Raw genomic sequence first — 119,340 nt, 5'->3', positions numbered from 1 at the left:
GAGGACCAGGACGAGAACTCAGGTTCCAGCCCCAAGTGCGAGAGTTCAGGAACGACATACCCACATGCTCAACACTCACTTGCTTTCACACTCACTTGCTTTCACACTCACACTCACGAGCACACTCGGGCCTGTCCCCCACGCACCATGGAACACCTGATCCCTGCCAGGCTTTCCCCTCCCAAGTGGCCAGGGAGAGTCCTAACCCTTAGCACCCACCCACCTTCCCCCCCATCTCAGGCTCTGGGAACACTTCTCCCACTTCTCCGGCCCCTGGCTCCCTCCACCCACCTCAGCGGGCAGCCCCACACACACCCCCCGCCCCTGCTCCCCACAGACATTCTTGAGTCTCCTCTTATCTCTCCGGAGGGAGCAGCACAGCCTCCCTGCCAGGCCGGCCGCATGGCTGAGCTGTGGCGTCAGCCCCCACCCCCCACCCACGGCCAGGAAGGAAAGTTTGGCTCAGGAGGTGGGGAGCCTGGGCCAGCCGGGCCCACCCCTCTGCCTGGGGCACGGGGTCCTGTAGGAAGCAATGGGGGGGGCTGGCCCATGGGTCATCCAGGGTATCTAGCTGGCTCAGGGCACCCCCCAAAACAATACCCCCAAGCAAGGAGCAATGTCCCTTTCCTGCTTCCCCAGGGGCCTCCAGCCCCCTTGAGGGTTCATAAAGGATGAACAGCATCTAGAGAGAACAAGTCACTTGGGAGGTGACTGCCAAGACCCTCAAATGGCCCAACCACCTCAGGATCAACCATTTAACCTAGTCCAAGCCTGATTTCTTGGGGCCCGGGTCTGCTGGGGTGTCCACAACCCTGAAGCGAGGAGGCCCGGGGCTAGGGATGTCCTCACCGACTCAGCAAGCAGGAGTGGACAAAGGCTGCTACCTCCCAAGTCACAGAAAGGGAGACGCTGAGGCAAAGAAAGGCCTTCCTCTCTCCCTCCTGGACACCAAAGGTATCGGGGTACGAGGCTTGAACCTCGGGCCACGATTCGCGGCTCTGCAGCCAGACGGCCCCAGCACCGTGGTGCCCCGTGGACCACCCCACCCCCAGAGGCAGGTTCCCACTGAGGAGGATGTGGGCTTAGGGACTGGAGAGAGGGCAGGGACAGAGGCTTGGCTACCCGAGTTGGTGGCGAGGAGCACAAGAGGGGCCAGAGGGTCTGGCTAGATGTTCCCGTGAGGGTCTGAGAAGCAGAGTGGGCTGGGAGATGTCAGCCTGCACCTCTGCCTCCTCCTCCCACACTGTCCCATCCCTCCTGAATCCAGCACCCTGGAGGAGGGGGACAGACCTGGAGGAGGGGCGGAGGCTACTCAGGAAGAGGGGAGGACAGTCTGGTTAGATGCAGGAGCAGATCTCCAAAACCACAGTGGGAGGGGGGGGTGGGCGGGGAGCAGGGGTAGAAGAAAATACTGTAGGGTGTGTGTAGATCCCAGCCCCAGGGAGGGTACTATCAGGGTCGAGGCGAGGGGGTGAGGTCACTCCTGGGGTGGGGAGCAACGGCCAGAGGAGGCAGGGCTCCAGGGACAGGTGTGGGTGAAACAGCCCCGAGGAATCTCAGAGGGCCGGCAGGATGCAGTTCACAACTTTGGGAGGGTCTCAGGGCGCAGAGGTTGCTGGCGGCAGGGATGCCGACTTCAAGAAGGTTCTAGCCCCGGAAAGCCTTTGGGGTGGGGGGAATCCAGCCCACGGAGGAATGTTGGGGAGGGGTTCCAAGCCCCGGGCAGGGGAGGGGTAGCTGCTTCAATGGGAATTTCAGCCTTGCGGGAGAGAGCACTTGAAGGGGGTCCTAGTCTCAGAGAAGCACAGTGGGGAGGTCTCAGCTCCTAGGAGTCAGGCTGGGGGTAGGGTGTCCGTATGAATGGGACACAGGGGCCTGAATCTCTAGGCAGGGGGCCCAGACTCTGGAAGGCATGCTGGGGGCTGGGGTACCAGCCTAAGAGGCATGGAAGATCCTGGAAGGCATCCTGGGGTTCCCGCCTCAAAGGGGGTCCGGGAGTCTGGGTCTGTACGCGGTTCCAGGGAAGCACAGTAAAGGGTCCCCAAACTCGGGAAGGGCACTGGGGGTGGGAAGTGTCAGATTTTAGGGGGCGGGGGATTGCAGATCCTGGGAGGCATTTAGAAGGAAGGACCAAGCATGGAAGGGGAGGCAGCTTCAAGGAAGTTGTGCGCTGCGGGGGGCAGGGAGGGGGTGCCCAACTTTGGTGGAGGTGGGCAGTAACCTCCAGGAGACTCCCAGCCCCGGGAGCCAGCGCGGCAGGCTGGTGCCAGCCTGGGGGGGTTGGGGAGGGGGGCGCCCGGCCCAGAGGAGGCATCCTGGGGAGTCCCGGCGTGGTGGAAGCATAGTCGGGGGTCCCGGGCCCCGGAGGGATCGGCCCGGGGGTTCTCAGCGCGAGGCGGGTCGCCGTCCTCCCCCCCCCCCGCCGCCCCCCCCCCCCCCCGACCCCGCTCCCTCACCTTCGAAAAAGCGCTGCAGCGCCTCCGTCTCGTCCACCACCTCCATGTCCGGCCTGCCCGGCGCGCACTCCGCCCCGGCCCCGCTACAGCCCGGCCCGGGGGCGCGGCATCGCCGGCGCGGCCCGCGCGACAGTCCCGGCTCGGCTCCGGCTGCGGTCCCGCCCGGCCCGCCTCCGCGCTCGCCCCTCGCGCGGCCCTGGCCCGGCCCCCGCCCGCCCCCCGCGCCCCGCCCGCCGCGCCCTGCGCCCCCTGCCGGCCAGGCCCGCGCTGCAGCCCCGCGGCCGGGCGAGCCGCGGGGTCCTACCGGGGGTGGGGGGCGCGTGCGGGCCGGGCAGGGGCGGGGTGGCGGGGGCCGCGGCCACGCCCTGCCCCGTAGTCCCCGCCCTCCCCTTGGGCACGGGAGGGTAGCAGGATTCTGAACCTTAGTCTCAGAGCAAACCTCAGAAGGCACCCCCTTTCCTCCCCTTGCCCACCCCCACCTCAGCAAGAACACCAACCCACATCCGGTGAGCACTGTGTCAGACTCGCAGTCGGGAGGTCGCAGGTGTCAGTTACCTCGTTTGACCCTCTCAGGTGTCCCACCAAGGAGATACGGTTATGTGCCTTTTCCAGATGAGGAAACTGAGGCTCAGTGATGCTCAGGACTGTCGGAGGAAGCGCTGCCCTGTGTAACTTTTCCGTGACGATGGAAACGTTCCCTGCCTTGTCCAGCGTATGGAAGCCACTGGCCACATGTGGCTCCTGAGCGCTTGGAATGTGGCTAGGGACACTGAGGAACTGCCTTTTCCATTTTATTTCATTTCAAGCAGGTCAGATTCGTTTTTGTTTTTAATGTTTATTTGCTATTTTTGAGAGAGAGAGAGAGAGTGTGAGCGGGGGAGGGACAGAAAGAGAGGGAGACACAGAATCCGAAGCAGGCTCCGGGCTCTGAGCTGTCAGCACAAAGCCCGATGCCGGGCTCGAACTCATGAACTGTGAGATCTTGACCTGAGCCGAAGTCAGATGCTTAACCGACCGGAGCAAGGAGTTCAAATTTAAATGACGGTGTGTGGCTGCGGTGTTGGGCAGCACAGATCTAAAGATTTGGAGGTAATTGGGGTCAAAGGCAGCATTCAGAGCCAGATCCTGGCTGACCTGGAACACGGCCTCTCAGTCACTGTTTCCCTGTGTGCTGGTGTGAGGCCCGAAGGTTCTACCTCCTAAACCCACCATCCCCGTCTCTCTGTCTCCACTTCAGGGGCACCTCCTCGTCTCTGTTCTGCCCAACTGCACTGCCTCTCCCCTCAGTGATGGGTTCCAGAACCTCCCAAACCACTCTTTTGGATCATGTTGTTCCTTTGCCAAAATCAGTAGTTTCCCCTTGCGTTCAAAACAATAGCTAAACCTCTTGCCCTGGTTCCTGAGGCCTCGTACGATCTGCCCCAGCCTACACCACTGCCCTCAGCTCCTGCTCTTCTCTCCACCGAGGCCTCCTTGCCATCCCTCGAACACGCCAGGCACGCCTCTGCCCTGCGTGCTGTTCCACCTGTCTATGATGCTTGTCCCCACATGACTGGTTCCTTCTCAGGAGTCAGGTCTTGGATCGGTCATCACATCTCTGACCACCCTACCTAAAGCAGCTCCCCCTACCTACCTTTCTTTCTCACCGTGTACAAGACTTTTATTTAGTTTTTGTGATTACCCTTCTTGCTGTAGATTGGAAGCTCTGTGAGGGTAAGAGATTTTTCTCGCTCGGTCACCGCTCTAGCTCCAACGCCAAGAAACACTACCTGGGACACAGTGCGGGCTCGGTAAACGTACATGGAACGAATGTAGGATGATGGCGTCTTCCAACTGCGGAACACCTCTGATGCTTTGGAAGCCGAGAATTGTGCCATCTTGGACCCAGCCCATAGCCTCACGACGGAGTGGAGTTGCCCATAGCCTCCTGGGATCCTCAGATCCGGCAAGTCAGAGCTGGGAAACCGATCCCACCTGACCACCGTTTGACAGACGGAGGGACCCACCCCAGGGGGGCAGGAGGACGGCCGGCCGTTGGAGACGCCAGCCCAGCCAGCCGAGCGCGCCCCACGCTGATGGCCCCCCAGACGAGCGTGGGGGGACACGAGCCGGGCTGCTCAGTGGGCATGGGCGTGGGAAACTGCTCCCACCCAGGCAGCCCTCCCCATCCTCGGGGGCCAGCCATGGGGGAGGGGCGGCCGGTGCCAGAGCCCCAGATGTGGCCCAGTCAGCAGGCCCGCGGTGGCCCACCGAGTAGGGTCAATGCCACGACAGTTCTGGGGCTGGGGGAGGGGGCGCCCAGGCCGGCGGACGCCTCACAATGAGGTTTTGTCCCTGCGGGGGCCGCTCTCCGAGCTGTTGCTCTTAGATATATAGAATGGGATCTTGCTGGAGGCCCCAGCTGTGTGTGCTGACCCGGACTCCCCCCGCAGGGGCCGGGCTGCGAAGGGGGGAGAGGGCCACACTGAGATGCCTATTCTTTTCCAGCTGATACACCCCAGAGGTTTTTCTCCCTCTGCAGCCTCCCTTAAGACAATTGTTATTCTCTGCCCTGCCCCCTCCCCCACCCGGTCAGGCCTGCCTGCGGACAAAGTAGGCACCCGCCTACGCCATGTGATTTTTGAACATGAATTGATTTTAGGAGTCGCCCGGGGACCAGCTGGAAAGCCGGCTCCTTTCGAAGCCTCCACCTACCCACAGGTCCTTCCACCCTATTCCACGTGGCGCTGAAATGTCCACCGTCTGAGGGCCATCGTGGTGAGCTGAGCGTGGTCCTCGTATTGGTCCTCAAAGGAGTGGGATATGCACATGTCGTCCCCGCCACCCTGACGCCTCAAGTTGGGTTATTAAGCCCCTGGGGGTAGCCTTGAAGCTGGTTCCCATCTCCGGGCTGGGGGAGAGGAGGGGCTTAAGTCCCAGACTCCAGGGCTGAGCCGGAAGTCCATGCCGCCACCCCCAAACTCCATAATGAAGTTGGGGTCCAAGCCTGGCTGGGGCGGGGCGGTAGCTAGGGGCTGGTGAGGGAGCTCAAGGGAATCTTGCGTGACCGGGGCTTTGAGGGAGCCATCCATAGAGATGAGTCCCCATCCGCCAAGCCGTTTTAACGAGTGAGCAACCGATTTTTCATCCCTGGCCCAGCGGACGCAGCTGATCCCTGCAGCCATCTCCGCCATCCTCCAAGGCCTGCCCTCCGGTCCTTGGAGGACTCGTCTGTAAATCAGCCTATTATTCCCGCCTCACAGTGTGGAGGTGAAAAGCCGGGGGAGTGATCAATACATGTTGCTTTCCTCCACTCCAGCTCACTTCCCTCGGCCCTTGAGTGGCCGCAGGGCCGGCAGGAGGCAGCACTGGGGAGAGGGAGCTACAGACTTGAGGGGCACTGGCGTAACAGAGTAGCAGGGCCCCGAGGCCAGCCCAGGAGCCGGGGGGCCGGGGACTCATCAGCTAGCCAGATGGCCAGGCCTCCCTACTGCAGGAGTCCTGATGGCCCCCATGGGCTCATACAGCCCTGGCATCTGCCCATTTTACAGAGGAAGAGAGGAAGGCCCAGGGTATGTGGGAATGTAGCGTCAGTGAGGCCGGGGGGTGAGAGAGGTCAGGGGAGCCCTGCAGGACATTCGTTCTCCCACCTCCCTCCCAGCTGAGACGGAAGGGGCTGGCCACAGGGCCTGAGTGGGGATGGGGGGGCACAGCGCCGCCCCAGCCCTTCCCCATTCCATCCTCTGTGTGACCTTGGGCAAGTCACAGAACCTCTCTGGCCCTCTGTGTCTTCTGCTTCTGCACTAATTGGATAGGATAATTTGCAAACTCAGACTGTCCAGTGGGAAGAGCCTCTGAAAACCACACAGGTGAGGGTGGAGGCCAGAGTCCTCAGCCAGGGGCCTGAATTCTGGTCCTAGATCTGTCCCCACAGCCTGAGTCACCTTAAGCACGACTTGGCCCTTATCAAGCCTCAGCTTCCGCTTCTGTCCAAAGAGGCTGGGGTTGGAAGAAAGGCACTGCTCCATCACCTTCCCCCAAACTTCACCAAGTAGGGTCACTCTGGACTCCGGGGTGAGAGGGTGGGCAGTGTAGGAAAGGGAAGGTCAAGGTCAGGTCAGAGCTTGGCCGGGTCAGTGCCTGGGCCGCACTGTGCCATCGCCCTGCGGCTGGCTGGAGGAACAGCGCCACCTGCCGTGTGGAGGAGGCAGGTCAGGCCTGGTGCCGGCGGGAGGCCCCACTCACCCAGGCCCTGCAGCCGCTCCCCAGGCCTCAGTGTCCGCAGGATGGGCTGGGGTCCCTGGGGTTCCCTGAGTGCGCCTGGCTGGGTATTGTGCACCCTGCTGAGGAAGCACTCAGCAAAGATTTCCAGTGGCCCTTGCATTTCGGTGCTACCCTGCTGGTGGCGGGGGGGGGGGGGCGGGAGGGTGTTGGAGTTAGTGGCATCCTCTCTCTGTTCTAGTTCTCAGTATGGGAGGGGGGAAGGCATGGGAACTGTCAGACCAGCCTGGTGCCCCACATGCCGGCTCTGTGGTCTCTTACGCTCTCTGAGCCCAGACCCCTCGGGGAGAAGAAAGGGACTGCCGAGTCCCATCTTTCAAGGCCCTAATGGTGTCATGAACTCGGATCCCCTGGGAAGACTTTCACATGGGCAGGGCTCGACAAAGTCCTGCCCCCATTCGCGTGGGGCTTCGAGTGGCTTCTGTCCCTCTGAGTGTGGTCCTAGACCAGGGCATCAACAGCAGTGAGAGCCAGTCTCAGGGCCCCCCCCACCCCCATCCCCATCTGCTGGGAAGACAGCACTCAAGGCAGCGAGGGTGCTTCTACATCCAGTTTATACACAGCTCTATACAATATACAGAAACCTTTATATACAGATATATTTATAGAATAAGCTATATTAATTTGTCTCTCCTTTTTACAGCAATATTAGTTTGGATCTTTCATACAGTAAGTACAAAAAGTCATGGGGGGATGGCACGTACAGTGCCTGAGTGTCTGTGGGGCCCAGCTGCTCGCTACCGATTGCATATGGAGGTCACCCAGGCCCCTGGGAGGACAGGCCCGCTCGAGGCTGGGAAAGCTTGTGCTGCAGTCTGGGGGACAGAGGGGGAGTGGGTCTGAGCCTAGCTGGGCTGAGGGGGGTGGCTCAGACCCCCCAAGTGCGGTGTCGGGAGGAGGGGAGAGATGTGCAGCAGGCCCATCCTGCAGGGGTGCGGTGGGGAGGGGGCGGGTTCGGGGTGGGCTGACCCTGGGGCCTCCAGGGCTGAGTCCGAGCCTGCCCCAGCCCCAAGTCTGTAACCTTTGTGTGGCTGCGGGCTTGGGGGTGGGGGGTCTGTCCCTGATGGCTCAGTCCTGGGCGTGGGTGGGGACCACGCCCCCTTAGAGGTCCCAGGGCCACCCTGGCAGAGGAGGAATTAAAAGGCCAGACACCAAGTCTCTCCCTGCAATTGGCTGAGGTGCTTGTTGGAACTTTACTCTGATTTACGATTTGTTTTTTTGTTTTGTTTTTTTTTTTAAACTCTAAGAGCTACTGATTCCATTTTGTTTCTGCGCTGGGCCCAGGCTATGCCAGCAGCGGGCCTGCAGCGGGGGGTGGGGGGTGGGGGAGTGTCCTGGAGTCTTGGGAGAGGGTGGGTGTCAGAGAGGGAAGGAGGCCCAGCTCCCAGGTCTCTGTTTCCATCCGTCAGGGTGGGCAGGGGTCCTAGGGCAGTGTCCAGGTCAGTCCCAGCTCTGTGTGGGACCAGGGTCAGGACGCAGGCCCCAGATACGAGTCATCAGGAGATGAGGGTGTGGGGTGGGGGGTCTTGGTCAGGGGAGTGCGTCTAGCAGCCCCAGAGAGGCCGTGGGGGGCCAGAGTGGGGGAGTATGCCTCCGAGGAGACGAAGGCACAAGCGGGCAGTCAGCGTCTGGGCACACATCAGTTTTCCAAACCGGGGATCAGAGCAGCAGGTAGGACACATCTGAGACCGAGCCCGTCCTGTGCGCCGCACCCCCCCCCCCCCGCCCCGGGCACGGGCCCCCATCGCAGTCACCGGCTGTGTTCTTGGCAGGCTGGGAAAGTGGCAGGGCAGGTAGGGTGGGGCGGGGGCCCCAGCAGCCCCTTCCTCAGGAGCGCCACACACTTCATGCACATGCACACACGCGCCACGCCAGCTCGGACCTTCTCCCCCTGGGCTTCTGGGGAAAGGCCGGCCTCCACCTCCCTGTGGTTCCCCAACCCAGCAGGGAAGGAACCCCCCTCAGGTGTGGACTGGGGAGGCCTCCAGTAACCCAGGACAGCCCCAGAGCCCCTGGCCCTCCTGCACCTCCTTTAGTCGGGTCCCACAATACCCTGCTCTTGGCCTTGCTTCCTGCCCACAGGACATTGATGGGGGGGTGGGGCAGGGAGTAGGGAAGAAAACCCCGCTGCCAGGAAGGAGCTCAGGCCAGTGAAGAGGGGGGCTGGGGGGGGGTGGAGGCATGTCTGGTTTCAGATCCCAGGGCCCGAGGCTGCCTAGGCGTGGGGGTGAGGTGATATAAAGGAGCTACACGGAGCCCTCAAAGGAAGGGGGATTTGGGTGCCCTCCTTCTTCCCAGGGCACTGACTCTGCAGCCAGGGGTGGTCACACCTGTGCCCTCCACCCTTTGAGTGGCCAGGATCCCTGGGGGTAGAAGGCAAGCCAGGAACTAATGGGCAGACAGAGCAGGCCAGGGTGCCCAGGACCCACTGCCAGAGAGATCGGCATGAGGGGCACGGAGCAGAGAAGCGGCAGTCTTGATCCCACCCTCCTCCAGGCCCCTCCAGGCCCCTCCAGGCTCCATGGCTGCCTTGGGCTCTGTGGAGCCTGGCCTTCCTCCTTTCCCTGCTCAGAACACACGATGGGGGAGAGGGGGGCTTGCAAGCCCAGGAAACATCCCGAGCCCAGCCCAGCGGCTTCTGTAAACATACACAGCACTGCGGGCCACCTTGGTGTGGGGTCACCCCAGGGGGCTGGCCAGCAGGCACCAGATCTGGGGGGTGGCCAGGGCAGATGCCAGCCTGGACCACAGACGTGAATATGTGGGGAGAGGGCTGCTCTCCATCTGGGCCCTGGGAGAGCATGCCCACTGCCGGTCCTGGAATAGGGGGTGCCGGGATGCCCTGTGGGGGACAGGCAGGCCGAGAGGGCAGAGCGCTGCCCTGCCCATCGGGCCGGCTGCCCCAGGCTCCCCCCTGCATCACACCCCTCCCCAATCTGGAGGACCCAGATCCCAGCCGCCTGGCGGTCCTAAGCTGAGGTAGGGACATGGACCCCCAGCTCAGCAGCAGTGCCCCGTGCCTGAGGCTAAACCGGCCCCTGGGGGCCTCTCCTCAAAGCGGCCTGGCCCTGGGGGCAGCCACCAGGAGCCCGGGGGGCCACCTACTCTGGCCTGGGCCTCAGCCGGCAGCCACGCCTGGGGTGCTAGCGAGCCGAGATGACCAGGTCGTCCTGCTTGGCGGGGCTGGCCCCTCGGCCGGTGGGGGTAGAAGTCCGGATCTTGTCCACTGCCAGGCACTCCTGGCTGCTGAGACCGGTGGGCGACAGGTCCATGGGCTCCCCCGAGGAGCTGAGCGGGAAAGAGGGCGAGAGTGAGATGCCCGAGGAGGGGTCGGCCGAGCCGGCAAACAGCCTCGGGGGCTTGGGCACCAGGTTGGGCTCGAACTGGGCTCGGAGCAGGATCTCTTGCTGGCTGGGGGACTTGGGGCCCTCGGCGTAGTCGCTGGTGGGGCTCTCGGGCACCACCATGCAGTAGAGGTCCTGGAAGGAGCTGCTCTTACTGTCCAGGTTGAAGAGGCTGTCGATGAACTCGGCGAACTCCAGCACCTGAGGGCTGGGCGAGTCCCCCAGGCGCCCGTTGTGCAGCGCGAGCTCGGCCCCCGGGGCCACCCCGCCGCCGTCGCCGCCCCCCTCCTCCTCGTTGGCCGCCGCGCTGGGGGGCCGCTCCGGGGTGACGCCCCCGCTGCCCAGGGCCGCCTCCAGGGGCTGCGTGTCCTGGGAGTGCTTGGACAGGCTGTCGGCCGCCAGCAGCTCGGTGCGCGAGCTCAGGGACGGGTTCTCCTCCGGGATGGCGGGGTCGATGTAGAAGAGGTGGCCCTCGTCGCGCTCCAGCACGGCGTGGAGGCTGGGTGAGCCGCGGATGCTGCGGAAGCCTGACGAGCGGCGCGAGTCGAAGCTGTACAGCGACTCGGTGTCTGAGAGGCTCTCCATGGTGGCCAGCGGCGCCCGCCGGGCCTGCAGCTCCGCCGCCAGCCGCTCCTGGGTGGACAGCAGCAGCAGCTCCACGGGGTCCTGGCGGGCCGCTGCGGCCGCGGCCACCGGGGACAGCAGCCGCCCCTCGGAGAAGCCCTCCAGGCTCACCTCGGACTGGGACTTGCTCCTACAGAGGGGAGGGCGGGGCAGGGAGGGGCGTGAGAGTCAGGAGGGGCAGAGACTCCTCCCACTCGCTCCGGGCGGGAGGGAACTCGGGGAGGAGAGGAGGGGAAAGTCAATTTCGCGGTTGTTGAACGGCCCGGGGCAGGGACGCTTATTTTTTTTAAGTTCTTTTTTATTTATTTCTTAAAAGGGCTTTTTAAAAGTTTATTTTGAGAGCGAGCGAGAGAGCGCACAAGGAGGTGAGGGGCAGAAGGAAGGAGAGACAGAATCCCAAGCAAGGAGCCGTATGTGGGGCTTAAACTCAAGAACCGAACCGCGAGATCATGACCTGAGCCTTGATCAAGAGTCCGACCCTTAACCTACTGAGCCGCCCAGGCGCCCCAGGGACCCTTACTTACTTATTTATTTATGTTCATTTATTTTGACAGAGCGAGTGAGCAGGGGCAGGGCAGGGGGAGAGAGAGAGAGAGACAGAGAAGAGGAGACAGAGGATCCGAAGCAGGCGTCCACACTGTCAGCTCAGGGCCTGATGTGGGCCTTGAACTCACAAACCGTGAGATCATGACCCGAGCCGAAATCAAGAGTCTGAGGCTTAACCGACTGAAACACCCAGGCGCCCCAGGGACCGTTTTTTAAAAACAACTCCTGTTTGGCTAATGCTGTGGGTAGGGAGCCCTGAAGGCCTAAGGCCCCCGCTGGGAGCACTGCTGGGGCACCTTGTACCTGTGGGTAGCCTGAGACTCAGAGAGACTGGCTGCCCCAGGTCACTCATGAGGCAATGGTGGGAGGGGGAAGAGGGAAGGGGGGAGGGGAAAGGGGGAAGGGGGAAGGGGTAAGAGCACTGCCCAGAGCTGCCCCCACAGGTTCTCAGACCCTCAGCACCAGCACCACCCTTCCCCACCCCCCTATCTCCCCCCACCTCTCCCAGGACTGTGATCACTTTCTTCCTCACACTGGGGTTCCTCCAGCCTCTGCCATGGGTTGGAGCCCTCTGCGGAAGGGACCGGACCGGGCAGTGGGGGGGCGGGAGGGTGGGGCGGTGATGCAGCCGCTGCTGCGAGGGGACACTGGCTCCCTCATGTGGTCATGTAGTTGTCACAGGAAATGCACAAATGGGAGAGCGAGAGACGTCCAGGTGTCCCCGCCAAGGGCCAGGAAGCAGCGACCACCCTTCTGAGCAGCCTCCTGGCCAAATCTGTAACCTGGGCGGGCAGGGTCCCAGAGAGCCAGGAAGACTCCCACCCGCCAGGAGCCACCGTGTAAGAGCCAACCCCTGGTAAGAGTGTGCGTGAATACGGAGTGTGGGTGGGCCTGGGAGCATGCATGCACGGCTCTGGGTTCTGTGTACGGCAGGCACACCAAGCGTCTGTATGTCAGCTACCCCAAACGTGTCTCCGTGGTTCAGTCTGGGCACAGGTGCACTCACGCATTCACGTGCACGGCTGCCGGTCCTGGCGTGGGCTCTCTGTGCACTTAGAGCTATTTATGAACACGTATGCACACGTGTCCGCTTCAACACAAACACGTATGTGTGCACGTATGTAAGTGCGTGGGTATCCATCTTTTTGGGACCAGATGGCCACGAGCGAACCTGTGGGCTTGTGGCCGTGTGTCTGTGTGGCCCTAGACGGCCACTATCCCACGCGGGCTTCAGTGATGGCAGGCACGGGGGCAGTGGGAGCTGATCGGGAGACCCTGAGCAGAGGGGATCGAGATGGAGTTCTCCTGTGCACGTGCGCAGAGCTCCGTGAACACGTGGGCCCAGTACGTGCACAGAGTACAGACGCGCACAGACATTCGTGCTCTGGGATACACTGTGGCACCTGTAGCGGCCTCTGGGGTGGGCTGGGACTGGGCGCCTGGGGCTCACCTGACGCTGCTATTTCGGTGGTCTGAGGTGGGCAGCTCTAGGGCGAGGCCGGCGGGCACGGGTGGCCCTGTGGGCAGCGGCTGCTGCTGGAAGATCAGCTCGGGAGTCAGGTCCACCTCAGTGGGGCTCACCATGACCTTAGCAGCAGAGAGCAGGGCCGTCTTTCCCTTGTTGTAGTTCTCCAGCACCTGGGGATGGGTCGGGCAAGCTGGTGGTGGTGGTGGTGGTGGCGGAGGAGTGACAATCACATGGGGGGGTGCGGGGCGGGGCAGCAGGCCAGGCTTCTCAGGCCAGAGCCTCATGGGGTGAGCCGGGCCCCGCTCCTGTCCCCCCACCCCAGGTCCCTTCCCCACCAGGAAGGCCTGCCCCACAGATGAGCCAGGCTGGGGTTTCCCTTCCCTATGGTCAGCCTTTCCGCGGTCAGGTGATGGCTGAGGGTGCCCGTGGGTGGTGGTGCACCTGTCAAGTGCCAGGTGGCCTCCAGGCCCTCTAAGCTCAGCCCGCCTCGGGGACAGGTCCCTGGGAATCTCCTAAGCTCCCCACTACGGGGCCACGTGGCGATGTGGACCGCGGAGGCGTGGGGGCCAGAACACGAGCTCTGGTTCACTCCTCTGAGAGTCCGCACCCTTGCTCATAACAGGGGGACGGAGACAGGCCAGCAAAGTGCTGTGGGTGCTGAGGTGACGTCACTGCCCGGGGCCGCGCAGGGTCTCTCACCTTGTTGAGCCCCTCCATGACCACATAGGGGAGGTGCTCATGCAGCATGGCCGGCGAGATGATCACCTCGTTGAAGGCCTTGTTGTCGCCCCAGATGGCAAAGTATGTGGGCTCCTCCTGCTCACAGCAGCTGGGGACACAGGCGCCGGAGGGAAGCTGAGTGGGGGTGACTCCCTGGCCGAGGCCCCCAGGTCCCTGGGCCCCCTGCTCTCGCCTCACCCTGAGCCCCCACCCCACCCCCACCCCCACCCCAGCCAGGAACCGTTTGTGCCAAATGGGCCTCAGCCGCTGTCCCTACACAGCCTACTACCCGTTCGTGGCCTGGGTCACACCTGCCCCAATCCTGGGCAGGAGGGGTCGCTGGGAAGGAGGATCCAGGCCTGACCCTCTGAGAGCACGAAGTAAGAGAGGTCGATGTGTAGCTTGTCCACCTTCGCGCTCCCACCCCCGCCCCCCGCCCCGCCCGTCACAACCGCTGCCGTCTAATCCCGGAGGGGATGCCAAGTGACACCTGAGGTGTGAGCTGGCCGGGGCCTCAGGGTGACCCCTCCAGGGCTTCCGCTTTTACATGGCCCCTAAGTGGGAAGAGCTACTCAGGAACAAAGTCTGAGACGGCCGAGGGAGGAGCCTGGAGTCCCGCTCTGGACTTTTCTTCCGTTCCCAGCGCCCCAGGATAGGGCAACCCCTGCAGTGAGCGTCCCGGGCCAGTGTCTCCCAGCCTCTGCCCACCACCCCCGCCCCGTCCTGTTCCGAGGGGTAACAAAGCAAGGCCAGCCCGGTCCCCCACCCCCCCTGGCCGCTGCCTCCCCCCAGCTGACCAGGGTCGCGGGCAGCACCCTACCAGCACTGCTCTGCTGGGTGGTTGTGGACCACGTGGATGATGCGGCCGGGTGGGTAGAGAGGGGTGCTGGCTGACAGGGCGATGGTCAGGTCGCTGGGGTGGGTCCAGAGCCGCGTGCTGGCCAGCGTGGCCACCTCCACCTCCTCAGGCAGCTCCGACTTGGGGATACATTTGGTGGCCCCCACGATAATTCGCCACTGTGCGGGGCAGGGGGGAGATGGGGAGAGTGCTGAGCAGGGCTGGCTGGGTGGGCAGGGGCAGAAGCGTCCTCAGAAGGAGGGCCCTTGGTGACAGGTGGGAGCTGGGATGGCCATGGGTGGAGGGAAGGACAGTGCCCACCTAAGGACGCAGTGGCCGAGGCATATGGTGGCCGGGATGGCCAAACAGATGCCAAGGGCAGATGATATGACACTGTTGAATGTCAGGGCTGGAAAGGGGCTGGAAGAGCAGTCAACCCCTTATCTAGAGGATGGGGAAACAGCCCAGCAAAGGGAAGGGACTTGCTCTAGGTCATTTCCTGAGTCAGAGACAGAACAGAACCCGAAGTTCATCGCAGTTGCACCTACCAGGCCTGGGCACGTCTGGATTGGCTCCCAGCTACCTGCCTCCTGGGCCTGACAAGGGCACAGGCCTGGGTCTGATAGGAACAGCTCTACCTTCCAGAACCAGGCTCCTCCAGGCAGACATGGCCCCCTAAGGCTTTGCTGCCCTGCCCACCTTTGCCACCTGGTGCCTGACCCAGGGCCCTGCCTGCCGGAGGGTCATGGGCACCAAGGTTGGGAACAGGCCAAATTGGGCAGAGATGGTTAATGGGGTGGGGGCCGGCCTGGGGGTCACAGGGGACAAGCTGGTGCAGGTCAGCCCCTGCCTGCCTGTCTCCGGGTACCTGGCCACAGCACCCACCCCTGCCTGGCATGCTGAGGCCGGCTTGCCACAGGAGGAGCCCCCCAGTGTCCTCCTCTGAGACCTGATGAGGTATGAGGAAGGGCTGATCCTCTCCTTAGCCACAGCGGACATCAGAACAAAGTGCACCCAGATCCCCTCCGGCGGTGGCAGCCCGGCCCATGGAGCCTGGGGAGCCGCAGCGGGCTTGGCAGGGGGCTTCCTGTCGCAAAGTCGAAGCACCGGGCTTCGGGCCTGCTTTTTCTTGACTTTAGGAAGCTCTGGGTGATGGGGACTCAGGAGCCCTTGGTTCCCTTCCTGACTCAGTTACAGCTTGTGTAAGCAACAGCGAGTCCCCTGCCCACTCTGGGCCTCAGCCTCGGTTTCCCCCTCTGTACAAGGAGCAGGGAGACGTGGTGAGCTTGGAGGTCTGAGAGTTTGAGGGCCTGGGGTTCCCATGACATCAGCCACACACAGCCTGGCCTCCCATGGCTGGGGCCTCTTGTGCTTTGTGCCAAGGGACAGGCAGGGCACAGGACAGGTGAGGTGCCCGGGGCCCAGCGTGCCCTGGCAGGAGGGAGGGGCGGGGGCTCACTTTAGGCTTCGTGCTTCGCTGCAGGACATCCAGGAGCTGTCTGCGGAAGCCTTCCAGCTGGGAGAGGCCGATCCTGGGGAAGGAGGCAAGACGGCTGTCAGCCTGGCCTGGCCAGGGCCCGGGAGAGGCGTGGGGTGTGGGGGCAGAGCGGGCAGGCACATGGCAGCCACAGAAACAGACCACGCCATCAGGATCACAGGGTGGGAGGGGCGGACAGGCAGGCGGGAGTCAGCAGCTCGGCAGGGCCGAGCCAGGGAAGGGAGGTCAGGCAGGGTGGGGCCACCCATCCTCCGGCTCTGGGGGCTCTGGGATTCCCCCCGGGGAGATGGGAATCCCCCGGGGAGGGAGGAACAGTCGACCGGGATCGGGACCGTGGAGAGAGGGCATAACTTGTGACTTGCGACTCGCCTGGGGACAAGGTCTTTGCCCAGAACCACAGCTGTCACAAATTCCTTGGAGTATTCCATGGCGTCCTCGCTGCAAAGAAAGCCAGGGGGTGCTAAGGCAGGGGTGGTGAGCGGGCCCCGCTCCGGCACTCCTGGGGTCAGTTTTTGATTCAAGGCCCTCCGGGGAGCTCACGGGTGCCAGGCCAGGCCGCCCGCTGCCTGTCGCACCTTTCCTGCCAGTGAGGCTTTGCCGGGCGTGGATCCTGGGGTCTGCCTGGCATCTGACGCAGCAACCACCCCCCCCCCCCCCGCGCTTAGCGGGCCATTCCCAGGCCCCCGTGTGGCCAGAAGCCAGACTGCCCGGGGCCAGCTCCCAAGTCTTTAGCCCCCGCCAACCCAAGCCAACTCTGAGGCCCCAGGCTGCTCACCTCAGCAGGCCCCCTGGTGGGGAGTAGGCAAAGCACTTGAGGGTAGGGTACTGGGGGCGCAGAAGGAAGGAGAGGATGGCAGCCGTGCCTGCACCCAGGGAGTGGCCCACCACAATCAGGCCGTAGTGTTTGGTTCCGCGGCCCTGAAAACCGAGAGAAACCTGAGAGCCCTGCCCCGCTGACTGTCTGGACTAGCTGAAACCAGGGAGGCGGATGGGTCTTCCCAGAGTCCCGGGATCGTGTCCGTGCTGTGCGGCTGCCGGGGCAGAGAGAGAGGGCCAAGCTAGACTCACGCAGAGCAACTTGTTGGGGGGACTCTTCTAACAAACTCCTACTCATCCTTCCAAACCTTGCTCAGAGTACCTCCTTGGAGAAGCCCTTTCTGATTTTCCAGGAGAGGCTGACTTCCTCCTAGACGCTGCATCTACACCTGTGGCAGACCTTCATACATGGTGACCATACTCTGGTGTAACAGCGTACGTTCTGTAAAGATTATACTCTGTTATAATCGCTTGTTCACCTGCCCTTGTTTCTGTGCCCCAAACACTAGACTGGGCTCTCCGGGGACCAGGGACGGCTTGGCTTTGGGAAGAGCAGTTGGCAGCACCTCGGGAGATCACCCCGACCAGAGTGACCCCCTTTGGATCGGCTCTGCAACGATTTTCCATCGCCTGCTCTAGATTCTGAAGCCCCTGGCCCGAACCATCTTCGGGCCTCCAGTGCCTGGCGTGGAACAGGTGCTCACAACGGGGTGGGGCTGAGCAGGGGAGCCCAAGAAATGCTGGTGCAAAAGAGGAAGGCGTCAGAGCAGGTGGGAGGGACTGAGCAAGTGAGGAGGGGGCCGGGAGCCAGGCATCAAAGGAGGCTGTAGGAGCCTGGCCTGCTGGGGAGGCGCCACCGTTCAATGCATCCTGCCCCCAGTGTGGCCCTCGGGGAGGCAGGGCCAGCGTGGCCAGGGCTCGCTGGCAGGGAAAGTGCCTCACCAGGTCTCGCCCAAAGGCCTGGGACAGGACCATCTCCTGCTCCAGCTTCTTCTTGATATACTCAGCCGACAGGACCATTCCCTGGGTAAGGAGGAACAGAGGTGGGTGTCACGGGCAGGGAGGGAGGGAGGTCTTTTAGAGACCAGTAAAAACCAGTGGCTGGAAGCTCACTAACCCTGTCCCGTTTCCCCTTTGGCCCTCCTGACCCCTGGCTGTGGGGCCTGGTGGATACTTTCTCACATCAGTCCCAGCTCACAGATGACAAAACTGAGGCTCAGAAGAGTGGCATGTCTGTCTACCAGAAACCAGTGGTTTGGCGGAGGACGAGCCCCAGGAGGCTGCCAGTGAGGGAGGGGAGAGAGCGTCTGAGGGCGAGGGAGAGACCCCCTGGGTCCTGTGCTGCCAGGAGGCCAAGTAGGGTGAGGTGCTGCCTCCTCAGGCTTTTCTGGGACAGGATCTGGGCCAGGTAGGACCGTGGGGGTCCTGGTGGGTGGGCCACAGTGAACTTCTAGATGAATCTGCACCTCAGGGGGGTGATGGGGGGGTGGCGCAAGCAGGGAGGCCCCCCACCGCAGCAACAAGACAGGTCTGTGTGCCAGCAGGGTTGGAGAGAAGGCAAGGGGCCCGGAACGGGGTGTACCTTGTGTCCCAGCCAGGTGCCGTGGTGCCCCTCCACAGGGAGGCGCTCAGCGTCACCAGTGAGGTCTGTCAGCGCATCCTTGTGGAAAGAGAGGACGGGTGAGGCGTGGGGTGAGGGGGGAGGACGACAGGCACCCCTCGGGGGCTGTGAGGGTGTCCACAGGGGCGGGCTGGGAGCCACAGGCAGCATACCTTAGGGGAAAGGGTTCCCCGGATACTGATCACCACCTTCTTCTTGTCATGGTCCACTGCCACGTAGAAGGGGGTCTCATAGACCTAGGATAAGGGGGTTCATGAGCCGAATGGCCTTGGGATGGGGGCTAGACCCGGGGAATGAGTGACCTGAGCAGGTCTTCCTGCTACGGAATCGGAATCGGCTCCCCTGGCCGCTGGGCCCCGCAGGGCTGGCGGGGGCTCCCTCCCCACCCAGCACACAGCCCGCCCTGCCCTCCAGGCTCCCCTCCAGCTCAGACAGCCTGAGAGCAGCCGTCCTGCCTGCAGGGTCTAGAAGGACCGCCGCCCCCTCCCCAGGCCCTCACTGCTTATTCCCTTGATCCCTTCCCCCAAAAGGCTGGCCGAGAAGCCCCAGTGTTGGGGGTGGGGGTGGGGACCACCTCCCAGCCCCAGAGGGAGTGCGGGCCCGGCCGGGCGGCCCCTCACCGCGTCGTGGCAGGACGTGTACACGATATCCACCGCGGTCATGTTCTCATCCAGGAAGTGGCGCCGGATGGCAATGGCGTTGCAGCCACAGCAGTTGTCTTCCTCGATGGTGACTCCCGGGGCGAAGCGGGGCCGCGCAGGGCACAGGCAGCACCTGGCGAGGTGGCAGAGGGCTCAGAGACCCGGGAGAGCCATTCTCTCTGCCGTCCTCTCTGGAACCTCCCTCGCAAGTCCCAGGGTCCTCAGCCTACTTGGCCTCCTGGCAGCATGGGACCGGGTGGGTCTCTCTCTCGCCCTCGACGCTCTCTCCCCCTCACCCCTGGACTGCTCCTCCCTCACTGGCAGCCTCCTGGGGCTCGTCCTCCGCCAGAGCAACGATCTTCCCGCCTTCTTGCTCACCACACCTGCTCCTGCTCTCCGGCACTGAACACCTCCTCCGAGCTACCGAACCGCCCGCCCTGCTCCCGGCCTCCAGACGCCCCCATCCAACCATGCCAGGTCCCAGTCCCTGACGGTCCACCCCCGCGTGCTCCCTGAATCCCCCACACCCAGCTGCTCTGTGCACAGTCCCAGACTTGGACCTGGCCTCGGGTCCTCCCCCCACCTCTCGTCCCACGGCCTGGCGGTCGGCACATCAGCTCGCCCTGCCTTCAGATTCAGAACAGACTCCAACCACCTTCCCTGGCGCCCACCCTTTCCACCATTATCTCTGGCTTGGAGTGTCGTGGCGGCCTCCCGACTGGTCTCCCTCTTCTACTCTTGTCCTCGGCATTCTCGATCGGAAGCCAGGGTGAGCCTCTGAGACGTGAGTCAAGCCACATCATTTCACTGAAAACCTTACAGCGCTGCCCTTTCTTGTCTACTGTCAGAGCTGGAGTCCTTGCAAGGGTCAAGGGCGCTGCCCCATCAGGCCCTGGTTCTCTGGCTTGCTACCTTCGACTTCCCTCCGGCCCCACCGGCCTTCCTGCCTGCCCTCAGATGCACTGGCCATATCTCATGACAGGACTTCTCACTTCCTTCAGACCTCTGCTCAAATGTAGGTCATGGGGACATCCACCCTGGACACCTCATCTAGCACAGCCAGGCCCCTGCCAGCGTTCCCCAGCCTGACGACACATCCGACTTTATTTTTCCCCAAAGCATCAATCTGCTCCAACGGGCTCCGGGTCCCTGTCCGTGTACTGTCTGCACCTCTCCACCAGGCGATGGCTCCACGGGGCAGGCTTTGCTCTGCTTGGTTTACCGCTGTGTCCCCAGCACCAGGCACACGGGGTAGGCATCTCCCTCAACGAGGGGCTGAGTGTCAGAGCCAGGCACCCTGCTAGGGAGTGCAGGGGCTCCTCAGGCCACCAGAGGGAGCCAGCACCCAGCCGACCAGCCCTGGAGCCCGGAGGGGACACAAGAGCGCGGTCTGCCAGCTGTCTTGAGATGACAGCTGGGATTTTATTAAGGAGCCTGAATTTCGGTGATGGTGGGAGGTTTGTCTTCACTCAAGCAGCATCTAAGGGATTGTTACATCCCGATGAGGAGTAGCCTCGCTGAGCGAACTCGGGGTCCGGCTGCATCTCGGAAGCTACCGGGCCTGGGGTGGGCAGCCACCTCAACCCACGCTGGGAGAGGCTCCCACCAACCGTAGGGCCAAGTGGGGGCCGGCCTGGGTCTGGGGGCCAGACTCCTGTTCTCAGGCAGCTGTCTCCTCTCTCTAACCCCGGTCAGCCCATGGCCACCGCAGCATGGCCTTCAGGGACAGAGACCTGGGCTTGAACCCTTGGCCTTGAGGACCGTCTTCTCTCTCCCTGCAGCACCGGGGAGCTGAAAAACAGCAGCTTCCCTCCTGCCTGCATGTCACCCCCGAGTGCCCGGCCTGCCAGTGACTCCCTGGCTTCCGAAATACCTCATGTGCAGGTGGGACAGACACCGCCTGCACAAATGACGCCCCCACCCTGCCCGTGAGTGACGGCGCAGGGCCTGTCAGAGCCCAGGTTCCGGGACTCCTGGTCTGGTGCTCATTTCAAGAAGCTTCTTAGGCAGCGGCAGGGACTCCCAGGGACGCTGGGAGGACCCGCTGTGGGAGGGGGCGTGGGGTGTGTGGTCTGCTCTGTGAGTCACTGGGGGGGGGGGAATGGGGAGAACCAGGTCCCCAGGGCCACCCAGCTTTCTGGAAACAAAGGGCACTGCAGGAGAGGTGTGGCCGCCCCAAGGGCAGGGGTGTCACAGACAGAAGCTGCCGCCCAACCTGCCAGCCTTTCGGGACCAGGGAGCCAGGGAGCTGTCCTCCTTCTGTCCGGGCCACACTGAGGGTGGACACACCGAGGACGGGGAAGGGCCCCTCCTGGAGCTGTGCCCTTCTCTGGTCCACTTAGGGAAGCACAGTCCACCGGGCCCCTGAGGCGGGCTGCAGGCAGGCCTGGGGCGGAAAATCCTTTCTTTCAGAGAGGTGGAGCACAGGACAGGAGCAGGAGGGAGCAAGATGTGGGCAGAGGGGAGTGGTTGAGAGAGGTAGAGACAGACACGGCAGGGGAAGGGAACCAGCAGTGCCAGAGGCTGGACAGCTATCGTTGAATCCTCTCAAAAGAGCTCCAGCATCCCCATTACACAGATAAAGAAACCTGAGCCTTGCAGAGGTAGGGGGGTCGACTCGCCCAAGGCTGCCGACTCGCCCAAGGCTGCAGGTGACAAAATCTGGATTCAGAGCAGATTTTGGATTCTGCGTGATTCCAAAGCCCATGCTCTTCCCTGCCTGGGGATAATGCGCGACTAGAAAGGTCGAGGCCCACAGGCGGGGTGGAGGAGAGGAAGGGCGGGTTGCAGACCACAGGGGAGGTGGGGGCAGGGCAGCAGGCACAGTCTGTTCAGGGAGAGCGTCCCACAGGCTGGCCCAGCCGCGGGACCTCGGCTCCTCCGCACACACTGGCCGGCCAGAAGGACGGGACGGGGTACTCACGAGCAGGACCGAGCCAGCTGGCAGAGGCCACAGGCAGGCTTCCGCATCAGGTACATGGGCCACCCATAGGCGGCCAGAGCGAATAGCATGTAGTAGCAGACCTCTTTGTAGCGGAGCATCTCTTGCTGGAAGAGAGGAAGCGGAGTCAGTCACCCCTTGCCCTTTCCGCCTGCAGCCTCTGGGCCCAAGGGCTCCCCAGGAAGGAGGAGGGAGCGGTCCTGCCAGCCTCCCCGGGGGCTGTAGGCCCACCCGGCTCCCACCGTGGAGGAGGGACCGCTCCTCTAGATGATAATTGCATTTCCCTAATTATCTCCGTGCAACCAGGCCACGAAGCCTCCTGGGGCCTGTCCTGCTGCTCCAACCTCAGAATTAATGATTTGGGGACAGAAAAACACTCGCAGTGCTGGATCGATTTCCTTGCCCGTTTTTTCCGACAAGGGAAGAGAGGGGGAGGCGGGGTGGCATTCACCCCGCCTCGGCAATCAGGCCTGGGAAGGGAGATTTAACCCCGAGAGGCCCTGGGCCCTCCAGCTGGGGGTATCCAGGCCTTGAGCGGCAGGGCTGGCCCTGCAGGCCCTGGGTGACCAGAGAAGCCGTCAGCTGGCCCTCCCGGCCCTCGGGTTCCTGGTCTGCAAATCCAGGGAGACTCCAGTTTGACTCGTCAAGTCACAGGCTCCCAGGGGACGTCTGGAGCAGATTGGGATCTCTCCAGAGAAAGGCGCCAGTTTGAAACCCGGTGTCTGAGGCCAGCGGCTATTGTCATCAGCCTGATGGGCTGGAAGGACACAGGAGGCACAGGTGTCCCAGCAAAGCGGCTTCCAGTGTCCCGGGTGTGCCAGGCACCGGAGGGCCCCTGCACTTAGAGGGAATTAGTCACCTTGTAAAAGTTAAAGAGGGTGATTAGTCATCTTGTGAAGTGAACTAGGTAGCTCCTTAATAAGGGCCCAGAGGGGTAGAACCATCCCTGGGCCAGCCCTGTCCGCTCTTTAGGAATGAGCTGAAGAAAGCAATCATCCTCCCTGGCTCTGGCTGGAGGGCGGGGCACGGGCAGGCTTTGCCAAGCAGCAGGCGGGGACCCCAGCACCTCAAGGCTCTGCTGCCTGCCTCTGCCCCTCCCCCTTCACATGGTGAGAGAGCCCAGGGCCACCCCGGGGAAGCCCGGCTGGGCTGAGCACCTGCCGTGGGTGGGCTGTTTTCAGAGGGGATACGAACACCTACTTTGGGCAGTGGGGACAGACGGAGGCTTTTCTAGGGGATTTAGCTATAAGAGGTAAATCCTTTCTAGTAGGGTCCCGGCTGAGACCTTGCGGGGAGCTGGACTCCGGATGGCTCCTCTTCTCCCCACCGGAGTTCTGTGTGGAAGGTGGGCCCAGCACCATTACACACGCAGGGACGGGCTCAGAGGGGATGGGGACGCGCCCAAGGTCACGGCGACAGTGGCGGAGCTGATGCGTCCCTAAGTGGGTTTGCTCCTGAGGCTGCTGGCTGCAGTTTTAGCCCGGGGAACACAGTGCCCTTGAGGTATGGCGGGGGGCGGGGGGGGGGGGCAGGCGGGGGGCTCCCCGGCCACAGGACAGGCCCCACCTTTACCTGTGACACACCGGATTTCTAGCCAAGATGCCCGAGGAGAGGTTCTGCTGCTCAAAAAAGCTTGAAACCAGCGGGTTACGTCCTGCTGTCTTTTATGACCACAGCAGCAGCGGCAAAAATAAAAGCAGCTCCCCGCCCCCCCACCCCGTGAAGCTCTTGATAATCTCAAGAGGCCAGGACCAAACGTTCTGAGTGCGGTTAAGCAGATTCCAGGGTTTCATCCGGAGAACCAGCATGATGGGGGTGGGGGTGGGGGTTCTCGGGATGAAGGGGTGCGTGAACCGAGGTGAGCGGCCGGCCGGAGAGCTGCGGGGGGACTCAGGGAGGAGCAGGTGCAGCCCGCTGTCGGGGCGGCTGGCAGGTGGTCTGCTCAGCTCATCCAGCAGAGGGAGAGGGACCCGGGGCAGGCAGGGTCGGGGGTGCTTCTGACTCACCGAGTTCTTGAGGTCGAGATACTTGGTGTTTCTGGTCACTGGCATCCCAGACAGGAAGGCCAAAATGTCATTGTTCGCCTGTAAAACCAGCGTGTAAAGGCGGCTGGCTGTCCCAGGTCCAGCTGCGTGGCTGAGAAAGGGGGTCCAGGCCCTCCAGGCTCTCACTCTGCCTGCTTCCCAAGGGCCTCAATGCCCCCAAGGGGGCGTGTGGTGGGGAGCTGGCGTCAGAGGGTGACCTCCGGAAACCTGGGGAGTGGCACCGGGACAGCAGGGAGACGCCGGGAGGAGGGCGGGCACTCACCTCGTCCAGCACCGCGTTGCGCTTGGCCCGCTGCCGCTGCCGGAGCAGCACCAGGCCCGCAATGATGTCGGACGGCACGATGTCGAGGTCTCGGAAAAACTCGGCGAAGAGGTAGGCGATTTCCGAGTAGGCATCCTGTGAGGTCCAGGGGGGTGGGAGGCAGGGGCAGGGGAGCGGGAGAGAGGGCGAGAGACCGGGCGTGAATCCCCCAGGGCCGGGGCTCCGCTCTGGGCCCGGTGCAAGCTCGCCCCGGCACCTGCACGGCGCCAGCTGGGCCCAACCCCACGTGGCCCTCTGCAGCCGTGACCCCAGGGGCCCTAGCCTGGGCTCTGGGCCCCGCGGACCTGGCCAGAGCCGTCTGGGACAGCCACCGAACCTCGTCCGTCCTCCACCTCCCGGCCCTCTTCTGTCCTCAGAGCTCCTACGGCACTCACCATCACCGCCTACCACGCACAGATGCCAACGTGAGCCATTTCCTGTTCTTTCCCCAGTCACTAGGAATCAAGGCCTGCTCGGCCCGGCTTGTTCTCCTCCGCCTTTCTCTCTAGCAGAGAAGCCAAAACTGAGCTCCTGGCCGCTGCCTCTCCACGCTAAGTTTCTTCCCACCTCCCACCAGCTGTGACCTCGAACGGCCTCCTAAGGGCTGAGCCTCTGGGGTGTCAGGCCCCCTCCCCCAGCTGCAGGCTCAGGGACCCTCACGATGTGCCTGGAGAAAGGTGCGACTCTGGGCCAGTGCCCCCCCCCCCTCCCCGGGTTCCCTGTAAGCCCGGTCCTCAAGCCGGCCCGAGCCCGGGCCAGGCGGCCACGCTGCTCAGTGCGCTCAGTGCCTTCCCTGCCTCAGTCGGAGGAGAAGTCTGGAAGCACCTCCCTAACCTCTTAGGGGAGGCTGTGACGGGAACACACTCGTGGCGAGTGGTTCTCTCTTGCCGGGTTTCTTTCACCCTTGAGTGCCTGGCACTTGAAAGGGAAGACAAATCAGGGGTTGCAAACTCAAAGGCCTAATGAGGCCAGACCGAGCCTGCTCCTTCTCAGCCCCCGGCTGACTGCGCCGCGAGCCAGATCTAGAGATGCCACCCGTACGTAAACGCCCTGATTTTCAATGTTGGCACTCAGTTCCAACTTTCAGCAACACAGCAGAGTGATGGAGAGGCACCACCTCCAGGGACGGAGGGGGGTGGGGCTTTCTTATACCCGATTACTCATTCCACAGCTCACCAGGGACTGCTGGTGGGAAGGAGCCACTCGGGCCTCCGGCGGCTTCCATGGAGGGCACTTGCTGTCTGCCTCGGGGAGGAGTGGTCTCCTGACCTCACCGGCTCGGCCACTAACTAGCTGTGGGACGCTGAACAAGTCTGGGCCCTCTGGGCCTCAGCCGCCTGATCTGTAAAACGAGGAGGGGCCACTAAATGGTGTCTAAGGGCCCTGCCAGCACTGGGGTGGGGAGGGGGGGGACTCTGCCTCAAGGACCCCGGGGGCCCTACCGCCCCACCAGGGGCCGCCCTCAGCTGACCGGGCCTTTCTTCCGTAGCGCCCGGCACTGACTGGCCTGACCCTTCGGCTGCTCCGCGGAGCACAGGGTGTGGAGGCTGACTGGGTGCGACTGGGGCTCAGCACTTGACAGATCCGAAGCATCTCCCAGAGTCACTTGTGTTCCCATGCTGTTCTTTGCTTTCAGGCCACCCTGGTTTTTCAGTACGTCCTCCCCAAACTAGGCTGTAAGTTCCAAAGGGGGTGGATGGAAGGTCTCGAAACCTTTCCGCCCCTGGACAAAGCAGGGGACCGGCTGTTTCGCCTGCTGGAGGGAGTGCGGTCAGCGGATAACAGATCCTCGTGTGAGCAGGCTGTCACCTCGCTCTTGCTTAAAACCCGGCGGCACCCGTCGACCAGCCCCGCCCCGCCTGGCTCTGCCACGGAGTGAGGGCTCCGGAGTGGCTGACAGCAGGATGTGAACCTGACGGGAGAGATTTCCCAGTACTTACTGACTGGGAGTCCTTCGTCCGAGTGCAGCAGAGGAACACTTTGAGCCGGCGCGACCAGCTGGTGGCCTGACCCTCCTCTAAGCGGTGCCTGCAGAGGGGGCAGAGGGGGAGAGTTGGTATGTGTGAGGTCAGGGGATGGGACCGGAAGAGCCTAGGTCCAGATGGGATGGAAACAGGGCAGCCTGTTCCCAGGATCGCAGCAAAGGGCTCCCCGGCAGGAGGTCTAGGAGAGAACAGGCCTGGGCCTGGGGGCTTCAGAGGTGAGAGCCCAAACTGGGGACTGCTCGGGTATCCAACGGTGCAAACTATGAGCCCAGGGAGACAACAGCAGGGTGCTGGGCCTCTCAGCCAAGTCACTGTGAAACCCAGAGCAGACCTGTTGGACAGACTTACTTCCCCTTGGAAAGGATTTCCCTCCCTGTATTTGGGGGGAGTTTAAGGGCCAGATGAGGCTCTGTATTTCTCAACGCCTTGGCTCTGTTACATAAGAGGGGACAAGGGCCCCCACCTTTCATCTGCATGGCTGGCGCCTGTCTATTCCCGCCACCCCCCCCCCCACCCCGTCCCAATGTGTCTAGCTGCTCTGATGGGGAGTCAGGGTATCCAGGAGTCTGTACCCAAAGGCAGAGCAACTGGCCAATTATCCACTGGGCCCCTTCCAATTTCTGGGTGCCCAGAAATCGGGGTGTTTTGAGTGTGAATTTAAGAGCACGGACATTAAATATGTCAGTTTCCAGATTGAGCAAGACAGGGCTGGTTTGCTTTTGTGACATGTGCCCTCCCCCTCCCTCCAGCCCCTTCAGATCCTGATGCTTGGTGGTTAATAGGGGTGGCCCCGAATGGCTGCAAGGCGCTTAGTATCCATCAGGAGTGACAGGCCAGGCCCTCCTTGCCGAGCCTGTTGGATTCTCTCTGCAGCTAGGGGCTGCTTCCTGCAGCCCTGGCTCCATAAGGCAGTGGGCCACAAGGAACAGGGAAAGCCACAGAGCTTTCTAGAGCTAGAGGAAGGGGTTAGGAAAGGGCGCGAAGGATAGAAGGGAATTGCCGCTTCTGGGATCTACCAGCTCTTAAGGGACCTGGGCAGCCTTACGTCATAAACCAACGTCCCACCTGCCAGGGGCTTGATGAAGGGACAGCATGCTGGCAAGCTGGGTTCCCAGAGCATCACATTCTTTAACTCTTTCTAATCTAATGGGCTTTTAAAGAGTATTTCCTGCTGGGCCTCTGGCTGACGGAAAGTGCTGACTATACACTTGACTGCACTACCCCTTAGGTCCACCAGGTGGCAGATGGAGCCAGTGACAGGTTTGGCCTCATGCATCAGTTAGGCTACTGGAGACCCACACCGGCAGAGAGACACTGAATCTGGATAGAAAGTTCATGGACCCAGCACCCCTCTGCCCCGGGGCTCACTAAAGTGAAGGGAGGGAAGACACCCCTGCAAAGATCCAAGGTCAAGGCTCCCAGGGAATAGCGCTGGGAATAATCTGTCTCCCAACCCCTACGAGATTTCACTGGAAGGAGAGAGGGCCCTGACTTCCTTCCAGATGCTAAAATAACCTGTCAGTGTCGTTCTCCTGGAAGTGGAGAAAGGGCAGGCAGGCTTGAAAATGTCCTTGTTAAAAAAACTGTTGGCTTTCAGAGCTGAGGGAGGGCCAGCGGAGACCAGCCCGAGTGAGAGGTGGTCATATTAACCAAGCTGCAGCCTAGGCTGCCCTCCCGACCCCTGCGGAGAGCTGGAGAAGACGCAACAGGTCGGAGCCCCGAGCTCTGAGGCCTCTTGCCCCCACAGGGCCAGAAACCACAGGAAAACTTTCTAATTAAACCGACAGCCCCCAACTGCAAAGGCGTTGGCTTCCCTGGGCCCCCAGGGCAATTACCCAGAATCAGAGAGGGCAGATTTTTTTTTTCCAGGGCCCCAGGAGCCCAGAAACCAGGTCGGGTGGGGGCGTGGGCTCTGAGCGCGAAAATGGGACGGGGTGGTGGTGGCCCACTGCACCGCCAGGGAAAACGGGCTCCAGGGCCTTGGCTCCGGGACCTGGTATTTTGGGCTGGGAGGTGGCCAGCCCAGGCGCGGGTGTGGCTCTGGCCGTTGAGCCGAGCTGACGTGGAGGGCCTGAGGGGAGCCCAGAGTGGAGGCGCAGGAGGGCGGGGTGGGGAGAGTTCCTGGGGGACCCGCGGCCCTGGCTGAGGGCTCCTGATTCCCCTGCCCTGGAGACGGAGTCGCCATGACCACTCTCATCAGCATGACCTGTGGCAAGTGACCTGCCCTCTCTGGGACTAACTCCTTCTCATCGATAGAATGGGTCTCCTAACAGCACCAGGGTTGGAGAATGACTCAGTGGACTGATGGTGCAAAAGGGGGTCCTCATAGAGCCTGGGTCATAGTAGAGTCACCACGGGGCACCCTGGAAGCCCCCCTCCCCTCTCTTTTTCTTTCAGGAAACAGGAATCACTATGACCCTCGATTCCCTCCCTCATTTTCTCTAACATGGCACAGCTTTCCCCTTTCTTTTAAAGGCTGTGCAAAACTTACCTCCTCCAGGAAGCCTTCCTTGATTAACCTTCTCTAGGTCCCTTAATCATAGAGGCAGCTTAGCCAAGTGGTTAGAAGCAAGGGCCCTAAAGCCAGATCTCCTAAAGCTTGAGCCTAGCTCCATCATATCCTGGCTGTGTCACTCAGGCAAGTCACATAACTTCTGTGTCCTAGCCCTGTCTGCGTTATAGGGGTGACCTCACAGAGCTGCCGTCAGTTAGCACACGTGATGCTTGGTTTGGGTTATGCGTGCTTCGTGCTATTATGACCCTTGTGATTAGCAGCACTGAAGATGGGGGCACCTGGGCGGCTCGGTCACTTAAGTGAGCTTAAGTCGTTTAAATGTCTGGCTCTCAGCTTTGGCTCAGGTCACGGTAGCGCAGTTCGTGAGCTCCAGCCCTGCATTGGGCTCTTGAGCCCTATGCGGGGCCTGCTTGGGCTTCTCTCTCTCCCTCTCTCTGCCCCACCCCTGCACGCATGCACATTCTTGTGCTCTCTCAAAATAAATGAAAACAGAAACAAGAAAAACAAAAAAGCACTGAAAACAAACGCAATGGTAACAACGGTCCCATTTACTGAGCACGTACCAAGCGTGTGAGCATAGCATTAACCACTTCCCGCTTATTTTATTTAAATCTCACAGCAGCCGTCGGAGGCAGGAGCTGTCATTATTCCCGCTTTACAGACCAAGAAACTGAGGCAGGGAGACGCTAAGACTTTGGCCAATGCCCGTGGCTCACACAGGCGGAGCTGCGGTTTGGGCGGCTCGGGGCCGGCTGTGCCCACCTGTCCGCGCACCTGCTAGGGGGCCGCCCGCCCACCCAGCCAACTGACCGGAGGTTGTAGGTCCGGAGGTTGCGCTGCCGCCTCTTGGTGGCTCTTAGCTTGACAAAGGTGCGGCCCGTGGGGTCGAAGACACAGAGGACGGTGATGCAGACGCTGAGGATGACCACCCAGTTGCAGACGACCATCCCTACGGGGCGGCGGTGGGAAACAAGGTGGGGAGGTGCTGGGGGGGACCTCCCTGGCTCGCCAGCTCTGGGGAAAGGGGCGCCAGAGCCTCCCTGTCACCGCCAGGCTCAGAAGCCCGCGGCCCCGGCCTCTGGTCACCTGGTTGTCCCCGAGCCCCCCCGAGTCCCCCTGAGCCATGACCCCAAGGCCCACCCTTGGTTCAGAGCGGCCAGCTCTGTGGGTTTCTGGTGAGGCTGCGCCCCCCTGTCCCCCGCACACAACAGGTTCCTCTGAGGCGGGATGGCAGACCGCAGGATAAAGGCCACCGCCATCCTGCCCAGTGTCCTCACGGAAACCCTTTGCCCTGGGAGGTGCCTGAGCTTCCTCTTCTCTAAGCTGACCCTGTCCCTTCCAACCCCCGGGGGGGGGGGCTGGGTCACATACCGAGGGTGACGTTCTTGGCAGTGAGGTCGTTGCAGGAGGTGTAGTACTGAGTGAGCCAGACGATGCCCACGATGGCATAGATGAACTCGATCACCAGGATGGCTGCAAGGAGAGCAGGGTGCTGGCTGAAGGATGGCCAGGGTGGGCCTGCCAGGGAAGGGCCCCCGGAACCTCCGCCCGGTCCCTCCTGCGGCAGGGCCACCAGCCTCGCGGCAGAGAGGGCCCACGGGGCACGGCGGTCCGGCTGCCGTTCTGTCCTGCCACAGCGTGCCCGCCACCTGTTCCAGCTTAAATGCCCAAGGGCCCCTGAGGTTCCCCCTCAGAGGGTGATCCCCCTGGAAAGGCGGAGGATGAAGTGGCATTTCTCTGTTCTTTCAGGATTTTAGAATTATGCCTGTGAACTCCGGTATCAGGCATATCTTGGGCAAGTTACCTAATTCCCTGGGCCTCCGTTTCCTCATCTGTAAAATGGAGTGATGACGTCTGCGTTACAGGACTGTGGAGAATTAGATGGGAGAGGGTTCACTCACAGAGACTGCTATTTCCCCAGGAGGAGGCTCCGGCACTCGGGGAGGGAGGAAGGAGGAACCCCAGCAGGCTGCACGGCTGCCCAGGCCGGGGGTGTGGGGACACGGGGCAGCGTTAGAGACCCCGGCTCCACAGGCAGCACCCGCGGCAGCTCAGACTCCAGGCTTTGGAGACAAACAACCTGGGTTCAAACCCCAGCTCTGACACACACACACACTAGCCGTGTGACCTTGAAGGGAGCTAATTAACCTCCCCGGGGCCCCAGATTCCTCATCTGTAAAATGAGACCAAAAATGGCTCCTCCCTCACTTAGCAAGGGGAAGGGCTTAGCGCGGTTCACAGAAGCCCCAGAGAAGCGTTCACGAGGAAAGACCGGGAACAGCAGCTGGAACCGAAGCCCAGAAAGAGAACACAGGCCGGCCCCCCAGGGAGCGAATCTGGGCCCCGGAGAGGCTTCTGGGGAAGGGGAGCGCTGCCTGGGGGAGGATTTCAAAGCAGCTGAAGAGACGCACTTGGCCTAGAACAGGGGCCAAAGAACTTTTTTCTGTCAGGGCCAGAGTAAGTATCTTACGCTTGTGGGTCCTATTCTCGGTCATGACTACTCAGCTCCGCTAGAGTCATGCAAAAGCAGCCATAGGGAGTGAGCACGTAAACGAATGAGTGTGGCTGGGTTCCAATGAAACTATTTACAAAAACAGACGGCAGGCTGGACGTGGCCCTCAGGCCACCGTCCGCCCACCCCTGGTCCAGAACGTAAGCCCAGTAAGCCTGCTGGCTCGCCGCTGGACCCTGGTGCTGGCCCAGGGCCTGGCCCATCGCGTGTGCCCACCAGATGTTGGCTGGATGAATGACGGAGCGCGAGAGGAGGGTGGAGGTGGGGGTGGTCCGGAGCCGCCCCCACCCGAGGCGGGTGGCCCTTACCCAGGCGCACGTAGAGCACGTACTGCATGGATTCGCGGGGCTCCGTGTAGAGGATGCCCCCGCGCATGCTCAGCCAGATGATGGCCATCTCGGCGATCATGCAGCTCAGCAGGATGCCTAGGTAGCCGCGGCCGTGGTCCACCAGGTTCAGGGAGCAGGCCTCGTTGGGGTTGTAGACCAGGCCGAAGAGCACCACAGACAGGATCACAAACCTGGGGAAACGCGCACGTGAGAGGGGCCAGGCCGGGCGGGCACCTCCCGAGTTCCCTGGCCAGCCAGGACTCGGCGGCTGGAGGGCTTCACGGCTTCAGGCTCAGGAGCACCGTCCTCCTGCTATCTAGTGCCTCTGAGGACACGGGCGGCCGGGAACAGGGAGCCCAGCCGCCAGCTGCGGGGGGACAGCAGCGGCGGCCCTGCCCAGTCACGGGGCCAGGGCCAGGGGTGGCCAGGCAAGGCCTCTGGGCACCACGTGGGTATGTCCCTAGGTGGTGGGGGTTCCAGACACCAACTCCTAGGAGCTGGGAGCATGACAGGGGCAGCACGGATGGCCAGAAGGCCTTCTTCCAGGCCTGTGGCATGGCCCCGAGACTCACCAGGTGGTGTGCAGGAGGAAGAGGAAGATGGCCGGCAGGACGAGGTCATCACTGCCCACAGACCAGCGCCGCCGGAACACCACGATCCCGGGCATGGCTGGCGGCTCTGCAGAGGCTCAGCGGGCCTGGTGCTCACCTCCTGCAAGACAGCAGAGGACCCTGTGGCTGCCTGGGCTGCTGTGGCATACTCCTCGGCCAGGCGTGGCCGGCACGCGAGCATCTCTCCCAGGCCCCACGGCCCACGGGCTTCCAGGCCATCGGAAATGCTGATCCATCCCGGGGCAGGACCTACCTCCGGCCCTATTCACACCCCCAGAGCCAGTATAAAGGACCTCAGCAGCTAGACGCTGGCTTTGGCCTTATGCCTGAGGACTCTCCTGTCCCCGAGACTGGCGCTGGCCCTTCGGGACCGGCTCTCCCTGGGGTCACCGCAACAGTAACTTCCCAGTTCCGTTAAAGACCTGGGCTCACCCCCTGCCTCTCCCTACGTGGGATCAGGGAAGCCCCCGGCTCCCCTGTTGCCTTTTTTCCAGATCTGGCCAGTGCGTGCAGTCCTTGGGGTGGGATGGGGGCTTCTCAGCCCAAAACAAACAAGCAGAAGGCTGAAGACCTTGGGGAAGGTGGGGGTAAGGGCGTACATGGGCCGAGCGTAAAGGCGGGAGGGCGCCCAGCACACAGTAGGTGCTCAGCAAGGAGCTGTTGAATGAGCTCTTCAGTTTCTTGCTTTGCTGGACCCCTGGGAGTGTGCTCTGTGACTTGATTTTACACTCATCAGGCAGAATGCCTAACCACAGCTATGCCCCTTGGTAGGGAGGGGCACAGTTGGGATCCGGGGTCAGGAGCATGATGGGGGCCATCCAGCCCCTCTACTCGAAGGGTAGTGACTGGGCCCTGCAGGGCACCCTGTCCTCCTGGCACCCACACCTTCCATGCCCACGCTGAGCCGCGCAACCTTTGCTGCCCAGTTCAAAACTCTCCGAAGCCGCTGAGTTCAAATTCGCCACAGGCAAGCTCAGGGAGGAGTGCCCAAGAATCCAGGGACCCCCACTCCCTAGAGCCCCAGGAGCAAGGGTAGTGCTGCAGGCCAGGAGGCTCCCCACAGGGGGGTCGTTCGGGGAGATGCTGGTGAGGGGCTCCAGGGTAGCCCTGTGCTGAACTGTGCACAGGACTCCCTGCCGTAGGGGGGGTGGGCGCCCCCGCTGGTGGGCACCTGCCCCCAGGCCCAGAGGCTTACATGGCACCTGGTCCAGAGGCGGGCAGCAAGTCCTCCTCCTCTCCCCGGTGACGGCTCCGGGGAAAGCGAGTGTCCTCGGAGACCAGCATCACTCGGGAAGCAAGTGACCAGGTATCCCCCGGCCGGTGCGCACGGCCCTCAGGCTGGATGAGGGGACATGGGGCCGGGGGGCCAGCCGGCATGTCCAAACCAGCCCGTCTCTCTCTCTCCCCCTGGTGCAGCCACTTCAGCCGCTGCCAGGCTGTTCCCCGCGAGCTGGCGGCCCGGCGGGCGGGCGGGCTAGCCTGTCGGGGTCGTGCCTACTCCTCCCCCCTCAGGAAGTGACATCATCCCACTCTCTCCAAGGAGGAGTCAGAGCGCGGATTCTGGGAAGTGGGGAGAAGGATGAAGAGCCCGGGAGCCGCGTGGTGGGGTGGGGTGGCCGGGGGTGGAGGGCCGGGGCTCCATCCGGTGGGTCCCAGGAGGGGCTGGGGCCGGCCAGCGCTGCCAACAGCTGGTGTTTCAGCTGCGGGTCTCCCCAGCCCCTCCCGTCTCCAGGTGGCGCAGGGGGCCAGCTGGGTCCCAGCAGGTGCTGCAGTTCCCATCCCCTCTAAGCGCTACTCCGCCCAGACCCCTGCGGTGGCGGGAGGAAGGGGTGTGCCGTCCCAGGGGGGGCTGGAGGGTCCTGCCTCTGCCAGCCACCCACCCATCGTGTTCTCGGGGGAGGGGTGCCCTGCAGAGGGCCCTCCCCGATCCCCCAAGGGGCATCCCCACCCTTCACCTCTAGGAGTCTAGACTGGCTGCCACTCCTTCACCTCACACCTGCGAACTCACACGCGACCTGCGTGTGTGCGCACAGCCCTGCCCTCCCTGCGCTCCAGCGGGAAATGGGGAGAGCCTGGCCCCTGGCCCCGCGGAGGTGCCCGAAGGCCTGTCAGTTCTGTAAAGCCACCGGAGTGATGCCCGCAGTGCCAGCCTCTGCCCAGGCTCAGGGGGCAACCGGCCTGAGGCCGACAGCCACGGCCGCTGCCAGTGCCCACCCAGCTCATAAGGCAGGGCTCCTTCAGGCTGATCCCACCGGGTGCCCTGCTCCTCCAGCCTGTACCCGGGGCCAGCCCACCACCCCAGGATCCTGGCACAGGGCCGGGTGCCCCGGCTGCCTGGTTCAAACCGGGGCCCCGACACCCACTAACTGTGTGACTTACTAGCCGTGCCTCAGTTTCCTCATCTGTAAAATGTCGCTTGACCCCACCTGCTAAAGTTCTGGGGAGGACCACGGGACAGAATGTCAGCAGAGGCCCCAGAGGTGCTGGATAATGGCAGGGAGGGGCTCAGGGAGTGGGCAAGGCAGAGGAAGAGCTTGTGAGCCCAGGGGGTGGGGGTGGGTGGGAACCGGCCACCCCTCCCCCGCCTGGGCTAGTGGATACTGTGGCTGGTCAACGACAGGTCACGGTGTGGGATGGGGGTCACAGGGCCTGTGCCGTTGGGGGAGGCTGGGCCGCTTCACTCCATGTGGATTCATGGATCTCAGGGCTGCTATTTTTAAGGGCTTGAAAGGCGCCCTTTCTCTGAGACCCCAGCCCTTCACAATGGGGGCCTGTTCCCCTGCTGGGGATGTGATTTCATCTGCAGGAAATGTCTCAGCGGGGGGCGGGGGGGGCCAGAGGCTACTTCCTGGTCTGGGGCTGCCACAAAGCACCTCCTCTCGCTCTCCTTCCCTGGGGCACAGGGTCGATGCCCTCCAACAGTTGCATCTGTGGGGCTCACAGCCTCCCCTCCTCACCCCGGACCAGTGGCATCTCTGGGGCAGAAGTGGTGCCTCCTCCAGGGGGGAAGAACGGAGGCACTTCTGGGGGCTCCCCAAGGCCCCTGGCTAGGCCCCCAGCTCTGGCAGGTCTGAATGGGGTACCAAGACCCCCCTCACGTGGATGGATTGACTTGAGTAGCCCTTGGTGGTCCCTTTCTTCCCCCATCCACAAAGCCCCATTTCCCCGCTGGTGATTCAGGCTCCCAAGTTAAGTATCAATCACCTGGGGAGTGCCTCTTTCTGAAAATACAAAACTCTTTTTTAAAAAGGTACAGGCTCTCTGCTACTTTTAGAACCTTCCAGGGCTCCCATGCCTGCAGGATAAAGTCCAAGCCCCTCAGACAGTGGCTCAGTCTCCAGCTGGCAGGCTGTGCAACCTTGTGCGGGTGCCTGGCCCTCTCTGAGTCCTGGACCAGGAAAATGCTCTCCAACTCCCGGGGATCCAGGGCATAGGCAGATACAAGTACAGAGCCTGCCTGAAGCTAGTCAGTTCTTTCTGGCTGTGGGCGGGGGATTCCATCCCCTCCTCACACTGCCCCACCCTTCTTTCCCAACTCCCCCCAAAACTTACATCGCCCTAAAAAACACCCTGTTGGAAGAGTCCGTGCATTGCTTGCTCCAGTTCCTCTGCCAGGCAAAATCCTACTCACCTTTCCAGGCCGGCCCAAAGTCATGGCCTCTCTGAAACCCACTCTTGACAGGTACAACAGGCTGCTCCCTTATGGGACCCCCAGACCTCTCATCCCAGGGTAGCCCTGAGCATAGTGTCTTAATAGTAAACATGTCTATGCCTTGCTGCCTATCCCTGCCCCGGCTCAACCAGGGGTCCCTAAGGGCCTGGGTCCTGCGGTGCTTGACATACACTCGGAGCCCCTGGGGTGCGAGCACGTCTTACCTGGCACCGGCCTCAGTGTCCTGAACCACAGGTGCGGCCCTCCCCACCCCCCCCCGACCCCCCCGCCCGGCCAAAGCTGCTGCAACACCTCTCCTCCAGTCATAGTGCCAGAGAGGACAGGGCTCCTTTCCTTCTTAGTTCATGTCCTTGGCTTTTTGGGAAATGTCCCACCCCAGTGCCTCCCCTGACCACCGAGGGACAACCGTCTTCCCCTCCTCTGGCTCTCCTGACCAGTCCAGGGCTTTAGTTTCTTTGCCTGCAAAACTGGGATAACACCCCTCCTGAGAGCACTGTAGCTGGAACTGGCTGGGACAATGTCACTGGGGCCTGCACAGGCCCCGGCAGACCCGAAGCATCCATTTGTGGGGCTGTCCTGGGGGGACAGCTCCTGGGGGGCTTTCTGGGGACTTCCTGGCAGGGTGATCTGTGACTGGGTGCTGACGTCTGGGCAGATGCTGTCTATGCCCATGGCTGGCTCTAGCTGGCGGGCAGGGGCCTTACTGAACAGGTGTAAGCCCAGACAGGCTAACCTGCCCTCACCATGGATGGGCCTTGGGAGGTTGCTGGCTAAAGCGCCCCAGGCTGGGCCTCATCCTCTGATCCTAAGGTCCCCTTGGGCTTGGCCCTGGGAGCCGGTTTTGGGGAGAAGAGCCCTCCCACAGTTGGTCCTAGCCAGCACGGTGCCCAGAGCCCCCAGGTGAGGAAGGAGGGCACGGCTGCTGTATCTGTCCTCCTGATGGCCCAGGGCTGGTGGGAGACAGGAGTAGGGTCAGGTCGCCGGAGCCAGGATGAGCCCGGCACCCACAGGAGACAGGGTGATGTGTTCTGGGAGGCCGTCTAGGGCCACCCCCAGCTTCCAGGTCAGCCCATGAGATCTCCCACTTGGCCAGAGCTGGAAGGGAGGGATAACCATAGGGCCTGACAGCAGGTGAGCATCTCCTGTGTCCCAAGTTCTGGTCTCACAGCAGGGAGGCGGGTGACAACAGCACTCAGTCTGCACACTCTAAAAACAGACCGTGCCTGAAAGCTGGCTCCGCACTTACTGTCTGTGTGACCTTAGGCACGTTACTTAACCTCTGCATGCCTCAGTTTCCAAAATGGGCTGAGAACAGTACTTACCCTCAGAACAGTCACAGGGTTAAATGAGCCATACACTTAAGACAGCAGCTGTCACACAGCCAAGTGCCCAGCAAATCCTCCCTGCCAGCACTATTCCCGAAGGAGGAACTGAGGCTCAGAGACTCTGCGGGTGGGAGACACAGGTCATACCTACTGCCACCCAAGGCCCACACCTAATGAAGGAATGTCAGTTAGGAGGGGCTCAGAAACAGTCCCATCGCCCCCTTTTATGGGTGAGGAAACCGAGGTTCAGAAAGGCCCCAGAGGCTCCTGGCTTCCCCACACTTCCAGCCCTGTGGTGTCACGCCTGGCGGGGCTGGACACACAGTCCCAGAGACCCGGGGCGGGCTCCCTCCCTCCCCCTTCCTCACGCACACCCTCCTCAAGCTCCCTGCAAGAGATCTCTCTTTCGTGCTCCTGACGCATAACCCTCTTAGAAACTGGCCGCTCCACATGCGCTCCCTTGCCCGAGATCCACCCACAAGAAGGTATCAACCGCTTATAAGTTTCAAACAGAGTCATTCACGGCTGGCTCGCCCGCCACCTCCCATGGCAGGGTCCCCACTACTCTGCAGCTCAGCTGGCAGAGGACAGAAAAGAGACCTCAGACCCAAGTCCTCCTTCCCTGGATCCTCAGTTTACCCCTGCCTGCCGAGGCTGGCGACTGGGCCAGGTCTAGCCAGATCCTAGAGCCGCCAGTCCTGCCCCAAGAGCAGTGTCCCCAGGCCGGAGTGTCACTGCCCCTCCAGACCTCAGTTTCCTCCTCTGGAGAATGACGACCATGGGCAATTAATAGGAGGCTTGCGTTTTTGTGCTTATGTTATTATTTACTTAATTTCACAATAAATGGTTGCATGTGCCTTAGAGGAACCAGAAACAAGGAAGAGGTGGACTATAGATTGAAGAACAAACAAGCTTCAGAACAAAAGCTAAGGAAATCAAAACAGAAGGTTGGGGGGAATCAGTTGCATATGGGTAAGACTTAAAGGCCCTCAGAGGAACTACATGTAAGACTATTACTAGACTCCATGCTTCCTGGTGGCCAAAGTAAAAAGGGAAATTGGGCAGCCTGAAAGGGCTCTTTTAGCTCTGCAGGGTATTTTGATCTTTGGTGCCCACAATGAATGGGATTTCAAAGGGCTTTGAAATCAGGAGGTGAGAGGGACAGGCACGTGCTGTCTGCCAGGCTCTCTCGGTCTGGCTCAGATTGTTTCTGTGTTGGATGCTGGAGCTTGTCTAGTCTTGGTGGGGGAAGGGCATCTGACTTGGGGGCGGAATGACTACAGTGAGGCCGGGCCCCTGGCAGCCTGCAGGGTGAATGGCGGCCCCCAGAGGCTCTATCCTAACTGGGGCGGGCTCGCCGATGGGCCACCCTCTTGCTTGAAACTGTGCTGGCAGATGGCTCTTGCCCCTCCTTATCAACGTCCAGAGCACGGGCTTCGGTGGTGGTCAGATCCTAACCCCTCCACTTCTCAGCTTCACGTCTAGTTAGAGAGCTAGTTAACCTTCCGGGTCACTTATGTGGCTTCCGTGAGAGCACCCGCACGGGGAGGGGCTCAACACGCAGAAACCGGATTCTGATTTCCTGAGACGGCAGGGTGGTTCCAGGGTGTCAGGGTGATGGGGAGGAGATGGCCCGCCTGTAAGTCTGGGACTCAGTCCTTCTGCTGCTTCTGGCATTTGTTAGTTGCCTACCAAGTCTGGGGTCTCGTCTAAGCCCCTTGTAAACATATCTCTCTTCGTCCTCATAACAGCTCTGGGAGGCAGCCTGGTTCTGGAAGCCGTGTCTTCGCCACCGTGCTGCCTCTGAGGAGCAGGACTCAACCAACTGCCTGCTTCTGAACTCAGGCGCTGGCGTCAAAGCTCCCCTTACAGAGCAAGGAGGCAGGGCCTTGGAAAACCATAAAGGACTCTCTGGGTCTCCATCTGGCTGCGGACTCACGGTCGCACGGCCACGCGGGAGAGAGTGGGTGTCGGCCTGTTCTGCGGATGAGGACGCCTGAGCCCAGAGTGGTTGTCCCATGGCCTGTCTCGAGGTCAGCAGACTGTGGAGCCAGGAGAGAGCACAGAGCTAACACTGTAAATGTCGTCTTATTCTAGCTTCGGTTACCCCCGCTTCACAGATGAAGAAACCACGACTCGCGGAGGTGCAGCGTTTGCCCAAGGATCCCACGACAAGGACAAGGCCGAGCTGGGATTTCAAGCAGCCTCCTTGAGTTACTTGAAAGGGAAAAAAAAAAAAAAAAAAATCTGCGCCTCCTTCCGTCGGACTTCCGCTTCCCAGACACAGACACTGAGACCCACATGTCCCTTCCACCCTGAAAGCCCCTTCTCCTTCCTGGGGTCTTGGCCCCACGTGGAGGCTGGGCTCTGGAAGGCACAGGAAGGGGGAAGGAGCCGCAGGAGGCGACAGAGACAAAGCATGCGTGGGCTGGGGGGCCGCGTGCGCCACCAGCCTGTGCCCGGGTGTGTGCCACCCAAGTTAGGGACCCAAAAGCTGTTGCTTTCCACGCCTCAGCTGTGCCGGAGCAGAAGGCAGAGCTGAGCCTGCCCAGGGCTGGGGCCGGATTTCAGCATGAGATGGGCCCTCCCAGGCGCAGGCCCTGGGACTAGAAGAGGGCGCCTGGTGCGTCTGGGATCAGGAGGGGCACCCGCCGCCACTTGTGTCCTGAGCCCCCTGAGTCTTAGGCTAACGAGCGCCTTCTCCGTCCTCCCCACCGGGACAGCCTTGAAGGGGAGGTGCCTCCCCTGCCCCTCACTCCAACCCGAGGGGTGGGTATGGCTGTTCCCACGTCGCATGGGGGCAAACTGAGGCTCCGGGGGTTCAAACAGTCTAGTGAGTGAGGGGCCAAGTCGGGCTTTGAGGCCGCGTCTATGTGCTCTGTTCTCTCCACGTCACCGCTAGGCTTGCTGGCCAGAGCTCCTTCCACAGAAACGCAGTCTGGGGCCGCGTGCACTGAGTGAGGAGGACTAGCCCCAACTGCCGGCGGCCAGGCCTGCTTGCCGTCCAACAATTATTTTAACACCTATGCTTTTTTAATCTTACACAGCATTTACTACATGCCAAGGACTGCAGTGAGCCGTTCCCAAATACTACCTCTATTTTTTTCATACATTTTTAAAACGCTCATTTATTTATTTTGAGAGACAGAGGGAGAGAGAGAGAGAGACCGAGAGACAGAGAGAGAGAATCCCAAGCGGGCTCCATACTACTGGCACGGAGCCCAACTCAGGGCTTGAGCTCACGAAGCCGCGAGATCATGACCTGAGCCGAGATCAAGAGTTGGACGCTTAACCGACTGAGCCGCCCAAGGTGCCCCACGACTTCCTTTGATTTTCATTTAACCTTTTTAACAACCCTCTGAGGTAAGTGCTAGTCTTACCCCATCTGAAGGATTGGGAACCGGGGCCCAGAGAAGTCAAATAACTTGCCCAAGGTCACTTAGTAAGAGGCAGAGCCAGGCTCTGCTCCAGGCTGTGCTCCCAGCCCCTCCTGAGAAGCCCTCATCAGGGCTCCATTTATCACTGAGGCTCCCGCTTCTCATTCTCACGCTAATTATTCTCCTCTCTTCTACAACAAACAGGATCTGCCATCTGCCACCGGCCTTGTCACTGACACCAGCCAGCTCCCTGGGAATCAAGTGGGGCTTTTGGTCTCCTGCTAGTTGCTCTGCGAGGACAACTGGCTGCTGGGGAAGGAGGAGGGAGGGCCCCGGAGGGTTTCTGGCAGCCGGGCTGGACTGTCCTCCCACCCCGCCCCCCTCCCCTGCTCCTCCCTCTGGGGGTTTCAGTCGTGGGCCCAAAGGACCTGTTTCCAGTAGTGAAAGGGGTCCCTCCAGGTTTCAGTCAGGCCAGGCTTTGTTTCTGAGTTCTTCTTCAGAAACTGGTTATTTCCCTGAAATTAGGAATTGGCCCGTGTCCCACACTCATTCCCGTGCCCGGGGCAAAGGTACCCTGGAATGGCCCAGAGAGGCGGGCTCTCCAGCCTCCTGATGGTGCTGCTTGGCCGTCTCTAAGCCCCAGGCCAGCTCCTCCTGCCAGTCTGTGGGGGGAACCCAAGTTTGTTTCCATCCAGGGCGAGCCCTTTCCATATCGCCCCTGTTCCCCCCACGTGCTCTCACAGGTCCACCCTGCTCTCCTCTGGAACCCTCCCTCCCCCCAGTGCATAGACCTGGAGGCTGGTGGCCAACGGATGAGCCCGCCGCTGCCTTCCCTGCAGCCCTGGAGTGGGGTAGCCCTGGGTTTGAATCTTGATTCTATCACTTCCACTTGTCCGTGACCTTCACTTCTCTGAGCCTCAGTTTCCTTATCTGCAAAATGGGATAGCGAAGGTCCCTGCTTCAAAGGGAGTCACGAAGAGTAAATGAAGTAACACATATAAAGCACTCAGCTCATCGAAAGTACTAGTTGCCGTTATTTTTATTTATTGACCGCGTCTCCTGAGTGTTCAGACCTTGTCTTCACTGCACCAAGCCCCTGCCCCCGAGGTGTGGGAGGGGTGCTAACTCCTCTGCCATCTAGGACAACCCTCCTAAACAGAAAGGCCCAGCTCTCTATCCCCGGCTACCAGGCTGACGCGCGCCTGCTCTTATCCTTGCCAACCTACAGGATGACCTGACCTCCCTCTCCCGGGAGCCCTACCTTCTCATGCTGAGGCTTTACCGGCCCTGCCTCCTTTCATCCACAACAAGCCAGTGAGATGGGAATCACTATCCCACGGGTCAGCTTGTACCACGGGGCTCGGCCCGAGGCCATGCCCGTGCGACTGCTGGAATTCTCTGCATCTGTGTCTGAGTTTCAGAACATCCCAGGGCTCAAACTCAGGATGCCTCGAGGGGCAGAGGCCCACTACTCATGCCCATCTGTCCAGTCTGTCGTCGTCTTCACCGTACCCGCCCCCCCTCCAGCCTCCTGAGGGGCCTCTGTAAAAGCCACCAACTGGGAGTGCCCCGCCCCCCTGCCCCATCTACCAGGCAGTTCACTGCAATGCCCTGGCCTGGCTTCCCAGAGCTTCCCGAAGCGGAGGCTCCCCATCCCTGTGCTGGCAACACCTCTGAGAGGAATTAGCACCTTCCACTTCATTAGTGGCCCCCTAATGAGGTTGTTAATGAGAATGCTAAGTGGGCACACCCAGCCAGACACCTCAACTCTGGAAGCTCTCACCCCCAAGCCCAGCATACCGTGCACCAGCATGGTCCTGTCACACCTCCTCAGGCTGTGGGCTGGGTCTCGGGGTCTGGCCCACATTGGGGAAAACGCCTTCCACAGTCTGCACGGGCCAAGGATCCAAGAAGTGGCCACCTCTGTGGGCAGCCCAGCCATCTAGGGCACAGGCCAGCCGCCTGGCGATCGGGTTTCACTTCTACCATTCCCTGGGCATCAAGGAAGCAGGCGGGCATCGAGTGACAATGTAACACGAGCGCTTTCCCAGGGGAGGAGGTCTGCAGAGTTCCCGTATGTAACAGCGAGTGCCAACATCCCCTGCCCCCCACGGGACATGGATGGGGGCAGCACGCTCTGCTTTCAAGGGCACACACGCCCGGCCCAGGCCGCGCCCCATGTGGCCCTCCTCTCCCGTGTCCCGTGAAGGGATATCAACACTCTTTGAAGCGGGGTTCCGGAAACCCTCAGGGACCCCCAGACAAGGGGAAGTGGTCACAGCAGGCAGGGCAAGGGCTTCCTGGGGCTTGTAGGCTATGTCGTCAGAGCGGATTTTAGCTGTTCTACATACTGGGTTTTCTTGTGACATTTTCTTTGAACTAAACAGTCTTAAAAACATTTGAGAGGCACTGAACAGGATGACCTCTCAGGTCCACTCTGGTCTTGACTTTTAGAATTCTACGTGGTTTTGCTTCAGAAGGGCCAAGGAAAGAGCCCTGGGGCCCCAGGCAGGAGCCCAAACTGGTTTGACGCCACACATGTGTCTGCCTGGCCTGAGCCCTGAGGACGAAAGGGGTCACAGAAAGCATCGACCCAGGACCTCTCACTGAGGCCTGTGGCCGACTCTGCTGTCCTTCAGACTCCCCCCCCCCCATTCCCTCCCACCTTCCTGGGCAGGACAAAGCTGGGCACCCAAGCGCAAGTTGCCATAAGCCTCCAAGAGGGGGTGGGGGCTCAGAAGGTCCTAGACCTGCTCTTGTCCTGGTGTCTCTATTCACTCAGAGGTCCACTGAGCACAGTGCCCACTTCCCAGGACCAATCAACTACAGAACCGACCACATTTGTAAACCGGGATGGTGATGACAGAGCCTTCCTCGTGGGGCTGCTGTGAGGACAAAGTGAGTTCAAAGCTGTAAAGTGCTGAGAGCAGGGGCTAGCACGGAGCGGGTGCTTGGTAGCATCAGCTACACGTACACACAGTTTATGGTTTTAATTAAATCAACCCCCTCCTCAAAAGCCTATCATGGCTCCGAAATGCCCTTTAAATACGATTAAAACTGCCAACCACTGGCTATAAAGCTCTCCACCGACCGCCGCCCCTTCCGTCCCTGCCCATCGGACAAGCCTATTTCCTGCTCCCGACTGTATCTCCTGTCTGCTCAGAACTGAGCGAGTGCAGGGGTTTCCTCCTCTCCAGATGGCCCTCTCACTTCAGAGGCCCCTCCCTGGTGAGGCTCAGGGCCCGTCCCCAGTTGGCCTTAAGCCCCGTCCTGCATGATCAGCCCAGGACTGGCCAGGAGAGCCACGGCCTGAGTTCCTGCAGCCTCCTGGTGTGTCTGAGGCACCACCCCCACGCAGGTGCTCCCGGGGAGAAAGCTCGGCCTCCCCCCTGCTTCTCTCCTGGCCTAGGGGGTGGGGCCTGGAGACCCTGGGCAACAGTCTGGAAATGGGGCGAGCCCGGGAGGGGAGCCCAGGCCTCCACCATGGGGGTAACCGCATCGGGCAGCTGAAAAGCATCAGCCTTCCTCCGCCCGCTCATGCCTGGGCCGGACCCAAGGACCCGCTTTTGTCTGCATAGGAAGAGAATCCTGGCTGGATTTTGGACTCGAGAGTCTGGTGTCACTTTCTTTCCCAGAGGGCTCACCCTCCGGGGCGTCACACGAGGCCCTAGCCGCGTCACACTGTCACTTCTGTGACCTCTGCTTCTCTGCCTGCTCCCTGGGTGTGGCCCTGGTGACCACGGCTGCCGTCCTTCTGGCCCACTTACTGAGGACACAGCAGGGAGGAAGTAACAGGCATGTGGTCGGGGGCCTCTTCCCAGTCACCCCGGGGCAGGTGCCCACGGCCGCCCATTAACTGCCTGCCACCAGGGGAAACGAGGCAGGCCTTTCGCTGCCCCCTGCTGGCCCCAGGAAGGTCTGCAAAGCTGCTGGCGACTCCTAGAATGAACCTCTCAAAGAAGAGCTAACAGCACCGAGAGAGACCGGCAGGGCCAGGCACGGAGTGCTAACAGGATGCCCACCTGGGGCGGTGGAGACGGACGAGGTCCTGGCCAGACCGGCAGAGGCCGAGGCTCCTGCCAGGCAGAAAGTGGCACCTCAGCTCCTCCAGGGCTTGGGGAGGCAGTGTGACAATGCCTATCCTCTCAGCAGGCCCGGACTTCACTGCTTGTCCCAGAAAGGCTCTGGAGCGGGAGGGTGGCGGTGAGGGAGTCAGCGGGAGCTAGGGGACCTGAAGGGGGGTGGCCTGCATCACAGCTCCTGCTGACTTCCCCACCCGTGGTGGCCGCTGGCTGCTATAAATACCACTCCTGCCTCTGGATGTTGCAGGAGGTGACCTAGAATTGTGGGCTCCGGGGCCTCCTGGGTGCCCCCTCCCTGCCCATGTTCGACAGAGCCTGCCTGACTAGAACGTCCTCGCAGCCTGGGAGCCCGCCAACACCAAGCAGGGCCCTGACCGGGGACGGGAAACCCCGACACTGAGGGAGGCAGCTGTGGCTTCCAACCCTGAGCCTCCTATGACCAGCATTGCTACCGCTTTCGTGGCAAGTGTGGAGGGCACCCGGCCCCTGGAGAGCAGAGGCCTGGCCGGCCTGCAAAGGAGATGTGGCACCCAAGGCCAGGGGCCCCGGCTCCCAAACCACCTGACCCTGGGCCCCCTTCTGCACCGCCTTAGTCCCACTCTGATGCCGAGATTCTACCTGATTTCCAAACTTCCCATCGGCCTGAAAGCCTCTCTGGGTGGCCTCGAGAGCGCTCTGTTAGAACATGTGGTTCTTGTTCCTTCTTCTAGCCGCTAGCATGCGTCCGAGTGAGTCCTTTTCTGCACGAAAGGCCCTTGACAGGCCCAGGCTCCAGGAGCCTGGCTGGCTTGGCTGATCCAGGAGCACAGGACAGGAGGTGGCCCCGGGCCGAGCAGTGGTAAAGCCCCCAACCATCACACATGGCCAGGGTCTGGTCCCAGGCTCCCCGGCTTGGGGCAGGGGAGGAGACGAGAGGAAGAAAGCCTAGGAACAGCTCCGGGGGTGGGCTCTGGGTGGTGTGAACACAGGTGAAACCTAGTTAAAATGAAATGTGCGCACGCTGCCATCGTCTGGCTATCTGTCGGACATCCAACAGATACAGTGCCTGCAACACGCCAGGGGCCGACACGGGACCAGCCTTCACAGAGCCCACAGGCCAGAAAAAAAGAGAGACTTGAAGCGAATCTCCACACCCAGCAATGACAAATTCCGTGTCTAGTGCTCAGGGGGGGGTAGCCCGTCAGAGCCCGAGTAAGGAGGTGGGAGCCGGGGCTGAGGTCTGAAGGACAAGCCAGAGTCAAGAGGCCACCAGGAGGGGGGCAACACAGAGGTCGCCCCTCAGCAGGAGGACCCACGCAGGGGGACCAGGAAAGACAGAACACAGACCAGATTAACCGGATGGGAGCAAAAAGGAGGACCGAGTTGGAAAGGCCAGTGGGCCCAGCCCGGGCAGGGCCCTGGAGTCTGAGCTTTGTCAGCAGTAACCACGGGCCACAGCAGGCATGAGGGTGGAGAGAAGTCGGGGCAGCGGACAACGGTGACAGATGGGAGGGGGCAGTACAGGAGAGGGTGTTGTCAAGGACGCCCCAGCCAGATGGTCCTGGTGCAACTGGACAAACAGCAAGCCATCTTGGTTCCAGGGGCCGTCACGCTCCTGGAGCACTTCCTGCGGACAGGGAAGGACGGACGGAGCCCTGGTCCCACCCCGCCCGCGGGAGGAGCACCGTTAGAACACAGGCCTGGGGCAGCCCGCCCCACCCCAACATCTACCTACTCTCCTGGAAGCCGACTGTCAGGTCAGCCCAGTTCTGTCCCCAGGCTGCAGCAGGCCCAGGTGTCAGCTGGGCAGCATCGGCTCAGGGGCAGTCCCTGGGCTGTGCTCACGCTGCCCAGGGTGGAGGCGTCTCCCCTGAACAGTCAGCTCCTTGCCCTTCCTGCTACCAAGCTCTGACCCCAAACACGACCATGGGGAGGGGACCGTAGCTCGGGGGGGTCGAGGGGGGGCCTCTCATGGGATGCCAAGCCCACATGGGAGGAGAAACAGAGGTTCAGAGAGAGCACGTCTGTCTGCTGGTTGACCCCCCTAGCACCATTTCCAGTCACCCCATTTAGAAAATGCTCCTCTCGTGCCGCTGGCCTGCCTGGCCTTGTCTCCTCCCACGCTGCCCTCGCTGATCACCGTCCAGTGCTCGGGCCTTCTCTCTGTCCCTCATACAGCCAAGTGTGCCCGATCTCAACGCCCAGGCCCTCAGGCCTCCCCGCGCCCGGATGTGTCCCTTACCCGCTGCAGTCTTCCAGTGGCTGGTCTCTTGTGTCACTCCGATCCTAGCTCCAACCTGGCTCCTCTGACCCACCAGCCGGATCTCAGGTGCGCCCGTCCCCATCCCTCTCCATCACCTCACTGTCACTCCTGCATCCAGTGCCATTGTCTGTTAGCCTGTTTACTATCTAGCCCCTTCCCCCCGTCGGGTGTGGTTCCCGGGGGGGCACGGACCCTGCCTTTCTTCTTCCTGCTGTGTCCCTAGCTCCCAGCAAAGGGCCTGGCAGGTGGCAGGAACCCACGGAATCCCTGCTGCCTGAGAAGGAGCGGCGTGTGAGCACAGCCCCGAGGGAGCCGGTGCAGAGCCCAGCCCGGAACCCAGGGCTCCTGCCGTCCAGCCTGGGGCCTTCTCCACACCACCCGCCAGACCCAAGCTCCGTCCTGAACTGCTCCTGCAGCCGCAAGTGCGTACGGGGCCTCACTGGCGCCCGACGACCCCGCCGTGGGTGAAGCGGGGAAGAAGTGTGGCGGGCCAGTTTTGCTGATGGGGAGACTGTGGCAGGGAGGGGGTGCTGGGTGATCTGCCTGAGGGCAGCGGAACGGAGCGAGGTCCGTGACCAGGTTTTCGGGGAGGTCCTGCTGCCTGAGGGGCTCTTCACCTCGATGCCCCGTTCTCCCTGCATGGAGGGCAGCACCTCACGGCCGCCCTGGGAGGGAGACGGGCCAGAGAGGCCGCCCTGCAGCCCAGCGGTTTCAGGGCACCGGCCTGTGAAGTCAACCAAACCTCACCGGTCACCGACCTGCCCGTGACCTAGTGACCGTGGGAAGTCTCTTGGCCTCGGTCCCTCACCATACAACACAGACAGGAACGGGGCTGCCTCCTGGGCCACTGGCGGAGGATGGCTTGGTCAAGGGCCTGTCCCGCAGGTCTGCATTCTGCCTCCCTCCCTGTGACCCTGATCGATCTCTGCCAACTTCCTCGGAATGTGAGAACAAACCGGAAGTAGCCAGAGCTTCTTGGAAGGAAGACTATAAAAAGCCTCGGCAATGTCATGACTTCCCTTTAAGACACAGCATTGGGCCTCACCCCAGGTTCTCTCCTCCTGGCTCACGCAGGCACAACCCCAAAGGGACCAGAGGAAGAGGGCGGGCGGCCCCGAGAGACACCTCCCTGCCCCAGATCTGCCCTACCAGAGGCAGGGGGCCACGGTGTGTGGCAGGGACAGCCCGAACGGCGAGAGGGCTGGTTTCTAGACCCACAGCCCCTCTCTGCACAGAGCCTCCTTTTCCCTCTTCTGGGCTTCAGGAGGATGCCTGAGATCACGTCTGGGAAGCGCTCAGAGCTCCCCAGAGAGAGAACAGAGGGATCCAAGGTGGGATTAATTATGTATCAATGTGCTCGTTTATTAGCACTTCGGGTTTACTGCAGGGGCAGAGTGGGAAACGCGCGGGGCTTGGCGTCAGAGAATCCAGGCCTGGTCCTGGGCCCAGCCACTAATACATGTGGGCAAGTCGTGGCCCCTTGGAGCCCTGGTTCCTGTAAAAGGGGGATAAAAAACATCTAAGTGATGTGGGTTAAAGTACGCCACAAACAGGAGTTTCCTTCCCTGCCAACGGGGTTGCCAGGGTACCAGCCCTACAGCGTTGCCGTGAGGAACAACAGTCGGGTACCGGGCTCGACACACATTAGGGGTCGTTACTGCTGCCGCGGGAGTGGCGTGTGGGGGGCAGGGCCTGATGACGGGGCTGTCTGCGATGCCGCCCAAGCCTGCAGACTGTGTCGGTCCTGGGGTGGGCACCCACCCCTGACCAGCAGCAGGAGAGAAGGTTCCACAGGGCCTGGTGGCCACAGCGACTCAACACCGTCCTTCCTCCACATCCGTCCTGCGCCCCCCCCACCAGCTAAGAAGAGGGGTGGAGGGACTTGGGCTCCCCACTGCCAGGAGCCCGATGCACTTGGCCAGCTCCCCAAGGGCAGGGTGGGAGTGACCAGGCAGTCTCTTGCAAGCCGCACCCACCTGGGAAGGCTGTCCCTGAGCCTGAGTGATGTCGGCCGCCCTCTGCTCACAGAGCTCTTTGCCCAGGAGGGTGCAGCACAGCCTGTTGGTGATAGCCTGCTTGTCCCTACAGCTTGTTTGGCAGGTACCAAGCGGTGGAGAGACCACGGGCCAGAGCATTGGGTCTGCTAAAGGCCACGGTGCAAAGCAGGGTGGATACCCCATGGCATGCCAAGATCCCTCACCCTCAGGGACCAGAGCCACTCTGGAGGGCCACCATAGGCAGGACTGCAAGGAGGGAGGTGCTGGCTCCCTCCCCAGCTGATGCAGGCCTCTCCCTGGGGTCCCAGCCTCTTCTCTGGGGTGCCAGATCCACCTGGCTTCTGTCCACCTAATCTGTTCCCATCAGCCTCGAGGACCAGGCCCGTGGCCTCCTTGAGGTCCGTGACTTGAGGTCAGTCTCTGGTCAATGACTTACTATGGAGCAGAGGACTCAGCCAGACCAGGGAGAGGATGCTGGAAGTCAGGAGGGCAGGCAGAGGGGCGGGCCCAGGGCCCAAGAAGAAATCACCAAGTGCCTGGGGCTGATTCATCTGAAAAGGGGTGAAGGGCAGGGCAGGGCGGGGACTGGCTGAGTCCAGGCAAGCTCTCCTCACTGGGAGGAAGGGTGGGGGCTGCAGACCAGCAGCAGCTCCAGGAAGGATTGGGGCAGATGTGCCTGTGAGGGATGCTTCTGCCCCAGCCACACAAAAGTCCCATTGATGCTACCCCTCGCCCCCACACTCTGCCAGTGCCTAACATAAGGGCTCTGGGGACCTCTTCTGCTCCTTGCCGACTGTCCAGCTGCCGCTGTCGCCCTGGCACGCCAGGCACGCCAGGCCCGGCACTGCAAAGTCACACGCTCTGCGCGGGCGAGGCCGGGTACTGCCCAGCCAGCATTGGGACTGCAGGGCGTGGCACTTACAGGCAGTGTGGCCTTCCTTGGTCATGCAGAAGACGCTGGAAGCTTCCAGGTTAATCTGGAAGCCCTGAAGCGGAAGACCATCTGCCTGCCACCCTTGCCCAGCCTCACCCGACCCCATGTTCCTGGAGGGCAAACCTTGGGCAAACAACGAGCCAGGTGTAAGTGGCCCAGCAAATGCAGGGCTGGGAAAAGCAAACACCGTAGGCCACACCGTTCTGCTGGGCCTGCTGCCCTACAGGATGGCACTCGACTGCTCAGGGTGGCTCTGCCCACAGCTGCTATGGAGGCCCCCAGGGGGAACTGGAGGGTGAGGTAGGGGGGAGGCGGCAGCAGGGGAGAATGGGCAGGGCACAAGTCCTCAGGGAGATAGGCTTCCCACACTGAGCCTTCTCTAGGGGACAGGACACATAATCCAGAAGGAGGTATGCCGGGGAGGTCAGGCTGACTTGGGCCTGGAGCCTCTGCTTGGCCACGTGCTGGCTGGGTGACACTGAACAAGCCTCAGGGCTTTGGGACCAGCAGTGCCCATGTGAGCAGCCCTCGGGAAGGTTAAATGGGACAGGACCCACGTGGGAAACACTTTGAACGCAGTTTGGCACAGATGAGGGTCTCGATACACATATGCTCTGCCCAGTGTCACATGGGTGTCAGGTAGAGCCAGGGCAGGGCACAGAACACGGGCAGCACCAGGGAAGCCTGGACACCTCACCCTTCAAGGGCATGCTCATCCAGCTACTCCGTGACCCCCTGGCCTCAGCCTCCAGGGAGACCTCTGACCCCAGGCTGCAGGAGCAGGGGCTGCTTCACCAGCAGGAGCTGCTCTACCAGGAGGGGCTGCTCTACCGGGGGGGCTGTTCCACCAGGAAGGGCTGCTCTACCAGGGGGGGCTGCTCCATTAGCAGGGGCTGCTCTACCAGGAGGGGCTGCTCTACCGGGGGGGGCTGTTCCACCAGGAAGGGCTGCTCCACCAGGAGGGGCTGCTCCACCAGGGGGGGCTGCTCCACCAGGAGGGGCTGCTCCACCGGGGGGGGGGGCTGCTCCACTAGCAGGGGCTGTTCCACCAGGAGGGGCTGCTCCACTGGGGGGGGCTGCTCCACTAGCAGGGGCTGCTCCACCGGGGGGGCTGCTCCACTAGCAGGGGCTGCTCCACCAGGAGGGGCTGCTCTACCAGGGGGGGCTGCTCCACCAGGGGAGGCTGCTCCACTAGCAGGGGCTGTTTCACCAGGGGGGCTGCTCCACCAGGAGTGGCTGCTCTACCAGGAGGGGCTGCTCTACCAGGGGGGGCTGTTCCACCAGGAGGGGCTGCTCCACCAGGAGGGGCTGCTCCACCAGGGGGGGCTGCTCCACTAGCAGGGGCTGTTTCACCAGGGGGGCTGCTCCACCAGGAGGGGCTGCTCTACCAGGAGGGGCTGCTCTACCAGGGGGGGCTGTTCCACCAGGAGGGGCTGCTCCACCAGGAGGGGCTGCTCTACCAGGAGGGGCTGCTCCACCAGGAGGGGCTGCTCCACCGGGGGGGGGGCTGCTCCACTAGCAGGGGCTGTTTCACCAGGAGGGGCTGCTCCACCAGGAGGGGCTGCTCTACCAGCAGGCAGCTGCTTCTACCAGCAGGGGGTCTGCTCCTGCTGGCCCCAAACTCATGGCAGCCATGAGCCAGGTCCCAGAATCCCTCCAGCTGAGAAAGGCCTGTGCCACCCCTGTTCCCCATATAGGGCTCTGCTTCAGGCTGACCTCACCCCACAAGCAGCCAGGGGAGTGAGGTTTCCTCTGACCCCACCCCGGGGTTGAACGGCACATGCCGATGAGGCAGCCTGCCCTTCATCTGTCCTGCTTCTTACCACAGCCCAGCATTCCGAGGGGTCAGAGCTCTTCACGCCTCTGCGCCCTTGCACACAAGGCCTTTTCTAACCCTGATCACCTGGGAACTCCTCAGCCTTCCAGGGCTTAGCTCGAATACCGCAGCCTCCGTGAAGCCTCCAGAAGCCTGCCAACCCGGAAGCAGGCCTGGTCAGTGCCCCTCCGTTCCTTCCCCGAGTACCCCGGCTCCTGACTACGCTGGGAGCTCCTGGAGGGCAGGGCCGCACCTTCTGCCTGTGTCCCTGGCACCCCAGGGCCTGGTGTGCAACAGCCGGTCAAGAAAAGTCAGACAAGGCCCTGGCCTGCTCCCTCGTTCCTCTGAGATCATGCTGCTTGAAAATGGTCACTCCAAGTATATGAGGAAAGGTCTCCATAAGGGGAGAATATGGATATACTGTTTTATTTTTTAAATAAACCAAATATTTCAAACGTCATTTTAAAAAAGGATTATACATGCAGGAATCTTAACAGTGAACAAGCAAAGAGAGAATGGAAAGGGTTGGGACTCAGCCTTGGCTGGAGTTCCAGGAACGGCCCAAGAGACTAACAGCACGCAGGAACCAGGGCAAGACTGAGCTTCCCCAACAAGCAGGTGGGGGCTTGAGATTTCCCCTCCTTTGGAAACTGTCCATGGTCTGAGCACCTAGCCTCACCCACAGTCGCAGGTGGCTCTGGGGGCTCGCAGGCTGCCTCCCCAACTTGGAAAGCAGAAACCAAAGTTAACAGAAGGGGTGAGCAAAGGGAAGGGAAATGCAACTGACACGGCAGAGGGAGAAAGGGAGTTGCGGCTGCCATCTGCTGTGAACAAGATGTTTGGGGACACGCACTCCTCAGTTCTGAGGTCTCCCCGCCAACTCGTGGAGGGTGGGCCGCTCCTGTGCAGATGGAAGCCGGCGGCTTGGCCAAGCCCAAGGGGTGCCAGGGCTCCCTCCTGGCCACCCAGATCCCAGCTACCCCACCTGACCTCTTGCTAACTCAATCTGACCACAGGGCCAGGATGCCAGCCCAGGACGGCCTCCTCCAGGGAGCCCCCCCGCAGGCTCTAGGGAGCCAACGCCACAGTAACGGTGATAATAACTCATACCTAATAAGGGTAACAGTTCCAGCCCAACTACCTGCCAGAAGGTCCCTTTACTGGGAACCTTTGGCCATGATCTCACTTGTCCCATCACCCCAGAGAGGAGGGAGGAAGAAGCAGAATCCCAAGGGCAGACCTCTGTCTTGCTCCTCACTGCCTAAGTACCTGGCCACGTAGGTGCCAGGAGAAGGTCCTAGGGCCCTCCCTTCTTCTCTAATGCTGGGGGCTTAGTACACGACAGAACATCTGGGTGTGAAGAAACCCTCTGGGCCACTGAGTCACACATAATCACTCTAGGAAGGAAGGTGAGGGCCAAGGGTGCAGACACCTGCCCCAGGCAACACTGAGGTCAGTAGTAGGTCAGGAGCAGAACCTGGAACCATGCCCTGCAGCCCGGCTCCCAGGCCTTTAGCGGGCTCCTGGGCTAGGCTGTCCCTCTGTCCTTTATTTTTAAAATTTTTTTTTAATGTTTATTTATTTTTGAGACAGAAGAGAAACTGAGCGTGAACAGGGGAGGGGCAGAGAGAGAGGGAGACACAGAATCCGAAACAGGCTCTGGGCTCTGAGCTGTCAGCACAGAGCCCGACGCGGGGCTCGAACTCACGGACCGCGAGATCATGACCTGAGCCGATGTCGGACGCTTAACTGACTGAGCCACCCAGGCGCCCCTCCCTCTGCCCTTTAAAGAGAGCTTCCCTCAGGGGGCTGAGGTGTGGGGGCCCTGCCTTAAGGGCCCATCCCAGTTCAGGCCAGGCCTCCCCTGCACCCTGCCTGTCCATGCTGCCTGCTCGGGCCAGAGCCAGTCAGCCTTAATGCTGCCCTACCCTCTTGGCTGTGCCCCCAGCCCTGTCACTCAGGAGGCTGGGCCCATAGGCCACATTCCTTCGCCGAGCCACCCTGCCCTGTGCCTGCTCACGGAGGGATTAGTGTGGCCAAAGGGGCCAGACGTGCTTGCTGGGGGTTTAAGTGGCCCGTTCATCAGACACACTGGGGCTGCCCCTGTGGCACCCGGCCCACAGAAATGGCTCCATTTCTCACCAGGCCAGGCAGTGGGTAGAGGGCTGAGAAGTCTGTCTGCTGAGACAGAGCTGTGCCAGGGTCCCAGATGCCACCCTGTGAACCTGAGCCCTGGCAGCCTGGCCCCTGGGGGCTGCCAGCCCCTGCTATTCTAGCCTGGAGACGTCAGGGGGTGACTCTCCCTCCCATCAACAAGAGGAGGGCAGGGACGCCGGGGCAATCGCTCAGAACGGTACATCCCATCCCACCCCCAGCCCGGCTCGCCCTACGCGGCTCTGCTGCCGCCACCCCCACAGGCCTGCTTGCAAGGCACACACTCCACATTTCTGTCTGCACGGTCCTCCCCCAGTCCCCCCCACACCGTAACTGTGACACCTCCACCCCGCTGCCAGCTCTCAGCTGAGGGCGGCACCGGCAGCTGGGGCCGAGGAGGGCCCCAAGATGTGCTCCAGGGCATCTGTGGGCCTGGAAATCTCACACAGACTCCTGTGAGTTCTTCTGGGGGGCAGCCCACAGTTTCTTCCCTTTCTCCAAGGGTCCTCGGCCCCTGGCCGGGTCACTGTGCTGGCCTCACTTCCTGCCTCCCACAGTCCCCCCCTCCTTCCTCCAGGCGCCTGTCTGTGGAGTGCCTGGGGAGGAGGGCAGTCAATGGCTTCTCTATTCTCTGGAGGGAAGGCATTTTGCCCTTGGGGGGACCCTCTCGTGGGGAGGCAGAGGCAGCCCCGCTTGTGCTCAGGTCCCCAGGTGCCTCACCGCTCCTCCCGCGTTGGGAAGTGTGATGGTTGTGCTCCCTGGAGCACTTGGGGTCTCTAGGTGCAGGTGCGGAGGGCGGAGAGCTCTGTGAGGGGCCCCGCCCACAGCCAACCCCAGGGACCTGCTCCCCCATTCCTGGGACTCCCCCGTCTACCAGACACCTTCACAAACAACTCCTGCCTAGGCTGAGGCACAGCCAGGCCGGGGGTGAGTCAGCCAGGGAAATCCCAGCCCCGGCGCCCGCCGCTGGGTGACAGTTCTGCTGACACCTACGGAGTGGGGCACCCGGCCCCTCCCGGCAGAGGGCGAGAGGAACACCCGGGCTCCCCCACCCCCATTTCCTGTTCCCTGAGAGGGGAGCCTGGCGAGGGCGGTGGCGGGAGGGAGGAGTCACGGTGCCAGGGAGCCTGCTGGCCCCACGCCTTGTTCCGTGGCCTCTTCAGACCGCCAGGCCCCTGTCCTTAGCATGTCAGCAGGGCGAGGAGCTGGGGTCCTGCCTGGTACTTGTCACCCCAACCACCGGGTGCCCTGCTTCCAGGGCCCGGGCACCCCCAGGGTCTCACCAGGCGAGGGTCCTGGACAGCCCTGCCTCATTCCTGGGAGGCCCCGGCCTCTGACTCCTGCCCGGGTACCCCCACGGTCCTGCACTTCAAGGAGGGCAGGGTCAAGGCCCTCCAGTGAGGCGAGAGGCAAGGAGGGCAACGAGGAGAAAAAGGCCAGGAGAGGACCAGCCTGAGAGCCAGAAGGGGGAAGGACAGAAAGGACAGGCACAAAGGCTGCTCCCAGCAGGACATCCTGTCCCTCAAGAAACGGGGCCAGGTCCCCACAAACCAGCCAGACCGGTTGGTGTTAGCGGCTGCTTCAAGGCCTGGGGGTGCAGGGGAGGGGGTCTGTGAGATCCCGCCTGTGGCAGCTGCAGGCTGGGTCTGTCCTGTGGGACATTCTGGCCAGTGCCTCGCGGTCCAATGCCACCTACCCCTTACCCCCTTCCCTTCCAGCCTGACTCCTTCTTGGCATAGGAGAGGAGAGTGAGGGGAGAGTGCGTTCTGAGCACACACACCCTTCCACTGCCTCAGTGGGCTCCAAGACCAGGCCAGGAGACCAGACTCAGGGCCTGGGAGTGCCAGCTGGGGCTTCGGATGCACTCAGGGGGACCTTAAGAAGGAGCTTCTGGGGATAAGAACACGGAGATGCCGATTCCTATCCGTGAGGAGCTCACAGTGCAAAAGAAAACCCACACGCAGGCCGGGGGCTATGGAGCCATGATGCCGGGGGCCCCACGGTGGGGACAGCGACAGAGAAGGCTTCCCAGAGGTGCTGGAGGCTGAGCAGGTCACTACCAGGAAGAAAAAGTCAGGGAAGTAAGGCTTGCTTGTTCCCTCCTGCCCTATAGAAAGCCTCTCAGAACCCCAGAGGCAAATGCACCTTGTTCCTGGGCCGGACCCCAGCCAGCACAGAGCCCTGCCTCCCTCACCTCTGCCCTCGTGGGGCTGTGTGCTGAGCACTACCATCAGCACCCGGCTCCTGCCTCTGGGTTGCTGGCAAAGCTGATTTCTGCAGGCTCCGTAGGCCAAGAAAAACACGCTGGGAAATGCACCAAGGGCAGGCGCACCCTTGGTGTTACCTGGGCAGGAGCCCCTCCACACGTGGGGAGACAAAAGCCCAGGTTGAGGTGGTCCCAGCTCTCCCCTCGCCCACACCACTTTGATCTTCCTTCCCACCCTGGCGGGGGCTTCCCCTTCTTCACGATTCTTCCTGAAAACTGGGCCTCTCGGACTTGCCAGGCAGGGAAGCTGGTGGTGGGAGAGACCCAGAAACCCATCCATTTCTTTGAAAGAAGACTGAAAACATGTGACCACGCAAATCCCATGGGTTTACTTCAATGTCGTTAAAACAAATGGCTTGAATGGATTTCTCCCACCCTCCCTCCTCCCTGAGCCACTCACTGGAAAACAGCAGCTGAAAGGGCCGGAGACTCAGGGCTGCTGGGGCCTGATGGCAGCCGGGCACAGGAGGAGGTGGAAAACAGACCCCTCCCCCCCTTCCCCGACCGCAGGCAGCACAGAGGCTACCCAGGGTTCGAGAGAGACCAATGTCAGATTCAGGACCAATGGGTGCCCTCTGCCCCTGTGGCCTACTGTTTCACGGCACCTGGGACCCCCTCCCTCCTGTCACCCTTGCCTGGAGGCCCTGCCCTGAGCAGCTGCTTTTGCAAGCACGCTCGCCGGGGCAGCTGGGACAGACAGGTGGAGCCTTCTTGGGGACAGCATGACTTGCTTAGAAAACCAGGCAAGGGGGCAGGAGTGGGAAGGTATGAGTCCCAACAGGTTGGAGCTGGAAGGGCCTGAGGGGAATCATAGCTCAACCCTCCACGAATGTTAGAGCCGAAACCCCTAAGCCCAGAGAAGCGTGCTGGCAGGCCGAAGGCCAGCACAGCTATGTGTCTGTTCAGTCTCCATTCAGCCGTTGCTTCCCAGATACATCCTATGTGCCTAGACTCTGGAAATTCGGTTTAGGTGCCCAGCTGACCCCCGATGAAAAGCGAGCTCTGCCCCAGAGGCTTACAGGCTGGGGGGGGGGGGCCTCCCACCCCTCAGCTCTCCCCTCCCCACCCCTCCTGTGTGGAGGGGAGGAGGTGTCCTCGCCATTGCCATGGAAGGACTCAGAGCAGACAGGAGGCGAAAGAGTGGGAGAAACAGTGTGAAGGACTGGGGGTGAGGTCACAGCCTGGAGGTGACAGGGATGGTGGTGAAGGTCACCCTAGCGGGCAGGTCAAGTGGGAGGGGAGTCCTGGGAGTCTGGGCCTCTCACTGGCACCTGTGACCGAAAACCCTGGGCCAGACATGCTTATCTGTGTCTACTTTTTTCTTCTTACAAAACACGTGTTCTCTATAGAAAACAGAAGCAAACAAACAAAAACAGAAAGAGACAAATAGAAGTCACCATGATCCTCCTAGGAACATTATGAACTATTAACATCCGTCTAGTCTCTCGTCTGTCCAAATACGGGATCATTCCGTACCTGCCGCTTTTTCCGCGCTGAGCAGAGAAGGTGAACATCTCTCCTCGTTAAACACTGTCCTGGCCCCATATTCCCTCACCGTTGTGGGGCAGGCCATGTGCATGGTGTGCGTGAGTTCATTCAACCCATTCCCCGCCAGTGGTTGTTAGGCTGTTTCCCTCCTCTCGCCGTGAGAAAAGGCCCCACCCGCTGGGTCCAAGGCAAAGCAGCCCCAGCACCCCAGGTGGCGCCCGTGCTGGAGCCCCGGGGCTCCCGGCCCCCACCCAGTGCTCCTTCTCCCCACCCCAGCCTCTGCAAAGCCTCGTGCACAAGATGCAGAAGGGGTGGGGAGTGGGGGTCCTGCTCTTCTCCACAGCTCTCAGGCAGCGAGTGACCCCCCTCCCCGTGACTCTCAACTAGAATGGCAGTGAGGAGAGGGATAAATGCAGATTCCCAGGCCCCACCCAGAAATTCTGAATCCACCGGTCCGAGGTAGGGCCTAGGAACCTAGATCTGGAACAAGCACCACCTGGCCAACCCCAGGGGTTTCTGAGGCTGGGGTCAGCCACCCCGCACCCAGAGAAGCCCTGCTCTCGAGGGTGAGCCCAGCAGTGTTTCTCTGACCGGAGCGAGTGAAGGAACACAGCAACCCAGAGCTGGTTAAACCACAGATGCCTGGGCTCTGCCCCCAGAGATCCTGAGTCAGGGGTGGGGGCAGGGACACAGATTCTGTACTGTTAACCTGTTCCCAGGTGGTGGTGCCGCTGCTGGCCCACGGGCCACAGTCAGGGGCACTGAGCTAAAGCCACCGTGGGCACCACACACAGGTGCAGGCAATGGACACTTACCCGGCATGAATAATCACAGCTCTTAGTAAGCACTTCTGTGGGTCAAGCACCACGTCCTGGCCACTCAAGGTGTGTGTGAGCCACATCGCTGGACGCAGATCCGGGACCCCATCCAGCCTCCCTGGGGATCCGCAGTGCCCATCAAAGAAGCACCATGCTGAGTCCTTCCCAAGTGTCATCCCTTGTCATCCTCCTGACCACCCTCCCCACCAGAAGTAGGTCACGGATCCCCCTGATTTTACAGGGGGAAACTGCAGCTGAGAGGCTAAGTGACTTGGTTAAGGTCTCACGAGCACCGCAGGCAGGAGATGTGACAGGAAGCGGACGGCCCAGCCTCAGAGCCCGAGCTCCCAACCCAGCATCCCAACACTCCCTGTGGCTCCCAGCTGGAATCTCCACAACCACTCTGCCAGGTGGGCTCGAGCTCTCCACTTTGTGGGTGGGACCTCAGGGGGCTGGGGACGTCAGGCGACGGTAAGCCGTCCCTGGGAGACGGTGGACCTGGAGCCTACCCCGTTTGCCGGGTCCGCACCCGTGTTCGCTCCCTCCGGCCCACTCTGTCTGTGGCGTGGAGCCAGGGCACAGGGCCTGGGTGGGGTGCCCGCCTCCAAAGCCCGCAGCCTCTGCAGACATGGTTGGGGGGCAGGAAATGGGAAGTGGGGTGGAGGAATCAGGAACTCAGTTTGGTCTGAGGACGTTCTTTTTTCACAGCCAGACTCAGTCCTGTGTGCCTTTTGAAAGGAAGGAGAGAGCAGCTGTGCTCAGCCCAACGAGGCCGGCCTCTTTCAACCTTCCAGTTGCTGCCATTTCCAATTACAACTTCAGAGGGCTCCTGTAATTTATACATCCCAGGATGCACTGCTCCAGCTGCTTTATGATGGGAGTTCGTTACACCATTAAGGTTAAACTTTTATAAAGTACTGAGCAGGTGGTGGGCTAGGTGCCCGGCTTAGTTACCGCTGCCGGAAGCTTGCTGAATGGGGTTCACCTGGGGAAGGGCGGGGGCAGGCTCTCTACAGGGGCCGAGAAGTGGAGAAGGCGGCTCCAGGGACCAGGGGCCGTCCATCAGCCCGTTTATCAAACCGTATGGTGGCGCAGGTAGGCAGCATGGAGAACCACCTGCAAGAGCCCAACATTACCGGCGGGGGCATGTGGGGCGAGAGGAACGATCCTCTGTGCGCCTGAGAGCTGCCTGCCAAGGCCGGCGGGGTGCGGGGTCGGACGCGGTGGCCTGCCCCCGGGGACTGGCAGGGCTTCCCGGCAGTGGGGGAGGCTGCTCTCTCGGCAACGGGGTGGCCAAAGGGGAGCCTTCCTTTTGTGGGAACCTGCTCTTCCCGTGGCTCAGAGGGGCCCCAAACCCGACACAAGGTGGGAGGGCGAGAAGGAACGCGCCGAGAGCAGGGGCCAGATGGAAAAGGGCCTGCGGTCTGCCGGCTGCAAACTTGAGGCCGTCAGCGGAACCCCTTCAATTCTGCGAGGAGGCCGAGGTCTTTGACCTGTCCCTCTGCTGTAAACTGTGGGTGCTTCCCTCTTCAGGACGGGTGGGTACTGCCCTGAGCGCAGAGCCTAGTGCCGGGCGAGTGGCCGCTGTCCCCAACCTTTGCGTTAAATGAATTACTGCACAGAAAGCATAGACGACTGGCCTTGCTGGGAAAGCTTTGCTCATGTTGCCGTTGTTACATCTGTAAGACCTGTGTTACAGCTCAGTCCCCGACCTGGGAACTCCCAGAGGACCAGGTGAAAACTCTTACGATTCTCAGCTCCAGGCCCAAGCTGAGCACGCCATACGTGCTTGATAAACAAATGTCCCTGAAAGAACCGGGTGGACAGAGGGGGCACAGCTCTTCTCCACAGCCTGGCCCCCATCCCGGGGAAGGAGGTGGAGAAAGACGGAGTTCTTTGCCAAGGTATGAAACTGAAGCAACCTCCTGAGACAAATTCCGTGGCTTCCCAGAAGGAAAGAGACTTCAGGTGCGGCTGTTTTTCTGGCTCCAGGAAACTGGGGTTGACTCTGGCCTTTTCCTTCTCCTTCAGGATTTGCGGCCACTGGAACCTGAAGCCTCTGCTGGGGCTCTGGGGACCCCCCCAGGGTGGGTTCCCCGTGGCTGCCAGCCCGTTCCCCTCGGCAGCAGTGGCCTGCTTCTGCAGTCACCGGAGTGGCTGCCCATGTGGCAGGCTCCCGAGACCGAAGGGGGACGTGACAGGACTCTGGATTTGTCAAGGTTGCCAATGTTCTTGGCAGGGGCCAAATCGTGACCCTCCCCCCACCCTTAGGGTGCACCGTCTGACCCCCAGCTGAGTGGAACCGGAGGGGCTGAGAGGCCACCTCTTTGCACAGGAGGGTCAGAGGGTCTCCGAGGAAAGACACCGGCTTCCCCCAAAAGCCTTAGGGGAGGAGGAGGTGTACAAAAAGCAGACGGAGGGAAGAGGTGCCAAGGGGAAAGAAAGCAACACAGGAGAGAAACCAAAAGGAACGCGGGGTGGGGGGTGGGGACCAGCCTGAGGATGGTTAAGACGCCAGAGGGAAAGTGGGACGCTGCCAGCCCTGAGAAGTGGCCCAGAAGTGGGAGGGGACTGAAGGAAGCCCGAGGGGCTGGCCTGCATCACAGGAGAGGGCCCAGGGTTGCCTGGCTGCAGAGGAGACACAGCCTCAGGAAAGGGAGGGTGTCCGGTCAGCTTAGCGCCCACCTGGGCTGACAGAGAAGAGTTGAAATCATCATAATTGATCACAGCATGTAACATGTCTTGAATACCTACGCTGTTCTTGGCACTGGGCAGAACTTCTAAGGTGGTATCTCATTGGGTCCTGACGGCGGCCACACTCCATGAGAGCCCCATTTTCGAGATGAAGAAACTGAGGATCGGCGGTTAAGTGACCTGCCCAAGTAGTAGCAGACTCAAATAAAGCTCCACCTTTATGCTGAGGTCCATGCTGGCAGGCCTATGCTGTGCTAATTTTATTATTTTTAGTTTTTAATTTTTTTAATGTTTATTTTTGAGAGAGAGAGAGAGAACAAGGGCAAGGGAGGGGCTGAGAGAGGGAGACAGAATCCTTAGCAGGCTCCGGGCTCTGAGCAGTCAGCACAGAGCCTGACACGGGGCTCGAATTCGCAAGCTGTGAGATCACGACCTGAGCAGCGGAAGTCAGATGCTTAACCGACCGACCGACCGACCGACCGACCGGGAGCCGCCCAGGTGCCCCACCCCCATGCTATGCTAATTTTAAAGAAAGAAACGGAGAATGAATGAGAAGGGCATAAGCCAAGGAGCTGACGGGTGGCATGGTCTTGGAGACCAGCGGTCCTGGGAGGTGAGGCCGGCAGGTGCTGACTGGAGGCAGCACACGCGGGGTGACCGGCGCCTGCAGCTGAACCAGGGCAGTCCCCTCAGCTGCCGATGGGCCTGGGGCTGCCTGCAGATTCTGCGGCCTGGCCTGCCCTGAACTGCGGGGACAGCTGTCCCAGGGCAGTGTAGGAGCCTGCGCGAGGTGGGAGCTGGCTGAAGGGCGTGCCGGGGGGAGCCTGATGTAATCCCGGCTGCAGGAGGCGGAAACTTGGGAAGTGAAACGTCATCTAACAGCAGCCTGGCCGCAGACTTCCAACAGCCGTGCCAGGCGTGCCCCACCCCTACCCACTGAGATCTCTGCCCTCTTCTTCTGGCCCAGGGGGGCACTGGCAGCCCAGATCGTGTTCCCCAGGCCCGGCCCGGCGCTGAAACGTGCTCGGAGTAAAGCTGATGGGAAAGCAGAGGACTCCTAGCCAACGCCCTGGGAACCCTGCCACGGAGAGGCTGACGGTCTCACTGTTTTCCGGAACAGACGCAGGGCTCACCTCTTCACTGGGCTTTCCGCATTATTTTGAGGGGTGAGGGGAGGTCCAAGCGGCTGCCGGGCAAACTATCTCCTTCCTCGCTGAACCTAGCCTGAACTGACCTAGTCAGGCTGCCCAGATGAGAGGGGTTGTGGGGCCCAGAACCACCAGGAAGGCCTCCTGCATTTCCATCCAACCCGAGGACCCAGTGCGTGAGGGACCACCTCGAAGGAACCAGGACTACTCAGCCAACGGGGACACCGGACTAGAGCCTGGCACCCACTCTAGGGACCTCCTGCCCAGCTCTTGGCCACACAGGGTCCTTGAGCAAGTTCTTGCCAGCTAGCAAGCCACGGAGTTCATCAGCCCATCCAGGGAGGCTCAGAAGGTGGGCACAGATCCCCTGGCCTGGGTTTCTGCATCCAGCCTTAAGCATTCCTGGCCTTCATGCCAACTCTTGGATCCCATACACAAGCAATCTAACCCTTGATTAGCACAGTGTCTGTCCTATCCCGCATCGCCTCTGAGCGTGGGGGCAGCCAGTGAAGGAGAGAGAATAAATACCACGGTTGCTGATATACAAACAGGGCAACTGAGGCTCAGAGGGGCTGAGTGACTCATGTGAAGCTGCCCAGCTGAGCCAAGAGCAGAATCCGGGCCCGAGCCCTTCTCACGCCTTGCCGTCTCCCTAAAATCACCCACCCCATGCGAGTGGGCACTCCTGGTCCCCACAGCAAAGGAGGGGGTGCCGATGTAGGCCAGCACTCGGCCAAGTAGGAGAAAGGGGAGGTGGCCATTGGATAAACATACAGACATGCAATAAACAAACAGGCCCAAGGAGATGGAGAGATGGAGTGAGAGGGGATTACAGGGAGAGATTACAGCAGGAATCTCAAGGCTGCTAGGGTCCAAATCCTGGCTCTGCCATCTATTAGCTGAGTGCCCAGAACACATTTCTTGTTTTGTTGGTTTATTTTGAGAGAGAGAGAGAGAGAGAGAGAGCCAGCACACGTGAGAGTGGGGTGAAGGGCAGAGAGAGGAGAGAGAATCCCAAGAAGGCTCCGTGCTGTCAGCATAGCGCCCGACGTGGGGCTCGAACTCATGAAACCGTGAGATCACAGCCTGAGCCGAAATCAAGAGTCGGACGCTCAACCAAAGGAGCCACCTAGGCCCCCAACCAGAGCACTTCTAAACCTCATCTGTAGAATGGGTTGTTATCACCTGCCTCTTGGGATGGTTATAAGGATTCAACGAGCTAATGTATGAAAAGTGCTTAGCATGGCACCTGGCTCTTATCTCACTCAGTAAGTGCCATTTTGCTCGTTAGCCTTCAGTGAGGATATGGATTAGGGAGGGGGACAAGCCATCAACACGTAACAAGACACACTCTCCGGATGTCGGTGCTACATGCCCCGATGTTAGCCAGGACAGCCCTGGAGTTCAGGGGAGCAGAAGAAAGGCTTCACAGGGGAACGGCCTGAAGGAGAGGCCGGGGTCCTGGTCTCACACCTGGCTCCCCATCTACTTGCCTTGTGTCCTCAAGGAGGTAACTCGACCTCCCGAAGCTGCCTGTAAGACAGGGGTCGGGGAGACGAAGGAGTGGAGGGGGCTGCCCGAAGCAAGGAGTAAATGAGACCCTCTACACACTGTGCCGGGTTAGTTCCCCCACATTCACAAAATGGAAATGATTATTATTACTGTTACAACGTGGCCGAGCAAAGCCCCCTGGAGACAGAAGCCCCGGCGTCTTCTCAGACCCCCAAACCTGAAAGAGTTTGACAAGAGCCAGGTGCAGGGCTCTGTCCCCAGGGGTGAGGCCCAGAGAAGCAGCCCCGCAGTGCTCACCCCACCGTGTGGCCTGCCCAGCAGGGGAGCCATGTGCTCAAAGGTACAGGGTGAATTGTATATAATGAAGGCACATCAATAATAAATTAACCTCAAGTAAGTCCAGGAACATCAATCATAAATTAATTAAATGGCTCCAGGAGAGGCAACGACAAGGGGCCTTTTCGGGATGAATAGAAGCAGTGTCCTGCCTCCCCTTACGACAGCCTCGGCCCACCCTTCCCCAGCCCCCTGCCCGGAGCGCCCTGCCACCAGGAGCATTTTCAGGTGCTGGGACCGGCTCTCCCAAGCGGCCCCCAAGAACACCGGTGCAGACGAGCCCTGTCTTCCTCCCACCTGCCCCCCAGCTTAGAGAATTCGCAAACGCTGAAAGGGTTTTGATGAAACTTCCCAGAATAGTAACCTCCTGGGCTGAACTCAGGCAGGCGAAATTTCAAGGGGTAATTTGGTGAGAAAATGATCAAACGCCTGGAAATAAATGCTAGGAACACTGGAACCCCTTCGATGGGTCCTCGGGGATGAGAACAGCCTTGCGGGCGGAACAACCAGCCTCCCGGGGGTCCCTGAAGGCCACTCCTCAAACTCCTGGCCTGGAGTGGCCTAGAGCCTCTAGGAATCGAGGCAGCTGAAAGTCAAGGGTGGGAAACGCATCTCAGGCTGAGACAGAATCCGGGCCCCGAACCCTTCACACGCCTTGCCGTCTCCCTAAAATCACCCAGCCCAGCTCTGATCTGGGGCCTGGCCCCCAGGCCCTCCCCCGTGCCCACCTCTTACAGACCACCAGCCGGCCACCCTCTTGCTCAGAACACTTCAGTGGCTGCCCATGTTTTCCACAGACCCAACCTGCAGCCCTGCCGTCATGTTCCCGGGGACCCAGCTCCAAGTCATGGTGTCAACCCCAGCTTTCACTGCTTCCGTGTCGTGCGCCCTCCACTCAAGCCAGACCACAACGAGCCAGCGGCTTATTTTCCCAGCCACACCCTCCACTGCTGCTGCTTCCTCTACCATCACCTGGATGGCCCAGGTTAAAGGCCAGCGCCACCCGAGTCTCCGCCGACCTCCCTGGTCCAAGTTCCTCAATCTCCTTTGACCTCCGGCGGGCCCCCTCTTGGAAGTGCAGCACAGACCTTCATGTCCGTTGCGAACCTTCTCCATAGATTTCGAACGCCTGGAGGGCAGAACCTGAATCTTACAGGGTCTGGTATGGCCTCACTGCGCCCAAACCGCTGTAAGCGCTCAGGAAAAGACCACTGCCGCATCCAAGTGGAAACCGTCCCCAGGGGTCAACGCATTATTCCCATGTTTCTGTTGACAGATTAGCAAGATTCCATCCATGCCAAGGGTGGGGTGGAGCTGACTTCCTCATCAAGAAAAGGGACATGACCTATTACAGCTTCCTTGATGCTAATATATGCAGATCACGATGTAACTGCTTTTCTATGGAAAAGATTCTGATTACAAGAGCAAAAAACGTGTGTGTGAGTGTGTGTGTGTGTGTGTGTGTGTGTGTGTGTGTGTGTGTCTGTGTTCTTGCTTTCATCATGATCTTTCTACTCGCCAGACATTATTAGGCCGTGGAAACCTTACTGGTGGGAGGTTTTACTGTCCCTATCTTACAGATGAGGAAACTGAGGTATAGAGAGGTACGAGGATTCAAAGCCGGGTCTGTTGGACCCCAGAGCCCCAAGTCTTTACGCCCGTGGCTATCATGCCGTCTTCTGTCATCCGACTGGACTATCCCCAGCTGACTTCCAGGGGGCTTGAGGAGAAGCAGGGACACAGGCCTGCGCGAGCACATATGGGAGCTGGGGAGCCACGCCTCCAGCCTGGGCTTCCTTCTAAGGAATACCGAGAAAGCAGGAAGGCTCCTTCCGCAGGAATCACAACAGGAGACGTTACCCGCCCCCCAGCTGGAAGGCGGACTCCCCCCTGCTCCCACTGTTCTCTCCTGCTCCCTGGAGCCCAACAACGCCCCCTGCTCCTCACACCCACTGACACCAGGCCAGCCAGACACAGGAGCCCACGAGTTCCCACACCGCCAGGCGCTCCACACCCCCTCAGCCCTCACTTCCCACAGAAAGCTACGGGCACACGCGGCTACACACACGTGCAATCCCCGGGCGGCCCTGCCTGGGGAACAGCCCCACCCCTGCTCATCCCAACCCGCCAGCCCGCCAGCCAGCCCAGGGAGGGCTTGGGCCTTCCTGCCAAGCACCCTCCTCACCTGTGGCCACGGCGCGCGCGCTCCCCTCCGCCTCATCTCCAAGGTCCCCGGGGGTAGGACAGTCGCCCCGGTCTTCCTCACTTACACGCACGCTCCCCCTGTCCGCCCCAGAGACATCCAGCCCCGCCAAAGTCGGCATCAGAAAGGAAAAAAAGAAAATCAAGATAAACAGTTGTCAGCCCTGCCCGCTGGGGAGGTAACCACATCCTGCAATGTCCTGGGCTCCGTGGTTCTACGAGATTTATCTTCCTCTGACCACACGCTCATTGATGTTTTCCCCCAGCGCTACTTGCCTGGTCCGCTAGCGTGTAATGTAAAGCGATTCCAGTGAGAAGCTGAACTCAGGTGGAGGGCTGGGCCAACAGGTGATTAAACCCAGAGGTCCCCCTCTGGTCCCTGGCAGAGGGACTGGGGGACGAGTGGCTTCCAGCGCCAGGCTTCGCCTCCAGCCGTGGCTGGCTGGCCTGGCACTCTGAGCGCTGGTCCAGAATCCTCTGTCCAGAGATGCCCGATTCCCTGGCACCCCTGAGGCAGAGCAGCCGGGCACCATGATTTATGAGGCAGCTGAGGAAGGAAGGTTGCCAGGAGCTGACTTAAGCAACTTTTGGAGAAACACGGACAAAAGCAACGGGAACAGGACTGAGGACCAGAGTTGAAAAGATCTCGGCTCCAGAGGGCTGCTCGCCCTTGATGTCCATTCCTATGTGACTAGCCCCCCGCCCCAGCTGGAATCTGCTCAAAAGCAGCATCTGTGCCCAAAGACAAGGGGTGGTGACCCGGCTGGGCTCCCTACTGCCTCAAAACCCTGAAGACTCTGGAAGAAAGCTCAGCTCTGCTTTTGGGGAACAGAGGCCAACTCTTCCTCTCGGCGTCTCCGATCTGCCCCGCCTGCCACCCAGCTCTGCTGTGCAGAGTCCCAGCATCCCGAGCAGATGGCAAGGGGTGGCTGCAAAGGGCTCCTGAAGCCCAAGACCAGAAGGCTGAGCCATAAATCAGAACAAACAGGCCGGAGGTGTGGACGGTGAGCTGAGGGGACTTGAATGCTGAATATTCACAACAGGGAGGCTCCAGGCTTCCTCTTGCAGAGAGGGCAACTCCCGGGGAGGCAGAGAAGGGCACCGCGGGGAGCATGCGGGACAGGCCTCGGACCCCTCCCACCCACCTGGAGCGCATGGCCCGGGAAGCTCTAACAGTGTCCAGGCGGCAGCCGCTGGGGCAGACTGAGTCCCAGGGCAGGGAAAAGTCAGCTCACCACCCTGGGTCTCGAAGAGCCACGTCCCTCCTCCACCCACGAGGCTTGACCCTGCGGCCCGGACGTGGAGCAAAAACTTTCTCCCTCCGGGAGCAAGCTGGTCCAACGGGTTGCTGGCTAAAACAGACACTCAACGTGCAACGCTTGAGAAATGGGCCTGGGCTCCCGGGGTCTGTAATCCAGCCTGTGGTCGGGAACTAGGCCCCTCGAGGCAGAAAGCTAAGCGATCTGCCGCCGCCCTCATCGTCCCCGCGTGGGAAGGCCCTTCACAGACAGAAGTGGGGCCGTGTCAGGTGAGACGTCCCGGGGAACTCGTGCCACGCGCATCCACCCCCGGAAGACCCCTCCGAGGAGGCCCTCGCCCCTTCTCCTTGCCCGGCGTGTCCAGTGGCGTTCCCCCCACCCCCCACGGCCCCCAGCCCTCCCGTCACGCCGCCCCAACCTCCCCGGCAGGACCACCCAGCCCTGCGTCCACTCTGGTGGCTCTGACCCACTTTGCTTTCCTCAGGCCACAGCCCCAAAGACGCTGATGCGCCTGCTCCCCACCCCCACCCTCAGCACCCGGAGCCAAAGGAAATTCTCAAGAGAAAACACAACACTTCCAAGTCTCCCTCCCACACAGGTATCCCAGATCTGTCAGCCACAGACACCTCCCGGCCCTGTGCGACCATGAGGCGTGTCTGGAGAGCAAGAGAAGGGCTTCCTCCCGCTCCCACCACTCCTGCAGGACCCCACGGTTGCTGCGGCCACGCTCGGGACCGTCCTCGGGAGACCTGGGGCCTGGTTCCAGCTCAGCAGCTGACTCACACTGTCAACAGATCCCACTTTTCCCCCACCAGGAGCCTTTACACTCAGGGCCTCTAATTCCCTGTGACAGGCTCTCTCTCGACTTTCCAGCTGCCTTCCTCCCCAGTCACATTCCAGGCCTCCATTTCTATGGCCTCCACCCTGGGTCTCTTTACCTGGCGAGAATCCCTGACCTTCGTACAGCCTTGCACCGTTTACAAAGGGCTTCCCGGCGTACCATCTCCTTTCCTCCTCCATGACCGCTTGGCCACAGGGATCTGAGAGGGAAAGTCACCTGCCCAAGGTCACACAGCTTAAGACTGGAGTTTAAGTTCTCTGGCTCCAAACACACTGGACGACACGCCGGCTTCAAGCATCTCAGCGGCACCTCCCACCCAGCACCCACCCCGTCCTCAAACTTCCCCGGAGCTCTGTAAATTGGCCCCTCTGAGACGTAGGAGAGCATGTGATGCTGAGTGAGACCCTCCTTCAAAACTTCCCAAAAGACTGGTGCAGGCAGGCGCAACCCTAGCACACTCCCAGTAGCTGCAGAGTCATCTTTCAAAGCACCTTTCCAAACGGTCCTCTGGACCCAAAGCCTTCCAAGCATCAAAGAGGAGAGGCAACTGTCCCAGATACCCCGAAGCGAACCATGAACCCACAGAGAAGACAGGGCCTGGAGAATACAGATAGATGGTGCGCCCGCCTCTCGCGGGGCTCCGACGCGGGTCACCTCTCAGCCCTGTACGTTTCTCGTGACACACGTTCAAAGACAGTGATCACTGCTGAGAACCATCTCCCCCCCCCACCACCCGCCCCCACCCCCACCGCTTCCTCCTTCCCCAAAGCTGGATGAGTACATGAGCCCAGGACAATGCTGGTACCTGGTCAGGTTTCCATCTGGGTCACCACTGGGTTCCTCGTGGTCGAAACATCTCCTGGCATCTCTCTTTCACGTCCGTTATAAAGGACACCAACCTTCTCCCAGCCTTCCTCCTTCTTCAGCTCAGTGTACCCAACAGGCACTAAAAGTGGGCCCCCGTGACAGAGGCAACGCTCCTCATCACTACCAGAGCAATGATCCATCAGGGTCTGGGGGCCGTGGAGTCTCCCCTCACGGGGCCAAGCAGCCCCCCACCCCCACCCCGGCACCACGCTGTGCCAAGGCCATTTCTCACAGTCGCTCCAGGAACTCCTGCCATGCTGAGGGCGCCAATTCTTCAAGTCCAGGTGCCATCACTCCAGACCGTGTCAGGCCAGAACCATCCAACACCCTAGCAATGGCAGCACGTCCTCACACCCATGCCAGAGCACCACCACGCGCCGAGGAACTGGCCACTGGCACTCCGGAACCAAGTCCTGGTGCTGTGCCCATCACCTACCTGCACAGGAGGCTGCACCCGCCTCACACCTGGGCGGCCACCACCACGCCAGGGTGGGGGTGAGTCTTCTGACACCCGCGCCAGGGAGACCACGCTGCCTGTGCCAGACCCACGCTGCCCACGCCCGTGCCACGGGTGTCACCATCCCACACCGCTGCCGGGGGCCGCATGGATCTCACACCTGCCACGGGCGCCCGCGGCAGCCGCACCTCTGCCGGCGGACCCGTCGGGCTGGCCACCGCGCGCCCCGGACACTGCCCCAGCCCGTCGCGCCGCTCGCACCGCGCCCGCGCGCCGGGGCCCCGGCCCGCCGCGCCCGCGGCTCCCCCTTACCTCCCGCCCTCCGCAGGGCTCGGCCCGCCGCCGCTGCCGCGACCGCCACCTCCATCCTGGGCTCCCCAAGGCCCCGATTCACTAACGCCGCTTCCGCAGGGCGCCGGCGCCGGCGCGAAGGCCGCCTCCGCCCCCCGGGGGACGCTGCGTCCTTTACGTAAACCCCACTCCGCCGCCAGCGGTGACCATGGCGACGGCCGTGGGGCGGCAGCGCCCCCTGGTGCCAGGGAGGGGAGCGGCGCCGTGGCCGGAGCGAGTCGGAGCCTTTCGCAGGCGCGGGGCCGGGTGCGTGGGGGCGGTGGGCGCCCCGCTCGGGCCGCGACGGGGGCTCCGTAGGCGGCCGGGAGGGGCAGGACCCGCGGCGCTGCACGCGGGGAAGGGAAAAACGCCCGGGTCCACCTCCTTCAGGTCCCGCGTGACCGGGTTTAGCGTGGGAGAGGCAAAAAAGCAAGTAGGATCACTGGAGAACTGGTTCATTTGTGGGGAGGAAAGAGAGAGATGGGTTCCACCTCCTCGGGGGGAGGGGGGCGACTGAATGGTCCTTGAGGGGTCGGAAACACTTCATCATTTGTATCCCGCCCCCATTGCCCATCCCCACGGTGCCCAGCATCGTGCCTGGCATCCAAAGGGGCCCTGGGGCAATTGTGAATTCCTGGTAAATGAAGAAAATCGCCCCTCCTATTCAGTTTCACACACCACACACACGCACACGCACACGCCCATTCATTGAAGCTGTAAATCACTTAACACACCTTAGCTGAGAGCTGCTCTTAAGCTGGGAGCATGTTACTGTCCCCATGCATTGTGCTTAGGTGGGGGTGGGGACAGTGGGTGGGCACGGAGAGAACCACAAGCCAGGCCCTGCCCTCAAGGAGCTCAGCCGACAGAGGAATGGGCAGCCACCATACAGGGTGCTTGTGCGGGAACTAAGCAACTAAGCGGAGAGGGCTCTTACAAGGGGCACGTGTGAGCAAGCCCTGGGGCAGGGAGTTGGGTCTGGAGGACTGGATGACCCAGCTGGGTCTCAAAGTTCCGGAAGAAATTCATCACAGGCAAAAAGGGGAGTAGTGTGTTTTCGCAGAGGAATTGCCTCTAAAACGTTTCCTGGGCCCTGTTGTTATCCCAAGAAAACAGGGTAACGGGCAGCGGCTCAGGGCAAATGAGAGCCACAGTGGAGCATAAGAAGCTGGGTGTAAGGGAGTCTGGGCTGGAGGGTCCGCCTGAAAATTACCTGGCCATCTGGGTTTCAAATGAGGGCGTCCAGAGCAGACTACCTCTCTGTTGAAGCGGGTGGAAGCTACTTCTAGAAGGAGTTCTGTGCTACTTGTGTTTATTTTGAAGGCAACCTCCAACTTAGGTTTAAAAAAAAAGGGGGGGGACGGGTGGGGGCGGGGCAAATAGTGGGTGGGATACCCGAGGGGATTCAAGGAAGAGCTGAGCCCTCTGAGCCTCAGGAAGGGCAGGGATCAGGGAGGCTTTAAGGACTGACTGTGCCGTAGCAGTTTGCAGACCTTTACTAGAGCATTGCGATTCATCAGAAACAAAACTGCCAAATCTGATGGCTCTTGGTTCCAAGTTCAAGATTCCCAGAAGAAAGAATCTTATTGGTCCAGCTTGGGCCATGGTCAATTATAGTACCTGCATACGACCCCTTAGCTGCCTGTGCACACAAATTTACATGTGTCCATACACACACACACAACGCGTGCACACACACGCCCTCTTTCCATTCATCCAGAGTTGTTCTCACCAAACAGGTTCCAAGATTCCATGACCAGATCCCTCCAGACTTGAGGTCATGGTTAAGACCCGACTCCAACTGCAAGGTGATGTCCATTTCTCCTCAAGTTCCATGATGAATCCATCTGGGCATCTAACAACTGAATTAAAGGGTACATTTAACCACCAACAATATAATATGTCTTTAAATTTTTCCTACTTTAAGGGTGTCACTGACACCATCGGGAGCACGTTAGAAATGCAGACTCCCAGGCCCAGGGAGCTCAGCGGGTTAAGATCCCCAGGTGATTTGTATCCACATTAGAGTTTGATATAAATATAACTGTGATATGACTGCTGTTCTAAACACTGGGGAGGAAAAGGAAAGATATGAAAGATGTTTTTTAATCGTGATCATTCCTATTTAAAAAGAAAAGGAGGGTCACCGGGGTGGCTCGGTTGGTTGTGTGTCCAACTCTGGATTTCGGCTCAGGTCGTGATCCCGGGGTCATGGGACCGAGTCCCGCGTCGGGCTCCTCACTGAGCGTGGAGCCCGCTTAAGATTCTCTGTCTCTCTTCCTCTGCCCCTCGCCCCTGCTCAGGCACTCTCTCTCTAAAAGAAAAGGAGGGAGGGTTAATTATTTTATCTTTAGCAACCGGTAACCAGCAAGAAAATACAGGTAGATGCTGCAGTCTCTATTTTTGCCGCTGGTTGCAAACTCCTAAACAGCGTTTATGACTTCCTCCCTCTGACTCCTTATTTCACGCTCCACTTGCCTCCCGCCTCGTCTGGTCGGGATTCTTGGCCTGGTGGATTGACACGTCTTCATCCTTGAGGGCCTGAACCACTGGCGCTGCCAGCTCTCAAGCATTGAAGCACGCCCCGTCTCCTTTTACCATTGGGCAGGATGATGGAGGAGGTGCTCCTTGGGGACCCTGGGTTCCACCCATACATCCTCCGTGTGTGTGTGATAAAGCTCCCCAAATGGCCGGATGGCAATCTCAGTTTCCAATTCAGTGGGACCATGATTGTGCTCCCCGGTGGAAATGTTCCTTCCTTCCGTTCTAAAGACAATCAAAACCCTGAGTTGTCTGAACAGGAAGCAGACAGAAGACATTTTGACGAGGGTGAGAGTCACCACTGTCATTTCCACCCCTACCTCGGAGAAGCAGACCAGTGTCTGGTTCAGAGCACATACTCCCCAGGGGCCTGACCTGGTCCGGCTACCAGGCTGAACTTTCTCTGCTCCAAGGCCATGCTCGGCTTTCCCGCTGAGTGCCTTCAAGGCCCAGTTCTGACAGTTTGGCCAGATGTCTCTGGACACAGCCACCGGCGCTGCAAGCAGACTGAAGTCAGCGAGGAGGACAATAGCGAGGCCACCAGAACGGGCCACAAGCCATGGACTGGTCCTGGTCCAGCTGCCAGGCTGTGTTCTCTCAGCCAAATTCCCACGCTGGCCTCAGTTTCCCTCTGGGCCTCAGTGGGGATAATAACATGGCTCCTCCTCCCAGGGGGGCCGTGCAGATTAACTAATTAATGAGTGTGACATCGTCTGCTTCTACAAAGGGGCTGATTAAATGCTGAGTGTTGTTATTAGAGCCACGGAGGGTGTGTGACAGGCAGAGTCGACTGGAGACAGATCTGCTCCCGTCGCCTCCTTCCCACCCCCTTCCTCCGTCTGCCCCATGCTCTGCAAGCTGAACATTTTGCAAGACAAAACCAAGATGATTTTTGGCACCCCAAAGACAGCGTATAACTTTTGCACATTTCCCCTGTACTGGAATGTGAGTCATGGCCGAGCTTCATAGCGTAATCTGTCTCCGACAGCTGGTACAGCTGTACCCTGCCCCAGCCCCTCAGCTCCCAGCAGCTGCAGAATGGGGTGACTTGGCCACTGATTGCATCAGGGTAGAGGTACCTGCGGAGAGACAACTGCAGAATTCCTGAGCTGGGCACCAACCCCCCGACTGCATTGCCCCATGGTCCCGGGGACCGAGTGACCACCTTTTTCCCAGCCTGAGGGACAGAGACCCAACATGGCACACCGGCTTCAGGTTGGGGGAACTCAAAGCATGCAGGGTTTCAACGTATAGAGTATCTGCTCATGGCCGTAAAAGATCCAATGACTGTATTTTAGCTTAGATGCAGGGTATAGGATACGTGGATGAAATCGCAACTCTGGGGCATGGTGACTTTCGCTGCAGCTTGTTCCCAGATGCACAGGTCCAGAGAGGTCCCCGAGTGAGACAGTGAATGTGACTTTCCCAGGAGCTGTTATGAGATGCTGAGTCTCCTTCCCTGAGCGTTGTAGGGTACTGGCTCCCACCCTGAGTCCTGGTACCTGTGATGGGGTAGGAAGGAATCACTCAGTCCCATCACCAGGTACATAAGCCTGCATCTGACAACCAAGAGGAATATTGTTTACCCAAATAGCACAAACTCAGCCTACCTACCTGGGGAAGTGCGAGAAAATCTCCAGAGGCTGAGCTGTCACACTCCCACAGGGAGAGCAATGAGCCAGGTGTGGGGACTAGGGAATGCATGTGAATTGGGGTTCGGGGCACCTGGAGCCAGCTTTGGATCATCCAGGGCACCTACTGGCGGGATTTCAGCCCTTCTGCCCTCGGAAAACTGCTGCCCTCCCTGCCTTCCTGTTCCTCCTGCTATGAGATACAGGAATGGGTCATGGGGTGGAGGGGGGGGGGTGGTGAATAGCCTGGAGGTGGAGGCCGGACTACCCAGGGATTAAAAGGTCTGAGATGCGCTGAGGTCCTGTGTAAGAATCGAGTTGTAAAAAAGAAGAAGGAGAAGAAGGAGAAGAGGCGGGAGAGGAAGAAGAGGGAGGAGGAGGAGGACGAGGAGGAAGCAAATTGTTCCTGCCCTACAGAAGGGAGCCTACAAGCCTATAACTGTTACCTCAGTGAGCTCAAGGAGCCATACGGTGATGGCGTGTTAATGGTGAAGATAATGAAGGAGGTGATAGTGTTGGTAGTTTGGGTGGTGGGGATGATAGGGAGGAGAGGGAGGGTTGATGGCTTCCAACGGGAAGTTCTGGGAGGCAGAACTCTATTCTCGCTTCATCCTCCATTCACTCGGGTATTGCCAGCACTTTCACTGTAATGCTCAGCGGATTGGGGGATCCCTGCATCTCATTAAACAAGCCTATTTGTAAGTGTCTGTTCCCTGATGGGTATTGTAGTAACTAGTTTTTCTCGTGGGGCACTGAGGAACTACAGGAGTGTAAACACAGATATCTCAGGGGAAAGCTTGCGTGCTTACTGACTAGTGCAACTCATCTGCACTTTCTGGACACACATCAGAAGAGTAGAGAGTCTGTCCTCTTGAGGAAGGTCACCCATCCACCCATTCACCCACCCACTCATTCCCCCGCCTGCCCCTTCACCCATCCATCTTGCCGTCCACCTATTCATCCACTCACCCATCCTTCTACCCAATCTGTCCATTACCCACCTAACCACCCATCCATTCATTCATCCATCTACCCACTGAATCTATCCATCCATCCATGATCCATCCATTCCTCCATCCATCGATCCATCCATCCATCTATTCATCCACTCATCCACACATCTGTTTGTCAACTCTTTCATCCATCCACCCATCCATTTATCCAACTATATCCTCAATCATGTCCTGTTGATTCTTCCTTCTAAATGTCTTTGAAACTACCCACTTCTGTCCATTTCTATCAGTACCACCCAATCCGGGGCACTTTGTCTCTCTTCAGGGCAACTGCAACAGACTCTTCACTGCTCTCACTTCTCTTCTACTTTCTATCCAATAGATGGAGAGACCTCGTACAAATGGACATCAGATTATATCACATGATTGCTTAAAATCATGCTGTGGTTTCCTATTGTTCTTAAAATACAGACCCCAATTCTTAAAAAGGATACAGTAAAGCATACAGCTTGATGAATTCATTCATGTATATACCTGTGACCACACCCAGACGAAGACACAGAACATTTCCAGTTCTTTGGGCAGTCAATCCCCACTGCCACCCCCAGAAGTAACCACTAATCAGACTTCTGTGTCACAGATTCGTTTTGTCAGTTCCTGAACTTCCTACAAATGGAATCATATACAGATGGTCCCCAACTTACCATGGTTCAACTTAAGATTATTCAACTTTACAATGGTGCAAAAGCAATACACAGTCAGTAGAAACCATACTTCAGATTTTGAATTTTGGTCTTTTCCCGAGCTCACAATGTGCCATGTGGTACTCTCGTAATGCTGGGCGATGGCGACAGGCTGCAGCTCCTGATCAGCCACACGATCACCAGGGTCAACCACTGATACACTACGACCATTCTGTCTTTCACCCTCAGTCTGGAACTCAATAAATTACATGAGATAGGCAATATTTTATTATAAAATAGACTTTGTGTGAGATGATTTTGCCCAACGGTAAGTTCGTGTCCGTGTTCTGAGCACAGTTGAGGGAGCCAAGGCTAAGCTATGATGTTCAGTGGGCGAGGGGCACTAAGTGCATTTTCAGCTTGGGGCGCCTGGATGGCTCAGTCAATTAAGGGTCCAACTTCGGCTCAGGTCATGATCTTGCGGTTCGTGGGTTCGAGCCCCGCGTCGGGCTCTGTGCCAACAGCTCAGAGCCTGCAGCCTGCTTCAGATTCTGTGTCTCCCTCTCTCTCTCTGCCCCTCCCCTGCTCATGCTCTGTCTGTCTTTCTAAAATAATAAACATTTTTAAAGAATTATAAATGCGCTTTCGACTTAACGAATATTTTCAATTTGTGAAGAGTTTGTTGGGATATAATCCCATCGTAAGTCAAGAAAGATCTATAGTGTGCACTCTTTTGGTCTGCCTTCTTTTGCTCAACATGAGGTCTGTGAGATTAATCCATGTTGCTGTGTTTCAGTAGGTCATACTGTGTAATATTTCATTAGATGAATATACTATGATTTGTCTGTTCTGCTATCGATGGATGTGTGGTCTTTTCCAGTTTGGTGCTCTAATGAATTAGGCTGACATGAATATTCTGGTACAAGTCTTTTGGTGAACATTGTGCCTCTTTCTCCTGGATGCAAGGTGGATTATGGCCCTCCGGTGATGTCACATCCTAACCCCCAGGGCCTGCAGATGTGTGACATTACATGGCAAAGGGGGAATTAAGACTGCTGTTGGAATTAAGTTTGCTAATCAGCTGCCCTTGAGATGGAGAGATTATCCTGGATCATCTGGGCGGGCCTACTGTAATCACAAGGGTGTCCTTACAAGTAGAAAAGGGAAGCTGAGTGAGGGAACTAGCAAGATGGCATCCAAAGACTCGCCCAGCCATTGCTGGCTTTGAAAATGAAGCAAGGAATGAGGACGGCCTCTAAGAGCCGGAAAAGGCAAGGAAATGGATCATCCCTTAGACCCTCCATGATGAACGCAGCCCTGCCGACATTTGGATTTTACCCCAGAGAGAACCATTTTGGACTTCTGACCTTTGGGATCTCAAGATAATGGAGTTTGTTTGTTTGTTTGTTTGTTTGTTTGTTTGTTTTAAGCCACTGAGTACGAGGCGATTTGTTCCAGCAGCAAGAGGAAGCTAATACAGGTAGGTGCTTAGGAATGGAATTGCTAGGCCATCGGATGGGCCAACGACGCAACTTCCTCTCAGGTTGTCCACCACCCAGCATGTCTGCCCTGCCAGCAGGCCCACCCCCACCTCGAGCCCCTTTCTGCTCTGTCCTCCACTGTCCAGCCACATGGGCTGCCCCAGCCACGCTGTCCCTCAGAGGTCTCTTTGCATATACGGGTCCCTCTGCTGGGTGTTCCCCCTCCCCAACTCTTTAGATACCAGTTCCCAGGATACTGCCTCAAGGGAGGAGATCAGTTTCCTTAATTGATGTGTTCTTTTAATCCGGGGCCCTGTCAAAGCAGACTCTGGGTCACCACTGTGTCCACAGCATGTCGTCCCCGTGCCTGGTACATAGTGGGCCCAAAGCAGCCACCTGCTCAGTGTTCAATGGATCCTTTCTGTTTGATAGGCAGGGGGAAGGGATGCAATGAGGAAGTCAGAGAGAGGGAAGGAGTGGAGGAGGGGGGGAGAAGACAGAAGGAGAGAGAAGGGATGAGACAGAGAGAGAAAAGCATACCCCCTGGAGGCCCCCCAGCCCTCCTTCCTCCCTCCTCTGCATTCTGGTTCACCAGCCAGCATCCCCAGGGCAAGAAAACTCTTGAAAACTTTTCATGTCGTTCAAACCCCCAGGAGGGAAATGATCTCTTAGTGAGAAAGGCCCAGTATTCCTTTACAGACAGCACTGATGCCTTTCCAGAGACCTGTGACTCATGCTCACTGCCTTGGAAACAAACAGTCAGCCTGGCCCCTGAGGCAGGAGGGATCTATAAGTAGGTGAAGTGACCAAGACTCGGAGAGGGACACTCAGTTGCCCAAGGCTCCCCCACATGTTAGAATCAGAGCTGAGACCTGAAAACAGGGCTCTCGCAAACAGGTCAGTGGTGAGGTTGCCAGATTTTGCAAATAAAAAGCCAGAGGCCCAATTACATTTGAATTTCAGGTGAACAACAAGTGATTTTTCAAGACAAGTATGCCCCAAATACTGCATGGACATACTTATACTAAAGGATTATCGTTGATCTGAAATTCACATTTAACCGGGCATCCTATATTTTATCTGGCCGTCCCGGCTGGGGGTGGGGGTTAGGGTAGGACTGAGGGGGAGGCCGGGATTAACCCCTTCTCCACTACCAAGCAGGCCTTTCTGGGAACCCGAGTCCCTGTGCCGTCCAGAACACCCAGCCTGCTTGTCCCCTCGACACCTCTGACCTTTTTGGCCTTCTTGAATCGCCCTCCTTGGCCTCTGAGCAGACTCTAGCCTTTTGCCAGGTCATTGGTTCTCAGCTAAGTAAGTGCCTTAGACCCATCTGCCCAGGCTGCACCCCAAGCCAATGACAGCAGAATCTCTGGGGGTTAGACTCAACATCAGGAGGGGTTTGTTGTTGTTGTTGTTTTTTAATGTTTCTTTATTTTTGAGAGAGACAGAGAGACAGAGAGACAGAGGACAAGCAGGGGAGAGGCAGAGAGAGGGAGAGACACAGAATCCAGAGCAGGCTCCAGGGTCCAAGCTGTCAACACGGAGCCTGACACGGGGCTCGAACTCACGGACCGCGACATCATGACCTGAGCCGAAGTCGGACGCTTAACCATCGGAGCCACTCAGGTGCCCCTAGCAGGACCCACATTTGTTCTGCCTCGTCCTCCTGGAAGGCCCTGGAACCTCTCCAGGCTTGGCTGCTCCCCTTCTGCAAGCCACTCTGCCACAGAGGTGTCTGCCTCCACTCCTCTCAGCCCCTCCTGGTTGACCGTGAGGCGTTTCAGTTACAGAGACTGATGGCGTCTGTGCGTCCCTGGAGTCAGCAGGAAAGCAGAGGTAGGACCCTCCCATTTGGGATCCCTGTGCCCCTGACGTGTTACCCACAGGTGATGGGATCTGGAGCACGCAGGGGAGCCACTTGGGGTCCCAGGAAAAGGGCCAGGCAGAAAGCGGTTGTTCTTTGAGCCTAATCCTCGAGGTGGGGTCAGATCTATTGGCTGTGGGTCTCTGTGGCCCCCCAGGCCCCCCCACCTTGACACACAGCATGCTCGTGATTACTTATCAGTAGCTATCTTCCCCACGGAACTCAACCCAAGGAGGGTTGGGGACTGGTCTGTCTTCTGTGTCCCCCACAGCTTAGCTGGTGGCTAGACCAGGGACTCAATTGATATCGGTGTAATTGGTGGATGAACCCTTAGCAATCATGAACTCCAACCCCATCCTTGTACAGATAAGGAAACAGAGGCACAGGAAGGGTGGGGCACCTGCCCCAGGTTGCACAGCTTGATGGAAGCCATTAGGACTAAAACTCAAGGCTCTAATTTCCATTCCAGGGCTTTGGCCGCTTGGTCCCCCTAGGTCCCCACCCCCTGTCCCTCACGCTCCAGCCCCCTCAGCCTGACTTGAGCCATCAGCTTCTCCTCCAATTGGGATTACTATTTCCCCCAACACACACACACACACACACACACACACACACACACACACACACACGCACACACTCTCTCCTTTCCCAAGGCTTTCTTTTCCGGGAAGGGTCAAGCTGACCCTGGCCGTGGGTGGGAAGACAGGCAAAGGCAGGAGGAAAGCTATATTCTGTGGGAGATTCCGGAAGTCGCTCCAGCCAGAAGCCTCCTCTACCAAACAAAAGCCCCACAGGGAGCGGGGAGAGCCGGAACTTCTATTTTGATAGGCCTCTGAGAGTGGACTTTGCCCTCTCTGAGAAAGTACCCCTGGGCTACCGAGCTCCCAGAACCTGCTTCTCCTGGGCCGGGCAAGAAGCTGGAAGGTGGATCTGCAGGCAGGCTTTGGTGCCACCTAAAGCCGGCTCTAGGGTCCAACCCCCGCCCCCACTTTTCTGGCTGTGAGACCCTCTTTGAGGCTCAGTTTCCCAGTCAGGAATATGGATCTAATCATAGTGCCCTGGTGGTGTGGTGGGAAGGATTCCAGGCGTGGCGCTTGGCACGCAGTAGGCCCTCAGCCAGGATGCTTTCCCTGGGCTTTCGGCGACAGACAAACGTGAGCATGCTTCGCAGAAACTCCGGGCCGATCCCCAGATGTCACACATCCCCTCCTGAGGTGTGAGTCAGAAGGTGACCGTTTTGGTAAATTTATGAACGACGGTGGCTTCCTAATGGGCTCCTTCAGAGACTTCCTTGTCTTTTGAAGTCCGTGTCCAGAGGGTAAGCAGGGCGGGGGGGGGGCACCGGAGGCAGCTTTGCTGTGGGTCCTCCTGGGAGGGTGGCTATCAGAGGGGACAGCCAGACAGGCTGGAGCGGGTGGGGCCAACCCAGGAAACCGCACGGCTGGCCTGGGATCACAGACACCCTTTCCTCAGTAGTTTTCAAAACTGTTTTTATTTGAGTGCAGCTGACACGCAACGTTACATTAGGGTCAGGTGTCAATGCAGTGGTTCGACAAGTTGATACATGATGCGACGCTCACCGCTAGTAAAGCCACCATCTGTCATCATACAATGCTATGACAGTGTCACTGTGTCCCTTACCCCGTGCCTTCTAGTCTTGTGACTTATTCATTCCCTAACTGGAAGCCCGAATCGTCCGCTCCCCTTCACCCGTTTTGCCCACCCCCACCCCTTCTTAGCAATTAAAAAAAAAATTGTGTGTGTGTGTGTGTGTGTGTGTGTGTGTGTGTGTGGTAAAATATCCACAGCATAAAACTAACCATTTTAAGCATTAAACATTTTTTAAATGTTCATGTATTTTTGAGAGAGAGAGAGAGACAGAGACAGAGTGCAAGCAGGGGAGGGTGCAGAGAGAGAAGGAGACAGAATCCGAAGCGGGCTCCAGGCTCCGAGCTGTCAGCACAGAGCCCGACGCGGGGCTCGAACCCACAAACTGTGAGATCATGACCTGAGCCGAAGTCAGATGCTCAACCGACTGAGCCACCCAGGCGTGCCCCCCGCCCCCTTTTTAACCATTTTTAAGTGACCAGCTGGGTGGCATTCAGTATATTCACAGTGTTGCACAACCATTTCAAGAATTATTTTCATCTTCCCTTCCTGAAACTCTATAACTATTAAATGAGAAGTCCCCGTTCCCACCCTGCTCGAGACCCCCACGACCACCACTCTGCTTTCTGTCTCTATGAACTTGACTACATCTAGGAACCTCTTGCAAGTAAAATCACACAATATTTGTCCTTTTGTGACTGGCTCACGTCACTTAGCACACTGTCTTCAAGGTCCTCCTTGTTGTAGTGGGTGTCAGAATTGCATCTCAGGGCGCTTGGCTGGTTCAGCGGGAGGAACACGCAGCTCTTGATCTCAGGGTTGTGAGCTCAAGCCCCGCGTTGGGTGTAAAGATTACTTAAATAAACAAACTTAAAAAAAGAAGAAGAGAATGGCACCTCTTTTTAAGGCCGAGAAATATTCCACGGTGCGTGTAAGCCACATTTCATCCATCAGTGGGCATTTAGGCTGTTTCCACCTTTTGCCAATAATAATAATGCTAGAACATGGGCGTAACAAATATCTGGTCAAGTCCCTGCTTTCAATTCTTTGGGTTACGTGCTGATGTGAAAAGATAAACTGAGGCATGTGAAAAGTCTTAAGAGTTTGAGGGGCGCCTGGGTGGCTCAGTTGGTTAAGCATTCGACTTCGGCTCAGGTCACGACCTCACAGTTTGTGGGTTCGAGCCCCGCATCGGGCCCTGTGTTGACAGCTCAGAGTCTGGAGCCTGCCTCGGATCCTGTGTCTCCCTCTCTCTCTGCCTCTCCCCCACTCACACTCTTTCTCTCTCTCAAAAAATAAACAGTTAAAAAAAATTTTTTTTTATATCTTAAGAGTTTGAGCAAAGACTGATTTGAATCAATCAGCATCCAATCTAGCAGATAGAAAGGAGCTCTGAGGAGCTGTATAAAACGAAAGACTGAAAAAAATTTTTTTTGTTAATGTTTATTTATTTTTGAGAGACGGAGACAGAGCGCGAGCGGGGGAGGGACAGAGAGAGAGGGAGACACAGAATCCAAAGCAGGCTTCAGGGTCTGGGCTGTCAGCACAGAGCCCGATGCCGGGCTTGAACTCACAGACCGTGAGATCATGACCTGAGCCCAGGTCGGACACTTAACTGACTGAGCCACCCAGGTGCCCCCAAAATGAAAGACTTTTACAGGCAGAAGGGAGCAAGGAAAAGTGAGTTGGCTACTGCTAAATTTTCTTTAGCGGATGGTGGGGAGTTTGTCAGTCAGTCTACTAACTAGTGCTGGTCATGACTGGGTTAAGATTTTATTTCTGGGAAAGCCAAGAGTATAATAAAGCCAAGTCTCAGTTTGGTGGTTGGGGCTTAGCATAAGCCACTCCATTTTGGGCCTGTTGTCTTTTTTTTTTTTTTTTTTCAACGTTTATTTATTTTTGGGACAGAGAGAGACAGAGCATGAACGGGGGAGGGGCAGAGAGAGAGGGAGACACAGAATCAGAAACAGGCTCCAGGCTCTGAGCCATCAGCCCAGAGCCTGACACGGGGCTCGAACTCACGGACCGCGAGATCGTGACCTGGCTGAAGTCGGACGCTTAACTGACTGCGCCACCCAGGCGCCCCTGTTGTCTTATTTTTAATACTCAGAAGTGGCATTGCTGAGTCATATGGTAATTTCATGTTTAATGGTTTTTGAGGACCCGACATACTATTTTCCATAGCGGCTGCACGTTTCACATTCCCGCCAGGTTTCTGCAAGGGTCCTGTTTTCTCCGCATCCACGCCAACACTTGTGATTTTCTGTGTGTTTGTTTGTTATAATGGCCAGCCTAATGGGCATAAAATGGTATCTCACTGTGGTTTTCGTTGGCATTTCCCTGATGATTAATGATGTCGAGCATCTTTTCATGTGCTTATCGGCCACTTTTAAGGTGTCTTTTGTTTTTCTTTTAGTTTTTCATTGAGGTAAAAGTTACATACTAATCCTAAGCGTGTACAGCTTGATTAATTTATCAATCAGTTGGGGAACTGTTGTCCATATCCAGATTTAGATCATTCCAGCATCCTGGAAAAGTCCCTGACGCCCCCCCCCCCCAAGTCAGTATTCCCTGAAGGAAACCACCGTTCTGACTTCTATCACTGTGGATAATGTTCCCTGTTCTAGAACTTCAAAGACATGGAACCGTAGCATATGTTTACTTTTGTGACTGGCTGCTTTTATTCATTGTCATATCTGTGAGATACATCTGTATCATTTCGGGCAGCGGTGGCATAGTCTTTCCCACTGTGTTTCATTGTATTCCATGGCATACATATGCCAAATCTACGAGGATCAATCACATGAAATTGCTAACCTTCAGCCTTTTTGTCTACCGAACCCAGGGCCATTTCGTAGGCTCAATATAATATTTCTTCATTCTATAGTTGATGGATATTTGCTGCTGCAGACATTCGTGTATATATTTTGGTGAGCATACTCACACACCCATTGCTGTTGAGGGATAGATTTACTGGGTCCATAGGATATATGTATGTTAGGGTTGGTCCAGTCTCCCAGTTTTACCAAATTTGCACTCTCAGTCACCGTGTCTGAGAGTTCTGGTTACGCCACCTCCTTGCCACCATTTGGTATGGTCACTTCTTTCAGTTTTAGCCAATTTTCCAGCCACCTTTTGAGGAATGGGTCTCCACTTTGTCCCCTTCCCCATCCACTGCAATGACTCCCTTGGTAAAAGCCGATTGCCCTGGGCAGGCTGCACCGCTCCCCCCCCAAGTCCGAAGTCACCTCTATATGGTCTGGACACATCAGCTAACCCCCTTGGTGGGAGCTGGGCTAAGTTCCACCCCAAAGAGTTGCTCCAGAGTGGGTGTGTGATGTTGTGACTCATAAGAAATATATGTTCGTCATTCAGATGACCAAAATATGTTTCTCATAGATATTTGGTCTTCGTCCACGGTTCCTGGCTCACAGCTGTCAAAACCTTTGGAATTTCCTGACCAAAAGAACAATGGGAACATCTTTTGTTATAATATTTGGTCTCTTGTCCTCGATACCTGAAATCCCTTTGGAGACATCAAGGTGAAAATGGGTGTCTGGTTATTCATAACAAGCCCCTTTCCACCATACCTGCATTTATGTTAATGAGGTGGCTTTTATTTTATTTATTTTTATTTTTTATTTAAAAAAATTTTTTTAACCTTTATTTATTTGTGAGACAGAGAGAGACAGACCATGAACGGGGGAGGGTCAGAGAGAGGGAGACACAGAATCTGAAACAGGCTCCAGGCTCCGAGCTGTCGGCACAGAGCCTGACGTGGGGCTCGAACTCACGGACCGCGAGATCACAACCTGAGCCGAAGTCGGATGCTCAACCGACTGAGCCACCCAGGTGCCCCAACGAGGTGGCTTTTAGAAAACACCTAAGGATGGGGGGGTGTGTTGCCAGGGGAACCAAACATACCCACCCTCTAATGCCCAGAGAGGGGAGAGGGGCTGGGGTTTGAACCAATCACCAATAGCCAACGGGTTAATTAATCATGCCTCTGTAAAGAAGCTTCCACAAAAACCCAAGAGCAGGTTTGAAGAGCTTCGAGGTTGGGGAACCAGAATGCTTCCCTGTGCTATGATACTGGGCTCCAAATTCCACCAGGATAGAACTTGCCCTAGGTGTCGCTTCATCTGACTTGTTGATTCGTATCATTTCGAACCCTTTGCGTTGCACTGGTAATCCAGTGAGTAAATGGGTTTCCTGAGTTCTGTGAGCCTCCCTAGGAGGGGGCTTGGGGGAACTTCTGCTCTATAGCCCGTTGGTCAGAAACACAGGATTGGCATCTGAAGTGAAGCTCAGTCTTATGGGACCGAGCCCTCGACCGTGGAAACTGATGCTTACCTCCCGGTAGACAGTGTTACAGTTGAGTGGACTTCTTGAACACCCTGCTGGTAGAGGAGAATTGCCTGTCAGTGTGGGGAACCCCCTCCCCACACACACATTGGAACCGGGCCCGGGAACCCCGAGTAGTGTGGCTTTAGGACCACCCGGTCAAAGCCTTCCTTTAGGACATATACCAGCAGGGAGGAGGGGACAGATGATGGGCCAGGACCGTTGTGATGACCCAGAGCCGCCCCAGTGCCGTGCTCCGGGACCCGGGGGATTGAGTGGCTGACGGGTCAACTAACTACCTTCCTAGTTCCCACCTGTACCTTTAACCAGCAGCATCTGTAGGCTTCCCCAGCATGGTAGCCGGAAAGCACTTGGCTTCCACACACATAATGTTTTCCAAATGCGTGTGGATGCCATTGTGATGAATGACGTTCCAAATCAGTAGAAGCTTTTCTGAATTTAGAGTGGTCTTTTTTTTTTTTTTTATTAATTTTTTTTTTTCAACGTTTATTTATTTTTTTTGGGACAGAGAGAGACAGAGCATGAACGGGGGAAGGGCAGAGAGAGAGGGAGACACAGAATCGGAAACAGGCTCCAGGCTCCGAGCCATCAGCCCAGAGCCCGACGCGGGGCTCGAACTCACGGACCGCGAGATCGTGACCTGGCTGAAGTCGGACGCTTAGCCGACTGCGCCACCCAGGCGCCCCTAGAGTGGTCTTTTGTGTGATACCTTCTCAGCCAACGGGTACGGAAGAATGCAGTCGTGAACAAATGGGGTGGGAATAGGTGAAATGGCTGCTGAGTGAGCGTTGAGGAAACAAAAGTGTTCACGCGGGCCCTGGAGGTAAGCTCATGCTGCCATTTTGAGGTTCTAAAGCGGGGTCGGGAGGGTGGGTGTGACGGGATGCTTGGTTCTCCCACCTCCCCGGCCTCGGCCCTCCCCGAGGGACTCCGCTGAATGGCTTGTGTCTCTTTTCTTTGTACCAGGGAGGGTGGGAGGGGGTGGGGGCGATTCTAGCATCTTTCTCGTGTCTCCAAGAACCTCTGACTCGGGGCGAAGCAGCAGGCAGGACCCTCTGGTTGGAGTCCCTTCTGTCTCCTTTGGCCTGGCAGATCCCTCCCTTATGACAATGACTCGCTGCGTCTTCAGGATCTGTCTCCTTGTTTCCCTCTCGTCTTGTTAAGTTCACTCCCACCTCCCCTGAATTTCCAGTAAAATTGTTGGACTGCAGTTATGAGGCATTTGGGCGAGGACGAATCGTGGGTGACGGTGGTGGTGCCTCGTGGTGCATCACACCAGAAGCCATGTGGCACCTCTTGAGAGACCCTGAGTCGGGGTGATGCTTTCGCGCAGGGCTGGGCTGGAGCGCTTCCCCTGCTCGAAGGGCGCTTTGAGCTCCTTGCTCTCATGTCAGACGTGGAAACTGAGGAACAGAGAGCAGCACCCTGGAGCTGAAAGTTTACGGAGGGTCTTGTCCCTCCAGGGGCCCCCTTTGGAGCTGCTGCACAGCTCTGAGATGCAGGAATTATGTTTCCATTTCAAAGAAACCCCTGCCTCCAGGCCCTCTCTTTCCCTACGCCCAGCTACAGGCCTCTGCCTGCCCTTCTCCAGCAGGAGAGGCCTGGGCATACCTGGTCCTGGAACCCTCTGGATCCAGCCTGTGGGTCAAGCCCAGGGCATGCTGCTGCCCCAAGAAGGCCTGGCACCTGCCCTTGCCTTTTGGGCTGAGAGACCTTCACTCTGGGCTGGCAGGAGGGGAGACGCAGCTGTCCGGACCCCAGAATGTGCCAGCTCAGCGGGGCTCAGGTTTCCCTCTGGGAAGGAGGGAGCATTTTTGCAGGTGGCAGAGGACAGAGGCTAGGCTCTGGGGCTCCGAAGGTGGCCTTGACTTTGATGTCCTGCTGTTTCCTGGCTCTCCTTCTCACAGCGCCCTGCTTTGACTTGGGAGTAAACTGAGTCTGAGATTTCGGAATGTAGCCGCCCGGGGACACACACAGCAGGATGTGCCCTGTGGGAGGCCGGGCACTTGAAAGCAGGGCCCTGCCTCCCAGCCTGGGGGAGCTTCCGTTGTCCCCCACTCCCTCCAAACCATCCCAGTGGAGGCCTCCACTCACCAGCCAGACCCCGGCTCAATTCAAAGCCAGGTGAAGTAGAGAGAGCACTGGGTAAGGAGTCCTAGTCACCCTGCAGCCTGCTTTCCACCTCGTCATGCTGTGCATTCACTCAGCGACATGTACGGCTGCCCGATGTGCACCAAGTTCGCACTAAATGTGGGGGGGGGGGGGTGGGGGGAGGGGATACGGAGATAAGAAACGTTTGGGAAACAGACGGAATTGTTTTCATACCTTGGCTCAGTGACTCACATGCGGTGTAACCTTGGACAAGTCAGCTGACCTCTCTTAACCTCGGCTCCTTATTCACCAAACAACGATAAGGCTCCCTGGCTGCTTTGTTGAGAGAACGAAATGCGTGACGAGTGCTGCATAACAGGAGCTCCCACTTACGCCGTGTTTACCGCTAGGTGCCAGGCACCGCTCTCTGCATTTCACACAAATTAATTTGTCTCATCTGCCTGGCAGAGGTGGGCGCCATTATTTTCACCCTCACTTTACGGATGAGGTACCTCCGACCCAGAGAGGTTAAGTGACCTGTTCAACGTCACACAGCATATGAGTGGTGGAGGTGGGTCTCAAACCCAGCCAGCAGTCTGGCTTCGGAATAACCTTAGTCTGTAATCACGATGCTCAGACTGAGGCCCGGCCACAACCCTCACGGACACGAGATGCTGTCACTGGGTTGCCACCATTGTGCTGGGCCCCTAATGTCCTCTGAGGCCACAGGGGCTTGGGGCCCCACAGCAGTCTGCAGAGGTATGGCAGGCAGCGCGTACCTCAATAATGCTGCATAACAAAACATACCAAAAGTCAGCGGCTTCACAACACAGTCACGTCTTCTCCCACTCACGGGGCTGCAGCTTGGTTGGGCCCGGCTAAGGGCGCCGCTGCGGGCAGCAGGTTCAGCCTGGGGCCCGGGCTGAAGGGACAGCAGCCCCCTGGGACGCGCCCTTGCAGTGGCTTCGGCAGAAGTGCAAAAGGGCAGGCTCAGCCGTGAGAGCCCAGTTCAAGCCTCTGCTCAGCTCACAGCCCACTGGGCAAAGCAAGTCCCACGATCAAGCTCAATGTCAAGAGAAAAGAGGGCATCCAGTCGCCCTGAGGCCACCGGACAGTGAAGAGCTGGGATCAGAAACACAAACTCCCCCACGAGGGAAGGGTCCGGAACTGGGTGAGCCAGTGGCCAGACGTCAGGTTGGGAATCTCTCAGGAGCCCAGAGGGGCCTGAGCCAATTCCAGTTTTGGAAGCTTCCAGCTTGTGTTAACAACAAAAAAAAAAAGAATCAAGACAGGCTAACACGGCTCACAATAATTGTAGCATCTCTCAGATGTTTACATTGAACAAATTAGTACTTTTAGCACACACACAAATTGCCAGGCATTATAATTATACTATTCACAAGAAAATTATAGGACTTATTAAAATTATTAATTGCTGGTGGACTACCAGCTGGCTGGCAGCAATGGGGTCCAGCAATGGGCCACAGCGGGGGACGTCTCCTGGTTCAGTCAGGCCAGGGTCTCTCACTGGACAGACGACTTCCTTGGGAGATCATGCCGAAAGCCTGACCCTGAGGCCTTCGCCATGCATCAGAAACACCCGAGGGGCGCCTGGGTGGCTCGGTCGGTTTCGCTTCCGACTTTGGCTCGGGTCACGATCTCACGGTTCATGGGTTCGCGCCCCGCGTCGGGCTCTGTGTTGTCAGTGCAGAGCCTACTTCGGATCCTCTGTCTCGCTCTCTCTGCCCCTCCTTCTATCTCTCTCTCTCTCCCTCAAAAATAAATAAACATAAACAAAATGCCTGAGAAGCTTTTGCAAAGTGTTGATGCCTGAGTCCCACCCGCACAGTTTCTGACTTAATAGGATGGGGGGAGTGTCTGGGCATCGGGTATTTTTTTTTTCAAAAATTCCTGGCGTGATTAGGATGGGCAGCCTCGGGGTTGAGAACCACGGGATTATGGGACGGACAGGTCTAAGCCAATTTACGTTAATGAGACACGAGGTGAGGCTTCCTTGCAGCTTTGGGGAAAGCACAGGTCTTATTTTTTGAGACAGAGCCCTGGTGAGCTCAGCTTTTTTGCCAGACACAAACAAGGGAACATGCTGCCTTGCTATTACAGTGGTTATCTCTCAGCCACAAGGGAAGCCAGCAGGCGCACAGAGACGATACAGTGGAAGACGGAGAAAGAGCCGGAGGCTTGATCTCACCATACCTGAAGCCTGCTAACCTCCAGTTGCACAGGCCAATAAAATCTGCTCTTGCTTAAGCGGATCTGAGTCAGGTTCGCCTCGCTTGTAGCTAGAGGCCGCAAATCACGAAAGCAGTTTTCCGTACAGGGCTCTCGTGAGGACCAAAAGGTGCCAAAGGGGGCTCAGCCTAGAGCGTTTCATGAGTGAGTGCCCCATGAATATTAGCTACTACAAACCACCCCTGCAGAGGGGCCGCGGAGAACGGGATGCCCCAGGAGAGAGAGTCCAAGGGCACGCTGCCTTGCAGGGCCTAGGCCCTGGCCTGTCCATGGCACATATGTGGTACGTGTCTACCCGATGGGATGGGAACGTTATGCTTTCATTTCCCTTTCTGTCGTGCCCTGGTCTCTGCCAGATGCAAGGGAAGGGAGTAATCTGATTATCTGATTAAAGTAATATGGCCCCACGTACCAGCAACTCCACAGCTTAAGCCGCTGGGGCAGATCTGTGTGAGTAAGAGGCTTACCGCCCCAAGGGTGAAATAACCAGGCTGGCGAGGGAGCAATTAACTAGGCATATGTGAGCTAAGAGCCTACTACGTGCCAGCACTGTGCCAAGCCGAGGCCGCTGAGGAAGCCCCAGGGTCTTTGTCTCTAACAGCCAGCCTGGGTGGGGGGCCCTGAGGAGGGGAGGAACACTCCTTGTCTCCTATATTCCTGGGCCAGTACAATGGAAGTGACGCCCCCGCCCCAGGGACGGGCTAAGGCTGCATCCCTGAGCTGAAACACCAGACAGACAGACTGACGGTGTGGCCCCCAGGGGCTGTCCCCAACACCCAGAGTTTGCCCCAATCCACCAAGCCCTCCCCCCTCCAAGCCTTCCCCATGCCCCAGGGGTGGGGGGAGCAGGGACTGGAAACCATTATTTTGGGTGTGGTATTTTTTAAATTTTCATTTTTTTTTTTTGACCAGGCACCATGATCCTACGGTTCAGAAACTAAGGCAATCTCAAAAGGCAGAGGCTGGGAGGTCTGTCCTGTTCGCCCCATTTTCCTGTCTCTACAGGCAGCTACTTCTGTAATTTCTTCTGTAGTTACAGGGCCAGCCTGCCGTCCGTTCTGTACTGGATGTTAAGTGTTTTGATTATCACCCTGCCTTCCAGCACCTCTTTGATAAATACAAACAGATACAGAGTAGTTTTTCTCCCTTCCCTTCTTTCTTACACAGAAGTAACATTATGAATACACTAGTTTTTTTAATGTTTATTTTTTTGAGACAGAGAGAGAGAGAGAGGGAGCGAGAGAGAGCTGGGGGAGGGGCGGAGAGAAAGGGAGAAAGAGATCCTAAGCAGGCTCCGTGCTCTCAGCACAGAGTTCCACGTGGGGCTCGATCTCACAAACCTTGAGATCACGACCTGAGCCGAAGTCGGACGCTTAACCGACAGGCGCCCCTAAAGTTGTTTCTTTTTTGAAAGTGATCCAAACAGAATATTTGTCTTCCTGAAGCCAAAAACATGCTCCTTGTAGAAAATTGGGAAAATAGAATTCCGAAGCAGAAAGTAAAAATTATACCTACGGCACGTGCGCAGAGATCTTCCCTATGCGCAGTTGGGCATATTTCCTTCCCGTCTTGATCCACACTCTGCCATAACCTGATATATTCACTGAGCCAGTGTTGTGAATGGTTTCTCCTGTCGGTCAGTGTTTTTCCTTGGAGAGGCGGGAGAGCAGAGATGTCAGGCAAGTGGATCCTGGTTCAAATCTCAGCCCCACCACCTTCTAGGCTGCAGGACATTGAACAAGTTCCTTAACTGTTCCCTGCTTCGGCGTCATTTAAAACAGGAATCATACAACTGGGGCGCCTGGGTGGCGCAGTCGGTTGAGCGTCCGACTTCAGCCAGGTCACGATCTCGCGGTCCGTGAGTTCGAGCCCTGCGTCGGGCTCTGGGCTGATGGCTCGGAGCCTGGGGCCTGTTTCCGATTCTGTGTCTCCCTCTCTCTCTGCCCCTCCCCCGTTCATGCTCTGTCTCTCTCTGTCCCAAAAATAAATAAAAACGTTGAAAAAAAAATAAAAAATAAATAAAACATCCCAATGCCTAGGACGTACTGGGAACAAGTGAATCCAGCAAATCCAGTGTGCAGCCGGGGCAGCGCCCACAGCAGACAAAATGAAACATCTGGCCTGCCTGAGGAGGGCTCCGAAGCCCAGAGAGGTGAGTAACTTTGCTTAGGAAGTCAGGGACAGCCTCACCAGACAGGTATATGGCCTTCTTGCACAAGAGCATGGGCTCTGGAGCTGGGTAGAAGAGGTTCAAATCCCAACCGCCTACTGGCCTGAACCTCCCTAAGCATCAGCTTCCTTTTTCCCACGGGCTACACGTCGGTGACAGGCCCGTGCAAAGGGCTTCTTCCAGCATCTGGCACGTCCCGAGCACTGTTTCAAGCAAGTTTCTAGCAGTCTGCGACCTGCTTGGAGAGGAGCAAAGGAACGTGACCTCTGGCCCAACGCATCTGCCCTTTTGTACTTTGAATATCCCAATAATTTTTTAACTCTTGCTCATTCCGGGGGCTCTGTGGGATACCACTCCCGCGAGGCGGATGCGGAGAGCAGGACACAGGAGATGGGGTGTCTCCTCACCGATTCCCGGGTTCTTTGTGGATGCATGTGGGGAGAGGGGTGGGGGTAGACCAGCCTCTGCAGCTCTTGTGGGGGTGGGCTCCTCGGGGGTGGGAATCATTTCCTCTCCGCCACCGCAGAACCTAGCATGAGCCTCTTCGCTTAGCAGGGGCTGGAGAAAACTTTGCTGAGCTGCAAAGGGAGGTCCCAGGTGGAGACAACCGCCCCCCTTTCTGGTGCTAGGCGGCACGCGGAGAGGTGCAATCCCACAAGGGGCCACTAGGGGTCTCCACGCTCCGCCAAATGGCTCCTCCAGGGTCCCTCCAAGGGCTCTCTTCCCGGGATGCCGAACTTGGAGGAAGAGGGTCTGCCCCCCAGCACCTGCTATATGGTGACAGGCTGGAATGCCATGCTCCCCCAGCCCGCGGATGCCGCCAGCTCTCCCCTGGAGTCTGGTCACAGACACAGTGAGGACCAGCTTCTGAAACTGTCAGGTGCTATTCAGTGTCAAGGGGGCTCTGAGTGGTTGAACACCTACTAGGTGCTAACTCTTTGGGTGGGCTTCTTTTCTCCAATCCCCTGTGAAGCAGACGTTGTTCTCTGTTTTATTAATGGGGAAACCGCAGCTCTGTCAAGTGATGTGGCAGAGTCATTGGTGGGGCTGGGATTCCAGCCTTGGGACCATTTCTAGAGGGGCCGACTACCCCCCCCATACACACACTCATACACTCACACAGAATCACACCATGTACACACACTGGCATACACACACACACACACACACACACACACACACACCAGGTCCCGTCCAGAACCCCAGAGCCCCCCTCATCTCGTTCCCAGGTTAGAACGAGGGAAATGGTACTAACTCCTCATGGCTCACCCTCGATGGGAATAAAGCAGAGTTCCGTCTCTATGTTCTTTAAAAAAATTTTTTTTAAATGTTTATTTATTTTTTGAGAGAGAGAGAGAGAGAAACAGAGCGTGAGCCAAGGAGGGGCAGAAGAAGAGGGAGACACAGAATCTGAAGCAGGCTCCAGGCTCCGAGCTGTCAGCACAGAGTCCGACGCGGGGCTCGAACCCACCAAGCATGACATCGTGACCTGAACCAAAGTCCGACACTTAACGGACTGAGCCATCCAGGCGCCCCACCATCTCTATATTCCTAAATTTCTTTCCCTTGAATATGCTTTGTATCAAGGGCTTGTCTTCTTGGTTCCTAGGAGAACACTGTGCTTTTCCTTAAATGAAGGTTCAGTTATGGTTGGTTTTTTTTTCCTGTTATTACAAAAGCAGTTTGTACAAAAGCAATTGCAGAAAACACAGAGAAGCCAAAGGAACAGAAACTCCCTCGTGCCCACCTCCAGGGATGACGTGGGGATGGGCCGGGATCCTTTCTCAGCACACCCTTCTCCCACCACAGAACCCTGCAGTCCCCTGTTGTGTCTGGGCCAGTTCTGAGAGACAGAACTCCTAGGTTGGGGGTCAGAGGTGGGGTCTTTGTCCTGCCCTGTGCCACTGGGTCCTGTGCTTCCTCAGGCAGGGCCTTCTCATCTCGGGGTGGGCGTCGGGATGATCTCGAAGGGCCCTAGCACTCAAAGAGTCTGGGCCTGCTGGGACGAGTTCAAAGCCCAGGGCGGACTCAAGGGCATCTGTCACGCAGGACAAATGAATCTGGGGCTGGGCCAGTGAGAGGGGGGCTGTCAGGAGCTCCCGGCAACAAAGGGGGGCCTCCCGGAATAATCTGGAGACCAGCGCAGTCAGGAGTGGGGAAACTTCCTCCCAGCTCCAGCACTGAGCAGATATGCAGCCTTCCCAAGGGCAGACAGCCAGGAGGCTAGAAGGGCCCCGACCGGGCCAGCCTCCCAGGTGCTTAACAGTGCGGTGACACAGGGCCCCGTGCTTGGCTCACTGCCGTGCTGTTGCCATCTTCCAATTCTTCATAATTGTTTTAAAAGGGCTTTATTTTGCACTGGGCTCTGCAAATGACGTGGCCAGCACTGCTCCAAGGAATAAGACCCACTGTTGACCCGGAGCTCAGGTCAGGATCTCACGGTTCGCGAGTTTGAGCCCCGCGTCGGGCTCTGTGCTGACGGCTCAGAGCCTGGAGCCTGCTTCGGATTCTGCGTCTCCCTCTCTCTTGCCCCTTCCCGCGTGCTCTCTCTCTCTCTCTCTCAAAAATAAATACACATTTAAAACAATGTTCAAATCACGCTGTAGCCCTTACACAAGCTGCCCTCGTATGGGGAGCCAGCTCGAGGCCCCTGCCCTTCCTGCCTGGCCAGCCAGGGACGGTCCCAGGAGCTGCGCAGCCCCGCCCTGCCCCAGCCTCCGACCCCGCTGTGGTGGGAGTTCAGCGGTGCCCGGGTGGGTGACCTGTCAGTTTCCGTTCCCCCTGCCTTCTGATCCGCCGACAGCTGCTCGGCCACCTCTCGTGCCCAGGTGTGCGATCTGCTCCCCCGCTCGGGCGCCGAGCCGTGGGGCCGGCAAGTGTCACTCTCCATTTCTCCCCACGGTGCTGAGCTCCCCCACACATTCTGGGCTGCAGCTGCGGCTCCGGGCCCATGGTGTCATCACCACTAAGATGACAGCCCAGGCGGGAGGAACTGATGCCAGGGGTGAGCACAGGCAGCAGGAAATGGAGTGGACAGACCAGCCCTCAGAGCGTCACAGACGCTCGGGCCGACCGGCTCAGCACCTGAGTCCCAGCTCCTGCATCTGTCAGGTGCAGTAAAGAAAGCAGAAGTCAGGGCCTGGTATACACAGAGCCGGGGGAGCGAGTCCCAGGTCCAGCACTTAGCAGCCATATGACCTTGGACAGGTCACAAAACTGACATTCAGTGTCTTCCTCTATAAAAAGACAGCAAGGGCAGAGACGTCTCTGTTGAGCACTCAGCCCTGACCGGGGCGCACCTGGGTGGCTCAGTCGGTGAAGGTTCGGCTCAGGTCATGATCTCATGGTTCGTGAGTTCGAGCCCTGCACCCGGCTCTCTAAGGTCAGCCTGGAGATCCTCTTCAGATCCCGCTTCAGATCCTCTGTCTCCTTCTCTCTCTGTTCCTACCCAGGCCCTCAAAAATAAATAAACATTAAAAAAACCAAAAAGAACACAGACCTGGCAGGCTGACTTAAATTCAAATCCCAAAGCCAGCACTTACTGTGTAGTGTTATGAGACACTATGTAAGTCACTCTACCTCTTTGAGCCTTGGTTGCCTCCCCTGCCAAACAAAAAAACTTCCCGTGGCATCCTCCGAGGGTCCTGGGATGACAGAGCCTTTTCTCTGCTGCTTCGTAAGTGCTCAGTAAGCCATCATGACAAGCATGGCCTCTCAGGGTCACTGTGAGGACCATATGGGATTGCTGGCATGTCACGAGAGCTGGCGCCCGGCTGGAAGTGTCTATATCAGGCCAAGTACAAGGCCATCCTCCCCAAGCCAAGCTGCAAAGGACACAGCGGTTTTCCCACGCAGAGGCTGAAGATCTAGGAATTTGCAGCTAGGGCTTGGGAGAGCTGACCATGAGGCAGGTGAGTGAGGGCCAGGGGCTAAGCCAGCAGGGGCTTCCCTGGTGCAGGTGGCCTTTGACAGGTGTGTGGGGACAGCCTCATTCAAAGGTGACTGGCAGTGGGGTGGCAGAGACAAAACTAAGCCCACCTCAGTCCCGGCCGCCTCCCTCGCCTCTCAACTACCCCTCCTAGGGAGCTCTGGGCTCAAGCCTCCTTCCCCCAGCCCCCAGCAGACCTCACTCTATAAACCCTAAAGCTGGACTTCCCAAACTGTATTGTGCACGCAAATCCCCGAGGAGCGCGGTTCTGATTCAAGAGCTGGGTGGGGCCTGAGAGCCTGTATTTGTTATTGGCTCCCAGGGGTGCCGATGCTGCTGGTTGGGGACCAGACTTGAGAAGCCAGGACCCAAGACATTATATAAACACAGGTCATGAAAATCAATAATGATTTGAGGTATTGAGGGGCGCCTGGGTGGCTCAGTCGGTTAAGCGTCTGACTCTTCGTTGTGCCTCAGGTCACGGGTCTCATAGCTCATGGGTTCGAGCCCCGGACCAGGCTCTGCAGAGCCTGCGTGGGATTCTCCGTCTCTCTCTCTTTGTCCCTCCCCTGCTCACGCTCCCTCTTAAAAATAGATAAGTAAAACATTAAAAAAATAACTTGGGGTGCTGACTTATTAGCTGGTCTGACTTCAGTAGACGACAAGGGCCTGTATGGGAGAAACTTCTCCCCAGAGGTCATAGGGAACACCTATTCAAGGTCAAAGGTCCTAGGATCTGATTTTAGCGGCTAAGAGCAGGGTGATGGGGCGGGGGCACCTTTCGGCTTGAGTGACACGGACAGTGGTTTCCAGACTCCGGGCCACACGCCAGCTGCATCAGAACTAGTAGAGACCGATTCTAAAACATGTAGATCCTGAGTCACCAAAAGACACTGATTGATTCCACTTGTATGCAGAATCTAAAGAGGTCAAGTTCATAGAACCAGGAGGTAGAGTGGAGGTTGCCAGGAACGGGGGCCAGGGGAAGGGAGCTGTTTAATGGATGTAGGGCTTCAGATTTGCAAGATGGAAAGAGTTCTGGATGTCTGCTTCACGACAAGGTGAATTTACTTAACGCTATGTTACTATACGCTTAGAAATGGTTAAGATTTTTATGTGTGGTTTTTTTTTCCTACAATAAAAAAAAAAGAGATTCTGGCCCTGACCCTTAAGACCCTGTTTAAGTGTATCTGGGAGGAGAGCTTAGGAATTTATGTTTTTGAATCTCCCTCCAAGAATCCAATGCACAGCCAGGTTTGGGGAAACCCGGGTTTGGGGGGAGGTGGTACCCTGAACATCTCCAATCTGCACACCTCCCCACCTGCCCTGGTCTCACGCTCCCTCTCCCTGCCTCCTGCCGCAGCCAACCTGCCCCGGTGACCTTTCTAAATCACAAATCCGATCCTTGCACACACCTCAGTGAAAAGTGTTGCCTGGCTTCCCGTTGTCCTTGGTACAAAACAGGAAAAGCACGGCCTTTTCAGCAGAGCTAGGCATGTTCGCAGAGCATTCCATCAGGAAGCCATCAGAGCGAGGGCAGAGGTCTGGGAGGAGATGAATTCTGTCTCCGGGAGGCGCGGCAGGAAAGCTTCTCAGAGGAGGCAGTAAGTTGGGCCTTGGAGGATGAGCTGGGGCGGGGTAGGGGAAAGGCGGGGTGCTCAGTAGGAGGGGGCAGGCCAGGGACAGGTAGGTGGAGGCAAGGAGGGTGTTGGCCCCGAGGGGAGGGCAGAGCTGGGAGAACACAACTGGCAGCCAGAGGTTTTAGCAGGAGACGGTAAACCCCCATTCCACTGGGGTACCAGCAGGGGGGTGGAGGCGAGGACCTCCAGGGCTGGCCCCACCCCGGCTTCCTGGAGCCATCCGATCCACAGTGTGACCATCCAGGCTTTGGCTCAGGTTACCAGCTTCAGGCCCAGCGAGCTGGCCCATGGCGGGGGCTTGGACAAGGTGGTCTGGCTGGGAGGGGTTCCCTTTGCTTGGAACCCCTGCGGCCTCCCCGACTATCCGTTCACCCCCCTCCCCAGCTCTCAGCCCACTCCCTAAGGGCATGCTACCTCAGACCCTGCTCCTTTCCTTTGGCCTGTGTGCGTTTGTGTCTGTGTGTCCTTGTGAGTCTCTTCCAGGTGGTGGGGCCATGCAGTCCCCGTCTTTGCCTCGTGTTTGTGTCTTTGAGGAAGTTTCTTAAACGCTGGATGGACGTGCCACAGCGGGTGTGGGTTTATGAGTGTGGCCCCTTCGGATTCTAGCGAAGCCCTGGGACCTTCTCGGGATGTAAGAAGGGATTCTGGGGTGGCCTCCAGAGGGACCCAGCACAAAGGAGCTGGGAGAGCTTCAGATGCCCTGGATACCCACACAGCTGGCAGGCGACCACGGCATCTGCCTGGCCCAATCCCCCGCCAGGTGCTCCAGATTAACCCCCAATGCCACCCAAGAGGACTCAGGATTTGGGAGTGGCCAATACCCAACATGCATTTCAAAAAGGGCCCCTTTTGCACCCCCATTCTCCTCTGGGGAAGTCTCTTTCGTCTGCCTCCCACCACACACACACACACACACAGTTCCTGGCTTGGCACAGAAGCAAGGTGTCACCACCCGGGCCACGGGGGTCTGAGCAGATGAGCCTTGCTTCCTGGGGCCGGCATCGAGTGGCCGGAGCTGGAGGGACATCACAGCCGCCTCAGGGCTCACGCAAGCCTTCTACCGTTTGGGAGGGAGATGGGAACAGAGATATCCCTGCAAGCGCTGGAAAAGAAATCACTCTTGGCAGCAAGGTTAATTGGATGCAGTCGTAAGCTAGTTCCCAGGACAGGTATGTTAATAGCGCTAAGACATCTGAAAACGCCCAGAGCCACACAGAGGAATTAATAGGGCCAGGGTGTCCAAGGTCACATTGAACAGCACCCAGGAGGGGGAAGGATCACTGGAGCAGGAGTCTGAGCCCCTCGCCCCTCACCCTGGCTCAGCCACCAGCTCGCTGCACCCTATGAGCAAGGTCCAGCCTCTCTGGACCTCGAAAAACATTTGTGTGCAAGGCGGGGTTACCTGGTCACCCGACTGGAGCGTCACTGTGGTCCCGTGTGGTGGTGTTATCATCGTCTCCATTTGTGGATGAGGGAACTGGGGTTCCCGGAGGGGAGGGGACTTTTGCCTCCGCTGGCAGTAATGGGTGGATACTGAACCCCAACTCTAAGCTGACAACCATACTTAAGGGGTTGGACTAGAAGCCCTGAAGTGTCCTCTGCCGGGGTAGACATTTTCTTCCGTGTCCACTAGGAGGCGCCCCAGACTGCTTCTCCTTGGCACCAGCAGCTAGATCCTAGGCAGGCGGTGTGGTCTCCCCCGGTGGTTTCTAAGCCAGGTGGAGCTGGAGGCCCGCTCCTGGGGCAAGGTCCGGAGGCGCACCAATCCTCCTTCCCCCTCTAGCCCACCCCCGTGGAGGAAGGAGCTTCTGATCTTCCAAGGGCGAGGGAGGGAAGAGAGGGGTCTCAAACCCATAGGGAGGCGAGGGCCCGTTGGTCCCCTGGGAGCCCCATTTGCCATATTGGAATCAGAGGCTCAGAGAGCATTAGTAACTTGCCAGAGGTCACACAGCCAGGTCTGTCCGATTCTAAATGCTGGATCCCCGTCCCGGTTCAGGTGAGGCTCAGGTCAGGGACACTGGACTCAGCCTGCCATGTGGCCCATAGCAAGCAGGAAGGTCCCGGTCTGACGGGCGCCTGTGAGCCTCATTGGTGACAAAGAGGCTGAGTCATCCACAGAGTGTCCCCCCCCCCCCCAGCTCCGGTCACCCAAGTGTTAAGGGCTCAGTCCTAGAGGTCAGGGCCGGGCATGGGAGCTTGTGAAAGGGCAGGGGGAAGCGTTCCACCGGCAGCCGAGGTCTATCCTTGGCATTGGCATCGCTGTCTTTATCTGAAAGTGGGTGTGTGGGTCGGCGGTGTGTTGGGGGAAGGGCGGGACAGAGGGGGTCGCCCTGACTCAGAATTCAGATTTGTCAGTATGTTGGAGGAATGGGATGGCCTTTAAGGATGCGGGTGGGAAGGCTGTGATCCGGGGAGGGGATGAGCAGTGGCTTGGGACAGGCTGAGGGATCCAGCTCGAGTTGGTGTGGAGTTGACTAGGAGGTGCTGCGGCAGCCGGGAGGGGCTGGGCTGGCTGAGCGGAGGTGACAGTGACGTTGAGCGTGGGGCTGCAGGGCTTGGCTTCCTGGAGGGTGGATGCTTTTTCTCCACCGGCCCTGGTGGGTGGCCTGGACCTGCTAGGGAAGCAGGAGGGAACCCGAGTGTCCGTGGAGGGCACCCCTTGCCTCCCCCCTGAGTTACAGCCAGCCCTGCCCTCTTCCCCAGGCAGGCCCTTCCCGGCTAGGACCCTCCAGGAGCGGGACGGAGCCGAGAGTCTCTCGACCCCCTCCCCAACACAGAGACATCTAACCCCACCCACGTTACTCCGGTCAGCACGCAGTGTCAGAGGTGGGGTCAGGCCCAGGACAGGGCTCCAGCTCGGGAGTCAGACGTGGGCGCACCTAGGCTCCAGGTACACAGTGAGGAGATTGCTCTGGGTGTGGGGGCTCTGTCTCCTCAGGCGACGGATGAATGAAGGGACATCAGGGCAGGGAGGTTGTCCTGGAAAAATCCCAGCTCTTCCCCAGGCAGGTCACAGAACCTGCTCTCCCAGCCTGGGGCCCTTCCCTCCCTCCCAGCAACGTGTCCAGGGGCACCTGACTTGAACAGGCTATAAATAGAGGGATGACGGAAGGCTCCGGAAGCCCAAGGGAGGGCTGGAGAAAGGGATTCTGATTCTCCTGAGAAGGGCCCGGTGAGGCTGCCCTGATAAGGCAACATTTCCGTGGTGAGTCTTGGGGGCTGAGCCGGAGTCCCCTGGCAGAGGAGGTCCAGAAGGGGGCATTCAGGCTGAGGGCACAATCTGGTGAAGCGAGAAATGGAGCAGGCAGGTAGCTCGGAGTGGTTGGACAAAGGCTGCATGGGCCTGTGGCAGGTGAGGAAACCCAATGGCCAAGGGCCTTGAATGCAGGAACAAAAGCTTTGTTCTCGGGATTTGGGTCTTGCTCTCAGGGAAGTTCCGGTTTTGTGATGGGCAGTTAAGAGTCGCAGTAACAAGTCAAGGGCAGTCCCAGGCTACCTGAGACGTAGTGACAGAAAGTACACGGCCATTCTTCCCCAGTGGGCTGTACCCTTTTTGCCTCTTCTTCCTTTCTGCTGGCTGGAATATGTTATGCGATTGCTGGAGCTGGAGCAGCCATCTCGGATCATAAGGTCGATGCCACATGTTAAGGATGACCAGGCAACGATAAATGGTCTGGGTTCTGATATTTGCGGAGCCACCGCATCAGTCTTGGGCTAGATTCTGCCAAACGTTGTTCACTTGGAAGAAAAATTAACTTCTATATTGTTTGGCGCACTATTTCTTTGGGTTTTTCTACCACCTTCAACAGAATAGAATCCTAAACAACACGCAGGTCCATACATGAAATTAAAGGAGGAAAACCCCGGGGGGGGGCAGAATTTACACCTCTTAAGCAATAACAACAGGCCTGCTACATACAGTTCCATTGCAGCTATCTTCTCTTGCTCTCTGGACCCTTTCCAGAGTGTTCCTTCCCTGTTTCGATGGGATATTTAGAAATGTGCTCTTTAAAAGAAAGGAAAGGAAAGGAAAGGAAAGGAAAGGAAAGGAAAGGAAAGGAAAGGAAAGGAAAAGAAAGGAAAGGAAACAAAGGGAAAAGAAAGAGAAAGAAAGAAAGAAAGAAAGAAAGAAAGAAAGAAAGAAAGAAGGAAGGAATATGCTGTTGTCTGCAGGTCATGTGCAACATGGTGTGAGAGTTTGGTTTCCTATACCAGCCAACCCCCGCCCTTCCAAACATGCCTGGTTTTCTGGATGCCTTGACTCAAGGCCCCCATCTCCTGGCCTGAGACATCTGTGCTCACAGAAGCTCCAGAGATTGGAGCCACTCGCTGTTTGAGGAATAAACAGTGTACACGAGAGAAACTTTATTCACCCCCCTTGGCATTCCCGGCTGGGTCCTTTCCCAGTTACACAAGGTTGTATGGTCTTACCTCTGCCACGGTGACATTAAGCATCACGCTACTAATAAAGTGTCCATTTAACGAAGACCCCATAGTGTTCGCTTCTGTCACAGGGACTGGACGAATGCCCCCCCTCTCCTCCGTGGCTGAGATGGAAACAGAGGAGAGTACAGCCCGTGGCTAAGGATTTAATGGAGCCCTTTACGGGAACAACCTTCTCCTGGCGTAACAGAGGGAGCCGTCCTTAAAGGCCTGGGCACCGCTCTGCACGGTCATGCCACTTACTGGATCGAGGGCGGGAGCGGTGTCGAGAAAGGGAGGCAGCTGGGAAAACATTTCTCTCCTCCTCACGGGGCTCAGCCCAGGCCATTCTGTCTCTGTTTGTTTGCCTTCGGTAGAGGCTTCTGGGGCTTCCAGAGCTAGCCGGCCAGGCCGCTCCTGCAGAGGGAGGGCTGGGGGCGGGCCGGCAGGGGTGACGGACTGCCGGGATTGCCCTGGGCTGCCTGCAGAGGCCAAGCCCACCCCTCCTCCCCCTTCTCCTGGATGCTGGGCGGAGGCCTTCCTGGCGGTGGGGGACAAGGGTTCCCAGCAGCGGGGTAGGTGGGAGATGGGGCGGGGGGATCTGCACCAGGCCCGGCAGAAGGAGGCAGGAGGCTGAGGTTCAGAGGGCCGTGGTGTGAATGAATGACTGGAGCCAGCCCGCCTGGGTTCCCCTCAGAACTTAACCTCTCTGAGCCTCAGTTTCCTCATCTGGATGAGGAAACCCACACTAGTCTCCTCTTAGGAGTGCCCTAAGGGTGAAATGACTAAACGTGTCAAGTTTCAGGATGGGCGCCTGGTGCATAGAAGGGCCTGGGAGAATATCGGCTGCTGGTCATATTAGATTATTACTTGGGGGGAGGTATTACAAGAGAGAAGTCCAAAGTCAACGAGCCCCGTCAGTGAGGGGAACTTGCAGTGAAGGACCGAACCTCGGAGGTGCCCCCCGAAGCGCCTTCCCGCGCTGTAAGGCTGGCCAGGGACTCCAGCCCGTGCGGGGCGAAGGGGGCATGTCAGGAGAGGCAGAGGAGTGTAGTAGTTTCTAGCACTGGGGCCAGCCTGCCCGGGTCTGAATCCAAGTTCGGTCTTTCTGGAACATTCCTTAGCCCCTCTGTACTCTGGTTTCCTCACTGGCGATGATGAAAGGGCTTCATCGGTGAGGTCATGAGGGCTGGTGAGGCCTGATGACAGCCTGGCACTGATGGCCTGGGGACAGCAGATCAGTGCAGCCGTGGGTAGGGGGCGGGGGGGGGAACTGTCTCAGGCCACCCCCAACTGGTGCCCCCTGAGGGGTTGTGTCTGTGAGGTCCAGCATGGCCAAGAAGTGGTGTGTGTGTGTGTGTGTGTGTGTGTGTGTGAGAGAGAGAGAGAGAGAGAGAGAGAGAGAATGGGAGGGAATTGTACCCGAGGAAGCTGTCCAAGCAGAGGGGCCACACCTGAGTGGCTGCCACTGGGCTGGAGGCCACAAGGGACACGGGGCTGGGACACACTCCCATCCCTCCATCCTGTCTCCAGTCCTAAGAGACCTGCATTTACTGTCCCATTCTGCAGACGAGATACTGACGTCCAGAGACCCAGAAATGACGGTATCTATCCGAGGCTTGACTGACCCTGACCGCATCCCTGACCGGGACTGCCTGGCCTCCCGGCTCTGGGGCGAAGCCCCTGTCAGCCATCTGCGGGCTACGGAGTGGGCCAGGCACACTTTTCCCCACCTGTCACCCCCTCTGGGTCCCATCTTCGGCCCAGTTCTGTTTCTCTTCCCACCTGCTGGTTCCCCCTTTGTCTATTTACCCCCAAAGAGCAGCGACCTGTAGGTCACACCCGCACGACTTCAAAGACTCAGGGAAGCCACGAGCAAGCCCTCCTCTTCTAGAATTCGTCCTGAAGCCTGGACGTGGCATGTCTGTGGCAGACACACTCTAGTCCTAGAGAACAAGGAGAGACCTGCAATAGAGCCAGCCAGGAGGGCCTCCCGGAGGGAGTGGGCCTTGAGATGAACTTGGAAGAGGCGGGGGCCCCTCCGCCAGCACAACGCACGGAAGGGCGTAGCTGCGGAGGGCTCTGGGGCCTGCAGGCCAGGATTCGAATCCCAGCCTTGGAGTCAACCAGCTGGGCGACCTAGGGCCTGTTAACTAACTTCTCTCGGCCTCCGTGTCCTTCTCTGAGGCAGAGACATCAGGCGCCGGTGGAGGAGGAAGAGTGTGGGCCCAGAGGCACGGGGGGCTGTTAAACGTGTCAAGCAACTTCCGCGGGCACTTGATTGACGCCGCGTGCTTTACTCGGATCATCTCACCTCCATTCCCTGACAGATCCGGGAGATTCGGCAGATCCTAGGACTGTCCCCATCTTCCAAGCGAGGAAACAACACCCAGAGAGGTTCGCCGACTCGCCAGGTGTTGGCAGGTAGTAAGTAGAGTGGCATCTGAGAACGCAGGGCTGTCTGACTTCGGAGCCTGCGCCCCTGACTCGTTCTGACCCTCCCTCCCAGGGTTCCCCGTCACTGAAAAGGGCAGGGGGGTGGGCAGGTGGTGTTCTTCCCCATCATGCCTTGCGGCCCCAAATGGCAAATGCAAAAGAGAGGGTCCCCACAGGAGTCTAGCGTCCCGCTCCCCCTCTCAGAGATGGCCTTGACCCTGCCGCCCGGGGCGGTAAGGATCAGGTGCTGGGGCAGACGCCCTGGCCTGGGGCTCATTTTCCTGCCTCTGCTGAGGGTGGGGGGTTTGTGGGGGAAGGAGCTGGGTCCCCAGTGCCCAGGCTCTGCTGACTAAATTTAGGCGCTGGGACACAGAAGGAACAAAGGTAATTAAGGGGTGTTGTGTCACTTTCCAGCTGCTTCTCACGTCCCCTGAGCAGTCACCCGCCACTCGGGAAGGAGGGAGGAAGCGTGGGTGACACAGAGGGGGAGGGGAGGAGTAGATGGACAATCAGGGAGGAGGGGGAGCCCACAGCCTTCACCCCAGGCTCGAGAGCTGAAGGCTCGAGAGCCCCGTGTCTGCCTGGGCCTGAATACTGTCCTTATTGTCCTGGGACCCTGCGGGTGAGGGGCACAGGGAGGTGATTTTCAGCCAAACGTCCCAAGGGCTTGCTCCAGTGAACATCACCCGTAGGTGGAAAGTCCTGTCCTGAAAGTAGTGACCCCTTGTCCCTGAAGGTGCTCTGTGCAGGAGGAAGTTCACCATTTGTGCGCAGGATGCGACAGGTTTTACGCATATATTCTCAGCAAGTTCTTCCAAGAACTCTCTAAGGGAGACATGATCATTCCCATTTTAATTTTTTTTAGTGTTTTTATTTATTTTTGAGACAGAGAGAGAGACAGAGCATGAACGGGGGAGGGGCAGAGCGAGAGGGAGACACAGAATCTGAAGCAGGTTCCGGGCTCTGAGCTGTCCACGTAGAGCCGGATACGGGGCTCGAATTCATGAACCGCGAGATCGTGACCTGAGCCGAAGTCGGACGCTCAGCCGACTGAGCCTCCCGGATGCCCCTCATTCCCATTTTAGAGGGGAGGAAACTGGGAAGCTGGCAGCTCGGGTTTGCACAGCTGAGGCCTCGGAGGGTCTGGGTGCCAAGCAGGCAGCCTGGCTCCCAAGCCCACCTTGTTATGTGGCCAGTTACCACTCTGCGGCCAGAGAACGATAACCCAGAAGGCTCTGCAAAAGGGGTGAAAAGAGGAGGCGTTCTAGGTGACAGGAGCCACCTCTGCAGAGACCGGAAGTTTTAATCTGCACACCCCAAAATGCACAGGCGAGCCTTCCGCAGTTGGGATCGGGTTGTAACGATTGTTGCCATATCACCTGTAAGTATCAAAGCCAGACCTGAATCACCCATTTGTAAGTATCAAAGCCAGACCTGAATCACCCAATTAAAAAAGTGGGCATGGATTTGAATAAGCATTTCCCCCAAAGAAGATATGCAAATGGCCAAGAAGCACAAGAAAGATGCTAGACATCATTAGTCATCAGGGAAATGCAAATCCAAGCCACCGTGAGATACCTCTTCACACCCACTAGGATGGTTATAATCAAAGGGACAGACAATAACAAGTGCTGACAAGGATGTGAAGAAATCAGAACCCTCGTGCATTGCCAGTGGGAATGCAAAAGGGTGCAGACGCTTTGGAAAACATCTTGACAGTTCCTAGAAAAGTGAAACAGAGTTACCACATGGCCAGCGACTCCACCCCTGGGTATGTGACCAGGAGAACTGAAAACATGTGTCCACAAAAAAAAGTATGGGGGGGGGGCGCGCCTGGGTGGCTCAGTCGGTTGAACATCCAGCTTGAGCTCAGGTCATGGTCTCTCGGTTGGCGGGTTTGAGCCCCGTGTCCGGTGGACAGCTCAGAGCCCGGAGCCTGCTTCGGATTCTGCGTCTCCCGCTCTCTCTGCCCCTCCCCCGCTCGTGCTCTGTCGCTCTCTCTCAAAAATAAATAAGCGTTAAAATTTTTTTTTTTTAAATCATACACAAATGTTCTTAGCAGCACTCTTCCTAAGAGCCTTTTGTGCAAACAACCTAAACACCCATTGGCTGGTCTATCCATATGATGGAATATTACTCAGCTTTATAAAAGGATGAAATTCTGACACCTGCTACAACATGGATGAAACGTGAAGACGTCATGCTTAGTGAATCATGTGGCCAGACGCTAAAGGCCACATATTCATTTATATGAAGTATCCAGAATAGGCAAATTTATAGAAACAGAAAGTAGACTAGTGATTTCCAGGGGCTCGGGGGAGGGGATGGTGGGAAGTGACAGCTAATGGGTGCGGGGTTTCATGGAGAGGGGGTGATGGGAATGTTCTGGAATTCGGTGGTGGTAGCGGATGTGTAACTTTATAAATACACTGAAACCTGCTGAATTGTTCACTTTAAAAGGGGTGGGCTTTATGGTATATGAATTATATATCAATAAAGCTATTATTTAAAAAAAACAGATCTGCCTCTAATATTTGCAAGAGCACAAATGGAGACCCACAGACCATATGCCTAAATGTTTACAAATCAAGCAAACAAGCTGCGGAATAAAATATGTTCCCTTCTCTTACCTTGATAAATATACCTCCATAGTGGCAAAATTGAAAAGTAGGCATAAAGCTATGGTTTTTATATGCTCGAAAGCTGGTATGTTTGGGTGTTCTGTTGAGGGACCGGCTGTGTTTGGACAAGTAGTAAAATAAAGATATACATAATTCATAAATTATTATAGTTTTCTTCCACAAAAATGTTCATGCCTTCGTTTCACCAAAATTACTAACTTGTGTTTTGGTAACAGGCATAATCATAAAAGACTAAAGAAATAAAATATAGGGGCGCCTGGGTGGTTCAGTCGGTTAAGTGTCCAATGGTTGATTTCAGCTCCACATCATGAGCTCAAGGTTTGTGTTGACGAGTGGAGCCTGCTTGGGATGTTCTCTCTCTTTCTCTGTCCCTCCCCGGCTCGTGTGCTCGCTGTCTCTCAGAATAAATAAATAAACATTAAAAAAAGAAACGAAATATCATTTTCATCAAAAAGATAAATTACGGTAAATGTAAAATGTTTAAAATATTTTTCAAGGAGATATTTTTCTAAAACAGCCAAAATGATTGATTAAAATCAAGAGACAAAATAGTTATAATCAGTGACATTTCAAATCAAGTCTGGATTTTTTATTCTTCCGGAAATTTTAATCAAATGTTATTAAATATTTCGAAAATATTTTTTAAAAATAGCATTATTAAGAATTCTAGTCTTCAAAACCCACCTAGTTGGTAATGGGAAGGATCTCAGCATCCCATTCCCTGCACATTATATCTAAATTTATATACACAAATCTAAAAGTAATATGAATTGTTTAAACATTGCAAGATAAACACTTCTCAGCCACCAGGGCATCACTGTGGGCATTGCATGAATTTCTTTTCTTTTTTTTTTTTTTAATTTTTTTTTCAACGTTTTTATTTATTTTTGGGACAGAGAGAGACAGAGCATGAACGGGGGAGGGGTAGAGAGAGAGGGAGACACAGAATCGGAAACAGGCTCCAGGCTCCGAGCCATCAGCCCAGAGCCTGACGCGGGGCTCGAACTCACGGACCGCGAGATTGTGACCTGGCTGAAGTTGGACGCTTAACTGACTGAGCCACCCAGGCGCCCCTACATGAATTTCTAAAAGTTGCTGGAACCCAAAGTTAGTACCTGAAGGCAAAAAACGGACCCTTACCTGCCCCATAGTCTGAGGACAGGACTGGGGGGAAAGGGCAGACCTCTCTTGGTCGCCAGCCTTGGGGGGGGGCTAATTCTCACAAACTTCCCTGCAGATGGCAGCCATTTTGCATAGCCCCCCCTTTTTTAATACATTTTCAAATTTATTTATTTATTTATTTATTTATTTATGTTTATTTATTTAATTTTGAGACAGAAAAAACCCCAAGCAGGCTCCACACTGTAAGCACAGAGCCCGACATAGGGCTTGAACCCACAAACCAGGAGATCATGACCGGAGGCTTAACTGACTGCACCGCCTGGGTGCCCCTTTGCACAGCCTCTTAAGCTGTGGTCTCAGGGACTCGGAACACTGCACCCGGGAGAGACCCTTGCTCCAAATGCGAATCCAATGCCTGTCCTCTTCTGGAGTGAGCCTTGGGATTGGTGTGGCCGTGGCCCAGCCCTCCACAACCCCCACCCCTCCAGGTAACACCACGAGGCTCTTCAAGCCCCAGGGACCCGCCCTCGCTCCCCTCCCAGCCTCCCCTCTCTTCCTCCCCCCCTCCTGCTCAGCTCTGCTGAACCCTCTCCCTGCCAAATGCCAAGCCTTCGCCCTTGAGGGGCTCACTCCTTAGAACACTCTTCCCCTTTCTCCTGCTTTGGCTCTCACCTTTCCCTGGCCTTCTTCCTCTGGGGTCGGTGCCCCTCGGTTCACTCTCTCACCTCTCTGGGCTCACCTAGAATCTAAGCAGGCACCTGCCACCTCTCTCCAGCTCCGTCCCCCTCCCAGAACAGGCTGCCGGAGGAAGGGGATGCCACCGTGTAAGGGGTCAGGAGAGGGGGCTTGGCCCGGCTTCCCCTGTTGCCTTTTTCCTCGAGGAACAAGTGGAGTCCTCCCAGAAGAGTCTGAGGAACAGTTGGGGCCAGGGGTTGGCACCTCATGGTCCCCCCACGACCTGGATTGCCAAGGTCTCAGGCCCTGGGGACAGACTCCTTGTTAACCCTCTAAGTCCCAGCCCTCAGCTCCCCAAGCTCAGCAGAGTTGCGCACATGACAGCTGAGATTCAGGGAGCCCCGGGGCCACCCCATCCAGCAAGGCCACTCTCCCTCCCTCTTCCGTTCCTTGGCCGAAAGACAAAATGATCAAGCTGGTTCTCTTGACCTGAGGGTGTGCAGTGGGGAGAACAGAAATTGTGTCTGGAGCCCACATACCTGGCTCCAACTCTAGCCTCATGGCCCACCAGCTGCGTGACCCCTTCTGAGCCTCAGTTTTCCTCATCTGTAAAATGGGTGCCACTCAGCTTCCACTTCTAGTGTTGCCGTGGGGGTTAAATGAGATAATGCGTCATATAGAGGGTGTAGCACGTCCTCGATACATGGGGTGATAATACTAACAATAATACGAAGATAGTATTATTGCTATTGACTTATATATCCTTGATCCTTACTATTCAGTCAGCCAGCGGGTCACCAGGTATGTAATCGTGTCACTGAGCAAGGCTCTCAATAACCTAAACTGGCCTACAGTAATGGAGACATCCACAGACAGATACTCATCCACATCTGGGAGGAATGCCTTTGGTCACAAGTCAAAGCAACCCTAACAACGGTGACTTAAACACTTTAGGGCTTCCTCTTCCCACATAACAAGGAAGCTACATGTAAACTGCCTCGGCTGCTTTGCTGGCCTCATGATTTCTTCCACCGTCCTTAGATGTTGGCTTTCGACCTGACGGTACCACAACGGCTACCACACCTCCAGGCATCACGTCTAGGTTCCTGGCAAGAAAAAAAAAGGAAGCTGGAGTCAAAAGGAACACTACCAGCCCGGTGTGCTCCTTCTTTGAAAAAATCAAAAACTCTCCCGAAGCCCCACACGGTCAACTTCTACTTATGCCTCATCGGTCAGCATTAGACTCAGGGGAAGCTGGGAAATTGGGAAGCATGGTCAGCCAGGACTAGCCCTGATCCATCCATGGGAATGGGGGTCAAGGCAACCCCAAAGGTGGAGTGTGGTTAGCAAAGGGGGTGTGGGCAGTCAGCAGTGTTTGCCGCAATCACACGATGGGGGGGCTTGGGGTTCATTCTCTCTCATTTGTGTATGAGGGCATATTGTGTATCTCGTGTCGTCTACCAGCATTAGACAGGGGAATTGACTCGTCCAAGATCATACAGCAGAAAGGGGGAGGACTGGAACCCAGGCCTCCTGAGGCCACAGATGGAACTTTTTCCACGGCCTCTGCAACATGATATGATTTTTTAAATGTTTATTTTTGAGGGAGAGAGAGACCACATGAACAGGGGAGGTGCAGAGAGAGAGAGAGAGGGAGACACAGAATCCGAAGCAGGCTCCAGGCTCTGAGCTGTCAGCGCAGAGCCTGACACGGGGCTCACACTCACAGACCACGAGATCATGACCTGAGCCGAAGTCAGAGGCTTAACTGACTGAGCCAGCCAGGTGCCCCAACATGATATGACTTCTTGATTGACTCAGGAGGTGGGGACTCCCCAGGCTCGGGCATCCAGAATTCTTCAGGAGGAAGGGAGGCATTGGCCATAGTGGGAGGTGAAGGAGGCCTTCCCTACCGTCACTAACTCCCAGGAGCAGAGCTGACTCTCCTTGGAGTGGCTGGTTGGCAGCAGCTAATTACCCTCGTCACCCACTCTCTTCTGGGAAAGACAGCCATATAATCTGCATGTCAACCAGGAAGAGGGGCGGCCCCTCTCCTCCACCCCCGGCTGAGGCTGACACTTGGCAGGGGAGGATGGCAGGACAGTCGGTGAGGGAAGGGGGATGGGGGGACAGCTGGGAGGGCGAAGGGACAGGTGGGAATCCCGGGGGTCACAGCACCGTCGGGATGGGTAAACTGAGGCAAGACAAGACTGAGGCAAGACTGAGCTAAGGCGTGTAGGGCTTCTCTTGTTGATGGGTCCCCAGGCTCCCTGGGAGGCCCTGGTGGGGCAGGGGGACACCTGACTCCAGGTGGAGCGGGGAGGGCGGGGCAGGGGATGCTCCAAGTGGGAGGAAGAGGAGAAGGGAGAGAAAGGCCTCCCAGGCAGAGGAATAGGGAGCTGCCAGCTTGTCAGGGTCGGTTTTGCTACAATTTCCGGTGGGGAGCCGAGAGGGGCACAGGGGGGCACAGGGGGCGGAGGGAGAACCGTTAGGCAAGGCCTGCCTCTACGCAGAAGCTTTGCGCTCTATGTCACGAGCCCGTCCAGCAACCAGCAACCGTGGGGCCCTCTTCCCATTCCCGCTTGACGGGAGAAGGGAGCGAGGCTCAGCAGTGCCCGTGAGTGACAGAGCCCGAGTCTCGCTCAGCTTAGCCTCCCGCCAGGCTGGCCCTGACCGGCTGCTCTGAGTCTCTGCTCCCTGCAGCGGGGAGGTGCGGAGCCTGCACTTTGAACACAGGAGCCACTGAAGGTCTGACAAGAGGAGGGGGACTTGGTCCCACGTGTGTTTAAAGGGATCGTTAGTTCTCTTTCTAAATGGTCTCCCCCGCCTCCCCATCCCTTATTTTCCTGTCTGCTTCCCTCTTCGGGGCACTAAGTAACGGTTCGGCCTTTGAGATCCAGAGCCTACCGGGCTCAGGTTCTCTCCCGGCCATATTCCTGCTGTGTGACCTCGGGCAGGTGATCGGACCTTTCTGATTCAGTTTCCTCATCGGTGACACAGACGTCACGAGAGGGCCTACTTCATAGCCTCGGTGTGGGGATTAAAACAGCTATATAAAAAGTCTTGTCACCGTGCCAGGCAGGTAGCAAACACCTAATAAAGGGTCAGTTGCTATTTCCAGAGTGCCAGCCATGTCTTGTGACTCCACATTTATTCGTGAACTTGCTTCACGGGTCTGGTCTCCCCTTGCCGCGCCGTGAGCTCCAGCAGCCCAGGACCGCGACGCTCGTGTCGTTCCTTGTACTCATTTCTGCCGTAACAACGTCCCACGAGCCAGATGCCCTACAACAAAAACGGATGGTCTCACAGCTCAGGAGGCCACGAGCCTGAAATCAAAGTGTCGGCGGGGCGCGCTCCCTCCAAAACCCGTAGGAGAGAATACCCCCTTGCCTCTTCCAAAGTTTCTGGCACTTGCCGGCAATCTTGGTGTTCTTGGACTTGGAAATCCCTCTCTCCAGTCCCCCCCCCCCCCACCGCCTCTGTCATCACATGGCACTCTCTTCTCCCGTCTGTGTCTTCACACGGTCATCTCCCCTCGTCCCATACCGGTCATGTCGGATTAAGGGCCACCCTACTCCAGTATGACCGCATCTTCGCTTGATTACAAGTTAGTTACCTACAGTGATCTTATTTCCAAATCAGGTCATATTCTTTTTTTTTTTTTTAATGTTTATTTATTTTGAGAGAGAGGGGGAGAGAAAAAGTGTGTTTTTGGGGGGGGGAGGCAGAGAGAGAAAGGGAGAGAGAATCCCAAGCAGGCTCTGTGCTATTGGGGCAGAGCCCGATGCGGGGCTGAAACTCACGAACCCGGGAGATTATGACCTGAGCCGAAATCAAGAATTGGACACTTAACCGACTGAGCCACCCAGGCGCCCCAAGTCAGGTCATGTTTTTGAGGTACTGGGAGTTAAGACGTCAAAATACCCCCTGGGGGACACGGTTCAACCTGTAACATTCATTGAAGCATCCCTAGCCCAAGAGATACCTGTGGACCAGACAATAAAAATCAGTAAAAAGCGTCTTCTGATCGTGAGACTCCGGGGGCATGACTCAGTGTCCCCAGCTCCGTGCTCCTGGCGAGTCTGCAGATGGGTTTGAATTTAGATGCATCTTGGGAAATTTGCCCAGCCAGCTGGCTGACCAAGCCACCCGTGACAAGAGTCCCCTGGGACCTGGAAGGGGTGGCGGCAGGCTGGGGAGGGGCTTCCACTCCTCCGAGGGGCACGCCTGACTGCTGAGCCCAGAAAAACTGACAGCGTGCTCAGCATGGCTGTCAGTCCGCAGAGATGGGGCAATCCCTGGGGAGACGTCACAGACAGCCGGGGGCGACCGATATCTCAATGTCACTGCTCATCTGGGGGCTCAGGCTGCCCCGTGAGTCAGGCAATGACTCGCGGTGGGGTGGGGGGGGGAGGAGATCCCAGCTAGAGGTGGGGGACAGCTGATGCTGAGTCAGGGGACAGTGGGCTCCCCCTGCCCGGGTGAAGAGGAGAGGGCAACCTGGTCTCTGCAGGGCCCGCCACCAGAGCTCCCTCCCCAGAGGCCCTCTGGCGCAGACCCCCTCCCCCTCCTGCTGATCTACGAGGCTCCAGCATCTCATGGCCAGCCCGCCGAGCCTGGAGGGCTGGAAGGGGAAGAAGGACGGACGGAGGCAGCAACTGTAAAGGTCAGCGGCCCCTGGGGTCAGGAATATCCATGATGCCAATTTACATGTCCAGAGTGGCCGCTGGCCGACTTGCCTGCCTGCTTGTCTGTATGCCAGCCAGCAGCCTGGGCAGCGCGGGCACAGCAGGTGTCCGGATTCCTCCCCAGAAGGGATGGGTAACTCTGGGACTCCCCGCTGCTGAGGGCACCTCCCCAAGCAGGGCCCTGAGGTGTGATGGGGGAACGGGCCTCAGCGGAGACCGGGCGGCTTTGCTGTTTATCGGACCCCACCCAGGGCCGATTCCTTTCGATGAGATTTTATTGATCTTCCCGTGCACCTGGGGTGAGGGAAAGGCAGGGCGGAATCATGGAGCCCAGCTATGGGCCGGGGGCTCTCCTGTGAACCTCCGAACAACTGCTACTCTCATCCTGCTGCCCCAGAAGAAGAAACTGAGGTTCCGAGATCGTCTCCTGACCATGCACCCATAGAATGGCAGAGCCGGGACTCGAACCCTTGTCTCCAGCATGTCCTCCGTTGCAGGGAACAGGACTCGAATCTTCACGCAGCCTCGCTGTTCCTGGCCACCTTCCCTCCAATAGCTTAGCCTAGAGGACTTGAGAGATGTCCTCTGCATCTTGCGCTAGGCACTGAGAGCGTGTGTGTGTGTGCGTGCGTGTGTGTGCACTCACTGTGCAGTACGTGGGTAGGTGTGCTGGAGTCCTGCGCTCGGGACTCGATCTCCATCCGGCTTGCCATGCAACCTCGAGACCATCCCCTAGCCTCTCTGGGCCCCCGACTCAACAGTGACCAAGGGTATGGGTCAGCCGGAGCCCCTCCTGTTCCTCTGTTGTGTCAGGACCCCCAGGACTGGTTCTTCCAGCTCCCACCTGCCCACTCCCCCCCCCCGCAGCCAATAGAGAGAGCGTGACACCCCGTGGGAGCTTGACACAGCTCGTCCTTGTCTGAGTGACAAAGCTGCCATTTGGAGTCCCTGGGGACACCGTCCACAGCCTCCTTAGAAGGCTTCTCAGTGCTCAATCTTCATTTGCAAACTTATTCTCTCTCTCTCTCCCACATACCCACCCCCCACCAAACACACACACACACACACACACACACACACGCACACGCACACGCATGCATGCCCTGGCCCTGCGGAGCCCTTCCCCACCGCCCATCACATCACGTCACGTCGTACTCGGCCACTGGAGTATCAGAGCCTTTAATCCTATTGACATTCAGTTAACGAGTTTCTGCCACTGTTGACAGAACGTCCCGCCCCACCCCTGCTGGACAGGCTGGGATCAGAGTTCACAGCGGTTGCTGGGCCCGTCTGGAGCCTGGGGGAGGGGAGCAGGGAAAGAAGGCCTCGGAAGGGCAGGCCTCAAAGTCCCCCGGAGAGTGGGATCGGGTGGGGGGGGGGACCTCCAGCCCCTCCCGGCAACTGGAGTGTCCTCAGCCTTCCCCCGGGACAGAGGCCGGCCCCGGGAGAGCTGGGAGCACTGGAGAGTGAAGGCTGCGGCACCGTGAGGCCCAGGGGAGGCAGAGACGCTGGCCCGGGCCACACGGCGGCGAGGTGGACTCCTGAGTCTTGGCTCGGCACCTGCCTCGCCCCACCCGCGGGCCCGGCAGGGGAAAACCCAGAGACACTCACCAGTCGGTGACTGTGCCAGAGGGAGCCGGGGGCGTGGACTCGGAGAGCAGGGGGACCGGGCCTGAGGGGTCCAGCACCCGATGTCAACGGGCCGCTGGGGCTGTGGGTTGCCTGGGGAAGGCAGGGGCTAGAGCTCCAGAAAGGGAGAGGCCTAGGGGTGCGGGCCTCTCAGGGAGAGGCCTGCAGAAGCTGCTGCCAGGAGACACATGGCCGAGAGTGTGAGGGCCTGGGTGGTGGCTCTGCCCCCTGGGGACACCGACCTGCCTGGTGCTTAGGACCGTGGAGTCCACCTCCTGCTGGGCCTTGATTCTGGGAGGGCAGAGCTGAGGCTCTGAGAGTCCTTCTCAGGGCGGGCACCACCCCCAGCCGGGGCCGTGGGACCAAGCCTGCCCCCTCACCCTCCTGGGAAGCCAGAGCCTCGGGTGGGCCCAGGGCCCAGTTGGGTCGAGGAGGGGGTGGTCTCCCACGTGGGGAATCTTCGGCAGCCCTTCACTGGCAGGCAGCCTGGAATGAGGAAGGAGCACAGGCTCCACGCGGACAGCCAGGGTTCAAACCTCTGCCTCTGTGGGACCTCAGGGAAGTAAGTACCTAAGTCCTCAGGGCCTCAGTTTTCTCCTGTATAAAATGGGGCAACCGCTATCGGTTTCCAAGGGTTCCACGTGAGAAGCGAGTATAATGTCACATGTAACGTGCCTGGCACGACGCCTCGCTGCTCAGTAAACGGCCACCAATATAACTGCCCGTTTCAAAACTTCTCACCACACTGACATACCATTATTCAAATATCAGACGGGCAAAGCTTGCAAAGCTCGATAAAACACGGTGCCGGCGAAGCTACGAGAGGACAGGCAAACGCAGACACGGCTGGTGAGGGCGTAGCAAGCTCGGCGAGGACCGTGTGACCCCCTCCGCCCCCTCCCAGCTGCACGTGGACACGAGGACACATCTAACCTCGCCGTTCTACTACGTTCTACCGACGGGAACCTGTCCTCAGGTTTGCTAGCCTGCGCTTGAAGGGGCCTGAGTACAAGGTTGTTGACTGCAACGTTGAACGTGATTGCCGAAGACCAGAAGCAAGGTAAATGTGCACCAATAGGAGACTGGTTAAGTAACTTGTGGCCCCTGCATACAACGAAGTAACACACAGCCAAGAAATAAGAATGAGGAGCTGCTTTTCAACTGACATAAAACAATAACCAAGATGTATTTTTCAGGGAAGGCGGCCAGATAGAGCGCAGCGTGTATATGCATTTTAAAAGGCTGGCGAACGAAAGCAGGAACGAAGGTGATGGTTTAGCCACTGAAATCTCTGGAAGACCGCACGAGGCCGTCACCAATGCTGTCTGGAGAGGGGAGGGAGGGTGGCCAGGGCTCAGTGCAGAAGTGACTTTTCACATTACGTCCTTTTTGAATTTAAAGCATTTTTAATGTTTATTTTGAGACAGAAAGAGAGAGAGAGAGAGAGAGAGTGCAGAGAGGGGCAGACAGAGGGGGAGAGAAGGAATCCTCAAGGGGCTCTGAGCTGCCAGCACAGAGCCTGACACGGGGCTCGAACTCAAACCGTGAGTCATGACCTGAGCCGAAACCAAGAGTCGGACATGCTTAACCAGCTGAGCCACTCAAGCGCCCCTGTCCTCTTTGACGTTTACCCTCTGAATCATGTGAACGTGTTAGCCATTCAAAATAAAAATGTAAGTTTATTTTTAGAGTGTATATTTGTAAATTATTTTCCGTACGTCCATTTTTCCATTAGACCCTCCTGCGTGAGACTGAGCTTAGGACGAGCTCTTAGCTTTGTGTTTTCTGGTGGGGGGAGGGATGGTGACTTGGGAACCTCGGGGGCTGGGCCCGGCGGTCTGGGTGGTGAGGTGGGACCCCCGCGAGGAGCTGGGAGGGGTCAGGCCTGGGACCAAACCCAGGAGGAAAAGGTTGGGACTGAGAAGCGACCATGGCCCCGAAACTGGTGTGAAATCCCAGAGGGCAGGTCTGCTCTGCTTGCGTTTGCCCACGTTCAGCAGAGACTGGCACGGAGGGGGCAGTGTGGGGGGGGGGTGTCTACAGGTGCAGGACAGTCCGGGGGTGGAGGTCACCACCGCCCCTCTTGCGAGGAGGGATTGAACATTTATATCCTCCCAATAGCCACTGTCAAATGCCCAGCCGTCCCCTGGGGATTCTGGCCTTGCTGGCACCCGAAACGTTTGGGCACCCGCGTGTACTCCTCTCTCACAATGGAACAGACCAGGGGCAGCCAGGACCCTGCCCAAACGCCCTGCTGGCACCTGCCTCCTGGCAAGAAGGCACCAGGGGCCGGCCGTCTCCAGCGTCCCCGGCTGGACCCCCTCCCTGCCCCCTCCCAGGACCTAGTCAGCCCTGATGCTGGAGCGCCTGCGCCCCCGGGCGTGGCAGCATCACAAACACCCGTGCGGGGCGGGCAGCGGGAACTCCGCTGCCAGGAGACCGTCTCCCCGGATTCTGACTCTTCGAGGCGGCAGCAATGTGGAGGAGGGAGGGTGCCGCCCACCCCTTCCCAGAGTGGGAGATGGTTGGTGCTGGGCTCCCAGAGACGGGGCGGGGGGGGCTGGTGCTCTGCCAGGACTGGTCACTGGAGGCTGCCTGATGGACAGAAACTTCTTGCTGGCCCTGTTATTAGTGATGGGACCAAAGCAAAGAGGCACCGAGGGTAAGCGACTTCCTAGGGACAAGGGCCTCGGGCGAAGGCTTTCCCTGCATTGCCAACACCAGAGTCTCCGCTGGGCTTCACAGATGGAGCAGGGGTCTCCCCACGTCTGTCACAACAGGTGGTTATGGACCTTCACACACCTGATGGTTAAACTTCATGAGAAGCTAGGAGGAATATTCCTGTTGCAGAAACTGAGGCTCAGAGAGACGGTGGCTTGTCCTGAAGTCACATACCTGCCCCCAGAGCCCCTACTCTTTTCTGTGGCTGCCCCCGCTGCCCCTCCCGCCGTGCCGCTGAGGGTGCTGTGTGTCCCGCTCAGCTCGGGCACACAGGCCAGGTGGCATTGGAGGCAGGAGACCCCACAGGAACGAGCATTCCCGGAAGAGGGCACAGCCCCCACAAAAGCCCCAGGTGGGACCGTTCTGAAATGAGATGTGAGCTGAGGCTCCACCGCGTGGGGGCCGAGGTGAGCATGTGGAATGGAGGGTTCTGGAAGGCTAAGTCAGGAAGGATGGGGTTCAAATACCATGGTGGAAGCCTCTTGGGTGAGCACTGGGGCCCCATGGGAGGTTTCTCACCGGGGGACAGGCATGATGAGAAGCGTCTTCCCAGAGGATGACTCCTAAAGGAGACGAATGGGGTGGCAGTGGGGCACCCACCCAGGCAGAGAGGCCCCCGGGGAAGGGGCAGTGACAGGCAGAACTTGGTGGTTGGGAGGGCTGTGGAGTAAGGAGGTGGGACGGAAGCCCAGCTGCTCTGCTCACAAGCTGTGTGACCTTGAGCCCGTTACTTAATCCCCCTGGGCCTAAGTCATCTCATCTAGAAATGGGGATGACAATAGCGTACCTCACAGGGCTGTCATGAAACAAAGTGAATTAAGACATGTCTTGGGGCGCCTGGGTGGCTCAGTCGGTTGAGCCTCCGACTTCGGCTCAGGTCATGATCTCGCGGTCCGGGATTTCGAGCCCCAAGTCGGGCTCTGTGCTGACAGCTCGGGGCCTGGAGCCTGCTTCAGATTCTGTGTCTCCATCTCTCTCTGTCCCTCCCCCATGCTCTCTCTCTCTCTCTCTCTCTCTCAAATAAATAAAACATTTAAAAAAAAAGGCACATCCAGCACTCACCTGGGTGGCTCAGTCGGTTGAGCATCCAACTTTGCCTCTGGTCGTGATCTCGTGATTCATGAGTTCGAGCCCCACATCGGGCTCTCTGCTGTCAGCACAGAGCCCACTTCAGATCCTCTGTCCCCCCCTCTGTCCCTCCCCCTCTCGTTCTCTCTCTCTCTCTCAAAATCAATAAACTTTAAAAAACCAAACATGGCCAGCACTTAGAGCAATGCCTGTTATTTAGCACATCTTAAGCACTAAGACTCAGTATCTTATTTGTTATTACAGGGGGGGTTTTATGCCAGTTTCCCTGGGCAGGAATGACTGTGCCCCCTTAACAGGTCTCCAAGTTCCGGCTCCAGGGCCCCCCCTGCCAAGCCCAAGAAAAGGGGGAGAGGGGTGATGTCTAGGGAGTGTGAGGCGGGCATGTCTAGGAAGCTCTAATGAGGCATGTGGAGGCCGCAGAAGCTGCCTGGGAGTTGAGGTTGGGGGGAGGGAGGGGGCAGGTTGGGGCGACGGCGACGGGCAAGGCGGGCCGGGGCAGCAATGCGTTGAGTAGCCCTTGCTGGGGCTGGCGGTTGCCCCGGGTGAACAAATGCGCTCCCAATCACTCGGCTATAATGACTCTAATCCGCTCATTACCACTCCCGGGCCGCCGGCCGGTGACTCAGACCTGAGCTGCCAAGGGTCGCTGCCTTTCTCACCCCGACTCCGCTGCCCCTACCCCCAGCTCGCATCTGTGCAACAGCCGGGCTCCGGGACGACCGCTTCCCGGCAGGCCCGGCACCGTCTGCTCCCCCCCAGGGGAGGCAGGCACTGCAGAGGGTGTGCCCAGGGTGGCTGGGGCCCCTGGAAGGGCAGGGTGGG

The 119,340-nt window shown here is 58.4% G+C and overlaps 1 protein-coding gene across 1 annotated transcript; it reads right to left on the bottom strand.

Moving 5' to 3' along the window:
• Positions 1-9,685: 9,685 nt before the first annotated feature.
• On the bottom strand, positions 9,686-69,955 carry DAGLA (diacylglycerol lipase alpha). Its single transcript, XM_047071501.1, has 20 exons — positions 69,872-69,955; positions 32,033-32,171; positions 31,440-31,651; positions 29,991-30,092; positions 29,430-29,568; positions 26,060-26,147; positions 24,081-24,215; positions 23,780-23,857; positions 21,756-21,880; positions 18,812-18,965; positions 18,344-18,427; positions 18,153-18,230; positions 17,513-17,593; positions 16,530-16,672; positions 16,124-16,192; positions 15,716-15,788; positions 14,239-14,435; positions 13,398-13,527; positions 12,681-12,868; positions 9,686-10,814 (listed from the first exon to the last, which is right to left on the bottom strand). Exons 2-20 carry the CDS (start codon positions 32,125-32,127, stop codon positions 9,860-9,862), a joined length of 3,126 nt encoding a protein of 1,041 aa, XP_046927457.1. The 5' UTR covers positions 32,128-32,171; positions 69,872-69,955; the 3' UTR covers positions 9,686-9,859.
• Positions 69,956-119,340: the final 49,385 nt, after the last annotated feature.

This window comes from Lynx rufus, unplaced genomic scaffold (assembly GCF_022079265.1).
Source record: "Lynx rufus isolate CCGP_SWC_20201006 ecotype Redwood Valley unplaced genomic scaffold, mLynRuf1.p SCAF_9, whole genome shotgun sequence".
Taxonomy (NCBI): domain Eukaryota; kingdom Metazoa; phylum Chordata; class Mammalia; order Carnivora; family Felidae; genus Lynx; species Lynx rufus.
Note: the sequence above shows the minus strand (reverse complement) of the source record. Positions and strands in the feature narration are given on the sequence as shown.

Excerpts from the sequence above, each read along its gene's own strand:
- DAGLA (XM_047071501.1), bottom strand. The coding sequence starts at position 32,127 with ATGCCCGGGATCGTGGTGTTCCGGCGGCGCTGGTCTGTGGGCAGTGAT. Across the intron at positions 21,881-23,779 it reads ATCTCGACCTCAAGAACTCG|CAAGAGATGCTCCGCTACAA; the intron begins GTGAGTCAGAAG and ends CCTCTCTTCCAG. Across the intron at positions 15,789-16,123 it reads GGCAAAGACCTTGTCCCCAG|GATCGGCCTCTCCCAGCTGG; the intron begins GCGAGTCGCAAG and ends CTCCTTCCCCAG.